This window comes from Oncorhynchus tshawytscha, linkage group LG22 (genome assembly GCF_018296145.1).
Source record: "Oncorhynchus tshawytscha isolate Ot180627B linkage group LG22, Otsh_v2.0, whole genome shotgun sequence".
Taxonomy (NCBI): Eukaryota; Metazoa; Chordata; class Actinopteri; order Salmoniformes; family Salmonidae; genus Oncorhynchus; species Oncorhynchus tshawytscha.
In genome coordinates, this window is record NC_056450.1 from 19,742,475 (window position 1) to 19,886,653 (window position 144,179).

General features: G+C 42.2%; 1 protein-coding gene across 1 annotated transcript; it reads right to left on the minus strand.

The window, feature by feature from the left end:
* Positions 1–40,625: 40,625 nt before the first annotated feature.
* ajap1 (adherens junctions associated protein 1) lies at positions 40,626–119,246 on the minus strand. Its single transcript, XM_024384504.2, has 6 exons — positions 118,360–119,246; positions 77,493–78,247; positions 44,649–44,736; positions 44,280–44,522; positions 42,824–42,955; positions 40,626–41,965 (listed from the first exon to the last, which is right to left on the minus strand). The coding sequence occupies exons 1-5, from the start codon at positions 118,386–118,388 to the stop codon at positions 42,883–42,885; spliced, it is 1,188 nt and encodes a 395-aa protein (XP_024240272.1). The 5' UTR covers positions 118,389–119,246; the 3' UTR covers positions 40,626–41,965; positions 42,824–42,882.
* Between the last annotated feature and the right edge of the window lie 24,933 nt (positions 119,247–144,179).

Sequence of the window (144,179 nt, forward strand, 5' to 3'; positions counted from 1 at the left end):
ATTCTCCGGTCTGATGAATCCAAGATTGAACTCTTTAGCCTGAATGCCAACCATCACGTCTGGAGGAAACCTGGCCTCATCCCTACGGTGAAGCATAGGGTTGGCAGCATCTTGCTGTGGGGATGTTTTTCAGCAGCAGGTACTGGGAGACTAGTCAGGATTGAGGGAAAGACGAACGGAGCAAAGTACATATTCGAGTCCATACTAACAAAGAAAATGGAAAGACTAATAGTACAGATATATAGCAATAAATACTGATGCTCAGAATAAGTTAGAGGAAAAACAAAAATAAATGTAGGAACTTATTCAAGAAAGATCAAGTGTAATATATTACAAAAATAAAGCGAACTGGAAGGAATATGGGGATAAACTTATTTTTTAATCTTCCACTTAGAAATGGTCCCAAAAATAATTTACTGAAACTTGTTACTCATGATTAACCAAACAATATTTTGAAAGAGCAAGTAAATTACTTTAAGGATATGTTTTCGTTTTAGTCTCCTCCATCTCCACTAACCAAAGCTAATTGTATGGAGAAAAAAAAGTATATTAATAATGTAAAATTAACAGCTGTACAGAAAGACTCATGTGAAGGCCAAATTACAGAGGATGACCATCATGACGCAATTAAAGCCTTTAAATCTGGGAAAACTCCAGGGCTGGATGGCATACCAGTGGAAGTATACCAAACCTTTTTTGATATACTCAGAGGACTGTTATTAGAAGTTTTAACCACTTAACCACTATTAACCACTATTATTAGTTTTAACCACTTCTATATACATGGTAGATTATCGGACACTCAACAAAAAGGACTGATTTCATTATTACTGAAACAGGATCCAAGTGGTAAATATAAAGATCCAGTCCAATTAAGAAAAAATGGAGGCCTGTTCTTGCAAAATGCCTAGCGCATAGAATTAAAAGTTATTGTCGGATATTATTCATCCTAATCAGACAGGTTTTTTACATGGATGATACATTGGAGGTAATATAAGACAAGTACTGGAAACAATAGAAAACTATGAAAAATCTGGGAAAACAGTCCTGGTATTCATAGCTGACTTTGAAAAGGCCTTTGATAAATTACGACTGGATGTCTGGAATACATTTTGGAGAATGGGTCACTGTTTGGTATAGTAACCCTAGGTGTAAAATAGTAAATAATGACAACTTCTCAAAAAGTTTTAAACTGTCAAGGGGAGCAAAATAAGGTTGTCCACTATCAGCATATCTATTTATTATTGTCATCGAAATGTTAGGGGTTGAAATCGCTGATGATTCATGTTTTCTTTTAAACCACCATTTGGACCCCTCCACAGCCATAGAGGATCTAGATACTTTTTCTAACCTCTCTGGATTATAACCAAATTATGATAACGTATTGGATCACAAAAAATACAACTTTTACAGTATAGTGTAGTTTACCAATAAAATGGTCTGATGGGGATGTGGACATACTCGGTATACATATCCTGAAAGTAAGAAATTATCTCACTCCAATAAATTTTTTATAGAAGATCTTGCTACGATGGAAAGAAAAATACCCGCTTAAAAAGTTGTCCCGCTTAAAAAGATGAGAGGCCCGTAATTTTCATCATAGGTACACTTCAATTATGACAGACAAAATGAGAAAAAAAATCAAGAAAATCACATTGTAGGATTTTTAATGAATTTATTTGCAAATTATGGTGGATAATTTCATCAAAAATCCTACAATGTGATTTTCTGGATTTTTTTTCTCATTTTGTCTGTCATTAGTTGAAGTGTACCTATGATGAAAATTGCAGGCCTCTCATCTTTTTAAGTGGGAGAACTTGCACAATTGGTGGCTGACAAATTACTTTTTTGCCCCACTGTATATCATAAATCGAACTGGTGGAGTTGTGTCACACGTGCAGCTAACAACAATACATGGAAATGTCTGCTCTACTCAAAATTACAACCAACTAATTGCAGCTTTACTGCAAAAATGGGAGAAGCAAGTGGAAGGGGGAAAAAGTAAGGAACTTCTCTGTTAGCCCTGCATTAAAGACCAAATTTGGTTACAGAAAATTGTGATAATTAACAATATATACCAGTTTCATTAAAGGACCAACACATTTACAGATGTGCCATATAGGTTGCAAAATAGTCAGGAAGAGATTTTCGATGTACCGATTCCATGGAACATTGCTTATGAACTGATACGCAAAACGACACCGGATTCAAAACTTGTTCAATTTAAAATATTATAAAAAATAATTGCAACCAATGGAATGTTAAATATGAGGGGGAAATAACCTTCCCAGCGCTGCAGATTTTGCTTGCGAAGAGACAGAGTCATTAGATCATTTATTTTGTTGCTGTTTTTTTAAATGTGTTAACCCTCGCTGCAACAGCGCCTCTTCAACCTCAGTAGGCTGAAGAAATTTGACTGGTCACCCAAAACCCTGACAAACTTTTACAGATGCACAATCGAGAGCATGGTACGGAAACTGCACCGCCCACAACTGCAAGGATCTCCAGACGGTGGTGTGGTCTGCACAACGCATCGCCGGAGGCAAACTACCTGCCCTCCATGACACCTACAGCACCCGATATCACAGGAAGGCCCAAAAGATCATCAAGGACATCAACCACCCGAGCCACTGCCTGTTCACACCTCTACCATCCAGAAGGCGAGGTCAGTACAGGTGCATCAAAGCTGGGACCGAGAGACTGAAAAACAGCTTCCATCTCAAGGCCATCAGACTGCTAAACAGCAAGCACTAACTCAGAGAGGCTGCTGCCTACATTGAGACCCAATCACTGGCCACTTTAATAAATGGATCACTAGTCACTTTATACAATGCACTCTAAATAATGGCACTTTAATAATGTTTACATATCTTACATTACTCATATCACATGTGTATATACTGTATTTTATACCATCTATTGCACTTTGCCTATGCAGCTCGGCCATCGCTCATCCATATACTTACATGTACATATTCTCATTCAGTCCTTTAGATTTGTGTGTATAAGGTCATTGTTGGGGAATCTTTAGATTCCTTACTGATATTACTGCACTGTCAGCACTAGAAGCACAAGCATTTCAATACACTCACATTAACATCTGCTAACCATGTGTATGTGACAATTACAATTTGATTTGATGTACCTTGTTTTTGGTCACAGGTCCAGGAATGGCTGACGAATTGTAACATTTACCTGGAGTAGCTGCAGATAGCAATATTGGCTGATTTGAAAAATCATAGTCAATCGATCAATAATATAATAATACTCTTTGCAAAAATGTTTATCTACAGGATGGCAACAACAACTGCCCAAGTTACACCAGGAATGCACAATCCCTCCATCAGTGCTCAGATTGTCCACAATAGGCTGAGAGAGGCTGGACTGAGGGCTTGTAGGCCTGTTGTAAGGCAGGTCCTCACAAGATATCACTTGCAACAACGTTGCCTATGGGCACAAACCCACCGTCGCTGGACCAGACATGATTGGCACTTCACTGACGAGTCGCGGTTTTGTCTCAGCAGGGGTGATGGTTGGATTCGCGTTTATCGTTGAAGGAATGAGCATTACACAGAGGCCTGTACTCTGGAGCGGAATCGATTTGGAGGTTGAGGGTCCGTAATGGTCTGGGACGGTGTGTCACAGCATCATCATTGTCATGACTGTCCTGATCAGATCAGGTTACAGGAGACCACAACCCTACAGATTATCTCTCAACCTCAACAGAGGAGGAGAGATCTAGGGGTCTGAAGATGTGGGGGTTTTATGACCCCTCACGCCCCTGGTAAATCTTAGGCCACACAACATTCCTGTGTCCCCTCAATATGGAGAACCAACCTCAGAACATTAAACATGAAATAAAGGGATTTTGGAACAATGGTTTCCGTCAGCCACAATGGTGGTCATGACAATAGATGGAATATGAAAACGTACATCATTTTTGTTTTGTTATTAAAAATTAATAGATGACGTTATTACAAAAACATTGTAACGTGAAGAGTTTTCCTAATATATGTTTGATGTTTATACATTGTACGTTGTGTGGAAAATGGCCAAATCATAGAGAATGTTTTGGTAATTTGTCATTGCAGGCAATCTCAACGCTGTGCGTTACAGGGAAGACATCCTCCTCCCTCATGTGGTACCCTTCCTGCAGAATTATCCTTACATGACCCTCCAGCATGACAATGCCACCAGCCAAACGGCTCGCTCTGACATTCCTGCAAGACAGGAATGTCAGTGTTCTGCCATGGCCAGCGAAGAGCCTGAATCTCAATCCAATTGAGTACGTCTGGGACCTGTTGGATCAGAGGGTGAGGGCTAGGGCCATTCCCCCCCCAGAAATTTCCAGGAACTTACAGGTGCCTTGATGGAAGAGTGGAGTAATATCTCACAGCAAGAACTGGCAAATCTGGTGCAGTCCATGAGGAGGAGATGCACTGCAGTACTTAATGCAGCTGGTGGCCACACCAGATACTGACTGTTACTTTTGATTTTGACTCCTCCTTTGTTCAGGGACACATTATTCAATTTCTGTTAGTCACATGTCTGTGGAACTTGTTCAGTTTATGTCTCAGTTGTTGAATCTTGTTACGTCCATACAAATATTTACACATGTTAAGTTTGCTGAAAATGAACGCTGATGACTGTTTTTTTGCTCAGTTTATGTGAATATATATATATATATATATATATATATATATATATATATATACAGTGGGGGAAAAAAGTATTTAAAAACCAAACCAAAAGTCCATATTAGTCAGCCACCAATTGTGCAAGTTCTCCCACTTAAAAAGATGAGAGAGGCCTGTAATTTTCATCATAGGTACACTTCAACTATGACAGACAAAATGAGAAAAAAATCCAGAAAATCACATTGTAGGATTTTTAATGAATTTATTTGCAAATGATGGTGGAAAATAAAAAATGATTTATTTAGAATTCAAGGCATACTTAACTAGCATGGCTTCCACAGCATTCTGCAGTGATACGCCATCCCATCTGGTTTGCGCTTAGTGAGACTATCATTTATTTTTCAACAGGACAATGACCCAACGCACCTCCAGGCTGTGTAAGTCTATTTGACCAAGAAGGAGAGTGATGGAGTGCTGCATCAGATGACCTGGCCTCCACAATCACCCGACCTTAACCCAATTGGGATGAGTTCAACAAAGTACTGAGTAAAGGGTCTGAATACTTAAGTAAATGTGATATTTCAGTTTTTTATATTTAATACATTTGCAAAAATGTATTAAACACCTATTCTTGCTTTGTAATTATGTGGTACTGTGCGTAGATTGATGAGGGAAATGTTTTTTTTAATCCATTTTAGAAGAAAGCTGTATCGTAACAAAATGTTGGAAAAGTCAAGGGGTCTGAATACTTTCCGAATGTACTGTAGATCTATAAAGGCCCTAAAATGTCCACTTTCATTATGATTTAAAAAAAGTATTATTGTTTGTGATACAAATGTAAAAACAATATGTCAAACATCTTTCCTCCCAATGGAATCGCCCTCTTGAGAAGATTCCGCCTACATCTGATAGTATTTATTGCTCATTTGATGGTTGTCAGATCCAAGACTCTCCATTATATGATGCCACTTTTTTAAAATGTCCTACGTGTTCAGATATGCATGAATTCTTACACTATATTACATTTGCTAATCTTGTATAAAAAATATAGCTGAAGTGTCTTGATACATTATCAAATCAAATTGCATTGGTCACGTACGTGGCAGGTGTTATGGCAGGTGCATCGAAATGCTTATGTTCCTAGTTCCTATCAATCAATGCAGTAAATGTCAACAAGCATAAAATATATAGTACAGCATTAGATATATAAATAGCATAGAAACATTATTAACATTATTAATGTGACCAGTGTTCATGGCTATGTACAAAAGGCAGCAGCAGTCCCTAAGGTGCAGGGTAGAGCACCCGTGGTAGCCGACTAGTGACAGTGACTGAGCGGCAGAGTAGGGTACTGGGCAGAGGGCAGGGTACTGGGCGGAGGTTGTCTAGTGGTGGCTGTTTAGCAGTCTGATGGCCTGGGGATAGAAGCTGTTAATCAATCTCTCGGTCCCATCTTTGATGCACCTGTACGATCTCCACCTTCTAGATTTTAGTGGGGTGAACAGGCCGTGGCTCAGGTGGCTGAGGTCCTTGATGATCTTCTTGGCTTCCCTGTGCCACCTGGTGCTGTAGATGTCCTGGAGGGCAGGCAGTGTGCCCCCGATGGTGCGTTGGGCTGACCACATCACCGTCTGGAGAGCCTTGCGGTTGCAGACAGTGCAATTGACATACCAGTCGGTGGTACAGGGACTACAGGAGGGGGCTGAGCATGCACACCTGTGGGGCCCCCGTGTTGAGGATCAGCGTAGGGGGGGTGTTGTTGCTTACCTTCACTACCTGGGGTCGACCAGTCAGGAAGTCTAGGACCAACAGTTGAAGTCAGAAGTTTACATACACTTAGGTTGGAATCATTAAAACTCGTTTTTCAACCACTCCACAAATGTCATGTTAATTAACAAAATACAGTTCTGGCAAGTCAAGAAGGACATCTACTTTGTGCATGGCACAAGTAATTTTTCCAACAATTGTTTACAGACAGATTATTTCAATTATAATTCACCATAGCACAATTCCATTGAGTCAGAAGTTTACATACACTAAGTTGACTGTGCCTTTAAACAGCTTGGAAAATTCCAGAAAATGATGTCATGGCTTTAGAAGCTTCTGATAGGCTAATTGACATCATTTGAGTCAATTGGAGGTGTACCTGTGGATGTATTTCAAGACCTACCTTCAAACTCAGAGCCTCCTTGCTTGAAATCATGGGAAAAAATCCTAAGAAATCAGCCAAGACCTCGGAAAATAAATTGTAGACCTGCACAAGTCTGGTTCATCCTTGGGAGCAATTTCCAAACACCTGAAGGTACCACGTTCATCCGTACAAACAATAGTACACAAGTATAAACACCATGGGACCACACAGCCGTCATACAGCTCAGGAAGGAGACGTATTCTGTCTCCTAGAGAAGAACGTATTTTGGTGCAAAAAGTGCAAATCAATCCCAGAACAACAGCAAAGGACCTTGTGAAGATACTGGAGGAAACAGGTACAAAAGTATCTATATCCACAGTAAACGAGTCCTATATCGACAAAACCTGAAAGGCTGCTCAGCAAGGAAGAAGCCACTGCTCCAAAACCGCCATAAAAAAGTCAGACTATGGTTTGCAACTGCACATGGGGACAAAGATCATACTTTTTGGAGAAATGTCCTCTGATCTGATGAAACAAAAACAGAACTGTTTGGTCATAATGACCATTGTTATGTTTGGAGGAAAAAGAGGGAGGCTTGCTAGCTGAAGAACAACATCCCAACCATGAAGCACGGGGGGCAGTATCATGTTATGGGGGTGATTTGCTGCAGGAGGGACTGGTGCACCTCACAGAATAGATGGCATCATGAGGAAAGACAATTATGTGGATATATTGAAGCAACATCTTAAGACATCACCAAGTTAAAGCTTGGTTGCAAATTAGTCTTGCAAATGGACAATGACCCCAAGCATACTTCCAAATTTGTGGCAAAATGGCGTAAGGACAACAACATCAAGGTATTGGAGTGGCCATCACAAAGCCCTGACCTCAATCCTATAGAAAATGTGTGGGCGGAACTGAAAAAGCACGTGCAAGCAAGGAGGCTTACAAACCTGACTCAGTTACACCAGCTCTGTCAGGAGGAATTGGCCGAAATTCACCCAACTTATTGTAGTATTGAGTGTATGTAAACTTCTGACCCACTGGGAATGTGATGAAATAAATAAAAGCTGAAAGAAATTATTCTCTCCACTATTATTCTGACATTTCACATTCTTAAAATAAAGTGGTGATCCTAACTGACCCAAGACAGGGATTTCTTTCTCTGATTAAATGTCAGGAATTGTGGAAAAACTGAGTTTAAATGTATCTGGCTAAGGTGTATGTAAACTTCTGACTTCAACTGTAGTTATGTAGGGAGGGTTTCAGACCCAGGGCCCTGAGATTAGTGATGACCTTGGAGGCCACTATTGTGTTGAAGGCTGAGATATGTTACGTTCTTATTTAACCTTTATTTAACTAGGCAAGTCAGTTAAGAACATTCTAATTTACAATGAAGGCCTATTTATATGCCACTATAATTACACATAGATAACGTACGGTTAATATTATCAGAAATGTTAAACCACCATAAGGTTATGTACCTGGTAGATGACAGTGTTCCATGTTCTCATGTCAGCCTTAACATTTACCCGTCCTTAGTATTCATCTTCATCCACTTCAGATGTGATCCACTTTTGGACCGTGAGACTTGGTGAGAGCGAAAACAACTTTGATTCGTCTGGGCGGCTGTTTCTATTGAGCGATTCATGGGTGGCGCAATCATCTTTTAATGGCCATGCTTGGCGGGAGCTTGTAGTGGCCTTTTGCTTATAGTCCTTGCCCAGTGATTCGGCTCTGGATTACGCTGGTCTCAAGGTACATCCACTGGCTATTGACTGCAGCCACAGACACTATCTAATCAATATGTGAGAGAGTGCACTATAGAAGTCGTAAGGCCATTGCAATTTCATTGATCCCTCTTGCATTCTACAAAAGGTTAGAGAAATAATGAAGTTGCCTTTGACTGCAACAAGGCTATGGTTTACAGGCAATTTTTCAGCCAGCGGGAACAATCTTCTGAGAGTGGTCTTACAGCTTGTAGTGCCATTATCATCACATAGTTGTTCACATTTTAGAAAATCCTCATGTTTTGTAAAGGGAGGTTGTCTCTGAGAACTGGGCCTGTGGCTTGTTATAAAGATATTTAAATAAAGAAAACACCCAGTTGGTTACAAAAGTATTTCAGGTTAGTTTTGTCATTAAAACATCAATGGTTCAATCGTTTCTAATATGTGGGCAAGAAAACTGTTTATGACACACCAAATGCCAGTGATCAACAGTAGGCCTATATGCCAGTTTGAGACACCATAAGCTTCTAACTAGCTAAATAAATCTGTGCATATTGGCTAGGCTAAATAACTATTTCTGAACACAAAACCCTTCCTGAAAAAAATGCAATATTTGTTTTATTGACCAACATGGTAAGATAGCTGATGAACTAGTATCAGGGTGCAGTACCAGACAAACAATGTTGTGATGCCGAATGAAAATGCTGTTCCTCAACAGCATACCATTGTGTAGAGTACTATGAAATAATGGTTCAATACAGTACTCTATATAAGCGAAGCCACCTGTGAATGATGCAAAAACCCTAGCTTGTCAGTGGGCATCAGTAAACACAAACCACTTTATAGAAAAAGCCAGATGCTGCATGTAAAGTAATGTACATGTTCTGGGCTACCATATTTATATTTGCATTTAGGAACAACCCTTATTAATGTAGGCTGGCATGTAGAATAGGCAATCAAGGGGAAATTATATAACATATCGTACAATTCTGTCTGCCTGTAAAAACATCAAGGTTTGATCATTTGAATCAGCTGTGTAGTGTTAGGGCAAAACCCAAAATTTAGCCTACTGAGGAAGTCAACACAGGAAGTGGGAAGAAACCTGGCTCAATGACATAGCAGGGCCTCCAGAATGGGCTGCCATTGAAACATGCCCAGCCAAAGTGATGGACGCCACACTAATTTGTATCCGAGCTGATGGGGAGGATAAGGTTTGTCTGGGCCGAGCAGACCTCAGGTGCAAGACAAAGAGCAACTGTTACTGGGCCAGATACACCTTTGCTGGCTGCGCACGGACAGCCCTCTCCAGCTGAGCCAGGGTCTGTTGTCTGTGCTATATATGACACGGCCGTGGTTAATTAATAGGCTTCTATTAATAACAATGAGAGCTGTTAGAGATCTCTTTCCTCACAGCTCCCTGCTGTAGTAGAACAGCCCGGCAGCCATTTGCACTGCATTATTGATTAAGCCAATGACTCTCAAAGAACTGCAGATAGAAACAAGACTATATCTCTGTATTACCATTACATTTTTTTGTCATTTCTCTTGATTGTAACACACACTTGCATCCATTTTTTATAACCTGGTTGCATCATGGTATGAAAACCAGTTGTATTTACTTTCCCTGTCCATCTGAGTTGCTAACAGCCTCAAGGGGTTGGATGAAGCTGTGCTGTGATTTAGCCAACACAACGAATCTCCCTTGTCTGACTCCCCCAGTTTAAGCCAATGGTGTGAGTGCTAAGTTGAGGAGTTTGGGTGGTTGGCTTATGGACACAGTCCATTACTTCCTAATACAGTGGAGAGGGAATTTTGGGAAATCTAGAGAGGACTTTAGACTCCCAAAAGCCCCTCCTTGATCGGTCCAGCAGAACTCTTCAAGCTTGGTAAACAAAAATATACTTCCTCGGCCTAAATAATAAATGGCCAGATTGGTATTCTCCCCGGGGAGCCCATTCCTAGTAGTTGCTGTAATTTCCGTGCCCTCCCTCCCTCCTTTACAAGGAAAAAGCTCTCAACGAGCGGTAAATGTCAGCAATTCCGTTCAGATGACTGACTTCACTTTACCTTTGTTGACCCATTAAAGGTACATTTCAGCTAAACTCTGCCACTGTATCTAGTCAGAACTATTAACCACATTACAGGGCCAATTACTGTATGTGTGAAACACATCTCACTGACCTAGAAGTGATACAAATGTTTTAGGGGGAAATTTCATTTTAAGGAACCCAAGGGAAGCTGAAGCGATCTGGGAGTGTTTTCTGGTCCACAAAGTGGTTGATGAGCACCAGGATTTTCTAACTTCATTTTGGCAAATTGATGTTCTGGTGATTGATGAACCAACATTCCTGAAAATATTGTGACCATTGACTGAAGTATAACATGCTAAATCAGCTCACACAATACTATGTGGTAACAGCTGAGTCAAAATGACTGGTTGACTCTTGATAAGCGGGCGGACCACTATCTTAAAAATAAATGGGCAAATAACAGTCATTATGTCGCTCAGCTTCTGGTCTTGATCCATTTTGGAACCTTTAGTCGTCTTTTGAAAAGTTGGACACCACATTCTGGGCCTTATTTACTATAGCAGGAGGCTCCAAGAGTCTTCAATCATTCCTCTTACCCTTCCTACTCTAAAACGGTTGAAGGATTTGGGTTAGCAGGCTGTGACTTCAATGAGATTAGAGCAGCTAGGAGAACTAAGAGACTAACTGGGAACTCTCCCTGACAACTAGTCAGATGGGATGGGAGTTCTGGAGTGCCAGGTAATTGGTTTGTTGCAAACATAGTTGACTCGGGTATGTCTTGGGAGCACAAGCCCGGGAAAAACACTCGCCAGTGTCGATTACAGCCCAAAACTAATGTGGACAAACTCAAACATCCCAAGGTCCCAGCGGGAGAATCCCCCAGAGCCAAGGAGCTATGCTTCAAGACATTGTTTCCGGTTTTTTCTGCTTCATAATTGTTTGTTTTTAGCAACGAGGAAGGTATTTCCGTGCATCAATTGACACCGAGACAAGTGACACTGAGAAGTTACGGCCTCTCAATATTACTGTTATTATACATGTTCTTTATTCTGAAGAGTAAATTGAGGGATAAGTAAGTTGTTTACAGTAGTCAACAAGCAATTTTTTCCATTATTGTAAATCGACAGAAGGGTATCACAGTTGGAGACTTACACGTGCGTATATAGGATGGGAAGTGTTTGTCAGATGCTACAGTATGTAGTAGTTCTCAAACCAAATCATGCAATCAACAAATAAATATACAAGTGGAAATCAGTTATGAGCTAGGCATAATCGAAATGTGACATTAAGTAGTAATCATAATACATTTAAACAATCTCATATATAATTTTTTTGTAAACAACTACAAAGCCAATTTTCTCTGCTCCAGGTAGGGAAAAAAGTGTTACTTGATTGCGTTATGTTTAAATGTGCTCAGATCTTGATTTATAGGGCTGCATGTGACACTGGGTGGTGGGTGGCTTCATCATAATCACCAATCTCATTGTGAAAGACATTTTTTCTGTACTCATTAGCGATGCCTGATGAAGTTCGCAATCAATATGCAGATGAGGAGCACATCAATTTGTTTTGACTCTGTCATGATTTTCACTACCCTGCCGTCCTCTGGATTGCTGGAGCGAAGATGTCAACATCCTAGATTCCTATCTTCATTTTTGATTCTCGGCGCTGTGCGTGATGATGTACGTTTAATGTTTTGATTGGAATTTTCAGTTCTAAGAAACCGTAGCTATAGTGATATTTTACAAACACTTCATCAAAGATCTACAACTCTATAGACACTATTCTTTCCAATTCTCTCTTAAAACATGGTGCTGCAAAATTCATAAATATTTAGTGATCTTTTGATGAAAATCTTTGAAAGCTTATCAGGAAGTGTTTGTGCCATTACCAATCAGTGCATAATTTGCCAACACTTTGACGATCTGCCTTTGACAAGGGCCAACCACTTCTTTAGCCCAGTGATTCGGCCGCAAACAACTCCATGATTTCTCCATGATCTCAGGCACACAATCTTCTCTCTCCTCTCTTGTGTGGCTGTGTAGCTTGATCCCTGACAGGGAGGGCTGCCGCTCTGTGTGAGGGGGTAAGTTATTAACGCAAAACCACCAGATCAGCAAACACTGCCAGAGAGACTGATGAGACTCTCCACCAGACTCAGATATTCTCATCACTCTTAAACCAGAGGAATTTACCTCCCTGTCATCGAAGCAAGAGGAGGGCCCTCCTGCAGCATGAATACATAGAATCTCTGTCAGAGTGGAACATGGCTGCATTTCAAAACACTTCAAGTCAAAAAAACACCAAAAGAGCTTTGTTTATTTAATGAAGAATACTTTAAGTTTCAGAGATAACGATTTCACTTAACAAATTCCATCACCTAAACTAAGCAGGTGTGGGGTGGGGTTGGGGGGTGGGGGGTTCTGCATAGGAAACTGCATTACTCATCACCTCTTATAATGCTGCTTCTTCTCCCTTTGGAGGAGTCTAAACATGTCCACTGATGCACAGCACTCTCTAAGTGGTAAGCAGAAAGTTTGCATAAAGGCTGAGTCATGTAAAACATCTTGTCATGTGTGAGTTGCGAAGTATCCGTTAGCACATCAGAGGGGCTCATTCTCAGATGCATTTTTTTTTACCAGCGTTGAGTGGGAATATCAAAGGAATTGCGAGTGCTCCTCGAAATTCCCAGAGATGAAAAACCATACAATGCTATTCCCGAGACATATTGAAAAAAACCTTGCACATGTCACTGCAATGGCTGAGGGGAAAACAAACAATTAAGTCAAAGTATTTGATTCACTCCCTGGCTTGTAAAACAACATTTTGTGGAGATTTTTTCAAGCCGAAGTCAACTCGGATGATTGGCACCTTGTCCTTGATAGTCGCTAACAACCAGAGGAAAGGGTCAACCTTTCTTCTCTGACTGTTGTGTTTGTTCCACACATGCATCCTCATTCTTCCTTCCTTTTCACACCTTCCGCTCTGAGTACACTGTCAAAGACTCTCTGACATCAGTGCTTTGCAAGACCTCTTTTGAACAACTTCATAGATCTCTGCCATTGCATTCCGAAATGTCAGTCACATATTTCAGAGCATGGTCTCCTTAATTGAAACAACAAATGGAAACCAGCATCAGCCAGCCATCTAGCAATCAGGATGGATTCATTAACACAGCCTAATGACGTTCACTGTCCTGTTGCCAAACTGGCTCTTATTCAAATGGATGCTCTGCATATGAATAATTAATTGTGGAAGACAGGGAACAAAGGCAGAGCGCTGTGGAGAAAGTTTGGTGTATGTTGATCAGCAGTCTCAGAGGCTGCTCCATTCTTTACACCCTTGTTTGACTCTTCCCTTGTGGACAGTGAAGGGGCTGTATTTCCTGGCTGTCTGAAAAGAGCAGTCTCTGGCATCAGTGCGGGACATGTAAATTACAGAGACGGCTTCACAACCCTTACAAGTTTCACAAGAAACAACTGTTCCTCACAGGGATTGGGTTGTGTTGTATCTCTGCAAAGCGTTTCAGAAGTTCTGAAGGACTTTATTGAAGACATTGCAAATGCATTTTCAACAATTTTTTTGACACACTATTTGAGACTAACAGCTCTCAGTGTCAAAGCGTTTTCAACAATTTTTTTGACACACTATTTGAGACTAACAGCTCTCGGTGTCAAAGCGTTTTCAACAATTTTTTTGACACACTATTTGAGACTAACAGCTCTCGGTGTCAAAGCGTTTTCAACAATTTTTTTGACACACTATTTGAGACTAACAGCTCTCGGTGTCAAAGCGTTTTCAACAATTTTTTTGACACACTATTTGAGACTAACAGCTCTCGGTGTCAAAGCGTTTTCAAGCCTTCAAACCTTGATACTTTGTAAACATGTTGCTTCTTCATTGTTTCCATTAAGTTCCCTGCCTTGTTGACATTCAAGGTAATGTGTACTGATTGATTGATCTAAAATGCTATGAGCACAAATGAGGACAAAAAATCCTCAGTAAAGGATAAACATCCTTATTAGATTCTTAGATTGCAGCCTTATTTCTTAGAATGTATTGATGTCAGATCTGTCTGGGACAACTGTCTCTATTTTACTACTACATGTAATACTTATAATTTGTACCTGCGCAAATTGGATCTCACAGCATAAACCATTGAATCCGGAAGGATATGATTGCACTAAAAAGGTTTCTGATTATTTGCATTTGAAGACATGCCCATAGATTTTTGTACGTGATGCTGCTGGTGTCTCTCCTAATTGTGGAATGCTTGAACCATCTTGATTCAGAGCTCCAAGCATCCTGACATGTCAACACTCATGATATTTCCCAACCTTGAATATTCCCTTTTGATAATCTTTGGCAGAAATGTTTGAACTCAGATTGATGTTTTACATTATTCAGAGGATTCCATTTCCTTGGCTTCAGAGACAAGATTGAGTGTCATGTTACGTCCTCTCAGTAAGCCACTGGTCATAGTTGCAGATGCAAAAACAAATCAATAGATACATATTTACACAGTGATTCACCATCTGAAACCATGGCCACACACTCTTAGTAAAAAACATTCTAACAGGGTTCTTCGGCTGTCCCCATAGGAGAACCCTTTATGCTTCCAGATAGAACTTTTCGCTTCCAGGTAGAACCATTTTGGGTTCCATGTAGAACCCTTTCCACAGAGGGTTCTACATGTAACCCAAAAGAGTTCTACCTGGAACCAAAAAAGGGTTCTCCTATGGGAACAGTCGAAAAAGCCTTTTGGAAACCTTTTTTCTAAGAGTGTAGTGATATGATGAGTAGAATACAAGGAGCGACTTGAGTGCTAGCATATAGCATATAGTGTTAGCATGTAGCTAACTTGCTATAGTGTAGGTATATAGGTGGTGCTAACTGGTGCTAACTGAATATTAGCATATAGCTGACGCAAACCGAGTGTTAGCATATAGTTTATTTGCTATATAAATGATGAGTTTAACACAGGGACAAGTATTAGTATAAGGGGCTGGGGAGTGACCGGGGAGTGACCAGCAGATTGGGGAGTGACCAGCAGATTAACATAGTCTTTTTTATCTTTAAATGTTCCTCACTTTTTAATTGCTGCGTGGCTCCCCCGCACGGTGACTGTACTATTAGTGCTGGGTAAATGGCACAGTTGTGTAGATTTTTATGTCACATCTAATGGAGGACAATATATGTAACATGTATTCAATGTTTGTAAGCAGCTAATAAACCCTTTATCCCCACCAGTTTGGCAATTACTTGATTACTCATACAATACATGCCCAATATTAGGATCTTAATAAACTAGGGACCAGGTTGCCCTTGATAACTGGTATTTTGCTGCCTGCTCAAAAGTGTAACCATTTTAATGAGTTATTTCACTTTACAGAACTGTCACAGCATCTGCCTTTATGCATGACTATACTGAATATAGCCCAATTTTACTGACGCAGATGTTGGTCATGTATCGAATTATGACCATGAACACACATCTACATAGAGACATGCAGATGTGCTGTAATGCACTGTTCAGCCTTGTGTAAACACATTGAAGGGTGACAGTAAAAAATCTATATGTTGTGTGTAAGGGCATGAAACATCAAGGTCTCTAGCGCTGACCTACTCACTCAGTCATTCAAATCCTCCCTAAAAATCACAGGTGAACAGTCGACAACCTTTATCTCTCCATCTCGAGGCCCACTTTACAACGGCATCAACAGGGAGCAAGTAATGAATACACGTCACCCATTCCTCACACTCTCCTCTGTCAGCCTGTCCATTACATTTTCCTTCAGTGATCGCCCCATAGACTGGTGGTGGGAGACTTTAATAAGGCAATGGTGTCTTTGGCAGGGTGAATACATTTGGGAAATCCATAGAGGCACCTGTGATTGAGTGAGAGTGCCAGCACTAAAACCCCCTCATCCAGATGGGAGTGATGGGTAATGCATCTGGTAAAGGACAACTGTCCCTTTGTTGTTGCCTTTTTTATAATAAAGGATCAGTGTGGAGAAGGTTGGATGCACGTGTCCACTATGGGGTTAACGTCAATAGATTATCTTGCCCCATTAGTGCTTTCTTATGTTGTTTTTTGGACTCAAAGGACAAAAGTTAGCGGACATCTAAAGTTTGCTGGAATTCCTGGAAGTCTATCATCATCTCCGTGGTGCATAAGTGCATGTGGCAATTAATAATTAACAAATTGCCCTTTCGAGGGCTTTTTCATTCAAAATAGCATCGACAATGACGAGGACTTGGAAGCATTTCCTGAAACCGGTCAAAGAAGGACCTTCATGAATACATAAGGACGAAGGGGAGGGCTGACATTCAAACTACTCTAGGTGAACGACCAAATAAAGGACTACCATAATGCCTTACAGGATTAACCTACTCCAAGTATGTACTCTTAGTGATAAAGTCTGATTAGGGAGAGAGACTGTTTTTGTAATGTTACCTGTAATGTTCCCCTGATGTTTGAGTGTCCAGTTTTCCCTTCTGAATTCTGCTCATCCAAAATCATGGGCATTAATATGTAGTTGGTCTCCCTTTGGACCTCACTTTGTACACGGGGGCATTGTCATGCTGAAACAGGAAAGGGCCTTCTCCAAACTGTTGCCACAAAGTTGGAAGCACAGAATAGTTTAGCATGTTATTGTATTATGTAGTGTTAAGATTTCCTGTCACTGGAACTAAGGGGCTTAGCCCAAACCATGAAAAACAGCCCCAGAAAATTATTAGTCCTCCACCGAACTTTATAGTTTGCACTATATATTGCGGCAGGTAACATTCTCCCGCCAAACCCAGAATCATCTGTCGGACAGCCAGATGGTGAAGCGTGATTAATCACTCCAGAGAACGTGAATCCACGTTCTCAGAGTCAAATGGTGGCGAGCTTTACACCCCTCCAGCCAACGCTTGGCATTGCGATCTTGTGTGTGGATGCTCGGCCATGAAGCTCCTGAAAAGCAGTTCTTGTGCTGACCGTTGCTTCCAGGGACAGATTGGAACTCGGTAGTGAGTGTTGCAACCGAGGACAGATTTTTACGGCTACACGCTTCAGCACCTGGCAGTCCGGTTCTTTGACTTTGTGTGGTTTATCACTTTGTGGCTAAGCTGTTGTCAAATCCCAGGTTAAAACATGTTGAATAATATTTCCTGTATAAATGAACATCCACAATGTAATTGTGTGTTGAATATTTAAGTTGAAAACATTGTATGTTAAAAGCACTGTGTGTGAGTGTCCCTAACCTTGACAACAGACAAATAACTGTAAATAGATCAGTGGTAGAACAATTAGACCCTGATGGGCTTGTCTGTACAGAAATACATATTTTTGGGTGGTGAACTTTTCTTTGGGACCATCAAGCGACATCCTAGAAACATCTTTAGGGATGTCCCGGAACATGCTGGACAAAAACCTAGACAAAAACTAGACTAGACAAAACCTCCAGGGGACCATAACAGAAAGCCCTATGTTTTAATTGGACACAGAAAAGCTTTTGCAACGTTCCCATGAAACGTGTCTAGAACATTAAAATAGTTTATTCTGACAACATGGCAACTATGTTCTGTGTATGTTTGATGTGATGTTGATGGAATATTCTCCTAACCCTCAGAAAACTAGACACTGGAATATTCTCCTAACCCTCAGAAAACTAGACACTGGAATATTCTCCTAACCCTCAGAAAACTAGACACTGGAATATTCTTGCAATGTTCCAATGAAACATGTTTAGAACATTAATCTAAAATATTCTCAGAACATGGTAACCACGTTCTAGGTAAGTTCTGTTTGACATTAAGGGAATGGGCTCTTGGAAACAGTCCTTGCACATCACTGGAACATTCCTATGAAAAAGTGATGTAATGACCTAATGAGACTCTTATGAGAACATTTTCCAAAGTTGTGGAACATTTATTGTTAGCTGGGCTACTATATCAAACGCTGCTGTCACTGTCGTCATCATCATAGGCTGTGACCACCATCTGGTTGCAGAAAAGACACACCATACAGACTTCCAGGTGATTATTCTAGTCCTATAGGTTTCTATCGATTCTAATGATTAATAATTCACTTGGATTAGAGTAAACTAGTAATTGTCAGATGCATTATTGAATCCTCTGAGCCAGTACCAAAACATGACGAGTCGTACACATAAGGACTATTGTACTGCAGAGACCTCCTAACATACAGTACAGTAGTTATGTTTCCAGCCAGACGGTTGGTTCTCCGTGCAGTCAGCCCTGGTATAGTAGCTAGTAGTGACAATGCACTGACCATTTTTTCTCCCTGTTCATTTCACTGGGTTATATTCCCCATAAATCCTAACTAAGAAGGGTGTCTTGCTTCCCTGTTTATTCCCCCACTCTGTCATCATGCTCGGGGTGCTGCAGTTACTTATCTAGCCTGTCCGGACATCTGAATCTGGGGCCTGATTGGAATGTACCATCATAAACCCCTGAGTGGGTCCCGCAGTCCGCCTCGCTAGGGGAGCCAAATGCCAGGGCTCTAGATCATAACAACCATGATAGTGGTTTCCTATGACAGTGGGAACAGGGAGCTATTGAAGGGCCCTATAAAGGGCTCCATTCAGGCCCCTGGCAGTCCCTATGTGCCCCTAAATGCACCTGCGGCTGCTGCGGGGACCCGGAGACCAGAGAGAAGAGCGAGAGAGAGAGAGAGAGAGGAGAAAAATACAAAAAGAGAAAGAAAATGGCAAAAGGAGAGATAGATGGGGTTTAGCATGTGCAAAGCATCGCCGGAGGGAGGGACAGTCAGTCAGTCCGCTGGGGTTAGGAGAAGGAGACTGCCGCCAGAGCTGCTGGGATATGGATGATAATTCAACCGGAGTGAATCATTTCCACTGTGGAATTCCCATTACAAATCTGTTGAAGCAGGCCGATGACCCGGGAGTGAGAGATCAGCGTCAAGCAGGAGAGCCTGATTACAAATGTCTCCATTAGCTTCCTCAGTAATGTCCACCCTCAGGATTAGTGGATGGCCTGTCGGCCTGTGTTTAACTCTAATAACCCTTCATTTAGGCAGTGTGGCTCCAATTCTAGGGCATCTACAATGGTCTGCACCTCTGCCATTGTCATGAAGGGGAGAGAAGAGGGCAAGGGTTAGACATGGTTATGGTGGGAAGAAAACGCTACTGGTGAATGAGGGAGGAGGTCAAGAATTTGCTTTAGTTCTTCCAAAAATGTCTAAACGTTTACTCCAGAGTGGTTACGCAATGGCTTAGTTCACACAGTTTGTACCACTTATGTACAGTGCATTTGACACATCATTTGTGATACAACAGATCATTTTCATGAGTTTGTCTGCTCAAAGCTGTTTACCCAACCGTTGTGGAGACACCACACAACCGATATGGTTACGCAACATGTTGATGTTTCAGGTCGCTTCTCCTGACAAAATGGGCGCATCCTTTTCTATAGTCACTTGAAAATAAATGTCAGTACCATAATGTTCCCTGTTATTTTTTTAAATCACTTGACATTAATATAAAAATTGAATTAGTAAAATTGAATTCATGAAAGGAAACTCTGTGTGTAATCACACAAATGCATTATAATATTCTAGGCAACTATGTTACCTTCATGTACAGCATGACCTCCAAAATCTCTGTATAGCAGTCAGACTGATGATTAATAGGGACACCCATAGGTGCAGAATAATCACAGAGTGGCCACCGGGGTTCTGGGGTGTCGGCCCCAGCGTGCCCCTTTTGCTCTCTCTCTCTCTCTCTCGCTGTGCATGCAGCTCCTCTAAAAGCACTGCTATTCTAGGAGCAAGGTAACAATCAACATGGCCAAGATCATTAGCCTCAGTTTTCCCTGCGGGCCAGACACAGAAAATAACTTTCCCTTATTCCTGGCATCTGCAGATACCGGGGTAAATGAAGACATACAGCCCCCAGGTCCAGCGGCTGGCTCAAGGTAACCTCTGCTGTCTGTGCACATTTACTAATGCCGGCTGCAAGGGGCCCAGATAAATAATATGCCACTGAGGTAATGCCCCTGATATAAATAAATAAATAGGCCCATTTCATTTCCAAGAGTGAATTTATGGAGGCGAAATTTACCTTCAGATTTTTTACAACTGATTTTCTTGTTTTTTTCTTGCATGATGACACTTCTCGCCTCACTCCTCTGTTTGGGTTGCACGAGTGATAGACCACCAGGGACTAAGCAGCGCACAGGAAAGAGACATGCTACACTTGAGAAATATGCATGAATACCTGTATTGAAATTGAGCGTACTGTATTGAAGGGAGATGATCGAGTTGAGTTCTCTTCATTATTCAGTATAGAAGGGAATTTTTTTTTAGTGCTATGACAATAATTGTTTCCCAAAATATACTAAATCACTAGAGTCTCCCTCTGATGAAATAACATTGGGCTTGTAAGTGACACACAGTCAGGTCCAAAATTACTGGCACCCTTGATAAAGATTAGCAAAAAATATACAAATACTGAGCTATATTGTATGCAAAAAAAAAGGAAATGATATTATATTTTACTAATACAATGACTCAGAGAAAGAGATTTTGTTTAATAATAAAACAGAAAAAAATAGAGGTAAAAATTGTTTTCAATACTCCAGCACCCTCCCCTTACATGGATAATGACATTGAGCCTTTTTCTAAAATGTTTTATGAAATTGGAGAACACATTGGGAGGGATCTAAATCATTCCTCCATACAGAATGTTTCCAGATCCTTGATATGCTTCGTCTGCACCTATGGATATCCCTCTTTTATTCAAACCATAAGCCTTACTGCTATTAGCCTATACAAACACATTGAATAACAGATTCACCTCATGGAGCAACAGATTGTCCCCCCAAAAATCTAAAGGAAGTTGTTATTTTTTTTCTGAAGTGTCTGTCCTATATCTGAGAGATTATATATATTTTATATTTAACCCTTTATTTTTAGCGCTAAATGGTTTCTATATATACTTCCATTCATTTTTTCAACTGGTACCGGGGGACCTTCATACCAGTCTTGTGAGGCCTGTGGGCATCGTAGAGTAAAATAACCGACATGTACGTGTTTCCACAGAGGTGTCATATTAGTGTGTAGCCCAAACGGTTCGGACACTACAGACAGAAGCTGGCAGATCAGCTGTGCCGGCTTCAGACAAGTCCCAAGACACTTGTGGGGGTCGTAGAGCAAAACGGAGAACACCATCGTGTTGTTGAGAGTATCATCTATCCATAGATGGGTCATAATAGTTTGGACTCTACAGATGATTTTGTGAGAAGACCGATTTTCTGGGATGTCTCATGGTCTGACAAACACTTCTCTAGATATGTCACCTTTCACTGCAGATGAGTAAGTGTGACATAGGTGGATGCGGTTGATTGCATATCCAATGCAAAAAAAACATATTGTAGCTCCCTTCAGTAAACACGAGCACAACTCTAGCTTAAACTGACAGATTTTTATGGGGATTTTTTTACTATGCTAATTAGACTTCCACAGGGGCTCAGACATCCACCTTAGTAGCTTTCATTGGGGTTCAAGTAATAACTTTGGACCTGACAGTATGAGACGGTTTGCCAAGCATTGATCCACAGTTAAAACAGACTCTCTGTAATCAATGAGACACGCTATACTGGCCGCAGAAGTAGCATGTCAGTGAAACGAGTGTCATTTTAAGCTTCAAGACATTTCAAGTGTTTCTACACGTCTCTAAAGTAGTCTCAACTGATAAAGTGGCTTGTACTTCTGATTTCTGCCTCTGTTAGTTGCTTCTGGTGTAGCAGGCTAAAAACAATGCTAACATCAATGCTAACGGAAGGTAAATGCGACACGTGCAGCTCACTTTTCAGAGTGGGAATCCAACAAAATGAGCAAGTCTTATCTGTCTACACAAAGTAATGGTGAAATATTATGATATCTCAAAGAACCATACTTACACTTGATAAATACTTCATTAACTACTTTAAGAGGAACCATGAGGTTCTGAACCATGTTGGTCTTGTCCAGACCAACATGGCCTCCCGAGGTTTACCAATCAAGTTGCTTACTGAGACCTGCAGAGAAATGTTCAACAAATGCAATTAGTTATGCCATTATTCCAATTTCGACATCAGAATGTCAAGAGACTACAGTAACACGGCATGATGAAAGAGTTATTATATGCTTATGCTATGACCAATTAGATCTAGCCTCTTTGGAGAGGCAGCGGGCTGATACATTTTTTTAAAGTGCATACTGGAGATGTGCACATTATTACCACTAAGATAGCTGAAGTGACAGCCAACATGGAGCACAGGGCTGAGAGAGGGATTGCATGCATGTCTCTCTCTCTCGCTCTCTCGCTCTCTCTTTCCCTCTCTCTGTCTTCTTCTGCTCTATCCTCTCTCTCTCTCTCTCTCTCTCTCTCTCTCTCTCTCTCTCTCTCTCTATCTCTCTCTATCTCTGTCTCTGTCTGACAGCAGCATAGCTCCTTTGGGAGGTAATTAGGAAAACCTCAACAGAGACACACACAGCAGCTGCTGAAAAAAGGCTCTCAACATTTTTCTCTCTCCCTCCATATTACAAGAATGGAGGGGAGGGAAGGGAGGTGCAGGGGGGTACAGGGGAACTTTGAGGTCCTCTTTGGGGAATGGTGTAAAAAAATGCAGCTTTTGTACTCCAAACTTTTAGGTGGGAAGGTTCTGATGCAACTTTTGACTAACTTGTTCTTGCACTGTTTGTGCGAGAAGTAGGTAGCGATTGATGTTTTTGAAGTAATGTGATGGAAGGCTAGGGAGATAAATAGCAAAGGAATTAACAGGAACAGTATTCCTGTTGAGGAGATGCCGGCGATTGATGGCCAGGTTCTGTAGGGCGCTAAGGATGGATAGATGGCCATGCTGTTGGAGATAGTGAGGATGAATGAATGGTTAGTCTATGGTACAGAGAGGATGGATGGATGCTCATATGATGTGCCACAGTAACGAGGTGCAGAGGATGGATGATGCCAATAGAAGTCAGTGGCTCCTCTTTCCCCACCCTTGTGGTGGGGAAAGGGGAGCCAAATGGGCAGGGGAAATGGGCAGGGGAAACATGTATAGATACCATACCATCTACAGTACTAGTGTGTAGCGTATTACTAAATGTAATGCAACCTGCTCCTACAGAACCAGACACACAGCAAATTAATAGGTACCCTTTCCTCAGAGTTAGATACCGTACAACACAGTACAATCCCCAAATCTTTGTTCTAGTATATGCATCCCCATAACAGAAAATCACTACTAAATCAGCAACTCAGAAATGCATTCATAATCAAATTGTACAATAGCTGCGCTTTGTTGATGACAACTGAGAAGCTAAATAACTAAAACTGCATTACTCCAATAAGCCTACCATTGGTATTATATACCGAATCCATAAAAACACAAATATTGCAGTGGAGATAGGAGGCAAAAACAAAGGTTGGAACATGTCAAGGAAAGAGGAAGCAAGAAAAAGGGGAATCTGAGGAGTTTTTTAGTGATTTATGGAAAGATGTCTGCATGCATTGTTTGCATCGGAGGACCACTCACGGGGACATACTGTACGAGCAGCAAAGTGATGTATTGCCTTTCCTGGTTATTAGATGGGAACTGTGATACACCAATTCTTGCTTTGTAGTACCTACAGATTAAACATGATATAGTCTTAAAGGAGGTCTGGGTAAGGCCAAAATGTCACAAGTGTACTTTCAGTTACAAATGTAAAATATATGTCAACAATCCTTCCTCCAAAGGACCCTTCCTTCTATGGATTACATTTTGTGAAAATGTTTTGTGTTCTAGTTTCATGAGGAATCACCCATTAGTGAGATGAAAGCAGCCTTTAGCCACTGTGTGTATTGGGACCCACAGCTCTACTGTTGCTTTAATTTAACAGGTTAGCTTTTTAGAGAGGTGTTAATAATCCACAGCTTTTCATTTTCCACTTAAGTCAGTGGAAACCAAAGGCGGACAGCGGAAAATGGAGGACGTGAGTCTTGTAGATAATGTTGACACAACAGAGCACAGTGGAGCCAAAACATTCATCTCATCACCAAACAATAAAGGCTCCCACGAGCATGTTCAAAGTAGTGATATGGCTCCGTCGGGGAATACAGTCAGGCACAGGTGAGTTTACTAGGTCTCAAGTATTTACTCATAAGGCTCTGGGGAGAGGAGAGGAACCAGGAAGAATAAACAGCTTCACAAGTGTTTTTGTTAGCTCAATAGAGACCTATAGTACATGTACGTACAGATGGCTAATGCTTTCGCCTTGAAAATGGAGCTAAAATATACTTTTTTTATCACAATCATATAAAATAACCCAATTCAATGCATCCATTAGGACTTGTGAGACTACATGAGATTTATAGCTCTGCCTGAAGTGGTTGGGAGTCCATTATGTGTAGTCAGATATCCATTTAATTTAAAGGCTCAACTCAACAGACACAAACCAATGTAAGGTTTGTAAATAACTAATATTAATTTACAAGACTCGATAAATTGCAAAAACAAACCCTTCTGACACACAAAACTCTTAATAGCTCCATAGTCGTACAACTGACAGAGAGTTTTGCTTTCTCTACAGAGGTTACTGAAATGGTCACAGGAATAGATGGAATTATTAGGATGAGGATTATAAATTCAGAGCGCGGGTCTCTATCCCCTGCAGGGGCTTCAGTATGTTGATCATATAAATGGAAAAGTCCCCTGAAAACAGGAAAAAGGTCAACCTGGCGGGGCACTGTCTGCAAAATATGAAAATCTTCAATCTGTGATTACAATCACAACGCACAATGTCTTCTTCACATCTCCCACTGCCTGTGTCCAATTATCACCTGTAGATGTAGGAAGGCCTTTGTGAGGAAAGGTTTGTAAATGCCTTCATTACAACGCATGATGCACTGTCAAAAAAATAAATAATCTATGCCTTTTGCAATGCTTATGGAAGACATCATTGTGTTTGTTGTCGCTGCGTGTGGTTGAATATGTTATAAGATTTGTGATGATAGGAAATGACACTTTATTCTACTGGCATAATGTGTTATTGTTGTTCTGTTGTTGTTGTGTGTTTTAAATCTCAATGGCCTGTGACATGTCCGCATGAATACATCAACAAACTTGCTTATGGTTTTATTGTACTGATTTACTGAAATCAGTCTATTGGGCAATCCGCATCACTCTTGTTAATATCTCTGTGTGTTTTCTGCAGTGAATATGCCCACAAACACTTAAACAGCACTTTAACACAATAATGTCCACGATACAACTACAGAAGACAAAAAAAAAATGAACTCCCTTCCATTGCATCCACCAAAGTGATCTACAAACGTAGGTTCCCTTCATTGTTTTAACCTCACTTGACTCTTTTGTTCACGAAGAGCAAAGGTCACAATGAGCAAAACTGTCAGGAAAGACTTTAGCTAATAGCAACCCGAATCTGCTCTCCCGGGGTAGATAGAGGCTATGACTTAAATATTAAACTCTTAGCTAGCTTTGCTCTTACTTAGCCCTCTGGTGTGATAGCGGGCAAGTAAAGTAGTTTATACTGCTGGGTGACCCGAGCCGCCCTGGAAGTTCTGAGAGCATGTCCGCTATAGTCAAACGTTCAAAAACAGAATAGCCAATAACAGTAGTGCTACGCTTTGTGTGTTTTTCGAGATGGAACTGATGCACTTCCACTGCTATGTCCAGTGTAACCTATTGAGCAGTTTCGACCAATCAAAATTAACCTAAAATCTCAACCTGTTGAATGAGGCCAAGCCCATCATAAAGCATTCACTGTTGTTTGACTGTGCAGTTATTTATTCAGAAACAGAACACTTAGTTGAGCCAATGAGGAGAACTAATGTAGGTCCTACAGAGTGTAGAGGTGAGAAGATCAGGACTGGGATGATCTGGACTGGTGTCCTGGGCAATGTTGTCTTTAGGATCGCTCCTAGACCAGTGTTATTAGACTCCAAACACGGTAATTCAGGCTTTGAGAAGCAGTGTGGTGAGATGAGGTAATCACAGACCTCTGTGGGTGGAGGGGATCCATGATGATGAGGAGGAGAACCAGGAAATGCCCTGGAGATGGACCGAAATAGAGAAATACATTAGCCCCCCCCTTCTCAGCTGCTCTCCAGTCAGTCTGGGCCTGCTCTCTTTCTCTCTACCCCCACTCTCTCTTTTCTCTCTCTGTCATTCTTTCTCTTTTTCTTACTTTCTTTCTTTCTTTCTCTCTCTATCTATACTTTATTTCTCTCTCTTTCTCTTTCTCTCTACTCTCTAACTCCCCTTGCTCTCACTCTCTTTAATTGTGAAATAAGGATAGCCTACGGGGCTTCCTTCCTGCTTTACTGCAGCTCACCGATAACTATTTTAATATAAACTCAGGACCCTGTCTTTCAAAGATCATTCGTAAAAATCCAAATAACTTCACAGATCTGCTTGTTCAATGAGCCATAAACAATTAATGAACATTCAGTTTAGGACCTGTGGAACAGTCGTTAAGACACTAACAGCTTACAGATGGTAGGCAGTTAAGGTCACAGTTATGAAAACTTAGGACACTAAAAAGGCCTTGCTACTGACTCTGAAAAACACCAAAAGAAAGATGCACAGGGTCCCTGCTCATCTGCGTGAACGTGCCTTCGGCATGCTGCATGGAGGCATGAGGACTGCAGATGTGGCCAGGGCAATAAATTGCAATGTCCGTACTGTGAGACACCTAAGACAGCGCTGCAGGGAGACAGGACGGACAGCTGATTGTCCTCGCAGTGGCATACCAGGTGTAACAACACCTGCACAGGATCGGTACATCCGAACATCACACCTGCGGGACAGGTACAGGATGGCAACAACAACTGTCCGAGTTACACCAGGAATGCACAATCCCTCCATCAGTGCTCAGACTGTCTGCAATAGGCTGAGAGAGGCTGGACTGAGGGCTTGTAGGCCTGTTGTAAGGCAGGTCCTCACCAGACATCACCGGCAACAACATCGCTTATGGGCACAAACCCACCGTCGCTGGACCAGACAGGACTGGCAAAAAAGTGTTCTTCACTGACGAGTCGTGGTTTTGTCTCATCAGGGGTGACGGTCGGATTCGCGTTTGTAGTCGAAGGAATGAGCATTACACCGAGCCGGCATCTCAATCCCATTGAGCTTGTCTGGGACCTGTTGGGTCGGAGAGTGAGGGCTAGGGCCGTTCCCCCCAGAAATGTCTGGGAACTTGCAGATGCCTTGGAGGAAGAGTGGGGTAACATCTCACAGCAAGAACTTTCAAATCTGGTGCAGTCCATGAGGACGAGATGCACTGCAGTACTTAATGCAGCCGGTGGCCACACCAGATACTGACTGTTACTTTTGATTTTGACCCAGATACTGACTGTTACTTTTGATTTTGACCCAGATACTGACTGTTACTTTTGATTTTGACCCAGATACTGACTGTTACTTTTGATTTTGACAGTCAGTGTACTGTACATATCAATAATCACTAACATCATGTTTGATTAGGAGAAATGATGCCTTGGTCCCTAGTGCAGATAGGGTGTGATAAAACTATAGTGATAAAACTATTTTAACACTGGACCAGTTAGGAGTTTTACTACTGCATCCGTTCTGCATCTATGAATGTTCTCCTGTATACTGCAAAATAAGCTTGGAAGCCCTATTTGAAGGAGATGGAATCAGTTAACAAAGGGGGAAAAATGCAGAGAATCCTACACGTCCAAATGGACTAGCAGATTTACTGTATATCTTACCATGCTATGCTGAAGTATAGCAAATTATTCATAAATGTTTGACCAATATTGTGAGAGCACATTCATAATAACATGTTATACCTGGAGTCTATGTTCAGTGTTGGAGCGTATGTGGGCATCTGATCTAAGTTTGGGGATTTCAAGCTCTTGAGAAGCAGCATTTGCAACCAAAGCATTTGCCACTGAAAAGGTCATTCAGAGAGAGAGAGAGGCGCGTACACCTACACAACACGGTAGTAGCAGTTATTTCACAGTGTTGTCCATGGCACTTAGTAAAGTCCTGTACTTGCATGATATTAATGCTGCTCTTTTGTTTGTACAAAAAGAGAAGACAGTTCATGCCAACATTATACAGTTTAGGACCAAGAGGTTTCAAAAACCCATAATGACTTCTCTTAGTATTATTATGTATATATATATAGTACAGGACAAAATGCATATTTGTATTTTTCAAAAGGTAGTACAATGTATCCTTTAACTTTGACACAGTACACAGATGTGCTCAGTGGTTCCAATGCAGAACATGGGGATATGGGAAACTTAATCTTCAGCCTGAGGAATCCCCATTTGCGCCTGCTATTAACTAGCTTTTTGGGTGCCACTGACTGGTAGGACACTTCAAGAGGGCAGTCATGTGTGCTAGCAAGGCAGAGTTCCTGGGTTCAAGCCTGGGTGTGAGCCAAATCAGTAGGAAGTGGTACTCGCTAAGCAGCAGCGTGACATTCTTAACACCAGAAGCTATGGTTGGTGATGTGTAACCTGCCCGGCTTGGCCCTATAGTATGAATCAAGCTTGAAATTGGCAAATTATTTGCTTAACCTGAAATTATTGCTTAAACTGAAAAGGCCATGGCGGTGCACCTCATCATCGTTCTCCTCGGACCCCACGGCATCTCACAGCTCTCCCCGGTGACAGACGTCCATTAGTCAATCGCTCCAAAATGTTTTGTCACTTGCAGATTGGACTGTAAATAATTGAAGACAGCAATCTGTCGAAATACATCAGTGTTGACTCAAATGGCTTGATAGAAGCAATAAACTATATTCTCTTGTGACAGTCCTTTGTGGATTAGCTAGCTAGTTTAGGGTTGTTTGATCCATATAGCCTAGATTAGAAACCAAGTGGCTCTGCACTCAATCATATGCAAACGTAGGGCTAAGAAATATATTCATTGGAGTGAAGACTCAGGTTTCTATTCAATCACAACTTTCCCCTGATTTACATTGAGTTTCACTTTGTTTGACACTTTAAATATTATTTTGCAGATTTTGATGATTCCAATTGTGTGTACTCTTGATGAGACATGACAAATGTTGTTATTGACTTATTCTAGAAACCCAGGAGTCATTTGTATCCAGAGCAGCATACAGTAATGAGTGCATACATGTTCACACTTCATAAATCTCCATACTGGGTTCCCGTAGGAATCAAACCCACAACCCTGGAATTGCAAGCACCATGCTCTACCAACTGAGCCACATGGGACTGAGCCACAACAATAGACATAACTTTGTTTATACAGGTCAATGACCACATATTCTTTGATATTCACGGATTGAGGCTAGGCCTAAACCAGTCTCAGTCATCCCTGCACCTTTCCCATGCAGGGTATGAGCTTTGAGCAACAGGGGATTCTCACCATGCACAACGGAACCCTGGCCATCATAGCCAACAGTCAAAAGTGGACAGAGTACACACCGAGACAAGCTGCAAACTAATCAACTCTGACTGGAGTGTCTGGGCTGGCAGTGGAACCTCCTTTGACGGGCACAGGTTGCAGCGGGTACTTTATCTTGCCGCACTAAAGCATCTCGCTGGCAGCTGTTGGCATGTGCTATCCACCTCATTGATCCAAGTGTCTGTGTGGGGCTGCATAATTCTGTTTAATGTATGAGGAGCGAGGGGCTCAGAGATTGTCAGAGGGAGTAGAAACTGATCTGCCCTGCCTCATACTAATGCCGTGTGGCAGCCCTCCCTGAGGGGACCGGGGGGAGAGGAAACCAGGGCAGGCAGCGGGAGGACTCACTCTGCCCATGCACATTCATCAAAGAGGGGCTGGAGAGAGGGATTACGCCCTGGTGGTGGAAGACCATGTCTCCAGGTGATACCCAATTTACAAAGGCCTTTTTAAATATGAAAGTAAAGTCAGACCTTTGTGTGTGTCAGGTGAACAGTTGAAGTGGTTGACTGTTTGGTCAATCCAGAATCCAGAATAATATTAAAAGTATGAATGAAATGGAAATGTTGTTTGCACAAGCAGCAACACACTTAATTTTCTTAAAACAAATAAAGCCAAGCTAGTATTAACTGTACCATTAACCGCTGACTGCTTTAGCAGTTTTTTTGTTTAAAGGCAGAGAAAAAGCAAATTATATTTGTGTCTATCACATTCTCTTAGAGGGATACTTCGGGATTTTGGCAATGATGCCCTTTATCTACTTCCCTAGAGTCAGATGAACTCGTGGAAATCATTTTTATTTTATTGTATTTAAAAAATGTTGTGTCCAGTATGAAGGAAGTTAGAGGTACAGTAGGTTCATGACCCAATGCTAACTAGCATTAGCACAATGACTGGAAGTCTATGGGTATCTACTAGCATGCTACCAGATACCCATAGACTTCCAGACATTGCGCTAACGCAAGTTAGCATTTGCGTTAGCGGTAGTTAGCAACTTCCTTCAAACTGCACGCAGAAACATGGTATCCACTAATTCATCTGACTCTGGGGATGTACTGAAGATAAAGAGCCTCATTGCCAAAATCCTGATGTATCCCTTTAACCCATAAACTACTGTTTATTGATTATTAAGGCATTCTGTACTCAGGGAATACTTTAATAAAATGTGAAAGTACTGTAAAAAACTGATAATACAGGTAAAACCCTAAAGTAAAAACAACAGTCTAATATTAATGATTTATTGTTGTCCGGGCACTACATTTAAGCAATAAGGCCAGAGGGGGTGTGATATTTGTATTTTTTAAATTTGATTTCACCACGGAAGGAGTGTTGTATGGCATTGAAGCTCGTTTGGATGTTAGATAGCACAGTGTCCAAGGACGGGCCGGAAGTATATAGAATGGTGTCGTCTAGAGGTGGATCAGGGAATCGCCCGCAGCAAGAGCAACATCATTGATATATACAGAGAAAAGAGTCGGCCCGAGAATTGAACCCTGTGGCACCCCCATAGAGACTGCCAGAGGACCGGACAGCATGCCCTCCGATTTGACACACTGAACTCTGTCTGCAAAGTAGTTGGTGAACCAGGCAAGGCAGTCATCAGAAAAACCGAGGCTACTGAGTCTGCCGATAAGAATATGGTGATTGACAGAGTCGAAAGCCTTGGCAAGGTCAATGAAGACGGCTGCACAGTGCTGTCTTTTATCGATGGCGGTTATGATATCGTGGAGTGGCTGAGGTGCACCCGTGACCGGCTCGGAAACCAGATTGCACAGCGGAGAAGGTACGGTGGGATTCGAGATGGTCAGTGACCTGTTTGTTGACTTGGCTTTCGAAGACCTTAGATAGGCAGGGCAGGATGGATATAGGTCTGTAACAGTTTGGGTCCAGGGTGTCTCCCCCTTTGAAGAGGGGGATGACTGCGGCAGCTTTCCAATCCTTGGGGATCTCAGACGATATGAAAGAGAGGTTGAACAGGCTGGTAATAGGGGTTGCGACAATGGCGGCGGATAGTTTCAGAAATAGAGGGTCCAGATTGTCAAGCCCAGCTGATTTGTACGGGTCCAGGTTTTGCAGCTCTTTCAGAACTTCTGCTATCTGGATTTGGGTAAAGGAGAACCTGGAGAGGCTTGGGCGAGTAGCTGCGGGGTGGGCGGAGCTGTTGGCCGAGGTTGGAGTAGCCAGGCGGAAGGCATGGCCAGCCGTTGAGAAATGCTTGTTGAAATTTTCGATAGCCTCAGTGCAGTGGGCAGCTGGGAGGAGGTGCTCTTGTTCTCCATGGACTTCACAGTGTCCCAGAACTTTTTGGAGTTGGAGCTACAGGATGCAAAGTTCTGCCTGAAGAAGCTGGCCTTAGCTTTCCTGACTGACTGCATGTATTGGTTCCTGACTTCCCTGAACAGTTGCATATGGCGGGGACTATTTGATCCTATTGCAGTCTGCCACAGGATGTTTTTGTGCTGGTCGAGGGCAGTCAGGTCTGGAGTGAACCGAGGGCTATATCTGTTCTTAGTTCTGCATTTTTTGAACGGAGCATGCTTATCTAAAATGGTGAGGAAGTTACTTTTAAAGAATGACCAGGCATCCTCAACTGACGGGATGAGGTCAATGTCCTTCCAGGATACCCGGGCCAGGTCGATTAGAAAGGCCTGCTCACAGAAGTGTTTTAGGGAGCGTTTGACAGTGATGAGGGGTGGTCGTTTGACTGCGGCTCCGTAGCGAATACAGGCAATGAGGCAGTGATCGCTGAGATCCTGGTTGAAGACAGCGGAGGTGTATTTGGAGGGCCAGTTGGTCAGGATGACGTCTATGAGGGTGCCCTTGTTTACAGATTTCGGGTTGTACCTGGTGGGTTCCTTGATGATTTGTGTGAGATTGAGGGCATCTAGCTTAGATTGTAGGACTGCCGGGGTGTTAAGCATATCCCAGTTTAGGTCACCTAACAGAACAAACTGAAGCTAGATGGGGGGCGATCAATTCACAAATGGTGTCCAGGGCACAGCTGGGAGCTGAGGGGGGTCGGTAGCAGGCGGCAACAGTGAGAGACTTATTTCTGGAGAGAGTCATTTTCAAAATTAGTAGTTCGAACTGTTTGGGTATGGACCTGGAAAGTATGACATTACTTTGCAGGCTATCTCTGCAGTAGACTGCAACTCCTCCCCCTTTGGCAGTTCTATCTTGACGGAAAATGTTATAGTTGGGTATGGAAATCTCAGAATTTTTGGTGGCCTTCCTGAGCCAGGATTCAGACACGGCAAGGACATCAGGGTTAGCAGAGTGTGCTAAAGCAGTGAGTAAAACAAACTTAGGGAGGAGGCTTCTGATGTTGACATGCATGAAACCAAGGCTTTTTCGATCACATAAGTCAACAAATGAGGGTGCCTGGGGACATGCAGGGCCTGGGTTTACCTCCACATCACCCGCGGAACAGAGGAGGAGTAGTATGAGGGTGCGGCTAAAGGCTATCAAAACTGGTCGCCAATAGCCCTTAGCCGTGGTATATTGGCCATATATCACAAACCCCAGAGGTGCCTTATTGCTATTATAAGCTATTTGCCAACGTAATTAGAGCAGTAAAAATACATGTGGTATACGGTCTGATATACCACGGCTTTCAGCCAATCAGCATTCAGGTCTCGAACCACCCAGTTTATAATATCCAATAAGTCATTTTACATTAGGGATGTTGAATATATTTAATATGTAGAGTTATAGAAATAATCTGATGAGTTATACTGTATGTACGTGTGATTGAATTAGACAGACAGACAGATGCAGGCAAGCAGGCAAGCAGGCAGGCAGGCAGGCAGGCAGGCAGGCAGGCAGGCAGGCAGGGGCAGGCAGGCAGGCAGGCAGGAAGAGCAAACTTCAGGGTAAGTTGGCAGACTGACAACCCCCCTGGGTACTTTACATAGACGGGTTTGGTTTGAGAGAGATCTGGGAGGAAATTAGCTTATGAGGCTTATGAGGCAATGAGGCTCTTTATCTACAGTACTTCTCCACAGTGGATACTACTCCCCAGCTAGCACAGTGGATCTGGGCCGATTCCGACTGAGAGTTGGGGCACTCGGCTGATAGTCAGACTCGTCATGTGCAACGTCATGTGCAATAAAACTGGCCTTTAGACTAGATATTCCATTAAAAAAATCAGCCGTTTCCAGCTACAATAGTCACTTACAACATTAACAATGTCTACACTGTATTTCTGATTACTTTGATGATATTTTAATGGACAAAAACTTTGTTTTTGAACGGTAGTGTAATTAACATTTAATTATTTATTTTTCCATATTTTCTCATTGTTTCTGTGATAAAAAATAAAAAATAAAAATTCTTTAAGAATTCTGCATAGTATTTTAGTGTTTTCATACTTGTGCAAAGCAATTGATGAGCATTAAAAACGTTGTGGATGAAGCCTCCTGAGTGACACAGTGGTCTAAGACACTGCGTCACAGTGCAAACTGCGTTGCTACAGATGCTGGTTTGAGACCCGTGCCGGCCGCCACCGGGAGACCCACGAGGCGACGCACAATTGGCCTGAGTTAGGGGAAGGTGTGGCCGGCCGGGGCTGGCTTTATCCCGTCGTGCTGTGGCGGGCCAGGCGCATGCATGCTGACACGGTCACCAGGTGTATAGTGTTTCCTCTGACACAAGATGTTTTGTTTTGTGGATGGCTATAATTTGTATAAAATTGTAATATTTAAAATGACTAAATCGGGTAATTTTGTATACATTTATTTAAATTTGCATCGGGCAGCTTCTTGGGGGATTCTGGTAAAATGCCGGCAAAGTTGGCTGAATTCCGGTAGACCTGACGGAAATGGCCCGATGTACTTGGGCCGATTCTGGGCAGTTTTGATTCCGGGCCGAGTCCGACAACCGATTCCTGGCCGATTCAATCAGTTCTGGCCCCCCGGAAGAGGGACGCTTCTGGGAGGATTCCTCATTGTTAGCTGGGTCATATTCAAATTGTTTATTTGTTCATTTGTGTTGTTTCCCTAAATCCACATCTATAATTATTAGACAAACTCCCCAGCATGACTTTAGGCAGACAGTCTGTTGTGTTTGAAATTTTATTAATAGCAACATCAGAGTACTAAATGTACAGAGGACGAATCCAATGAGAATCGCATTTACAGTGCTTGCAAATACAGAGCTTAGAAGTACAAGAGTAACCAAATCAAGATCACCTGGAAATTCAAACGTTACCAATACCTACAAAAAGAAGAGAGATGTGATCCATAAGACACAAAATAAAAGGATACAACATTTAGCTGACACAGAAACTTACTGTTTATAGTACAGTCCTTCTGTGTGCGTATGTGTGTACTATATTCATAGATCTTATACAAAATTAACATAGGTACTCATTGATATATTAAACACAAATATAAAAGTTTAAGAGTCACAAAGTACAAATTTTCTGTTGTTATGGCAACAAGACTTCAGTCAGTTCTGTGTAGTAGTAGTAGTATGGATTCTTGTGATTGTTTCTCTGAACAAATTGTTGTTGTGTGGCGCCGTGTGAAAAAAACACCAGAAAGAAAAATATGTCGTCTCGGTCAGGTGTATGTGTGTCTATCATTTAGCTTTGTGAATGATTTCAATACCTGAAGAAACCTCTTCCCAATATCTCCCAGACATATATCGGCTTGGCTTCGTCTTCTCTGAGAGAGTGACAAGGCAATGCTGAGGCAATGCCTCACTGTCAGGGCTGACTCTGTTCCATTCTGATGACCTGTCCAGTGATAACCATGTATCGATTGAGTCGTGCTATCTCAAATATCAACGTTAAACCAGTCCAGATCAATATACACTCAATTTTCAAGGCGTCATACTGAATGTCAGTCCGAGGCCCTTTTTTGTGCGGTGGCATATAGCTATGCTCATAGGCAGATGCGTTTCATGTAACCAGACTCCGCTTGACCCAAAATGGCCGTATAGGAAACGGTGACGTCATTAAATGATAGTTCAAGTCATTGACACTATTGATAAGCACTGGTGATCATGTCAGTACAATAGCTCTTATGAATAGAAAAATAAAACCATGATCTGGGAGGAGAATCGGAGCCCTCCGCTTTAGATACAGTTTAAGCGCACAATACGTGAAGTCATAATAACATAACATGAGGGAAGCAGTGTGTGAACGAATGACCCTATGTAATGCAAAAATATGCACCCAAAAACAACCCAGACACCGTATTTATTCCCTTTCTCTAAGTATATCAGAACAACTAGGAGTATCCGTAACACCCCTGTGCCGAAACTAGCCTGTGGCCAGAAGAATTCTAATGATATCAATCAGTCACAATGTTCATTATCATAACATGTCCTCCCGCATCAGTATAGTGCCATATTGAAATACTTTAAGTCTGAACCCCCTGGCCTGTGATTAGACTGAGAAACAAGACAGATTGATTATTTTAGTTCTGGAGTGTTCATCATATCTCATAGATAGAAAAGGCCTCTTGGGCCATTGAGACGTCAGGCATATTCAATACGATATTGACATGAAGCGAAATACTGCCCAATATGTGTGTGACATCTGTTTTCCTCTTGCTGATGGCACTGACTGACTGCATCCTTTTGTTAATTGACAGTTTGTTTGTCATAGGTGACACATTGGGGACATTCTGTACCGTTAGTGTCAGGGATCACTGAAGAGACAGCTAGAGCAGATATGTCTCTTATGTAGACATTTGTTTGTTCACAAAAGGTGTTCAGTCTTTGGTGTCAACTTCATATTTCTCTGATCTTACTCCCCCTCCCATTCAGAGTATACACAAGTCATCTTCACAGTCAAGTGGGCTAACTGTGAAATCAACAATGACATAAAATAGTCATGTTAACGTATGTCCAAGTTGCCTAAAATGATAACTTAGTGTTACACATTGTGAAAAATAAATAGGTTTTGCATGAGCTAGGTATGTTCTTTCGTGTTTCCTGATTTTGACCTGCCACAAGAATTGATAACCTCAAACAACTTTCTTGAAACACCGATACAAGGTATCAGGTCAAATGTGGAGGAAGGATGAGTGTACTGTGAACACGGTAGTGAACTACAGCACAGGTCTGGTTCAGTGCATCATATTCTTCATAACAGATTGAGCAGAGAATCATGGTTATTGTAGTTGGCATTGATATTTCACACTGAGGGAAGAACTGAAATCCTGTGAGTGGCTTAAGATACATTTTCTTTGCCATTCCAGTGCTAGTTTAGGTACTCAAGTGATGACCCTAAAGCCAGGTAGGTACACACTACATTTTGAAGTCCTATGGGCGTATTACCATTCATATTTCAAGACACTTGAGAGAGTTATGATATTAATGTTGCAAGGTGCAAGGCTTTCACATGTAACAATTTCACAGTATATCAGGAATTTAAGAAATGTGCATTCAGGACAATGTAATATCACGTTTTGATAATTGATTGAGAGCATATACGAACATCTGAGGCTTGTAGACAGCACTCGAGGAACCTTTCACATGAAAGGAATTGTGCCACTGATATTCCTATGATGTCTCAAACTTCCTTTAGAATATTGAGGCAAAAATATCCAAAGATGTTCATGAGAGGGGAGAATTTTGTGGAAAACAATTAGCGGTATTTCAGTCATCATCATATGAAAGATAGACATAATTACATACCCGATACATTTCAGTACAAGCATAAAACAATGTACTTGTTCTCTGCATATGCATCAGCAGGTGTCCTTTTTTTCAATCTTGCCAGTGTTACCATTGCATCAATGAGTGGTTTACCATGAAAGGGGAGTGAAATATTTACACTAAAAACCCATTGAACCCTTAATCTTTGTTTTCTTTACTACTCTATTTCTTTCTGATAATGTATCTATAACTTCAACTCATGCTTAATCATATTGGGGTCGTAGGTCTAATAGTTTCCCCTGCATTTAAAGAGAAAAAATAACACGTCTGATTTTCTCTCATTCCAATTATTATTGGGTTAACATGGCTTCCCTTTTCAGCATGACTAATCATATTTCCAGAAGCAAATAGAATTCCTATGAAAATGGTGTGTCAGCGTTTGATAATTGCACATTGTTTACCAACCAAACCCAAGGCAGCAGCATTCTGATCTCAGCCTAGTATACAATCAAAATAACTTCTCACGTCTGTGTAGATTCTCATGGACGGTAGCTCTGTAACCTTTCACAACCCAAATCCTTTAACAGTATTTAAAATATTGCAGCTTCTATTTAAGTATTGTATTAGTTAGCTAAATATATAATACAAGTACTGCTTGAAAGTGCAGGTAGGAAGCTTGGCACAATGTTAGTTTGTGTTGTGAAAGAAATACTGTAGTTACACATGTAAACAAAGACACTATCCCCGACCTAGCTGAACCTTTCCCAAAAAGGGACAGGTCTTTAAAAATAGAACACACCTGTACACAAATAGAAGCAAATATATATAAAATACATTTACACATGTATAATATACAGTAATTTAGTAACCCTCTAACTATCAGGATAACACTCTTCATTCCAAAAATATATGTTATGTTGACGTAACTCAACCTCAACGTACATGTTGGGCCAAATTGGCATTGTCATTCATGGTGTTTTGGTGTGTGAGGGGAGAGAATAGTGTACTTGGAGTCAATATTGCACCGCAGCCTCTGATCCAAGGTCAGTTCTTTACCCCTCCAGGTGCATAAACATATGATTTAGTGATTTAGGCTAACTCATCTCGGACCTATACTAAAGGTCTACTTCTGCCTTGAGCTCAGGGAACAGAATAGCAGAAGCCTAAATCTTGTTTGTCTCCTTGAGTAAGTGCAGATCTCAACCCAGGACAGAATCCAGTCCATCTTTACATCTGTACATATTGCGTTCCACACAAAATAATTGCAATCGAATGTTGTTGTTTTTTGTGCTTTCTACCAACCCACTAGTGTAATGAAAGATTTTTTGCATTGTCCAAGTGTCCTGACTTACCAAATATGGAATTGAATTAACTTATCAATTAATTAATGTATTACATGTGGCCCAGACTTATTGTTTTTGATTGGCTGCTCCCAATCCCCCTGGTTCTGCATCTCATTGATGATGCTGGAGGTTTTGACAAGGCAAACACACTGATATTCCACAAGCACACATCCATGAGCAACCCCCATGCACCAGGAAAGTACATTCCTGTACAGCACTTAGCATGAAAGAGCTGAGATTGTATTCCTTCATACAGTAGAGGTGAGGTTTAGGGAGGAACATTATTATACATGGTTGTGACTGCATTCACAGTGCAAGATATACAGCTAATTTGGACCTAATTTGAAGGGATACCTTTTTTTAAAAATTGCTGGAGGGGGATGTGCAGATATCAATTTCTTGATTGCATGCATTTCTGACATTATAGAAAAGACTACTTCCAATTGTAAATACGTCACACAACTTTATAAATCTCCTGTGTGAGGAGATGTTAATATGATCATTCCAATTATAATTTCAATTAGCATGTGCTTGATAAATACAACACAAAAAGTATTACAATTCCCCAAAAATACACACAATAGTGGCCTTAGAAGCACTGTTTGAAAAATCTGAACCTTAGTTATTTTAATATATAATCCCTGAATAATTAGGTACAGCACATTCACTTTTTCTACATTTTGTTACTTTACAGCTTTATTCTAAAATTAAAAAAAATCTCAAATCTAAACACAATACCATATTATGACAAGAGAGTTTTTTAAAATACATTTTTGCAAATGTATTAAGTATTCAGACCCTTTGCTAAAATACTCTAAATTGAGCTCAGGTGCATCCTGTTAACATTGATCATCCTTGAGATGTTTCTACAACTTGAGCACCAGAGTTCCTCTGTGGAGATGGGAGAACCTTATAGAAGGACAACCATCTCTGCAGCACTCCACAGTCAGGCCTTTATGGTAGAGTGGCCAGACGGATGCCACTCCTCAGTAAAAGGCACATGACAGCCCGCTTGGAGTTTGCCAAAAGGCACCTAAAGGACTCTCAGACCTTGAGAAACAAGATTCTCTGGTCTGATGAAACCAAGACTGAACTCTTTGGCCTGAATCCCAAGCATCACTTCTGGAGTAGATCTGGCACAATTCCTACGGTGAAGCATGGTGGTGGCAGCATCATGCTGTGGGGATGTTTTTCAGAGGCAGGGACTGGGAGACTAGCCAGGATCGAGGGAAAGATGAATGGAGCAAAGTACAGAGAGATCAATGTTAAAAACCTGCTCCAGAGCGCTCAGAACCTCAGACTGGGGTGAAGGTTCACCTTCCAACAGGACAACAACCCTAAGCACACAGCCAAGACAGCACTGGAGTGGCTTTGGGACAAGTCTCTGAATGTCCTTGAGTGGCCTAGCCAGAGCCCGGACTTGAACCCGATCAAACATCTCTGGAGAGACCTGGATATAGGTGTGCAGCAACACTCCCCATCCAACCTGACAGAGCTTGAGAGGATCTGCAGAGAAGAATCTGAGAAACTCCCCAATACAGGTGTGCCAAGCTTGTAGCGTCATACCCAAGAAGACTTGAGACTGTAATCGCTGCCAAAGGTGCTTCAACAAAGTACTGAGTAAAGGGTCTGTATACTTATGGAAATGTCATATTTCAGTTTATTTTAATACATTTGCAAAAATGTCCAAAAACCTGTTTTTGCTTTGTCATAATGGGGTCTTGTGTGTAGATTGAGGAGGGGGGAAAAAATCAATTTTAGAATAAGGCTGTAACATAACAAAATGTGGAAAAAGTTAAGGGGTCTGAATACTTTCCCGAATGCACTGTAGTTGAGAGGAGATATTCAATATTTCTCACTAACCGTAACTGTAGAGTTAGAATAATTATATTCTTACAAGTTAATTCTAAATTGACACCCTTGTGCAGTACTGCTCATATCCTACCACCACTCATAGTAACTTATCATGTCTTATCACTTGTGAATAATGCTTGGGATGGAAGAGGAAATGAAGACATATATTAGACATGACCTGAGTCAGTACATTTGTAAACATACTGCTAATCCTCTCTATTTGCCTTAGCTATCTGGATAACCATTCAGATTGAACTGACCACAACAGGATACAGGGTATGCACTGGTCGACAGCCATCGAGACAGAAGTTTTGAAGAAATGTAGTAAGCACAATCAAAAACCACTGAGAAATGGGTCATACCGAATGGGGAATTAATCTGGGCTTGGATTCAATACTTTTTGAAATCGTCCCCTTTGCTTTAATATCTGATTGGACAGCGGCACGTCATTAACAGTCCAAACATTGTGTGGCATGGGAACTGCACTGCTTGGGTTGTGACTGACCTCTTTTTATGTATAAAAATAGACAGACTATTCTGGTTTTAAAATGGGACCTTAAACAATGCCTTAAATGTAAGTGTTGGATAAAGCATTTACCATTATTATTTTTTGTTTCTTGGCCTCAATTAATAGTGCTTCATATAATAAACATTTTTGGGACTTTGCAACACAATTCTTAAAACTACATCAGAAAAGATATTCAAATACTTATAACATTTTTTTTCTTCACTTTTCTTTAAAAAAAAGATGGAGTTGGTTTGATACAGAGTTAATATAGCAATATTTTAGTTGTCCATAAATTGTTGTCGAAAGTTCCTTCTGTACAGATTGTGGCACATAGTGGCATTATTGGCACATTGTTCAGTAATACAGCTCAGTTTCTTCCACTGTGAGCAGCGTCTCAGAGTCTCCTAGCTCTCCAAGGCAGCTAGTCTTCTTCAAGGTGTCGCTGACGTCAATGGTCTTCTCCTGCACGTCCATTAATATAGCTACACATTAACTCTAACTACATATCTAAACTACCACAGGTCTCTGGATAATAATATGAAGTGGCAGCGGTATGGCTGCTCGGTTTGTCATCATTTTTAGAAAAATAAATATCTTCATCAGTGTCCAGAGAGAGAGAGAGAGTTCCCACTATCTTACAAAATTGGCCATTGTTTGAGTCACTTCTTTCTCATGGTTGGAAAAGTTTACCAAAGTGTCCTGTGGAGAAAAATCACAACATACTTCATTAAAATTGTCAAAATATCTGTAGAAAATCAATAGGTTTGAAGCAGTAGTTGGAGCAAAATAAGCATTTATGTTTTAAACTCATCATAGAGCACATCAAATAACCTACAACATGTGCCATAACTCCCAGTTGTAAGTACCATGTCACAATGCACCCACACTGCAATACATAGTATATGCTCATCGAACTACCATGGCTCTCCATGTCTTTTAAGACTGCCGTACTGGAAGGAAGAACTGGGGTGTTTGGGTTCTTTCTCTAAGACCAATGTTTGCATAGATACAATGGTTTTGGGCCTCTTCCTTGTTCTATGGTACCTGCAGGCTTTCTATTCCTTTCTGAATCTGGGTCAATAATAGACGTGTGGCCCCCTTGTATTTCAGCCACACTCTGGGCCGGAGCATGTGTTTAACTTTCACGCTTTGAATTTCAAATAGAGGTAGTCCAGCCTATCGTGATGCATAACAAAATGCAGGAAAGTCAAGTGAAAGTGCCCCTTTCCCATAACAAAACATTCAAACAATATTGCACTGACCACATGAATGAGGGCTGCAACTTCATAAATGCTTAATATGTTTCATAAAGGCAAATAAAGACACACTAGGTTGTCGAAGGGAATGAATCAAACATAATCAAGCCTAAACTTCTAATAAACATTTTGAATTATAATAGCTAATGAATGACCTTTGGTGATCTTGCCATTTAAATTGCATTTAGCAAGGCAGTTTATGAAAAATCATCTACGAAATAACAACCATATGCCAAGTTCCCTTCTATTCCCAAACTGGGACAAAATCACCCAGGGACAAAGGGGGAAAAGTGGTACTCACCAGAGCATAAATACAGGAAGTCTATTCCACCCACGTGACGTTAAAAAGACTTCAACTGGTCAGCAGGAGATCTCAAACCACTTCTCTGACACAAAGGCCACAGGAATCAGCTGCCTTTCAGTGGGAGAAGGTCTGTAGGACAAAGGATTGAGACAAAAAGACAGTGAGAACGTGATAGTTACTCATCAACTAAGTCCAGGACACACTCTTATAGAGGTACTTTGGAAAGGAAACCATACCAGTTACATTTGACCCTCTCACCAGGCTCGATTTTGACTCTCACGATATTACCTTACTTAGAATATCTCAACAGCATGGGATATTAGGTGAGAAGGACATAAGAATCCCTATTGTAAAATATCTAGGGTGATGACAACTAGGGTATTAACTTCAGATAGAATGATTATAGATTTTTGTTATTATATAAGGACATGCTTACCCATGCATTACATGAAACCGAAACAGTAAATGACTCCACCAATGCAACAGACATACGTTTCAAGATCTGTATTATCACATTTTCAATGTACCACATAAAAATAAATTTAAAATAATAAACCCCAATGAGTCGTGCATAACCCATGTCCAAATTACTTGCAAGCTTGCTTAAACCCGTTGGCACGCGTTGGAGCTCAACAAAAATGAAGACATACATAAAGTCCCGAAGCACCCCACCGTTGTGGTTACTCACTACTCCTAGATATTTCCTCAGTGAAGTATGGCAGTTCCGAGCAGGTGTCCTCACAATATCCCCAGCAAGCACAGCTATCAATGCAGACAGTGCTCCTTAGCAGCAACAGATATCCCATGGAAACATGAACTCGTTAATCTTCCACAAGTAATTCTCTCCAGGTCTCGCACGTTGCTAGGCTAACCACGAGGCTGTCAAATACCTCCACGATGAGACGGTAGCTTCAGTCTCTAAGTTTTTCTTAACAAAATAATAATACTCTTATAAAATAAACATTTCCCTTCCAAACTCAGTAAGTATGGGGTTTGTTCTATTTTATCGTCTTCTTTCTAGTTTTTCTTCACCAGCACTGATAATGTCTCTCCATCTTTCTTTCTGTCCAACCCCTCTCTTTCTTTCCCAGGCCTCCTGTTAACCAGGTCAACTCTCCCATTGGCTACCTTAGTGGTCAAAACTTAAACCTTAAAGTAAACCAACCTATTCACTTGTACATTAAATACATATTTATTCAAAAGAAATGCATTAACAGCATTGCAATTCAATCCCCTTTTAAATGTAATTCCAATTGTTTATAACACTATACTTGGTTTTAACAAGGGTATTACATACAAGAGGGATTTACACCATTTCCCAAAGATAGGGCCAGGACTTTTTCCCAAATATGTGATTTTACCAGGAAAAACTCATAACTAACTCAACAGTGAGAGGGAAGCACTTAAACTGACCCAGAAACCTAGAGCCAAGAGCAATTTAAAGCCGACATACCTATTTCCATTGTAGGTGGTCTTGTATATAGGGGTCTGCTGGATCATCTCGTCAGTGTAGACGGGCACGGCGGTGCGCACACACTCGTGCGAGCACTGCAGGCTGTCGTTGTAGGCGGTGAAGATGTCCACCTTGCTGGGCACGCGGGCAGGGGTGAAGTCGGTCAGGTTCTGACAGCTCTCCTCCTGTTGGTGGATCTTCCGCTGATGGCTACTGTGACGGCCATTCCCCGACTGTGCACAGCTACAAAAACACGTACCAAAAACAAAAAACAAACATAAAATCATACCTTGTACCACTTCATTGGCATTTCAAAAGTGGTGTATTGTGTGTCGGGAAGTAGTTGCAAAGTAAAGGAATCTTTCCTACCAGTTTTTAAGGACAAGTGTAGTTATCAAGGCTGCGATGACCATAATGAGAGACACAGTGATTGTAATAATCTGGTGAACTGCCAGACCTGCAAAGAGACAAAGACACAAAACACACAGAAACGCTTAGTTCCGAAGGGAACTGTTTTAAAGGCAGGTGGTGATTTGCCATGTTATAGAAAACTATATAGTGATATTTTAAAGATGTTTTTGAATGAGGATATGTGCTCCACATTGCACCTAGGGTGACCACATGTCCCGGATTGTGTGGGACAGTTACGCATTTTGTCCCACGTCCTGCAACCAAACCATCATGTCCCCCATTTTATCAACAAATTCAAACACCACTCATTTAGAAAAAAAAGGTTGATTTGTCCTCTATTTCAGTCAAAATTTCCAACCTGTCTCTTGAAGTCATGTTGCGCTTATGAAAAGATACACACTTAGTATACCAAACATTAAGAACACCTGTTCTTTCCATGATTTAGACTGATCAGGTGAATCCAGATGAAAGCTATTATCCCTTATTGATGTCACTTGTTAAATCCACTTCAATCAGTGGAGATGAAGGGTAGGCGACAGGTTAAAGAAGTATTTTCAAGTCTTGAAATAATTGAGACATGGATTGTGTTTGTGTGCCATTCAGAGAGTGAATGGTCAAGCCAAAAGGATTTGAACGGGGTATGGTAGTAGGTGCCAGGTACAACGGTTTGTGTCACGAACTGCAACGCTGCTGCGTTTTTCAAGCATAACCATTTTCCGTGTATCAAGAATGGTCCACCACTCAAAGGACATCCAGCCATCTTGACAACTGTGTGAAGCATTGGAGTCAACATGGGCCAGCATCCCTGTGGAACACTTTGGAAACCTTGTAGAGTTCATACCTCGATGAATTGAGGATGTGCTGAGGGCAAAAGGGGGGTGGGGGTTTCAACTCAATATTAGGAAGGTGTTCCTAATGTTTGGTATACTCAGTGTCAGGGGTGCAACTTTGGTTGGGTGGGGGGGCATATTATTATTATTATTTTTATTTATTTTCAGCCGGATAAACACTCCAAACATCCTACCCGGCCGCTCGGAGGTGTCAGCAGGGCCCTAAAGCACACCGTTGCCTCGTTTTGTATCACATTCCAATTATTAAACTGGGGGGATTTCAGAATGTGGACATGTCCCCCACGTACCCAGTGAAAGTTGTGTACCTTCTCAGTGTATGGATGTGGTTGCCTAAACCTACTGATAATGTTAAACACTCGTTGTTGAGATCTAATATTCTGCACAGTGCTAAGATGAGACGTAGGCCAATGTCATAGGCCTATCTTCAACTAATCGTATTTATAAAATCCTTTCGAGCTAAATTCCACCTAAACTTGGAAAGTACAGTTAGGCTTACCACAAAAAGTAAGTAAATAGCCATATTAGACTGACTGATGTGAGGTAATTTAGTCAAACTTGTGAGGCTCTCCATGCTCATTAGTTGCTCATTCAACATATTTTCTGCAACTTTTTCATAAAACAGCCACGTGGTCTCTCATTTCTGCATCCCCAACTTTTCCGTGAGGTAAAAAAGTAGGATAAGTGCGCTTCATTTGCTCATTCAGTGCAACAGACTGCAGGGGTGTAGTGCTGCCAGAGCATCGGTGACTCCACCACTTCTCCAAATGGTGCTTGTTTAGTAAAGTTAGATCAATGCTGAATCAATGTCTCGGAAGTTCACACAATGATTAATTAGTATTCTACATAATATAACCAAATATAATAGCAATAGTATAACATTACTAGCTAGGTTTCCATCCAATTTGCGACAGATTTTCATGCGAATATTCTAAAATCTGCATAAAACAATATGCAAATATTTCCACCAGAGATGTGCTTCCATCACACTGAAATGTTGCAGTTAGTGATGACATAGTTCACATAATAATAACTTTTGCCATTAAATTAAATTCCCATGTACCAAATAAAAAATACAAGTTAAGTGATTTCCAGAGCATTTTCAACTCTACTGATGGTTTTCTCACAAAAACTGTTGCATTATACAGCAAACGTGCCCACTCTGGTCTTGGCACACCTTCTCTAGCCAACAGCTGGCAGATACAGTGCAGGTAGGCTACCTACATTATGAGATTATTATGGAGAAGAGCGATATTATTTGTATTTGTCAAGCATCGTTATCCATGTCACCAGAATAAGACTCTCATTATTTATTGGTAAGGAGTATCAAATCAAATGAAATCACATCAAATTTTATTAGTCAAATGCACCGAACACAACAGGTGTAGATCTTACTGAAATTCTTACTTACGAGTCCCTAACTTACGAGCCCCTAACCAACAGCGCAGTTTTAAAAAATACGGATAAGAATAAGAAATAAAAGTAACAAGTAATTAAAGAGCAGCAGTAAAATAACAATAGCGAGACTATATACAGGAGGGTACCGGTACAGAGTCAATGTGCAGGGGCACCGGTTAGTCGAGGTAAAATGTACATATTGCACATTCACCACCCTGTGAAGTTCATCATAACTTATTTCATCTGTAGACACATTTGTATTCTTTTTATTTAACTAGGCAAGTCAGTTAAGAACAAATTCTTATTTACAATGACGGCCTAGGAACAGTGGGTTAACTGCCTTGTTCAGGGACAGAACAACAGCTTGTCAGCTCGGGGATTCAATTTAGCAACCTTTCGGTTACTGGCCCAACGCTCTAACCCCTAGGCTACCTGCCGCCCCTAGGCTACCTGCCGCCCCTAGGCTACCTGCCGCCCCTAGGCTACCTGCCGCCCCTAGGCTACCTAGGCTACCTGCCGCCCCTAGGCTACCTGCCGCCCCTAGGCTACCTGCCGCCCCTAGGCTACCTGCCGCCCCGATAAAAAAGTGCATGATTTCCCGAATCATAGTGGGAGGACCACACAACATATTATTGCATGACTCCAAGTTTACTTCAATATGATGGTTATTATTTCAATATTTGCGCATAAAGGCGTTTCAAACATAATTTCTCGCATAATTAATTTTACCGATACAAAAATATCCAACTATGTCGTAGGAACAAATTGTCTGTCTGCATTTATAAAATTGCAGTGGCATTTAATGTTTCCATTAGTCCGGTCGTGACTTTTTTCATGAGTCAGGTAATTAATCTACATGGAATAATTGGATGGAAACGTGGTTACTGTTACACACACACAAAAAACACATTTCGTATGAGATTTTAGGATGGTTAGCTGAATAGTCAGAACAAATTATCCTGTGGCCAAAACTCAACAGGGCGTGCAACTAGGCAGAATGTGCTTTGGTGCTGCCAAATGTGTTTTTAATGTAGGCTACACTGTCCCGCAAATGTCCCTCAAAATCATCCTGTTGTCCTGCATTTGCGTATTTTATATGTGGTCACCCTAATTGCACCAAGGGCAATCAACTCAAAGTCAGAGGAAGATATCTGTGGAGAGTTTTACTTTAGGTATTGATAAAGATATGATTATTCTCTTTATTAAATAACAGAACATTAAAATATTCAAATGAAGCCACGCACCCACATGTTCGATTAGAGTTATTTTATAACTTTTACAACTTCTCTTGAACCGGTGGGAACCTTTAAACTTCCTTTGAGTTTCTTAACACTTTCCTGATTCCCTATTAGTGAATTCAAAGCCCTAATGCTTGTCAATGTTTGTCAGTTTACCTCAAAAATACCTCTAATTCAGTTGAAATACAAATATACATGTTTTTATCTTTGCCCAAGCTTTTTTTGATGGACCCATACAGTTTTTAAGTTCATATTTCGAGTTAGCTATGTTTCAACAGCCTCTGGCATGGCTTGCATTAGCCTGATTGGACCAAAATGAATTAAACCAATGGGGAATGTTACATTTTGTTTTCCTCACCACACATCTAAATTCTAATGTTTTGAGTATTGAAGTATGTATACTTTGAATTTTGAATCAATTCAATTCGTGTGTAACAACCAATTATTATATACACTAGATGACTGATAAGTGGCGCTGTGTTGAAGCAACCGTGCCTCCATCTTGGCACTGCCCCAACATTGGCAGCAGCATACCACCCTGCATCCTACTACTGGCTTGTCTCTGAAGCCAAGCAGGGTTGGCCCTGGTCGGTCCCTGAATAGGAAGCCAGAAGCTACTGGAAGTGGTGTAGAGGGCCAGTAGGGGGCTCTCTGGTCTAAGGAGATATTATCCTGCGTAGGGTGCCGTCATTCCACATTTTGTAATGTTACAGACATAATTCAAAATGGATTGAACGTCAGTTACAACACCAAAAATCAAATAAACACAGAAACTGATTGGATTTACAAAAAGTCATTAAAAGGAAGGTAATTTAATATTTTTTTCACCCAACTTTATATCCAATAACATGGTGAAATGTTTTGTTGATTTCATGTTCAATTCACATTAGTTGACAACTCAACCAAATGCAAATCAAAACTAGATGTTTAACTGACATCTGTGCCCAGTGGGAAGACTGTAATGAGAACAAAAAATAAACATTTGCACATTTCTACAGGGCAAATTACATTGTCCACAGTGTTTCCCCCTTTCTGAGTTTTGGTTCACAACCCTCCATCCCTAAATCTCCCTCCACCAATCGCAGCCTTGCTGTTGCACAACGCCAATTCACAATAATTCACCAGTAGTGGGCCACATGCAGCAGAACGCAAAGCCCTTCATGATGAAAATGTCCTCATGGGCCCATACATCCAGACCCTCTCATCAGCCAATTGTCTGCTGATCCAGGCCAATTTGTCTTAAGAATATCTCAAAAGGAGCTGCCACTCCTCACGGACGTGCCAACGCTCCTGGTGTCTGCTAGCTGGCTCGTGCTACTCTAGCTCCCTCATTGTGCTGCATATGCACTTGGATAGCAAACTTCTGTGGGCAGGGCACAAAGCAGCCAGGTCAACCTTGGACGACTGATATCTCTGGCTGGCTCAGGAAAGCCTCCTTTCCTTCGCTGCAATCACAGTCCCTCTGCAGCAAAGGCACTTTCACTTATCTGGCATTTGCATTTCTCGCTCTCAATCTGCTCGCTCCTCTCCCTCCCGTCCTGTCTGACATCAAGGCTGAAGTTGAAAGTGTGGAGTAATAAATTAACAGCTGTCCAAGTTCATGGATAATATAGCTTGCCCTTGAACTTGATCAATAGTCTACGTCTCCATAGAGAATTGTTTCGTTTTACATTTGTGTCAGCGTGAAAGGCTTTTCTGGCAGAGATTTCCAGCTTAATACTATACCAAATCAATATCAGGCTGAACACTGGCCCTACAAACCCAGTCTTAGGTCTCATTTTGACCTAATTTCAGGGCAGTGCATTAAGCAGAAAAGATCAAGTCAGATAATGACTCCACTGACACAACCGAGAGTCAGTCCAGACTATTCTCTATTCCCATCCAGACCTGCCAGCTGAAGGGAGAAATATTTGGCCCTGCTAGCTCAAACTCATTGTGCTCTGGCAGCGAGGCTTAAAAATCACCTTTGGCAGTCACCTTGCTTTAGAGGTGCTGGGTTAGGTTTTATTTGGACGAATCAGTGCCAGACAAGAGAGGGGGAGAAAAGAGAGAGAGGAATAGAGAGAGCTACACCAATGCTCCCAGAGAGAACAAAATGAGGTTTTCACCTTTGTGGTCTTGACAGTTTGATGAACATGCCATTGACAAGCACTGTGTTTTAATAAAATCGCCCCCGCTACCTGCCTTTATTAAAAGAATAGCTGGTGCAGCCCACGTTTGTTGCTGATATCATATTCTATCAAACACATTCAGCTTAACATAAATATATACCTATGTCTATACACATCCAGTTCATTAAATAGTAGTGGATACAAGCCAAGGCCAGCATCCCAGAGTCGCCTCTTCACTGTTGACATTGAGACTGGTGTTTTGCGGGTACTATTTAATGAAGCTGCCAGTTGAGTAATTGTGAGCCGTCTGTTTCTCAAACTAGACACTCTAATGTACTTGTCCTCTTGCTCAGTTGTGCACCGGGGCCTCCCACTCCTCTTTCTATTCTGGTTAGAGTCAGTTTGCGCTGTTCTGGGAAGGGAGTAGTACACAGCGTTGTATGAGATCTCCAGTTTCTTGGCAATTTCTCACATGGAATAGCCTTCATTTCTCAGAAGAAGAATAGACTGAAGAGTTTCAGAAGAAAGTTGATTGTTTCTGGCCATTTTGAGCCTGTAATCAAACCCACAAACGCTGATGCTCCAGATACTCAACTAGTCTAAAGAAAGCCAGTTTTATTGCTTCTTTAATCTGAACAAAAGTTTTCAGATGTACTAACATAATTGGAAAATGGTTTTCCAATGATCAATTAGCCTTTTAAAATGATAAACTTGGATTAGCTAACAAAATGTGCCATTGGAACACAGGAGTGATGGATGCTGATAATGGGCCTCTGTACGCCTATGTAGATATTCCATAAAAAATCATCTAAAATAGTTTCCAGCTAGAATAGTCATTTACAACATTAACAATGTCTACACTGTGTTTCTGATAAATTGTATGTTATTTTAATAGACAAAAAATAAGTTTTTCTTTCAAAAACAAGGACCTTTCTAGATGACCCCAAACTTTTGAACGGCAGTGTATATCTGTGGCAAAATACCACAGCCAGTTGATAAAAAGCTAGCAACACTATAGTTCTTAACTCAGCCTGGTCTCTTGACGTAGCATAGACTAGACGTAGCATAGTAAATGTAAATCTGAATATGATATGTTATGTTTGGTATGGTTACATAAGACAGAAGGTTACTTAAGGCAAAAAAATAAAAGTAAGGTGTTTGGGTTGGGTTGGGTTGGGTTGGGTTGGGTTGGGTTGGTTGGGTTGGGTTGGGTTGGTTGGGTAGGGTTGGTTGGGGTGGGTTGGTTGGTTGGTTGGGCATATGACATGAATTTTCTAGCAACCCAAAGGTTTGGTGTTCAAATCTCATCATGGACAACTTTAGCAACTACTTATTACTTTTGAGCTACTTTGCAACTACTTAGAATTGTAGGAAACACTTACCCTAACCTTAACCTTTTAACCTTTTAACCTAACTCCTAACCCTGACCTTAATCCTAACCTAGCTAACGTTAGTGTTAGCCACCTAGCCAATGTTAGCCACAACAAATTGCAATTAGTAACATATTATACCATTTGTTATTCATAACATATCATACTATATGAAAACAAATATATATATATATATATACTATACGAAACATAACATATACTGATTGAAGTGGGCTGGATTTACATTTACTATGTTACATCTACCCCTGAGTCCAGGCTGCTTAACTGGCCAAAATAAGAACCATACTCTAGCCAACCTCGATAACGAAACGGGACACTGATATTGAGCTGAAAACTCTTACCTGTTAAGTCAATGGTACCAGAAGCAAACAGTGTATTTAGTAAAGAAGCCATCCACTCTGTGCTCTCCATAGAGATAGAGAGAACTCATCTTTGTCTCTGTGCCATTATAGCGTCTGTGACAGCATACAGTAGGCAGTCCCATTCAGGCAATTTCCATTTTGAAGTAGTCAATTTTCTTCTTCACGATTGGCTGATCCCTCCTGATGACCCAGTTGAACATGACTCACCCAGTTGACTACATTAAAATAGTGGAAGCACTCATTGACGCTGCTCATGTTACAATGGCTTTTTGGCCACTAAAGGTCTCTATCATTCTCTATGATACTCCTCAATAACTGAACATTGGCTTTGCTTCACATTACAGCGGTTTACCCTCTCTCACATCTGTGTTCCCGATAGCAGAGCCTGTCAATTTTACAGCCTGGCTATTTGAATTGCTTGTGGGCAGCGATTTGATACTCTTATAATACCATTTGTACACAGACCGCCTTCGAGCGGTTTGTCCTCCCAAAATTGCCTCAATAACGAATGCATAGTTAAGGCATAGTTAAGTACTAATGCCACCGTACGGCTGCATCCGCTAGCAGCTTAAAAGCTCATGAAAAATGTAAATGGAGCCGTTGTGGAGATCGAGCCAGCCAACGCACTCCCTCCCACCCACCCACTGCAAATGTCCGGAATCTGCCTCTCATTTATAATGAATTAAACTTCCTGGAGAGTATGAGGGGTGACATGTAGTAGAACCCACCTATCCCCTCTGTTCTCCTCCGTGGCCCCTCTCCAATCCATCCTCCCATGCGTGGTACTTGAGGGAAGGGAGGGATGGGTCGGGGGAAACCTTCTATCTAAGCCTGCTGATGGCTCGCAATGGCCAATTAACACTGATGTCAAATTGTCAATCTGGCCTGATTTCCACTGAGTCACCGAGCAATCTAAAACACTTACAGAAGAAGAGAGGATGCTTTTGAAGAGAGAAAGTGGAGAGAGAGAGAGCAACAGAGAGAGAGAGAAGAGAGAGAAAGATCAGAGCCAATTATTCCAAACTCCTTTTCTCCCAATGTCAAAGGCAACACTGCATAATTCAATCACTCCGGATAGCAAACTTTGACAGGAGAGGAGAGGTGGTCGGATTCGTGCTCATGTTCCGCTCATTTTATTACTGACCAGGAAATGCAGTTGTCCTTCATGCTTGTACTTTATTTGGGGAAATTTGCTATAAAAGACTGGCCTTCTCATCTTCTAGTTAACTACACTGAGGCTGTCACCACCGATAAATCCACGATCATTGAGAATTCCAAAAACCATTTTTCTATGGCTGGCCATGCTTTCCACCTGGCTACCCCTTCCCCGGTCAACAGCCCTGCACCCCCCACAGCAACTTGCCCTCCCCCATTTCTCCTTCACCCAAATCCAGATAGCTGATGTTCTGAAAGAGTTGCAAAATCTGGACCCCTACAAATCAGCTGGGCTAGACAATCTTGACCCTCTCTTTCTAAAATTATCCGCCGCAATTGTTGCAACCCCTATTACTAGGCTGTTCAACTTCTCTTCCGTATAGTCTGAGATCCCCAAAGATCGGAAATCTGCCGTGGTAATCCCCCTCTTCAAAGGGGGAGACACTCTAGACCCAAACTGTTACAGACCTATATCTATCCTACCCTGCCTTTCTAAGGTCTTCGAAAGCCAAGTTAACAAACAGATCACCGACCATTTCGAATCCCGCCGTACCTTCTCCGCTATGCAATCCGGTTTCCGAGCTGGTCATGGGTGCACCTCAGCCACGCTCAAGGTCCAAAACGATATCATAACCTCCATCAATAAGAGACAATACTGTGCAGCTGTCTTCATTGACCTGGCCAAGGCTTTCGACTCTGTCAATCACCACATTCTTATCGGCAGACTCAACAGCCTTGGTTTCTCAAATGACTGCCTCGCCTGGTTCACCAACTACTTCTCAGACAGAGTTCAGTGAGTCAAATCGGAGGGCCTGTTGTCCGGACTTCTGGCAGTCTCTATGGGGGTGCCACAGGGTTCAATTCTTGGGCCGACTCTTTTCTCAGTATACATCAATGATGTCACTCTTGCTGCTGGTGATTCTCTGATCCACCTCAACGCAAACGACACCATTCTGTATACTTCCGGCCCTTATTTGGACACTGTGTTAACTAACCTGGAGAAGAGCTTCAATGCCATACTCTCCTTCTGTGGCCTCCAACTGCTCTTAAATGCAAGTCAAACTAAATGCATGTTCTTCGACCGATCGCTGCCCGCACCTGCCCACCCGTCAAGCATCTCTACTCCGGATGGTTCTGACTTAGAATATGTGGACAACTACAAATCCCTAGGTGTCTGGTTAGACTGTAAACTCTCCTTCCAGACTCAAATTAAGCATCTCCAATCCAAAATTAAATCTAGAATCGGCAACAAAGCATCCTTCACTCATGCTGCCAAACATACCCTCGTAAAACTGACTATCCTACCGATCCTTGACTTCGGCGATGTCATTTACAAAATAGCCTCCAACACTCTACTCAGCAAATTTGATGCAGTCTATCACAGTGCCATCCGTTTTGTCACCAAAGCCCCATATACTACCCACCACTGCGACCTGTATGCTCTAGTTGGCAAGCCCTCACTTCATATTCGTTGCCAAACCCACTGGCTCCATGTCATCTATAAGTCTTTGCTAGGTAAAGCCCCGCCTTATCTCAGCTCACTTGTCACCATAACAGCACCCACCCGTAGCACACGCTCAAGCAGGTATATATCACTGGTCACCCCCAAAGCCAATTCCTCCGTTGGCCACCTTTCCTTCCAGTTCTCTGCTGCCAATGACTGGAACTAATTGCAAAAATCACTGAAGCTGGAGACTCATATCTCCCTCACTAACTTTAAGCATCAGCTGTCAGAGCAGCTCACATATCATTGCACCTGTACATAGCCCATCTGTAAATAGCCCATCCAACTACCTCATCCACATATTGTTTTTTTGTTTGTTTTGCTCCTTTGCACCCCAGTATCTCGACTTGCACATTCATCTTCTGCACACCTATCACTCCAGTGTTAATTGCTAAATTGTAATTACTTTGCCACTACGGCCAATTTATTGCCTTACCTCCCTAATCTTACCTCATTTGTACACACTGTATATAGATTTTTTCTATTGTGTTATTGACTGCACGTTTGTTTATTCCATGTGTAACTCTGTGTTGTTGTTTGTGTCGCACTGCTTTGCTTTATCTTGGCCATGTCGCAGTTGTAAATGAGAACTTGTTCTCAACTGGCCTACCTGGTTAAATAAAGGTGAAATAAATCAAATAAATTAACAGAAAGTGGATTGCCACCAATAAGTGGAACTTTAGAAGAGAGAGTTCTATGGGTTGGATGTATTCAAACGAAATGCCTCGCATATCTTCCCCACTCAATTATCTGGCTTGATATTGATGTTTCTTCACACTGAAATTTGAATTTGTGGGGGAAAAAACTAATGACGGACACAGTGAATACTTGCTGTTAGAAATTACCAAAATAAATAAAAAATATTTATTGTCAACAGTGGGTAAAGGAACAATTTGCTAGCTTTTTAAATGGTTGCTTGCCAGTAGTGCACCTTTTCATCTCAGAGAAAATGTCAGACATGAAAGAGCTGAGCATTAGAAACATAAAGTAAAGCAGCATCTGTTCATTCTGGCTACTCTTCATCTCCTCTTGGCTGAGTTTCTGTAAATCAGGAGGATTGACTGTGCATGGCTGTCACCAGGCATCAGCACTTAAGTCCATATTTAACACTCGGGAAGAAGATTCATTTTTACCCAGTTTATTGAGAGTCAATATAGAGTAATGGCGAGATAATTAGATTGCCATGGTAACCAGTGGGGAAAGTGTTTCTCTCTTTTCTCTCTCATTTTCTCTCTCTCTTTTCTCTCGCTCTTTCTATCTGTGCCTGAAGGGCCTCTCTCTCTACAGAAGCATACGCCTCTACAAGTCCCACCGAGGTCACAATGTAGCATTAGTGGCTTGGCATTTGCCACATTTGCACACCTCTTTAAATATAGATACAAAACTGAAGCACTCGAGCACTTAACATACATTTTTATATGTGTTCACTTTGCTTTGGCTGGATTCTACCCTTACTTATTTGCTGTTTGTTTAACCTCGTCTCTTCAGAATGTGATAACAAAACCCAAATTAGCAGCAGGTTCTATACATTTCTGTTGGGTCCATCACATTTTTGGCAGGATTTCACATTTACTTATTGACTCCATTGCCTCGTTTAACCTATGCAATAACAAGACCTGAGCGATCAGCCAGCAAGATGGACGGTAGTTTTAATCATCTCATATCCATAATGAAGCTGACAGCTCCATCTGTGCGGCTTTGAGAGAGCAGAGCGGAGTTAGCACAATATCATCGGGAACAATCAGCCAGCATCTGGAGGCTCCACAGCTGTACATCTGCTTCACATGGTGGGCCACAGGACCACTAAAGCATAATGATCTACAGCACACCCTGTCCTCCATCATCCTAACTGTACTCTATGGTATTGTCTTCCATGTCATGCTATGTGTGTGCTGTCTTAACTCTCTGAGTCACAATGAAGTATGACCACAGTGTGGATGTGAATTTACATAGCGGCACACTTATCTGAAATCTTCAATCTTTATGGAAGATGACATATTGATTTGTGATGCATGTGCAGTGCATTCAAAATAATTTGTGTAAGGATGGGCTTATGCCTCTTCCTCCACATATTTTTCCCCATTCTTTTGAATGCACTGATAGCTGATATCAACTGTTTCCACTTGCACTGCTAAATGCTCCAAATTATGCTAGCAACATAACCAGCTAACAAACTTAAAAATTGTCTGGATTGAACGTAAACACAATATTAAGTTGAAAATAAATTAAAACGTATGTAAAATAAAATATAGAAATTCCCCTTTAAGTGAGAAAACTGCAGTTCTAACAATAACAAAGCATAATCCCGCCACTGTTTTGGAAAAAAACGGAGTGATGGGCCTGGACAAATGTAACCACTCTCAAATTCATTGATAGAGCTCTGGATATAAGGACTGACCATCCATGAAATCAAAATGCTAGTTTTAAGCATGTTTTGAGGCTATACGGTGATTGTTAAAGTTTACATTGTTTACAAACATTGGCATAAAACAAGCTTATATTTTGTGATGGGGGACGACAGTTGAAGTAAGCTCATGAGGCATTTTTAATTTATATTTTTCAATAAGCAATGGGTACACACTTAGTTTATTAGGTACACCCATCTAGTACCGGATCAAACCTCGCTTTGCCCCCAGAATAGCCTGAATTCTTTGTGCATGGAAACGTTGCTTAATTGGTATCAAGAGACCTAACATGTGTCAGGGAAAAATTCCCCACACCCTTACAACACCCCCACCAGCCTGTACTGTTGACACCAGGCAGGATGGGCTCATGGACTCATGCTGCTTACACCAAATCCTGACTCTGTCATCAGCATGACACAAAAGGAACCGGGATTCATCATCCCAGGCAATGTTTTTCCACTCCTCAATTGTCCAGTGTTGGTGATTGCGTGCCCACTGGAGTTGCTTTCATCTTGTTTTAGCTGATAGGAGTGGAAACCAGTATGGTCGTCTGTTGCAATAGCCAATCCGTAACAAGGACTGACGAGTTGTGCATTCCGAGATGCCATTTTGCACACTACTGTTGTACTAAGCCATGTTTGTGGCCTGCCTGCTAACTTGCACAATTCTTGTCATTCTCCATCAACCTCTCATCAACAAGTTGTTTTTGCCCACAGGATTGCCGCTGACTGGATGTTTTTTGTTTGTCACACTATTCTCGGTCCTGGACTTCCTGATGGGCCGACCCCAGGGGGTAAAGGTAGGCAACACCTCCACTACGATGATCCTCAACACGGGGGTCCCACAAGGCTGCGTGCACAGCCCCTTCCTGTACTCCCTGTTTACCCATGGCTGCGTGGCCACGTACGTCTCTAACTCAATCATCAAATTTGCAGATGTCACAACAGTGGTAGGCCTGATTACCAAAAATGATGAGACAGCCTACAGGGAGGAGATGAGGGCCCTAGGGGAGTGGTGTCAGGAAAATAACCTCTCCCTCAACAAAATAAAGGAGCTAATCATGGACTTCAGGAGACAGCAGAGGGAGCATGACCACATCCACATCGTCGGGGCTGCAATGGAGAGGTTGAAAAGCTTCAAATTCCTGCCAGGCAGTGTGCCTACAGTGATGTGTTGACCTGACCGCACCACACTCTGGATAGCCTTGCGGTTGCGGACAGTGCAGTTGCCGTACCAGGTGGTGATACGGCCAAACAGGATGCTTCATTGGTGCATCTGTAGAAGTTTGAGGGGGTTTTAGGGTCCAAGTCGAATTTCTTCAGCCTCCTGAGGTTGAAGACATTGTCAGTGATGTGCACACGGACCTTGAAGCTTTTCCCACATTCTACTGAGGTCCTGTCGATGTGGATGGGGGCATGCTCTCTCTGCTGTCTCCTGTAGTCCACGATCAACTCCTTCATTTTGTTGACGTTGAGGGAGAGGTTATTATACTGGCACCTATTTGAATCATGATGGTATTCATTATTCTATGACATATAAAATCAAATATATATATATATATATATATATATATATAAATATACTACATGAACAAAACTACATGCTCGTCGAACATCCCATTCCAAAATCATGGGCATTATTATGGAGTTGGTCCCCCCTTTGCTGCTATATCAGCCTCCACTCTTCTGATGTTGGAACATTGCTGCAGCCACAAGAGCATTAGTGAGGTAGGACACTGATGTTGGGCGATTAAGCCTGGCTCGCAGTTGGAGTTACAATTCATCCCAAAGGTGTTCAGTGGAGTTGAGGTCAGGGCTCTGTGCAGGCCAGTTAAGTTCTTCCACACTGATCTCAACAGACCATTTCTGTATGGACCTCGCTTTGTGCATGTGGGCAATGTCATGCTGAAACATGAAAGGGCCTTCCCCAAACTGTTGCCACAAAGTTGGAAGCACACACTCATCTAGAATGTCATTGGGGCGGCAGGGTAGCCTAGTGGTTAGAGCGTTGGACTAGTAACCGAAAGGTTGCAAGTTCGAATCCCTGAGCTGACAAGGTACAAATCTGTCGTTCTGCCCCTGAACAGGCAGTTAATCCACTGTTCCTAGGTTGTCATTGAAAATAAGAATTTGTTCTTAACTGACTTGCCTAGTAAAACAAAGGTAAAACAAAGGTAAAATAAAAATTGTATGCTGTAGAGTTATGATTTCCCTTCACTGGAACTAAGGAGCCTGAACCATAAAAAACAGCCTCAGACCATTATTCCTCCTCGACCAAACTCTACAGTTGGCATTATACATTGGGAGCAAGTAGCGTTCTCCTGGCATCTGCCAAACCCAGACTCATCCGTCAGACTGCCAGATGGTGAAGTGTGATTTATCACTCCAGAGAATGCGTTTCCACTGCTCCAGAGTCCAATGGAGGTGAGCTTGACACCAATCCAGCCAATGTTTGGCATTGTGCATAGTGATCTTAGGCTTGTGTGCGGCTGCTCGGCCATGGAAACCCATTTCATGAAGCTCCTGATAAAATCGCATTAAATTAAATTGGTCACATGCGCAGAGTACAACAGGTGTAGACCTGAAATACTTACTCACTTATCTACAAAATAGATAAGTGGAAAATAAAATAATTTATAAATATTTAAACAGCAGCAGTAAAATAACAATAGCGAGGCTATATACAAGGGGTACCGAAAAAGAGTCAATGTGCGGGGGCACCGGTTCGTTGAGGTAATATGTACATGTAGGTAGAGTTAAGGTGACTATGCATAGATAATAAACAGAGAGTAGCAGCAGTGTAAAAGAGGGGTCTGGGTAGCCCTTTGATTAGCTGTTCAGGAGTCTTATGGCTTGGGCGTAGAAGCTGTTAAGAAGCCTTTTGGACCTATTGTAGACTTGGCACCCCGGTACCGCTTGCCGTGTGGTAGCAGAGAGAACAGTTTATGACTAGGGTGGCTGGAGTCTTTGACCATTTTCAGGGTGGCCTTCCTCTGACACCGCCTGATTTAGAGGTCTTGGATGTACTGATGTACTGGGCCGTACGCACTACCCTCTGTAGTGCCTTACGGTCGAATGCCAAGCAGTTGCCATACCAGGCAGTGATGCAACCAGTCAGGATGTTCTTGATGGTGCAGCTGTAGAACCATCTGAGGATCTAAGGACCCATGCCAAATCTTTTCAGTCTCCTGAGGAGAAATAGGCTTTGTCGTGCCCTCTTCACAACTGTCTTAGTGTGTTTGGACCATGATAGTTTGTTGGTGATGTGGACACCAAGGAACTTGAAGCTCTCAACCTGCTCCACTGCAGCCACGTCGATGAGAATAGGGGTGTGCTCGGTCCTCCGTTTCCTGTTGTCCACAATCATCTCCTTTGTCTTCATCACGTTGAGAGAGAGGATGAACAGTTCTTGTGCTGATGTTGCTTCCATAGGCAGTTTGGAACTCGGTAGTGAGTGTTGCATCCGAGGACAGGCGATTTTTATGCACTACGCACTGCAGCACTCAGCGGTCCCATTCTGTGAGCTTGTGTGGCCTACCAGCGCTGAGCCGTTGTTGCTTCTAGACGTTTCACCTTCACAATAACAGCACTTACAGTTGACCGGGCAAGCTCTAGCAGGGCAGAAATTTGCTGAACTGACTTGTTGGAAAGGTGGCATCCTATGACAGTGCCACATTGAAAGTCACTGAGCTCTTCAGTAAGGCCATTCTACTTCCAATGTTTGTCTATGGAGATTGCATGGCTGTGTGCTCAATTTTATACAGGTGTAGCTGAAATAGCTGAATCCACTCATTTTAAGGGGTGACCACATACATTTGTATATATATAATGTATTTTTCATCATATCACGGTACCACAACCATGCTGTAAGAACATTTTAACAATGCTCTACCTGCAAATCACATTGGCATATAAACTAATCGGCCTATCTACAGAGGTTCAAATATGGCAGAAGCCTATTCTGAAACCGCAAACTGTTGAATAAAACAAGACAGTTTGCTCTGAATCACAGCTCCTATCAGTTCACGGGAAAGCTTCGCTAAAATATTAATTGGTCGATGGTTAGGGAGGATGTACTTCGAATAGTTGAATCATTTTGAGGGGCACAGTCAATACCCTAGATAAGTCCAAAGGAGTAATCTTTCATCGCTGAATGATATTTCACTTTTTTTACACACATATTCACCACACTCTTACTTAGTGGCTTCAAGAACTATTCACACCCCTTGACTTTTTCCACGTGTTGTTGTGTTACAAAGTGGGATTAAAACTGATTTAATTGTAATTGTTGTGCCTTAATGCTATTATAAACTGGTTACCAATGTAATTAGAAGAGTAAAAATCTGTTTTGTCATATCTGTGGTATACCACAGCTCTCAGCTAATCAGCATTCAGGGCTCAAACCACCCAATTTATAATCGAAAATAAAAGACTAATATACAGTATGTTGATCAGATAAGTATTCAACCCCCTGAGTTAGAATCACCTTTGGCAGTGATTACAGCTGTGAGTCTTTCTGGGTAAGTCTCTAAGAGCTTTGCACACCTCGATTGTACAACATGTGCCCATTATTCTTTTAAATTATTCAAGCTCTGTCAAGTTGGTTGTTGACCATTGCTAGACAACCATTTTCATGTCTTGCCATAGATTTTCAAGCCGTCATCTTGATAAGCAACTCCAGTGTGTATTTGGCATTGTGTTTTAGGTAAAAGTCCTGCTGAAAAGTGAATATGTCAGTGTCTTTTGAAAGCAGACTGAACCAAGTTCTCCTCTAGGGTTTTACCAGTGCCTAGCTCTATTCCGTTTATTATTATTATTATTATTATTTCTAAACTCCCTTGTCGTTGTCGATGACAAGCATACCCGTAACATGATGCAGCCACCACCATGCGTGCAAATATTAATTGGTACTAAGTGATATGTCATGTTGGATTTGCCCCAAACATTGCTTTGTATTCAGGACAAAAAGTACATTTCTTTGCCACATTTTTTGCATGTAAAAGCACCACTGGAGATACAACTCACCACTTGAACTGGGCCTCTGTTGCCTCCCTGTTGTGCAGTCTGTCTCTGCAACTTCTCTGCTGTCCCTCTGTCTGTCTCTCAATCTGTCTCTCTGTCTGTCCAGTCATTCGTCTGTCACTCTGTCTGTCTGTGATTCTCCTTTTGCTCCTCTGTTGTCGCTTTGTCTGTCTGTCCGTCTTTCTTTCTGTCTGTCTGTCATTCTGTCTATCACTCCTAAATGTTAATTGCTATAACATATAGAGCCAACATATAGAGGAACTTGCAATACATCGGTGTCTCTCTGTTTTCTTCCTACTTCTACTGCACTCACCTCTGAGCTCAAATCAAATCAAAGTGCAGCATAGGCAAGATGCACTATGGTGTAGAATACAGTGTATACATATGAGATGAGTAATGTAGGATATGTAAACATTATTAAAGTGCCGTTATTTAAAGTGACTAGTGATACCTTAATTAAGTCAATTTATTTAAGTGTCCAGAGATTTGAGTCTGTATGTTGGCAGCAGCCTCTCTATGTTAGTGATGGCTGTTTAACAGTCTGATGGCCTTGAAATATAGAAGCTGTTTTTCAGTCTCTCGGTCCAAGATTTGATGCACCTATACTGACCTCGCCTTTAGATGACAAGCCAAATTTCTTCAGCCTCTTGAGGTTGAAGAGGCACTGTTGTGCCTTCTTCACGACGCTATCTGTGTGGGTGGACCATTTTAGTTTGTTCGTGATGTGTACGCCGAGGAACTTAAAACTTTCCACCTTCTCCACTACTGTCCAGTCGGTGTGGATGGGGGGGGGTGCTCCCTCTGCTGTTTCCTGAAGTCCACGATCATCTCCTTTGTTTTGTTGACGTTGAGTGTGAGGTTATTTTCCTGATACCACACTCCGAGAGCCCTCACCTCCTCCCTGTAGGCCGTCTCGTCGTTGTTGGTAATCAGGCTGTAGTGTCGTCTCCAAACTTGATGATTGAGTTGGAGGCGTGCATGGCCACGCAGTCATGGGTGAACAAGGAGTACAGGAGAGGGCTTAGAATGCACCCTTGTGGGGCCCTAGTGTTGAGGATCAGCGGGGTGGAGATGTTGTTTCCTACGTTCACCACCTTGGGGCTGCCCGTCAGAAAGTTCCAGACCCAGTTGCACAGGGCGGGGTCGAGACCCAGGGTCTCGAGCTTAATGACGAGTTTGGAGGGTAATACGGTGTTAATTGCTGAGCGTAGTCAATGAACAGCATTCTTACATAGGTATTCCTCTTGTCCAGATTGGATAGGGCAGTGTGCAGTGTGATGGCGATTGCATCGTCAGTGGACCTATTGGGGCGGTAAGCAAATTGGAGTGGGTCTAGGTTATCAGGTAGGGTGAAGGTGATATCCTTAACTAGTCTCTCAAAGCACTTCATGATGACAGAGTGCAATGGGGCGATAGTCATTTAGTTACCTTAGCTTTCTTGGTAACAGGAACAATAGTGGCCATCTTGAAGCATGTGGGGACAACAGACTGGGATAGGGATTGGTTGAATATGTCCGTAAACACACCAGCCAGCTGGTCTGCGCCTGCTCTGAGGACACGGCTAGGGATGCTGACTGGGCCGGCAGCCTTGCGAGGGTTAACACATTTAAATGTTTTACTCACGTTGACCACAGAGAAGGAGAGCCCACAGGCTTTGGCAGAGGGCCGTGTCAGTGGCACTGTATTGTCCTCAAAGCGAGCAAAGAAGTTGTTTAATTTATCTGGGAGCAAGACGCCGATGTCCGCGACGGGGCGGGTTTTCTTTTTGTAATCTGTGATTGACTGTAGACCCTGCCACGTGTTTGAGCCGTTGAATTGCGACTCTACTTTGTTTCTATACTGATGCTTTGCTTGTTTGATTGCCTTGCGCAGGGAATAGCTGCACTGTTTGTATTCGGTCATGTTTCCGGTTGCCTTGCAATGATTAATAGTGGTAGTTCGCACTTTCAGTTTTGTGCAAATGCTGCCATCAATCCACGGTTTCTGGTTAGGGAAGGATTTAATAGTCACAGAGGGTAGTCAACGATGCACTTGCTAATAAACTTGTTCACCGAGTCAGAGTATACATCAATGTTGTTGTCTGAGGCTATCCAGAACATATCCCAGTCCACGTGATCGAATCAATCTTGAAGCGTGGAATCCGATTAGTCAGACCAGCGTTTTATTGACCTGAGCACGGGCATTTCCTGTTTTAGTTTCTGTCTATAGACTGGGAGCAACAAAATGGAGTCATGGTCAGACTTGCCGAAGGCAGGTCGGGGGAGGGCTTTGTATGTATCGCGGAAGTTTGAGTAGCAATTATCCAGAATACTACAAGCTTGTGTCACGCATTCGATATGCTGATGGAATTTAGGAAGTATTGTTCTTAGGTTAGCTTTGTTAAAATCCCCAGCTATAATAAATGCAGCCTCAGGATGTATGGTTTCCAGTTAAATAGAGTCCAGTGAAGTTCTTTCAGGGCTGACGAGGGATCTGCTCGGGGGGCATATACACAGTTGTGACTATAATCGAAGAGAATTCTCTTGGAAGAAAATGCAGTCGACATTTGATTGTAAGGAATTCTAGGTCAGGTGAACAAAAGGACTTGAGTTCCTGTATGTTGTTGTGATTACACCATGAGTTGTTAATCATAAGGCATACACCCCCGCCCTTCTTACCAGGGAGCTGTTTGTTTCTGTCAGGGCAATGCGTGAAGAAACCGGGTGGCTATACCGACTCTGACAACATATCCCGAGTGAGCCATGTTTCCATGAAACAGAGAACGTTACAATCTCTGACGTCTCTCTGGAAGGCAACCCGTGCCCTAATTTCGTCAACCTTGTTATTTATAGATTGGACATTGCAAGTAATATGCTCGGAAGCGGTGGATGGTGTGCTCGCCTTCTGAGTCTGACCAGTAGGCCGCACCGTCAGCCTCTCCTGCGTCGAACACATTGTTTTGGGTCGGCCTCTGGGATAAGATTGCATGTCCAGGATGGACAAAGGATCCGCATCGGGAAAGATGTATTCCTGGTCGTAATGTTGGTAAGTTGACATCGCTTTTATTTCCAATAGTTCTTCCTGGCTGTATGTAATAACACTTGAGATTTTCTGGGCTAACAATGTAAGAAATAATACATAAAAAACAAATAACTGCATAAGGAACTGAAGCGAGGCGACCATCCTGTTGGCGCTATCTCTGTCGGCACTGTCTCTGCTAAGCTTAGCATCCTTTCCCACATCACTGGTACCAGAAGACCAGGGGACAACACTGCATTCTAGTTGTGAATGAATAAACACATGTATTAGATGAAGAAGAAAGATTACTGAATAAATGCCTAATAGATCATTGGCTCATAATACCTTGATGAGGAATTGAAAAATTGTATGGTCAAGAGGAATGAGGCGAAAGGAATGGCAAATAAGTCTAGCTGCACATGTGATTGGCAAACATACTGTTAATTAAGAAATCGCATGACTAATAAAAGTAGGAAATTGTACTATGAAACAAAGATGGATGATATAAAGAATGATAGTAAAAAGCTTTTAAGCACCTAAAATGAAATGTTGGCAAAATGGCGAACTCGGCTCCATCATTCATTGAATCAGATGGCTCATTCATCACAAAACCCACTGATATTGCCAACTTCTTTAATGATTTTTTAATTGGCAAGATTAGCAAATTTAGGCATGGCAACAAAATATTCTGAACTCTCACAGCCATGCATAACTGCACCAAATTATGAAAGACACGTATTGTAATTTTGAATTCCATAAAGTGAGTGTGGAAGAGGTGAAACAATTATTGTTGCTTATCAACAATGACAAGGCACCTGGGTCTGACAGCTTGAATGGAAAATTACTCAGGATTATAGCAGACCATATTGGCACTACTATTTGCCATCTATTCAATCTAAGCCGACAGGAAAGTGTGTGCCCTCAGGCCTGGAGGGAAGCAAAAGTCATTCCGCTACGCAAGAATAGCAAAGTACCCTTTTCTGGCTCAAACAGCCGACTAATCAGCCTGTTACCAAGCTTTAGTAAACTCTGGGAAAAATTGTGTTTGACCAGATACAATACTATTTCACAGTTAACAAATGAACAACAAACACACTTATAGGGAAGGGCATTCAACATGTACTGTACAGCACTTACACAAATGACTGATGATTGCCTGAGAGAATGTTCGAATAAACAGATTGTGGGAGCTGTTTTGACATCAGTGCAGCTTTTGATATTATCGATGATAATCTGCTGCTAGAAAAACATATGTGTTAAGGCTTTAAATCCCCTGCTATATTGTGGATTGAGAGTTACCTGTCTAACAGCACACAGAGGGTGTTCTTTAATGGAAGCCTCTCCAACATAATCCAGGAAGAGTCAGACATTCCCCAAGGCAGCTGTCTAGGCCCCTTACTTTTTTCAATCTTTACTAATGACCTGCCACTGGTTCTAAGTAAAGCCTGTGTGTCTATCTGTGTATGTGGATGACTCAACACTGTACACGTCAGCTACCACAGCAAGTGAAATCACTGCAACACTTACCAAAGAGCTGCAGTCATTTTCAGAATGGGTGGCACAGTGTAGTCCTAAATATTTAAAAAACTAAAACCATTGTATTTGGGACAAATTATTCACTAAACCCTAAATCTCAACTCAATCCTGTAATGAATAATGTGGAAATTGAGCAAGTTGAGGAGACTAAACTGCTTGGAGTAACGTTGGATTGTAAACTCTCGTAGTCAAAACATATTGATGCAACAGTAGCTAAGATGGGGAGAGGTCTGTGCATAATAAAGCGCTACTCTACTTTGTCATGACGTTAGCCTGGGGGTATGTTTATGACAGTCATAAATACCTCTCCCCCCTTTTTCCTCTAGCTACCCTACTGATATGACATTTGAAAATCCTTTGGTTAACATAGAGATTCTGGGAACATCAGAACGTGGGGGGAAATGAACCATATTCTGGTAATCCGACCACTTGAACATATGCGTTTGTACTTTATGAATATGATGTCAGTTCGGTTGTCATCTGAGACATTCTCATCAATGATAGGATGACATAAACTCTGCAGTGGAAAGTCTGCACATTGTAGTTAAATTCATGGAATTGTTGTTTTTAAATGTTTGAATACAAAATTATTTGAAGAGATTAAATGTAATTTTAGAATGAAGATTTGGTTTTCAAAGGTTAGGGCTCTTCTCAATCAGTATATGAAGAATGGGTTATTAAACTGTGAAAACACACCCTTCTCCCTCCACTATATAAAGCCTTGACGAAAATGTAACCTCCTGTTCCGAGGATGTGAGGATGACGGTCTGATGTCAGAATGGTTCAGATAATAACTACAGAATGAAGCCAACCTCAGCGTGAGCTTTGGTTGCGAATGGTATGAACTTTGAACTCTTATTCACTACAGAAGTGATACATCCTAGCCGTTGAGTTAGCAACAGCAGCTGCAAACGTGGGCTAGGAAAGAACAGACAGAGTATCACGTCTACCACTAAACGACGTTACTACAACGTATCTAATTTACCAGCAGAGACATTCTTCAAAGGACTCTGTTGGGCAACACGGCCTTCCATCTACCACCAACCTACCGAAGCGCAGCTCAGAGTAAATATTTATTGCATAAGAATGCATAAGATACTGTATTTACGATAGAGACATCGCTTCTCCCTTTGTTCCTCAGTCTTCCCTCTTCCCGCTCTTTCACTCAAACCAATCCCCCTTTTCTTTGTGTAACCAACTGTCATATCTGTTCCTTCCGCTTGGGACGTTTTCCTTTATGATGTAATTTGTAATCAAGGTATGATTCATTCTGTGTATATGTAACTCTGTGTGATTAGTTAGGTATTTAGTAAATAAATAATTGAACCCAATTTTGTATTGCTGATTAAACTTGTTAGCCAGTGTTCGTGAAGATAACCAAGAATTTACAACTTTCAGATGAGACTGAAATAAGGTGACGATTAATATTGACTGCTATTGATGTAAAATATTACTCGGTCTTTAAGAGTTTATTCGGAAGATAACTGCTCTATAAATATTATTTTGTGGTGCCCGGACTTTCTAATTAATTACATTTACATGATTAGCTCAATCAGGTAATAGTAACTACAGAGAAAGGATTTTATAGAATAGCATGTCATATCACTTAATCCGGCATAGCCAAAGACACGACAACTTTCTTAACATCGCTATCAACAAGGCAGGTCCTACAGGCCCTAGTTTTTTGACATCTGGACTACTGTCCAGTTGTGTGTTCAGGTGTCACAATGAGTGACTTAAATGTACACAGAGAGCTAACATAAATAATATGGATGTCAATCTCTCCTGGCTCAAAGTGGAGATGAGATTGACTTCATCACTACTTGTATATGTTGAATGCACTGAGCTGTCTGTTTAAACTACTAGCACACAGCTCCGACACCCATGCATATCCCACAAGACATGTCATCAGAGGTCTCTTCACAGACCCCAAGTCTAGATCAGACTTGGGAGGCGCACAGACCTACATAGAGCCATGACACAATGGAACTCTATTCCACATCAAGTAACTCATGCTAGAAGTAACATCAGGTTAAACAAACAGATAACAAAGACAACTTATGGAACAGCGAGGACTGTGAAAAGACAAACACACACGCATACACACACACATAACAACCTATGCACTATACACACACATACACATGGATATTGTGTTGTAGATATATGATAGTAGAGTAGTGGCCTGATGGCACAAAATGTGTTTTGAAATGTAATGTAATGTGTTTACTTGTACTGTACTGGTCCAAATTTTGGGCAGACCTATTCATTCCAGGGTTTTTCTTAATTTTTTACTATTTTCTACATTGTAGAATAATAGTGAAGACATCAAAACTATGAAATAACACATGTGGAATCATGTAGTAAACAAAAAAGTGTTGAACAAATTCTTCAAGATTCTTCAAAGTAGCTACCCGTTGCCTTGATGACAGCTTGGCACACGCTTGGCATGCTCTCAACCAGCTTCATAAGGTAGTCACCTGGAATGCATTTCAATTAAAAGGTGTGCCTTGTTAAAAGTCAATTTGTGGAATTTCTTTCCTTCTTAATGCGTTTGAGACAATCGGTTGTGACAAGGTAGGGGTGGTATACAGAAGATAGCCAGCCGTATTTGGTAAAAGACCAAGTCCATATTATGGCAAGAAGAGAAATGACTGTCCATCATTACTTTAAGACAGTCAATCCAGAAAATCCAGAAGGACAGTCAATCCAGAAAATTTCCAGAACTTTGGAAGTTTCTTCAAGTGCAGTCGCAAAAAAACATCAAGCACTATGATGAAACTGGCTCTCATGAGGACCGCGACAGGAAAGAAAGACCCAGAGTTACCTCTGCTGCAGAGGATAAGTTCATTAGAGAAATTGCTGCCCAATGCTTCACAGAGTTCAAGTAACAGACACATCTCAACATCAACTGTTAAGAGGAGACTTCGTGCATCAGGCATTCATGGTCGAATTGCTGCAAAGAAACCACAACTAAAGGACACCATAAGAAGAAGAGACTTGCTTGGGTCAAGAAACATGAGCAATGGACATTAGACCGGTGGAAATCTGTCCTTTGGTCTGATGAGTCCAAATTTTAGATTATTGGTTCCAACCGCCGTGTCTTTGTGACACGCATAGTAGGTGAACGGATGATCTCCGCATGTGTGGTTCCCACTGTGAAGCATGGAAGAGGAGGTGTGATAGTGTAGGGGTGCTTTGCAGGTGACACTGTCTGTGATGTATTTACAACTCAAGGCACACTTAACCAGCATGGATACCACAGCATTCTGTAGCGATACGCCATCCCATCTGGTTTGCGCTTAGTGAGACTATCATTTGTTTTTTAACAGGATAATAACCCCAAAAACCTCCAGGCTCTATAAGGGCTATTTGACCAGAAGGAGAGTGATGGCGTGCTGCATCAGATGACCTGGCCTCCACAATCACATGACCTAAACCCAATTGAGATGCTTTGGGATGAGTTGTACAGCAGAGTGAAGGAAAAGTAGCAACTGCTCAGTATATGTGGGAACTCCTTCAAGACTTTGAGAAAATCATTCCAGGTGAAACTGGTTGAGAGAATGCCAAGAATGTGCAAAGCTGTCATCGAGGGTGGCTACTTTGAAGAATCTCAAATATAAAATATATTTTGATTTGTTTAACACTTTTTTGGTTACTACATGATTCCATATGTGTTATTTCATAGTTATGATGTCTTCACTATTATTTTACAATGTAGAAATCAATGAATGAGTAGGTGTGTCCAAACGTTTGATATATATATATATATATATATATATATATACAGTTGTTTACATACACCTAGGTTGGAGTCATTAAAACTTGTTTTTCAACCACTCCACAAATGTCCTGTTAACAAACTATAGTTTTGGCAAGTCGGTTGGGATATCTACTTTGTGATATCCCAATGACACAAGTAATTTTTCCAACAATTGTTTACAGACATTTTATTTCACTTATATCTCACTGTTTCACAATTCCAGTGGGTCAGACGTTTAAATACACAAAGTTGACTGTGACTTTAAACAGCTTGAAAAATTCCAGAAAATTATGTCATGGCTTTAGAAGATTCTGCTGGGCTAATTTACATAATTTGAGTCAATTGGAGCTGTACCTTTGGATGTATTTCAAAGCCTACCTTCAAACTCAGTGCCTCTTTGCTTGACATCATGATCAAAAGAAATCAGCCAAGACCTCCACATGTCTGGTTCATCTTTGGAGCAATTTCCAAACGCCTGTAGGTACCACGTTCATCTGTACAAACAATAGCACGCAAGTATAAACACCATGGGACCACGCAGCCACCATACCGTCAGGAAGGAGATGCATTCTGTCTCCTACAGATTGGACTTTGGTGCGAGAAGTGCGAATCAATCCCAGAAAAACAGCAAAGGACCTTGTGAAAATGCTGTAGGAAACAGGTACAAACGTATCTATATCTACAGTAAAACGAGTCCTATATCAACATAACCTGAAAGACCGATCAACAAAGAAGAAGCCACTGCTCCAAAACCACCATAAAAAAGCCAGACTACAGTTTGCAATTGCACATGGGGACAAAAATCATACATTTTGGAGAAATGTCCTCTGGTCTGGTGAGAGAAAAATAGAACTGTTTGGTCATAATGACCATTGTTATGTTTGGAGGAAAAAGGGGGGGGCTTGCAAGCCGAAGAACACCATCCCAACCGTGAAGCACGGGGGTGGCAGCATCATGTTGTGGGGGTGAATTGCTGCAAGAGGGTCTGGTGCACTTCACAAAATAGATGGAATCATGAGGCAGGGAAATTATGTGGATATATTGAAGCAACATCTCAAGACATCAGTCAGGAAGTTAAAGCTTGGTTGCAAATGGGTCTTCCAAATGGACAATGACCCCTAGCATACTTCCAAAGTTGTGGCACAATGGCTTAAGGACAACAAAATCTATGTATTGGAGTGGCCATCACAAAGCCCTGACCTCAAACCTATAGAAAGTTTGTGGGCAGGACTGAAAAAGCGTTTGTAAGCAAGGAGGCCTTCAAACTTGACTCAGTTAAAACAGTTCAGTGAGGAGGAATGGGCCAAAATTCACCCAACTTATTGTGGAAATGTCGTGGAAGGCTACCCGCAACGTTTGACCCAAGTTAAACAATTTAAAGGCAATGCTACCAAATACTAATTGAGTGTATGTAAACTTCTGACCCACTGGGAATGTGATGAAAGAAATACAAGCTAAAATAAATCATTCTCTCTGCTATTATTCTGACATTTCCCATTCTTAAAATAAAATGGTGATCCTAACTGACCTAAGACAGGGAATTTTTACTAGGATTGACATTTAAACTGAGTTTAAATGCATTTGGCTAAGGTGTATGTAAACTTCTGACTTCAACTGTATATATAGGGGGTACAGGTACAGGGAATTATTACTAGGATTAAATGTCAGGAATTGTGAGTAAATGTATTTAGCTAAGGTGTATGTAAACTTCTGACTTCAACTGTATATAAATACACACACTACCGTTCAAAAGTTTGGGGTCACTTAGAAATGTCCTTGTTTTTGAAAGAAAAGCTATTTTTTGTCCATTAAAATAACATCAAATTAATCAGAAATATAGTGTAGACATTGTTAATTTTGTAAATGACTATTGTAGCTGGAAACGGCTGATTTGTTATGGAATATCTACATAGGCGTACAGAGGCCCATTATCAGCAACAGTCACTCCTGTGTTCAAATGTCACGTTGTGTTAGCTAATCCAAGTTTATCATTTAAAAGGCTATTTGATCATTAGAAAACCCTTTTGCAATTATGTTGGCACAGCTGAAAACTGTTGGTCTGATTAAAGAAGCAATAAAACTGGCCTTCTTTAGCCTAGTTGAGTATCTGGAGCATCAGCATTTGTGTGTTCGATTACAGGCTCAAATTGGCCAGACACAAGGACCTTTCTTCTGAAACTCGTCACTCTATTCTTGTTCTGAGAAATGAAGGCTATTCCATGCAAGAAATTGTCAAGAAACTGAAGATCTCGTACAACGCTGGGTACTGCTCCCTTCAGAGAACAATGCAAACTGACTCTAACTAGAATAGAAAGAGGAGTGGGATGCCCCGGTGCACAACTGAGCAAGAGGACAAGTACATTAGAGTGTCTAGTTTGAGAAACAGACACCTCCCAAGTCCTCAACTGGCAGCTTCATTAAATAGTACCTGCAAAACACCAGTCTCAATGTAAACAGTGAAGAGGCGACTCTGGGATGCTGGCCTTCTAGGCAGAGTTCCAATGTCCAGTGTCTGTGTTCTTTAGCCCATCTTAGTCTTTTATTTTTATTGGCCAGTCTGAGATATGGCTTTTTCTTTGAAACTCTGCCTAGAAGGCCAGCATCCAGGATGTAGCAACTACAGATTGCCCCTTTAAATCTATCAAAGCGTGCAAGTTTGGGCATGTGTCCATTAGGACTATGGATTTTTATGCAGCTGTTGCAAGAGCCCTTTTTCACTGGCTGTCCACTGGTTTCAAAAACGAATGATAGGCAGCTTAGACTTCTTGAATTCAACCATTATTGGATTCAAATACACATTTAGATTTGTGAACAGCCATTCACAACAACCACAGTCCATATGGCGCAAATAGCTAAATGAGAGAGGAGCAGTGTGATTCACATCAATGCTATGTAGATACCAATAATAAGTGAGATCTGTAACGCCGTAAACTTCACCACTGCTGTCATCCTTACCTCCAAGCGTTTATTCAAGGTGGATAATCTTTGGATGCCGACATCAGTCGCACCATTGAATGACATAGCTTGGACTGTAGCCTACAAAACTCTATTCCTGCCCTTTTCCCTCGATCCATCAAACACATTTGTTGTGTCATCATAGTGATCTCTGACTTGTGGTCAGACTTTCTCAGGTGGAACAAATTTAAACTTGCGCCTTTTTCAATGCTGATTTGAATGTTTTTGAGAAAACAGAGAAGTGTCAAAGATTTTTTTTTGCAAACATCCTTTCTGAATTTGAAAGTAATTGTCGAAGTAATCATCTAGTTTTTCTAAAGTATCTGTAATCTGATTACAATATTTTTGCTGGTGATGTAACGGATTACAGTTACCATTTTTTTTGTAATCCCTCTTTATAGATGACCATTGGTTTATATAATACCTTATAACAGCCTAACTACATTCCTTAATGTTTTGGCTGTAGCCAATGGCTACATTAAGGAACTGGCAGTCTCACTCTCTCCCTCGCTCTCTGTTTTCTTCTATTGAATTCAATATACAAGCTTCTGTGTTTGTCAAAGAATGATGCTGGGACTAGTTTATGTGGATGCGGATAGAGTTCCAGCGTTGTGATTTGTTTGACGGTGCCACACGCATATGCGTATCTTTCTGCCAAGAAGTGACAGGGTTTTTTTGCGATTGAAATAAGCAGGACTTTCCAGCCTTTAGTGCAGTGTCTATGAAATGTAATCTGCCACCAGATTCACCTGTTACTACAATTTATAAACTCACCCGCTGGGCTGAAGAGGTTGAGATTCAGAAGTAAATGAAACAATTACAATACACTAACAGTCCCGGATTGACATTTATTGTAATACTTGATGATGTTTAGTAAAAAGCACAGTATAAATGTCTAGTAGATGGCTATTGGCTTACCTACCGTATGTTATAAAAGATAATCTAATGACTTGTTAGGCTATATTGCATGTAGGCTACTGTCTACAGCGCATTGGGAAGTATTCAGGCCCCTTTCCACATTTTGTTACGTTACAGCCTTATTCTAAAATTGAATAAATTGTTTTTTTCCCCTCATCAATCTACACCCAATACCCCATAATGACAAAGCAAAAATAGTTTTTTATACATTTTTGCAAATGTATTGCAAATAACATTTACACAAGTATTCAGACCCTTTATTCAGTACTTTGTTGAAGCAATTCTGGCAGCGATTACAATCTTGAGTCTTCTTGGATATGACGCAACAACCCTGGCACACCTGTATTTGGAGAGTTTCTCCCATTCTTCTCTGCAGATCCTCTTAAACTCTATCAGGCTGGATTGGGAGCGTCACTGCACAGCTATTTTCAGGTCTCTCCAGAGATGTTCAATCAGGTTCAAGTCCGGGCTCTGGCTGGGCTACTCAAGGACATTCAGAGAGTTGTCCTGAAGCCACTCCTGCGTTGTCTTGGCTGTGTGCATAGGGTCGTTGTCCTGTTGGAAAGTGAACCTTTGCCCCAGTCTGAGCTCCTAAGTGCTCTGGAGTAGGCTTTCATCAAGGATCTCTCTGTACCTTGATCTGTTCATCTTTCACTCGATCCTGACTAGTCTCCCAGTCCCTGCCACTTAAAAACATCCCTACAGTATGATGCTGCCACCACCATGCTTCACCATAGGGATGGTGCCAGGTTTCCTCCAGACGTGACACTTGGCATTCAGGCCAAAGTGTTCAATCTTGGTTTCATCAGACCAGAGAATCTTGTTTCTCATGATATGAGAGTCCTTAAGGTGCCTTTTGGCAAACTCCAAGTGGGCTGTCGTTTGCTTTTTACTGAGGAGTGGCTTCCGTCTGGCCACTTTACCATAAAGGTCTGATTGGTGGAGTGCAGCAGAGATGGTTGTCCTTCTGGAAGGTTCTCCCATCTCTACAGAGGAACTCTGGAGCTCTGTTAGAGTGGCCAATTGCTCGGGCAGCTAGCTCTAGAAAGAGCCTTGGTGGTTCTAAACTTCTTCCATTAAAGAATGATGGAGGACACTGTGTTCTTGGGCACCCTCAATGCTGCAGACATTTTTTATACCCTTCACAAGATCTGTGCCTCGACACAATCCTGTCTCGGAGCTCTACAGACAATTCCTTCAACCTCATGGCTTGGTTTTTGCTCTGACATGCAGTGTCAACTGTGGGACTTTATATAGACAGGTGGGTGCCTTTCCAAATCATGTACAATCAATTTATAAAAACATCTCAAGGATGATCAATGGAAACAGGATGCACCTGAGCTCAATTTCGAGTCTCATAGCAAAGGGTCTGAACACTTACGTAAATAAGATATTTCTGTTTTTATTTTTAATAAATTAGCACAAATTCTACAGACCTGTCTTTGATGTGTCATTATGGGTATCGTGTGTAGATTGATGAGGAATTTTTTTTTAGAAGAAGGCTGTAACATAACAAAATGTGTTAAGAGTCAAGGGGTCTAAATACTTTCCGAATGCAATGGATATATATCACTGTATATACAGTGATGCACATATATTTATTTCTTTTTGTTAATTTCAACCATAAAATATGGTATTTGTAGTGACTGGGTGTATTGGTACACCATCCAAAGGGTAATTAATAACTGCACCATGCTGCACCATGCCCCCCCAATGAATCGATAGGTGGCTTTCCTTACGAACCTCCCTGGTTTTTGTGGTTAAATCTGTGTTTAAAATGCACTGCTCAATTGAGTAACCTTACAGATAAGTGTATATGTTGGGTACAGAGATGTGTGGGGTATAGAAATCATGTTAAACACTATTATTGCACACAGAGTGAGTAATTTTTACTCCTGAATTTATTTAGACGTGCCATAACAAAATCATTGAATACTTATTGATTCAAGAAATGTCAGCTTTTCATGTTGTATTAATTTGTAAACATTTCTAAAAATCATAGTTCCACCTTGACATTATGGGATATTGTGTGTAGATCAGTGACACAAAATCTAAATGTAATCCATTTAAAATTCAGGCTGTAACACAACAAAATGTGAAACATTAAAGAGGTGTGAATACTTTCTGAAGGCACTGTATCTGTCCCAGACAACAGCACTTCATGCCATAATGTTGCTTCTCGCAGTTAGAAATAGGGTTGTTCCACAAAACGATATTGATATTTTAAGTAAAACTTGTGCACTAGTTATTTTGTTACATTGACAAAGTAATTTCTGAATATTATAATTTTTATTCATGTGATTAGTGATTTAATTTACGTCTGTCCCTCATTTTAAGGTCAACCCTGTTACGGGAACTGAACTCTCATTTTATTATGGTGAAACTATTCCTTTTTAAAATATTATTTTCTTTCAAAATAAACATTAAACATCTTATAGTGAAATGAAAGTGTAAAAGCAGGTGAGGTTGTTCAACACAGAGGTTCCAAAATGGTTCTGTAGCTGTCCTCATAGGATAACTCTTTTTGTTTCCAGGTAGAACTCTTTTTGGTTTCAGGTAGAACCCTTCTCATAGAGGGTTGTACATGTACATTGAACTCAAAAGGGTTTCACCTGGAACCAAAAGGGTTCTACTTTGAACCAAAAAATTGTTCTTCAAATGGTTGTCTTTTGGGGACTAATGAAAAACCTTTTTAGAGATTAGATATCAATTTTTCTCAAAGAGTGTACTCTTATTGGCCATTTTCTGGTGTTTTGTGGTGGACATTTGAGCATAACAAGTCACAAAGCTTGCATTCAATTGCCACCGCCTGTTGCACACAACAAGCTTCCATTCCCCCAGTCACAAGGAGATTTATGGCTGATTTAAGATGAAATCGTCAACCCTGTTACTTTATTTTTCACTGAATAGGCACTTTCTTTAGTCATTATTTTATTTAAACCTCTTGAAACAGAATGCTAGAATTTTTTTTTTTTTTACCAAGTTACACATCTCAAAAGGCACCGAATTGGTAGATCGACCTAATAACGTCCTACTCTCCTACTGTCTTTCTGACTATTCTAGCCTTGACAAGCCAAATCCAACTTCACTCCTTCAAGTAGGACTATTATTCACTTAACAGTGGAATGCTTAACAGGATAGGAATACAAATGAAAGAGTTTTAAAATAGCATGATCATAAACAGAGGAGAGAAGTTTTACCTGATGTGTCTCCATATGGCTTTGGTGGTTTGACAGTCTCCCCTAGACTGACGCTGGCCTTGGTGGTGCTCAGCCTTCTGGGGTGAGGGGTGGTCACCACTGCGAAAGTCCTCTGGGGGCTCTTGGTGGTGGTGGTGGTGGTGGTGGTGACCATGGCAGTGGTCAAGGCCTTGGTGGACAGCGTGGAGTTGGCCGCCGTTTTACCCTCACCATTCTCAAAGTTGTCCTCTGTCCCCGTGGGTCCCCAGTCGATATATCCGGCCACCGTCGTGGTCCTGCCGTCCTGAGATTTGTCATCGCTGTCCCATTTCAGCTGCCTCCTCGCCCTCAGTAACAACCTCACCACATCTGTTTTGTGCCCCATGGGAAGATCTAGCACCGCTGCTAAATCCCCCACCTCGGTGGATGTGTATTTCAACCAGCACTCCTTACATGGCTGTCCTTTATGTGCCAGTCTCCTGTGCTTTTGACCCCTGAACTTTGGCCCTGGCCCTCCCATATTGTCTGGCGGTGGGACGGGGTTGAGGAGCCGGCGCGCCAGCGGCCTCACTGTCCTCCAATGGAGCATGTTGGGAGTATCCCAGAGGGGCGCCGAGCGGGGCCGGGGACGAGGCACAGGTTTGGGGATGAGCTTGATTCCTAGGCCCTGACTGAGGGGGCTACACAGGGAAAAATCCAGGGTGAGGTGGGTCATGGCCAGGAGGATCCACACCCGAAGCCCTACACAGCTCCCCGGTCGTAAAGCCGACATCTGACTGGGGAAAAAAGGACAGAGGAAATTTTAGATTTCGCATTGGTTCACATTAAAAACCAAAAGGGATAGTAGTAGTTTTGTAGATGAAGGGTTGGTTTCCCAGACATGGATTCAGCCTAGTCCTGGACTAAAAAGCACTTTCAATGGATTGAACATGTTTTTTAGTTCAGGACTAGACCTAATCTACATTTGAAAACCATCCCAAAGTGCTTTTTAACTGTGAGATTGACACCACTGAAGTTATGTTGATGGAAATCTAATTACCTAGACGATGAAACTGTTCTAAAATGTATGTCGATGTAACATTGTGTAGGTCTGCATCTGTATTCCGCACTGACCTGCTTCTCAGGCAACTTTCTGCTCTCTGACTAAGTCAACTCTGGCAAATTGAACTCCGATAATAATTTGTTTAGCGGAGCACCTGACATTACAAAGGTCAAACACAAAATAAATGGTGTAATTCATTTTCAAAGATTACGGCTTTAACCTCTATTGCTATGTCCTGTCAAACGCAGCAAGGATTTATCCTTGATTTTAGAGGTTTACTTTTTCAATCCCGTCATGATTAACTGTCGAAGGACAAGGTCAGCCCTATTTTAGCTGATCATAATATTCAGCATAATCATGTAGTATAGAATGTCATCTTGATTCCCAAAGGGCAATTTGATTATGCTGAGAGAGCACTGAAAGATGTCATATAATATAAAGTCAGAGTTAGACATGGCTTGATGTGAATATGATATTGAATATGAAAACGTAAAGCATACACAGCGAGGCGACTTTGTGCTTATAAAATATCAACAACAGACTTCAAATCTCTTTCTTATATGGGTATGTCTCAAGGGAGGGCATGGTGGCCGTATTGGCAGATTTTAACATTTGGTTTTTGTTGTTATTGATATCTGTAAACAGGACACCGCCCCACTACTACCTTTTTACATTAAAATGAATACATTTTGTATCACTTTAGTCATCATCGTCATTAAAACTGCATTCATACTAGTATTGTCTCAACAAAAAGAGTCATTTAAAACCTTTACATTTTAACAACTGTGAAATTGTACCCTGTTCACAAACCTTCGCTTATTTCACAATCCTGACTAGAACATAAAGAATAATTGATCTGCTGAGTGCAACCTTCTATGACCACCATGTGATAAAGCAAAACTTGATTCCAGAGGGAACAACCTCATCATGAGGTATCTCTAATCGTTATTGTCCTTGGTCAATTTATGTCAGCACCAAGGCGTTGCAGAACAAAGCGGGTATTGTAGTGAATAGGTACACATGTCGTAAGGGGACATTACATTTTCAAGACAATCAACAACTTACAACAACTCATTTCGTATCATGACTTCAAAAAATGTTTCAGTACTTTAGGGTTAATTGCTTTAACCTTTCCATCTTTCCATGGACCACCTTTTTAAGGAGCAAATGTACAGTTGAATTGCACAACTAAACCAGGACTACTGTAAACAAAGTCACGTTAAAAGAGGCAACCACCCACCCACTGAATCATGAGACTGTAAACATAGTGAAAGTAGAATGAGACTCTGCACACTAACCAGCAGTTGTTTTCCATGCCAGTTTTTAGAATCACAGTCATCATCAAACATCAAAAAAGCAAAAATGCACAGTGGAGGAAAAATAACTGTGATTCATTGTGTGAGGTCCTTTTGAAGTTCTGAGAGAATACATCAAGTTTCTCATCGGAAGTCCCATATGGCGGCGCACAATTGGCCCAGCATCATCCGGGTTAGGGGAGAGTTTGGCCGTGATTGTAAATAAGAATTTGTTCTTAAATGACTTGCCTAGTTAGATAAAGGTTAAATAAAAAATAAATGGGAATGTCTGGTGACTTGGATTGGTCCTGCTCTCAAGCCAAATTGTGTTAACCTCCTAAAAAATACACTTGAAGTGGGCTCTGGAATGAGTATAATCTCCAATAAGGGAAGCAGTTGTTTCCCGTCCTGAGTAATATTGATGGGGGGGATGGGAATGTTTAATGACCACCTTGGTTCAGCATGTACCCCACTGCTCTACTGGGTTCCAACACAGTCACAGGGAAGAGTGTTCTGTTACAGCCCTATCTGAGTGTGAGTTATCATGAGCATTAAAGGGAAAGGGTTGTTGTACAGATGTAGGATCTTAATTTGCAGGAATGCAGGACATTTAGAACATGTTGTGTATTTGACGTTTAAAAATGATTCTGAAGTTTGTAATTTCCACTTTGACATTTTTGACAGATTTTCCTTTATGAAAAATGTATCAAGCCCCTACAAAAATGTCCATGAATTATACACATAATAATTCACATTTTGTGTTGCTGCAGGATTCTTTTCCTGCTGCAGCAAACTGGCTCAGATTAAGATCCTACATCTGTAGGTCTAATGGTTGCCATATCTAGCCACATTCCCTGTTACAGTTGGTCATATTGATCACCTACTGTGCCGTAATCAGGAATGTGCTGCTCTGTGAAAACAGTAAGGTCATTGTAATTGGGGATTGTAAACAGGATGACATATGAAGCTTGATAGATACCTCTGCATCATTAGCATTAGCATCTGATTCGCCGCCATCAAGGAAAGGGAGCATGGCTATTGGCAGAAAGAACTCTGTGGGCTTAAATTACGATTTCCCAGGATTTGAATTTGTTTTATATTACAGTAATCTAAATATATATTCTATAGGTGATGATGTTGGTGATAGCGAAAGCCATCAAAGGAGAGGATAGCCCTCTAGCTTATAAGTATCATGATCAGCTGACATTGACATTCAGCTTGACACTTGTGACCAGATTTCTCTATGGGAGTACAAACTCACAGCATGGGAAAGTTATTCTGCTTTTAAAGTTGATACATTTGTTATCCCACTTAGGAAACAAGTAGGATAAAGGGCCCTTTGAAAGATTTGTATGAGATTTTCACACTTTCAAGAGACACTTTCTTGTCTTTGATTATGCCCATTCAGAAGGTAGCAGGTTGCCTAGAGAGTAGAGGTCGACCAATTAATCAGAATGGCCAATTAATTAGGGCCGATTTCAAGTTTTCATAACAATCGGAAATCGATAATTTTGGACGCCGATTTTGCAGATTTTTTTTTTTTACACCTTTATTATATCTTTATTTAACTAGGCAAGTCAGTTAACAACACATTCTTATTTTTAATGACGGCCTAGGAACGGTGGGTTAACTGCCTCATTCAGGGGCAGAATGACACCTTGTCAGCTCGGGGGACCCAATCTTGCAACCTTACAGTTAACTTGTCCAACGCTATAACGACCTGCCTCTCTCTCGTTGCACTCCACAAGGAGACTGCCTGTTACGCGAATGCAGTAAGCCAAGGTAAGTTGCTAGCTAGCATTAAACTTATCTTACAAAAAACAATCACAATCACTAGTTAACTACACATGGTCGATGATATTACTAGATATTATCCAGCGTGTCATGCGTTGCATATAATCTGACTGAGCATACAAGCATACAAGTATCTAAGTATCTGACTGAGCAGTGGTAGGCAGAAGCAGGCGCGTAAACATTCATTCAAACAGCACTTTCGTGCGTTTTGGCAGCAGCTCTTCGTTGTGCCTCAAGCATTGCGCTGTTTATGACTTCAAGCCTATCAACTCCCAAGATGAGGCTGGTGTAACCGATGTGAAATGGCCGGCTAGTTAGCGCGCGCTAATAGCGTTTAAAAAATCACTCGCTCTGAGCCTTGGAGTGGTTGTTTCCCTTGCTCTGCATGGGTAACGCTGCTGCTTCGAGGGTGGCTGTTGTCGTTGTGTTCCTGGTTCGAGGCCAGGGAGGAGCGAGGAGAGGGACGGAAGCTATACTGTTACACTGGCAATACTAAAGTGCCTATAAGAACATCCAATAGTCAAAGTTTAATGAAATACAAATGGTATAGAGGGAACTAGTCCTATAATTCCTATAATAACTACAATCTAAAACTTATTACCTGGGAATATTGAAGACTCATGTTAAAAGGAACCACCAGCTTTCATATGTTCTCCTGTTCTGAGCAATGAACTTAACTTAATGTTAGCTTTCTTACATAGCACATATTGCACTTTTACTTTCTTCTCCAGCACTTTGTTTTTGCATTATTTAAACCAAATTGAACATGTTTCATTATTTTTTTGAGGCTAAATTGATTTTATTGATGTATTATATTAAGTTAAAATAAGTGTTCATTCAGTATTGTTGTAATTGTCATTATTACAAATAAATAAAAATAAATAAAAATAGTCAGATTAATCGGTATCGGCTTTTTGGCCGTCCAATAATCGGTAACGGCATTGAAAAATCATAATCGGTCGACCTCTACTAGAGAGGGCTTAAGAGGGTTGGGCCAGTAACCAGAAGTCGCTGGTCCGAATCCTGAGCCGCCAAGGTAGAAAAATCTGCCGTTCTGCTTTTGAGCAAGGCAGTTAACCCCCAACAACTGCTGACGTGGATGTCGACTAAGGCAGCCCCCCACCTCTCTGATTCAGAGGGGTTGGGTTAAATGCAGAAGACACATTTCGGTTGAATGCATTCAGTTCCAACTGACTAGGTACCCCCCTCCTCATCCCCCTTCCTTAAATCTAGATGTGCCGAAAGTGTCATTTTAAAGCAAAATGAATTTACATTTTTAATTACTCTGCCATTTTTAAAATCATATCCCCGTCCTTGACTTTTCCTAAATAAGTATACAGTATATAACACACTGTTGTTGTTAGAATCTTAATATTATAAACATAAATTGTGTTATAAGCTGTTATAAGAGGACATAGAATGCCAGTCATCGAAACTACACCTAAACTATATTGAAACTAATTTCAGACACATAATAATAGAGTTATCTTAAAGACAAGATTAAATTGACAATAGTCTAATGGGTGACAACATTATAAATTGTTACATTTTATAAGAAAATTCTGATTAACAGCGCAGCTTGGAATTGACACAGAGGCAGGGAAACAGTTTCCAAAAATTTAGCACGTCACTACTTTAGAGGAGGCATTTGAAAGTAAACATACACTTTCGATAAAAAGGCGTTTTTTGGGGGCAGAAATACCTTCTGGAGCATGTGAACTTCCATGTGCCTTAATAATAAATGTGAATGCTATCTGTAAACATGAAAAAAATGTTAAATTACGAGCCTAGATGGTTTAGCCAAGGAAAAAGACAGGAAAAAAGTTTTGAAATCAGTGGAATGCCCAGTGGAAGCTGAGTATGATAGCTAAGGAGATGCCGAAAATTCTGCTGTTTGATTGCAAATATGTGGATGGAGTCGAAAAGACAACCCACAGAAGGCTGTTGTATAAATCAAATCAAATCAAAAAGTATTTGTCACATCCGCCAAATACAACAGGCGTAGTAAAAGGGCTTACAAGCCCTTAACCAACAATGAGATTTTAAGAAAGATACATGTTAAAGTATTTACCAAAATTAAATGAAGTAAAAAAAATACATAAAAAATCTAAATAAATGAAAGAGCAACAATAAAATAACAGTAGCGAGGCTACAGTTGAAGTCGGAAGTTTACATACACTTAGGTTGGAGTCATTGAAACTCGTTTTTCAACCACTCCACAAATTTCTAGTTAACAAACTATAGTTTTGGCAAGTTGGTTAGAACATTTCCTTTGTGCATGACACAAGATATTTTTCAGACAGATTATTTCACTTATAATTCACTGTATCACAATTCCAGTGGGTCAGAAGTTTACATACACTAAGTTGACTGTGCCTTTAAACAGCTTGGAAAATTCCAGAAAATTATGTCATGGCTTTAGAAGTTTCTGATTGACATCATTTGAGTCCATTGGAGGCCTGCCTTCAAATCCAGTGCCTCTTTGCTTGACATCATGGAAAAATCTAAAGAAATCAGCCAAGACCTCAGAAAAACAATTGTAGACCTCCACAAGTCTGGTTCATCCTTGGGAGCAATTTCCAAACACCTGAAGGTACCACGTTCATCTGTACAAACAATAGCACTCAAATATAAACACCATGGGACCACACAGCCATCATACCGCTCAGGAAGGAGACGCATTCTGTCTCCTAGAGATGACTGTACTTTGGTGTGAAACGTGCAAATAAATCCCAGAAAAACCGCAAAGGACCTTGTGAAGACACTGGAGGAAACAGATGCAAAAGTATCTACATCCACAGTAAAACGAGTCCTACATATATCGACAACCTGAAAGAACGCTCAGCAAGGAAGAAGCCACTGCTCCAAAACCACCATAAAAAAATCAGTTTGCAAATGCACATGGGGACAAAGATCGCACTTTTTGGAGAAATGTCCTCTGGTCTGATGAAACAGATAGAACTGTTTGACCATAATGACCATCGTTGTGTTTAGAGGAAAAGGGAGGATGCTTGCAAGTCGAAGAACACCATCACAACCGTGAAGCACGAGGGTGGCAGCATCATGTTCTGGGGGTGTTTTGCTACAGGAGGGACTGGTGCACTTCACAAAATAGATGGAATCATGAGCCAGGAAAATTATGTGGATATATTGAAGCAACATCTCAAGACATCAGTCAGGAAGTTAAAGCTTGGTCGCAAATGGGTCTTCCAAATGGACAATGACCCCAAGCATACTTCCAATGCTGTGGCAAAATGGCTTAAGGACAAGGTATTGGAGTGGCCATCACAAAGCCCTTACCTTAATCCCATAGAAAATTTGTGGGCAGAACTGAAAAAGCAAGGAGGCCTTCAAACCTGACTTGGTTACACCAGCTCTGTCAGGAGGAATGGAACAAAATTCACCCAACTTATTGTGGGAAGCTTGTGGAAGGCTACCCAAAACGTTTTACCTAAATTAAACAGTTTGAAGGTAATGCTACCAAATACTAATTGAGTGTGTGTAAACTTTAGACCCACTGGGAATGTGATGAAAGAAATAAAAGCTGAAATAAATCATTCTCTCTACTATTATTCTGACATTTCACATTCTTAAAATAAAGTGGTGATCCTAATTGACCTAAGACAGGGAATTTTTACTAGGATTAACATTTAAACTGAGTTTAAATGCATTTGGCTAAGGTGTATGTAAACTTCCGACTTCAACTGTATATATAGGGGGTACAGGTACAGAGTCAATGTGCGGGGGCACAGGTTAGTCAAGGTAATTAAGGTAATATGTACATGTAGTTAGAGGTAAAGTGACTATGCATAGATAATAAACAGATAGTAGCAGCAGCGTAAAAACGGGGGTGGGGGGGTCTTACGGCTTAGGGGAAGAAGCTGTTAAGAAGCCTTTTGGACCTAGACTTGGCGCTCTGGTACCACTTTCTGTGCAGTAGCAGAGAGAAAGGTCTATGACTAGGGTGGCTGAAGTCTTTGGTCATTTTTAGGGCTTTCCTTTGACACTGCCTGGTATAGAGGTCCTGGGTGACAGTAAGCTTGGCCCCAGAGATGTACTGTACCGTACGCAATAACCTCTGTAGTGCCTGGCGGTTGGAAGCAGAGCAGTTGCCAAACCAGGCGGTGATGCAACCAGTCAGGATGCTCTCGATGGTGCAGCTGTAGAACTTTTTGAGGATCTGAGGACCCACGTCAAATCTTTTCAGTCTCCTGAGGGGGAATATGCATTGTCGTCTCTCTTCACCACTGTCTTGGTGTGTTTGGACCATGATAGTTTGTTGGTGATGTGTACACCAAGGAACTTGAAGCTCTCATCCTGCTCCACTACAGCGCCGTCGATGAGAATGGGGGTGTGCTCAGTCCCCCTTTTTCTGTAGTCCACAATCATCTCCTTTGTCTTGATCACGTTGAGGTAGAGGTTGTATATCCTAGCCCCACACAGCCAGGTCTCTGGCCTCCTCCCTATAGTTTGTCTCATTGTTGTCGTTGATCAGATCTACTACTCTTGTGTCGTTGGCAAACTTAATGATGGTGTTGGAGTCGTGCTTGGCCATGCAGTCATGGGTGAATAGGGAGTACAGGAGGGGACTAAGCACGCACCCCTGAGGGGCCACTGTGGTGAGTATCGGCGCGGCAGATGTGCTGTTACCTACCCTTACCACCTGGGGGCGGCCTATCAGGAAGTCCAGGATCCAATTGCAGAGGGAGTCCTTAGCTTAGTGATGAGCTTTGAGGGTACTATGATGTTGAACGCTGAGCTGTAGTCAATGAATAGCATTATCATGTCAGTGTTCCTTTTGTCCAGGTGGAAAAGGGCAGTGTGGAGATTGCATCATCTGTGGATCTGTTGGGGAGTTATGCAAATTGGAGTCTGTCTCCAGATTAAATCTTCAAGCTAAGGGCAACCATGACAGAGAGGGAGAAGTCTTCATCCATGTATACGGGTAAGAGTCTAGCTAGCTACATTATCAGATATTATACGTTTCAAATTTTGTCAGAAAGTTGTTTTCATTGCAAGCGTACTGTTAGCTAGCTAGCTAATGTTAATGTTAGCTGGCTGGCTCACTAGCTAAAGTTATGTGCATGATCTATGTAGTAAGATTATTCATTTCTTAGAAAGCCATTTGCATTGCTAGTTATAGCCTAATGTTAGATAGCTGGCTAACATTGAACCTAGTTGGTTAGCTTTAGCTACCTGCAGAGTCATGCATGGTGGCTAGCTATGACAATCAGTTTGTATTGCTAGTAGTATCAATTGGGATTTTTGCCGCATTCAAAACAACTGGAAACTGGGAACTCGGAAAGGTCTGACTTTCGACTTCAGTGCGTTCAAGACAACTGGGAACTCAGAAAAAAATTACTACAACTGGGAAAAATCATTTTCAACTGTCATCCAACTCTGAATTCTCTCTTGGAAACTCGGGCTTCCTTCTAGAGCGCTGCATTTCCTACCTGAAGCTCACTGATGTTAGAATTTGACCTCATATTTTTGCAAGTTCCCAGTTGTCTTGAAAGCACCATTACGTTCATTGTTTATCCAGCTAGCTAGCTAGCTACATGTCTAAACAATGATGATTACATGACCAAGTTAAATCAAATCAAATCAAATCAAATTTTATTTGTCACATACACATGGTTAGCAGATGTTAATGCGAGTGTAGCGAAATGCTTGTGCTTCTAGTTCCGACAATGCAGTAATAACCAACAAGTAATCTAACTAACAATTCCAAAACTACTGTCTTATACACAGTGTAAGGGGATAAAGAATATGTACATAAGGATATATGAATGAGTGATGGTACAGAGCAGCATAGGCAAGATACAGTAGATGATATCGAGTACAGTATATACATATGAGATGAGTATGTAAACAAAGTGGCATAGTTAAAGTGGCTAGTGATACATGTATTACATAAGGATGCAGTCGATGATATAGAGTACAGTATATACGTATGCATATGAGATGAATAATGTAGGGTAAGTAACATTATATAGGGTAGCATTGTTTAAAGTGGCTAGTGATATATTTACATCATTTCCCATCAATTCCCATTATTAAAGTGGCTGGAGTTGAGTCAGTGTCAGTGTCAGTGTGTTGGCAGCAGCCACTCAATGTTAGTGGTGGCTGTTTAACAGTCTGATGGCCTTGAGATAGAAGCTGTTTTTCAGTCTCTCGGTCCCAGCTTTGATGCACCTGTACTGACCTCGCCTTCTGGATGATAGCGGGGTGAACAGGCAGTGGCTCGGGTGGTTGTTGTCCTTGATGATTTTTATGGCCTTCCTGTAACATCGGGTGGTGTAGGTGTCCTGGAGGGCAGGTAGTTTGCCCCCGGTGATGCGTTGTGCAGACCTCACTACCCTCTGGAGAGCCTTACGGTTGAGGGCGGAGCAGTTGCCGTACCAGGCGGTGATACAGCCCGCCAGGATGCTCTCGATTGTGCATCTGTAGAAGTTTGTGAGTGCTTTTGGTGACAAGCCGAATTTCTTCAGCCTCCTGAGGTTGAAGAGGCGCTGCTGCGCCTTCTTCACGATGCTGTCTGTGTGAGTGGACCAATTCAGTTTGTCTGTGATGTGTATGCCGAGGAACTTAAAACTTGCTACCCTCTCCACTACTGTTCCATCGATGTGGATAGGGGGGTGTTCCCTCTGCTGTTTCCTGAAGTCCACAATCATCTCCTTAGTTTTGTTGACGTTGAGTGTGAGATTAGCCAGGTTTATCTATTGAACTTCAATTTTGATATTGCTACTATCCAAATAACCATTTCACTGTACCGTTTACACCTTCTGTATCCTGTACATGTTACAAATAAACTTGTATTTTATTTGATATAGACTAATGTGAAGAACAACATGCCCTGCACCAAAGTCAGATTAGGATGTAGTCCAAGGACTACATAAAGTGCATTTTTGCTACTACTTTCACCACTTTTAGTCTTGAAACATTTGGTTGTTTACGACACTACCTTACTCTGTTTAGCACATGGCCCCACATGTGAATCCTTAAAGAGATGGGTGGGGCTAAGGCTTAAGACGGTGTGAACAATGCTGATTGGGTGTAGACAAAGAAAAGTTCTCCAGTAGGTGAACCAAAAATATTCAAGAGACATTTTTTTAAAGAATTACTTTCCCATTGTTCCTCAACTGCAGTGGATGAATAACCATTTTCTAGCTCCGAGTCTCTACTTTTATCCAACGTAAAAAACACAATTTCAAATTTTGCTACGTTGTGCCAAATTGAGCCGGTTAGTCATTTAAACTCAAAATATTTTATCCTGTTCTTTTGAAATGCATTTTCTTAGACCTGCGTATAAATAATTAATAATGAATGATCTTTGCGATGGTGTTCATAGACAGAGCTATGGATGCAAGGACTAACCATCCATGATATCAACATAATAGTTTTAAACTATTTTGATGATATATAGTGTTTGCTTACATTTACTTTGTTTACAAACATTGGAGTAAAACAAGCTTATATTTTGTGTTCGGGTGGGGTACAAAAGTTTAACTAAGCTCATGAGGCATTTATAAGTTATATTCTTCAAGAATCAGTGGTTGCAGCAACTCCTGATTGCCCCTTTATGTGTTAAGCCTTAGCCCCACCCATCTCTTTAAGAATTCACATGTAAATGCATGGCCAACTGTCAGCATGGTCAACCCCTATTATCTCAGCCAATTACATCATGGCTATATAAAGTGCTTTCGGAAAGTATTCAGACCCTTTTCACTTTTTCGACATTTTATTACGTTACAGCCCTATTCTAAAATAGATTACATTTTTATTTTTCCCTCATCAATCGACAGACAATACCCCATAATGACAAAGCAAAAACTGTTTTAGACATTTTTGCAAATGAATTACAATAAAAACTGAAATATCACTTTTACATAAGTATTCAGACCTACTCAGTACTTTGTTGAAGCACCTTTGGCAGCGATTACAGCCTCAAGTCTTCTTGGGTATGACACTACAAGCTTGGCACACCTGTATTTCGGGAGTTTCTCCCATTTTTCTCTGCAGATCCTCTCAAACTCTGTCAGGTTGGATGGGGAGCGTCGCTGCACAGCTATTTTCAAGTCCGGGCTCTGGCTGGGCCACTCAAGGACATTCAGAGACATGTCAAGAAGCCACTTCGGTGTTGTCTTGGCTGTGTGCTTGGGGTTTTTGTCCTGTTGGAAGGTGAACCCTCACCCCAGTCTGAGCTCCTGAGAATTCTGGAGTAGGCTTTCATCAAGGATCTCTCTGTACTTTGTTCTGTTCATCTTTCCCTCGATCCTGACTAGTCTCCCAGTCCCTGCCTCTGAAAAACATTCCCACAGCATGACGCTGCCACCACCATGCTTCACCGTAGGGATGGTATTGGCCAAGTGATGAGCGGTGCATGGTTTCCTCCAGGCGGGATGCTTGGCATTCAGGCCAAAGCATTTAATCTTGGTTTCATCAGACCAGAGAATTTTGTTTCTCCTTTAGGTGCCTTTTGGCAAACTTCATGTGGGCTGTCATGTGCCTTTTACTGAGGAGTGGCTTCCGTCTGGCCACTTTATCATAAAGGCTTGATTGGTGGAGTACTGCAGAGATGGTTGTCCTTCTGGAAGGTTCTCCCATCTCCACAGAGTAACTGTGGAGCTCTGTCAGAGTGACCATTGGGTTCTTGGTCACCTCCCTGACCAAGGCCTTTCTGCCCCCTTTGCTCAGTTTGGCCGGGCGGCCAGCTCTATGATGAGTCTTGGTGGTTTCAAACGTTTTCCATTTAAGAATGATGGTGGCGACTGTGTTCTTGGGAACCTTCAATGCTACAGACATTTTTTTGGTACACTTCCCCAGATCTGTGCCTCGACACAATCCTGTCTCAGAGGAGACAGGATTAGCAAAAATGTGTAGATTGATCAGGGAAAACAATTATTTAATCCATTTTAGCTGTAACATAACAAAATGTGGAAAAAGTGAAGGGGTCTGAATACTTTCCTAATGCACTGTATACTGTGGATATATTGCCTCCTAATATTGTACAATCTGTGTGTTGCTTCATTGGCCTGGGCCAGTGTTTGTTTGAATTCAAGTCCAGATTGATCTCAGTGTCAGAGTTGCCACTGATTTTGGTCAATTGTGTGGTATTAAAAAAAATTCAGCTAATGTTTTCTGTCATGTAAATGATGAACTGCATGAAATTAGTTTTTAAAAGGCCAATTTTTTTCCTCAGACCCTGCTAAAAACGCTTCTGCTCAACTGTAGCGCATGCCACATGGCAAACGTTATTATGGCTTTATTATAAAGGAACTTTTCTTCAACAGTAAAGATAGCACATATCGAATTGCATCTTGATGCACAGATTTGTTTACAGAAAATGATGGCGTGCCGGGAAGGGGGCCTATTTTTTTTTTTTTTTTTTTTTTTAAACAAAGCTCCGGGGCCTTTGATTTCTGAATCTGGAACTGGATCCCATACAAGTTTCTAATTAAGGCGCATGAAAGTTCACATGTTCAAGAAGGCATTTCTGCAACCCCCCAAAACATATTGAAAGGACCTACTGTGAAGTTGGAACTAGCATCAAACGCCCCCGATCCTGTAACCAGTCATTTAACCCAACCACCACAACTCCCACCCCCTACCACCGCTCTTGCAATAACCATAATACACTCAGATGGTACTGTGGGATCATGGTAGTGGGAGTCATTGTGGATGGTACAGCCTCAATGATCTTCATACCCAGTAAAACAGCAGGAAGAACAATTACTCAGAGAGGGAGCCCACATATCCACATTCATATGCACTTCTTAGTGCCGAAGACTGGCAAAGGGCAAGTTGATTGTAAACAATATGCATTATTCAGGCTCTCTTTTGACATCCGGCAGATAGCATGCACACACACAGGCTCACACACAAGTGAAGGTAAACACACACACACAATTTTTATCCACAACAAAGATTAATTTAGTTTTCTTTCAAGCCGAAAACATTGTCTAATTTAATGTTAATTACTGGTTAGTACTTCAAATGTGTTTTTGTATGAGGCAGGGACAATATTATTTGTGTGGGTGTAAGAGAATAAAAACACAGCGGAGATGAATGGCTCAAAGCAGCGGGTGGCCGCAGTGTGTTAGTGATTACCTGCAAGGTGGTGATGAACAGTGGTGATTCAACATGTAGAATTGTCTGGAAATTAACAGAAATTGGTGGCAGATATTCTGATCAGAGGTGAAAGGAAGGCAACCCACTCGGCCGATGTACGTTGCTCTGGTGTGCTCTCCTCTCTAAAGCACTGAGGTTATCATTGAATTCTAGCCTTTTGAATTCAACAGTTTTGATTGCCAATAACATTGGCCATTTGTTTTTTTTGCATTTTGGATAAAACAACACTTGAATCTGCTGAAGGAATGTTCTCAGTTAATATTCCACATACAGAGCCAGCCTTAGCCTGTCAGTATAGAGTAAATCCACTGTAACGTTATTTTGCAGCTCTATATAAATTCCATTGTCAAGGGGGTTAGGATTAGGCCTAGACAGGCATTCTAAATTAAGCACATGAGCCTCATGCTAGATGAACGTCAATCTGCAACACATTCATAGGTTTTCATTTTAGTAAAAAATATAATTGGCATATGACTCAAAACATGGATTATACTGTTAGGGTAAGTTATAAATAAGTTATAAATAATACTCTGTGACTATGTTTAAAACATGCCTGTGGACAAAAAAAGCGCTTTCTCTTGAACCGACTCTTGAATATCAGGCCGTGTTAACAAACTGGCACCTTGGAGATTTGACAAACAAGATTAAAGTATATACTCAACTGAAAATGTATAATAAATTATGTAGGACATGTTATGAGCAAGAATGACCCCCTTATAATGTCTTCTATCATCTAATAAAAGATCCATTTTGAGTCCGTTGAAATGTTAATACATAAAGAAACAACATTTTATACACCTGATTATAAGACATTATAAAGGCTCGGGCAGCGTTATACCTGCAGGCTTTATGTAAAGTGTTACCAAACTTTAAATTCCAGCGTACAAGAAACTGTGACCCATAGAAAATAAATGCATATTCTACTTAATTACCTGCACTTGAAACTTGAGTGTTCCATCAGTCAACACAAAACTATCCAAAAGCTAAATGAGCATAGAGTATCATAACCTTCTTTGATGTCAGTTCGCAAAAATATATAATCCTTATTCGAATGTTTGGAGGATAAAAAAAGGATTCATTCAATGTGTTTATGGAATTACAGCTCAGAGCACACTGTGCAAAGAGGATGTGGCCTATATTATGATATTATCAACTCATTGACATTGTGAAGTAGTGAACTGGGCTGCATGTTTGCAGCGATTTAAGCCTGAGCTCTCTGTGATCTATGCATTCTGAGAGAGCGCAAAGAGGGTTCAATGGTCCTCATGCTCAATGGCAGGATGACTAAGACACTTGTGACAGAGAACCAGTGACATTTGACTCCCCCTTCTGCACTGTTTGTAGTTCAGACTGTCTCAGTCTTGGCCTTCAGGGCTTTACTCAGGAGCCACTGACGAACGCACAATGGACTACTTTAGTTTAGAGTAATCAAACGTGGCTGGCTAAAAGAGCTGGTTAACGTTTCCTGAAAGGTTGAGAGGAACGCAACTGGAAGACAGGGAGAGACATACATCACTGGTGTAATCAGAGAGTAATTGAATGGATGGTTAGGTAGCAATTCCCTGTTTGGGAATGGATGTATGAGAGCTTGTGCCTGGTGTTCAGATCTCAGGTGTGTAATGAGGTCAGGCTGGACAACGTTCTGTGGTTATGAAAAAACAAAGGGCAGAGACAAGGCACACAGGGACACGCAGTTTCGTGAAATTCCATCACAGCTGAGATGTATTAGTTTCAAGGTAAATAATGCCACGTAACTGGTTGTGCACATCACTCCAGCAACTAAGGGAAAAACCAATTTAAGCCATGCAAGATACAGACAACACAAAGGATCAAGGGCAGTTGCTTGCAATATGCACGTTACTATACACAAGGTCTGAACATAGTGCTCTCCTGTCAGTTCGCTCTCCTGTCAGTTTGCAAGTGATTGAATGTGGTCTAGAAAATAATTATGCATACTAAAGGTTTGTTCTTTAGAGGCATTGTATCTCCAGCATACTCTAAGTCGCCGACCCAGTGATGTAGAAAAATATGCAGTCAGCAGTCACCTACTCAGTGACGTAGAAAAATATTCCATTGGCAGTCACCTACCCAGTGTCGTAGAAACACACAATATGCACAATATGCATAAAAACTAAATATACAATTTTTCTTTTTTTCCCATCTTTATTTAACCAGGTGGGACAGTGGAGAACAGGTTTCTCATTTACAACTGCGACCTGGCCAAGATAAAGCCAAGCAGTGCGACAAAAACAACAACACAGAGTTACACATGGGATGAACAAACATAAAGCCAATAACACAATAGAAAATCTACATACAGAGTGTACAAATGAAGTAAGGAGGTAAGGCAATAAATAGGCCATAGTGGCGAAGTAATTACAATTTAGCAATTAACACTGGAGTTATAGATGTGTAGATGAGGATCTGCAAGTATAAATACTGGTGTGCAAAAGAGCAGAACAAAAAATAAAATAAATATGGGGATGAGGTAGGTAGTTGGTTGGATGGGCTATTTACAGATGGGCTGTGTACAGTTGCAGCGATCGGTAAGCTGCTCTGACAGCCGATGCTTGAAGTTAGTAAGGGAGATATAAGTCTCCAATTTCAGTGATTTTTGCAATTCGTTCCAGTCATTGGCAGCAGAGAACTGGAAGGAAAGGCATTTAGTTTTACTAGCGTTTAAGAGCAGTTGGAGGCCACGGACGGAGAGTTGTATGGCATTTAAGCTTGTTTGGAGGTTTGTTAACACAGTGTCCAAAGAAGGGCCAGATATATACAGAATGGTGTCGTCTGCATAGAGGTGGATCAAAGAATCACCCGCAGCAAGAGCGACATTATTGATGTTTACAGAGAAAGGAGTCGGCCCGACAATTGAACCCTGTGGAACCCCCATAGAGACTGCCAGAGGTCCGGACAACAGGCCCTCCGATTTGACACGCTGAACTCTGTCTGAGAAGTAGTTAATGAACCAGGCGAAGCAGTCATTAGAGAAACCAAGGGTCTAGGGTGTCTCCCCCTTTGAAGATGGGGGAGACAATCTTTAGGAATCTCAGACGATACAAAAGAGAGGTTGAACAGACTAGTAATAGTGGTTGTGACAATAGCGGTGGATAATTTTAGGAAGAGAGGGCCTAGATTGTCTGGCAAAGCTGATTTGAAGGGATTCAGATTCTGCAGCTCTTTCAGGACATCAGCTGTCTGGATTTGGGCGAAGGAGGGGGGGGGCTTGGGCCAGTTGCTGCAGGGGGTGCAGAGCTATTGGCCGGGGTTGGGGTAGAAAGCGTGGCCAGCCATAGAGAAATGCTTATTGAAATGATCGATTATCGTGGATTTATCGGTGGTGACAGTGTTTCCTGGCCTCAATGCAGTGTGCAGCTGAGAGGAGGCGCTCTTATTCTCCATGGACTTTAAAGTGTCCCAAAACTTTTTGGAGTTAGTGCTGCAGGATGCACATTTCTGTTTGAAAAAGCTAGCCTTTGCTTTCCTAACTGACTGTGTATATTGGTTCCTGACTTCTCTGAAAAGTTGCATATCGCGGGGACTATTCGAAGCTAGTGCAGTGCGCCACAGGATGTTTTTGTGCTGGTCAAGGGCAGTCAAGTCTAGAGTGAACCAAGGGCTATATCTGTTCTTAGTTCAACATTTTTTGAAAGGGGAATGCTTATTTAAGATGGTGAGGAAGGCACTTTTGACGGGATAAGGTCAATATCCTTCCAGGATACCTGGGCCAGGTCGATTAGAAAGGCCTGCTCACAGAAGAGTTTTAGGGAGCGTTTGACAGTGATAAGGGATGGTCATTTGACCGCGGACCCATAACGGACGCAGGCAATGAGGCAGTGATCGCTGAGATACTGGTTGAAAACAGCAGAGGTGTATTTAGAGGGCAAGTTGGTCAGGATGATATAAATGAGGGTGCCCATGTTTACGTATTTGGGGTTGTACCTGGTAGGTTCCTTGATAATTTGTGTGAGATTGAGGGCATCTACCTTAGATTGTTGGACGGACGGGGGGTTAAGCATATCCCAGTTTAGGTCACTTAACATTGCAAACTCTGAAGATAAATTGGGGGCAATCAATTCACATATGGTATCTAGGGCACAGCTGGGAGCTGAGGGGGGTCTATAACAAGCGGAAACAGTGAGAGACTTATTTCTGGAGAGATGGATTTTTAAAAGTAGAAGCTTGAACTGTTTGGGCATAGACGTGGATAGTAGGACAGAACTCTGCAGGCTATCTCTACAGTAGATTACAACTACTTTTAGCATTTCTATCTAGGCGGAAAATGTTGTGTTTGTTTTCCGGTTACAGAAGTCAACAAATGAGAGTGCCTTGGGACACACAGGGCCTGGGTTAACGTCTACACCACCAGAGGAACAGAGGAGTAGGATAAGGATACGGCCAAAGGCTGTCAGAACTGGTCGTCTAGTGCGTTCGGAACAGAGAGTAAAGGGAGTAGACTTCTGGGCGTGGTAGGATAGATTCAGGGCATAATGCACAGACAAGGGCATGATAGGGTGCGAGTACAGTGGATTACAGTGGAGGAAAACCTAGGAATTGAGTGACGATGAGAGTGGCTGCATCTCTGGAAACGGCAGTTAAGCTAGGTGCAGTCTCCGCATGTGTGGGGGGTTGGGCAAGTCATGTAGAGCAGGACTAGGGGCACCGCAGTAAAACAAAACAATGAGAGCTACCCTAAACAACAGTATACAAGGCATATTGACATTAGAGGGAGGCATAAAGCAATCACAGGTGTTGATTGGGAGGCCTAAGACAACAAAGGGTAAACAGCTAAGACAACAACAACGGGTAAATGGCATTGAATGGGCAGAGAGGGTCAGTTAGCTACACACAGGGCCTGAGTTTGAGGCTGAGGCTGACAGATAAACAAAATGAAGTACCGTGTTAATGAACAGTCCAGTAGGCATCAGCTGTGTAGCCAATTGATGATAGGGTCCAAAAAGCAGAAATGGATGAAACAGGAAGCCGATCGGCAGTTGTCACAACACTAGACGAGCGGGAGACACGGCGCTCAGAGAGTTAGCGGGCCGGGGCTGGTAGCTGGGTCCAAAACCGATATCAACAACGCAGAGGCCGGTTGAGAGAACATCGGCCGAAATACGTCAGCAGACCAGTCGTGATGGATCGGCGGGGCTTCGTGTCGACAAAGGAGTCCAGGCCAATTGGCAAGAGAGGTATTGTAGTTGGTGTACTTTGCTAGCCGGGGGAATGGGCCTAGCTCGAGGCTAACTGGTGCTTGCTTCTGGACAAGGGCGTTAGCCACGATAGTCACTCGGTAGCAGATAGCTAGCTGCGATGATCCGGTGTAATGGTCCAGAGCTTTCGGTAGGAATCCGGTGATGTAGTGGGGGAAAAAAGCAGTCCGATATGCTCAGGGCTGATATCGCGCTGTGCAGACTGGCAGATATTATCTGGGCTATCCGGGCTAAAGCGGATGGTGTCTGTGCTAAGGGTAAAGACTGCTAGCAGTGGCTAACAATGACTAAATCGCTAGTAGCTAATTAGCTGGGTATCTTCGGAAGGCTAGCTTCTGATGGAGGTTCCAGTTATAAGGTCTAAAAAAATGTGCAGATCCGTACCACGTTGGGCGAGGCGGGTTGCAGGAAGCTATATTTAATTTGAAAATGGAAAAAGAGAAAGAAAAAAAACGGAAAAAGCTGAACATTTACACGGGACAAAAACAAACACATCTTGCTGCTACTCCATCTTGGGTGTGAATGCTGTACTATACAAAGTGCTAAAGAAAAACATTGCCTATCAAGCTATTCCACTATCATTTTTGTCTTCTGGCTGGGCAAGCGGAGGTCTGCCATGCTCACAGTATAGTAATGCTGTGTGTAATATAGGTTGTAATTAGAACTCTTCCTGGGAGTCAGGTAGCAGCAGAAACAAGGCCTTTGGCAGATCCAGGTTCTTCACCAGAGGGAGGTGAGAAAGGCAGGCCTTTAAATAATCTAGTTCACCCCCCCCCCTCCCACTCCACCAGCCCCTCCACTCAGCTCCCCACCACTCAGCTCCCCACTGCTCCACATCGCCATCAATAGACATTATATCAGCATTGCCCTCGACAACCCTTGCACTGAGTACACATAATTTCCCTTCCCAACACAGCCATTGAATGGTGCTTTGGTGAAAGCACCTTCCCTCTGTTTGGCTGAAAGAGCTACAGTAGGTGCGATGGCAGGTAGGCGGGTACCCACTGAATCAGTGTTTCGTATTTTCTACGTGATTTTATAGCCCTAGAGGCATTGTCTCGTGGTTTAAGCTGTTGACATTTTCAGAGCCTATAGAGTAACTGAGGCTTTTTGTTAGGAGGTGTCTAGCAATTGATGGTGTAATTATGCCAGCAATTGTTGTATCATGCTCTCTCCCACACAAAGTTTAAAAAATGGCCTTGAGGTCAAATCAATGGGCAACGATATGCAAGCTTCAGAGAGCATGTGTTTCATTTCTACAGTAGGTGGTACAGTTTGGATGGTCCATAAACGCAAACATCTGAGGGTTAAATTTGAATTTTTAGGGGATGAAACTCAAAATCATTTTTTCGTGTCATTTTCAACAGAAATCCATTCCGTTTCCCACCCTAAGATGGTGGTGGTGCCCTGTTGCAGTCCCTAATCTCACCTCTGCTTCCAACATCATGTCATAGGAGCAGGGGCATTGGTGCAACTTGTTGTCAATAATATTTCAATAACCTTGAGATTGTTATACAAGACCAAAGGACATTACAGCTGCCAAAATGGAAAAATTGTCTCAAGTCTTCATCAATCATGTCAGCTGCAACACTGTAAAAATAGTTTAATATCGTCCATAGTGCACCACTAGGTGGAATGGTTTAAATTGAGTTTCTAATTCACCCTTCCTTAAGCTCCACCCCCTTGGTTACTGTTGCTACCTATTTATTCAACCTGGACTCAGGGTTAGATGTAATATAGTAAATATAAATCCACGACACTCCATTCAGCATGACATGTTAGGTTTTGTATTGTATGCATTAGTGTGTGGATTTCCATCATCCATGTATGATATGTTATGAATTACAATTTGTACAATATGTTACGAATGGCAATTTTTGCAATATGTTACGAATTTCAATACGTATAATATGTTACGAATTCTGATTTGTTGTGGCTAATGTTAGCTAGGAGGTTTTGCTTCTAACGCTAAGGTTATCTAGGTGACAAACGTTAGCTAGGCTAGGGGTTAGGGTTTAAGGTTAGGGTTAGAGGAAGGGTTAGCTAACATGCTAAGTAGTTGCAAAGTTGCTAATTAGCTAAAATGCTATAGTTGTCCGTGATGATTCGAAAACGCAACCTTTGGATCGCTAGATGGTTGGGTGTATATAATGTTCACTTTATGCACCCACCCATCCACACTGACCACTCTGCTTTTGCTTTTGTCTTAAGTAACTTTCTATCCTATGTAACCATACAAAATGTAACATATCATACTCAATTCAGTGTCCCAGATTTGTGTTTACTATAGTACGTCTAGTGTATGAGGCGAGGTAGATTCAGGTTTTGCTATTGCCTTCATTGGATTCCGCACATTTAAAATGGGAGCCTGTCCAAGGCATCAGACTCAAGCTAGGTTGCTATCCACAAGAGTGCAGCGGCCATTTAATCATCTAGGTGTAAGACCCTTGACAGGAAAACCTCTACAGTTACATTTTTTTTTGTCTCAGCAGCTACTCCAAAAGTGCTCTGCAAAGTCAGTACAACATTTAACTGGTGACATGTATTTTGGAGACCTTACACTTAAGGACCACACACACCAAACTGAATGTTGATCTGCTGTTCATCTGCGATTTGACAGTGTGCTGGCAAATTGTTCACCATTTTCATATATGCCTGCATTCATAAAGCCATTATAACACCTACATAAGATATTATAACATCATACACAGTGATAAACTGTAAGTATCTCTTTGTGTCACGCCTGCTCCCACTGCCCATTGTACGCACACCTGTCACACCTAATGCACTACAGAGTGTAGTGTGTATGGCCCAGTATATGGGGCCAAGCTTCCTGACATCCAGGACCTACAATATATACAAGGCGGTGTCAGAGGAAGGCAAGCAGTACAGGAATGCCAAGTCTAGGACCAAAAGGCTTCTACCCCCAAGCCATAAGACTGCTGAACATAAGACCCAGACTTTTTACGTTACCCCCCTTTGTTTTTACACTGCTGCTACTCACTGTTTATTATCTATGCATAGTGACTTTACAAATTACCTTGACTAACCTGTACCCCTGCACATAGACTCAGTACTGTTACCCCCTCTATATAGCCTCATTATTGTTATGTAATTTAATTGTGTTACTTGTTTATTTAAAAAAAAATCACTTTCGTTTATTTAGTAAATATTTTCTTACCTCTATTTCTTGAATTGCATTGTTGGTTAAGGACTTGTAAATAAGCATTTCAAGGTCTACACATGTTGTATTCGGCGCATGTGACAAATGATTTGATTTGATTCGAGCGGCCAGACGGAAGTCAATTCTCAGTTAAGGGCACATGACAGCCCAATTGTACCTGAAGATTCTCAGACCATAAGAAACAAGATTCTCTGGTCTGATGTAGCCAAGATTGAACTCTTTGGCCTGAATGCCAAGCGTCACGTCTGGAGGAAACCTGGCACCCTCTCTACGGTGAAGCATGGTGGTGCATGTTTTTCAGTGGCAGAGACTGGAAGACTAGTCAGGATCGAGGCAAAGATGAACGGAGCAAAGTACAGAGAGATCCTTGATGGAAACCTGCTCCAGAGCGCTCAGGACTTCAGACTGGGGCGATGGTTCACCTTCCAACAGGACAACGAACCTAAGCACACAGCCAAGACAACGAAGGAGTGGCTTCAGGACAAGTCTCTGGATGTCCTTGAGTGGCCCAGCTAGACCCCTAGCTTGAACCTGATCGAACATCTCTGGAGACCTTGAAAATAGCTATGCAGCAAAGCTCCCCATCCACCCTGACAGAGTTGGAGAGGATCTGCAAAGAAGAATGGGAGAAACTCCACAAATACAGGTGTGCCACGCTTGTAGCGGCATACCCAAGAAGACTCAAGGCTGTAATCGCTGCCAAAGGTGCATCAACAAAGTACTGAGTAAAGTATCTGAATACGTATGTAAATATGATATTTCCGTTTTTAGATTTTTTTTTTAATAAGGTTTTTGCTAGCAAAAAAAAACTTTAAACTGTTTTTGCTTTGTCATTATGGGGTATTGTGTGTAGATTGATCAATGTGGAAAAAGATCAAGGGGTCTGAATACTTTCCGAAGGCACTGTATATATATTTCCTGAGTTTTCTTATACCTCCTAGATTTAGGACAGACACTTCAGAACCTTGTTTTTTATTACAGAGGTTTTCCTTTTTTCCATTTTTTCCGTTTATGAGTGTGTTATTCAATTACTTTCTATGGGCTACAGTAGTACAGTTCAAAATCAATATTTGATCAAATAATTTTGTAATATTTTTGGGTATACCTCAAGGGGTCCTAAAATTCCAAATCAAATAGCTAAATTATCCATAGTATTCATCTTAAAACAATTCCATAAGTCATCTTAGCGTCGCCCCTCCCCACAAGGTTTTAGACTCTAAAGAATTAACAGGTGACGTCAATAAGGGATCATAGCTTTCACCTGGTCATTCTGTCATGGAAAGAGCAGGTGTTCCTAATGTTTTGTACACTCCATGTATATTACAAAGCGTGTTGTAATTACATATTTCACAACTCTGGAAGAGTATAGTGATTTACGTAACAGGATCAATTTCCAGTTGACTGGGAGAGAACGGCCTCTGTCATTTTATGCCTGTGTGTATTCTGACATAAGACCAAGTTAGCCAAGTTGTCTGAAAAGGCTGCTTTTTATTCCTTATTAAAAGGCTGCTTTTTATTCCTGAAAAGGCTGCTTTTTATTCCTTCCATCACCTTTAGGGTATGCGGGGGTAAGGAACGACATTCTGAAAACCACAGTCGTGGCACTAAGAACCAGGTTCATCTCTCCATGAAGAGCATTGAAAGGGCATTGAAAGGCATCTGACACTCAAGCAAAATATCAGCAGTAGCTAATACAATGGGAATCCATTCATTCTACCTCTCCTCTCCTGAAACTGGCAGCCTCGAGCACCTGCCCACATGAGGGTTATGATACTTAAAATAGAAGAGTGGGGGAAATGGGAGGGAGGGACGGGAGGAACGGGGGGTAGCATTTGCTTTACCTTGAGAGGAACTCCTGAACAGTTGCAGAGTGGTGTAGCGGGGGGAAACTGTGTGATCACATACAGCCCATGGAACAAGGAAGGATCCCTTTCATCTGACTCACGGGGGCAGTGCAGGCAGAAACAGCAATTGGGAGCCCACTGGCAGCAGGACAGATTTGACTGCTTCATCAAATTACAACAATGGCCCCACGAGTGTAGTTAAGAGGAGAGCAGAAGAGAGCCGAGGCCCTGGGTTCTATGAATAGCTTCAAGCATGCAAGGAGAGGGACCGGGGCTCTGCTATTGTTTTTGGTGCAGCAGCAGATTGTGGTATTACAAGCTGACATCATGTTGATGCATTCCCCAAACAACCATGTGTCAATGCACCATCGACAGTGAGTCTGGATGGAAAATAGCACAGTAGTCTTGTTCCAATGAATGATGTTATAGCTACATCTTAAAAGGATTCGTCGACAGAAACGAATGAACATTATTAGGAATAGGACAATGTAGTTGACCTTGATTGGAATTGGAAAACATGTTTTTCATATTGGCAGATTAGACTGAGCATTTCATATTACTATCATGGTTAACATCAGAAGTGTGTGCGCACCAACATGGGTTTGGAAATTACAGTAAACCCCCCAAAGTCTAAATTGGCACACAAAACACACACATGCACCATAGGATGGCAATTACCTCATAGTTAATTACATCTGAAGCGTAAATTAACCAAAATATCCACAGTGGGTGGTTGTATCGCCGCGATTCATAAGCAGCCTTTTTTTTTACATTACCCTAAGTAGATAAGGAAGAGAGCGGGTCATGAGGTTTCTTTCTCTCCTATTTTGAGGGGTACGGCAAAACAAGGGCAGGAAAACAGTCCTTCACTGCCTTCCCACTTCGATTAATACGAGCATTGCCGCTTTAAGGGAGTCTGACCCAGAATAATCACTGTTTTTAAGACGAGGTCAGTGGAGATGCACTTTAAAGCCCGAATAGCCTTAAGCAACCGTGCTCCAAACGACTGAAATAAACGACTGACCACTATGAAAAAAATATATAGAAAAACAAGGAAATTACAGAGAGATTACAAAAAGTCCAATTTCTGTTCCCCTATGACGTCTTTGCACATTGCACCGACATCAACCCCCACTGCAATGTAGTGAAGTGAATGAGTCTCCATGGCTGATTTCTCTATCGCTATCTCTATCAGATCCTTGAAACAGCCAAGTGATTAATAACTTTCTCAAAAAAGCCTGTGGTTTCATACTTTTTTGAGTTTCTTTGAAGGGCTGGTGCTCAAGATGTAGGTTTAGGAATGGGGTGGGGTGGCAGATGATGTGATCCTTCCTTGCCAAGAACTCACATCAACAAATGAGATACAATCTCCACCATCTCCACTTTAGAACACAGGTATCATTAGGAAAACGAGAGCTATATTACAGCGCTTAAGACTGGGGCTTGGAGATGGTTAGGATGGAATTATTAGAGCACTTATGAAGATCTACTGCACCATTCTCCTCTTAATTACTTTCTTATTCTCAATCACCCTGGTCAGGGATGGTTAACATGACATTCAAGGGAAATGCTGATTCTGCAGATGATCAATGAATCACTGGTAAATTGTTATTCTACAGATAGTTAGAGTGAGACTAACAGTTAGCTCACTGGAGAGAATGATGGGGAGAACGTTAATTGGCAATGGCATCTTCTTCCCCTGAATTAAGCTTGATGGAATGACGCTATAGTACACTGTAATGCAAGTGTCTCTCAAGAACTCAATTGATGTTAATCTCCAATGTTACTTAGAAAGGAACGCGTACAATTGAGTTAATCTTCCGTGATGTTGATAAAACACCAGCTATCATTTTCCGGAGATATATAGACATTTACAATAGCCGGACTTCACAGAAAATGGTGTAATTGAAAAGAAAAATATGGCAGCCCTTCTTTCAGTCCAAGAAACTCAATGAATTACTAACGATAAGGCAAATTGAATATGTCAGGGTGTATACAAAATACTGACAGGGATTCGGAGGGACCCTGATGAATGCTGCCGCATTGGGAATTCATGAATGATGAGGAAACATGGCTGCTTCTTTTATTACATTAACCACTCCCCCAGTTTATCTAGCTACAGCACTAGAGTCCTCCAGACAAAATCTCTTCCTTCATTGAATGTGCCATATTCTGACACGAGTAGAAGAGAAAAAAACGTGTTATTCTTTCATACAGTCATCACAAAAAAAGGTTAGGCCTATTTTATCACACTGTCAGATATTGCACAGTCACAGACAATAAGTAAATGCGGTGCCAGTAGTCTCGGGATACAGAATTAGGAAATACAAGATATAAAGTGCCTCATTCCATATTATCCACAGTGGGTGGTTGCATTCTATCCAATACTACCATTGGCACTGAATCTATTATCAAAGCCTGGAAAACATTAGTGTTCTTTTGAGACATCAATGCATTACTTATCTCCTACATATAATCCCCTGAGTAAATGTCACATTGCGGCAGTGCTTCAAATTAGGGCCATTAGCAAATTTGTCTATAGTTATTTTAATCCTTTATTGCCTATGTTGTTTCCCTTTTTTCCAATAACTGTGTTAGCGTCTGGACCAGAGATAGAACGGGCTCAGCCTTGGCCCCCGTTAGGAGTAGCAGTGTTGTGGAGGGGGGATTCAGGGGGAAGGTGGGCGATTGGGGGTGTTCTGGAGAAGAGAAAAGCATCATCCTCTGGCAGGCTTTAGATAAGTGGCTAAATGGTTGCGATAATCAGCCCATCATAAGATAATTGTTGAAAATGTTTGGAAGTGTGCATAGAATTTTTAGAATTTTATAATTGATAATATTCCCTAAGCTTCTGTTTAAAACATTTAAGAGTTTATATGCAAAACTTAAACCATGGAGACTAGATTGAGCATACTGGTGATATTGTTCATTTAAGTCTAATATTTAAGTCTTGTCTGTTTTTGTTCTCCCTTATGTTATTTTTAGTACTACATTGTTTTTGTGTGTTTTATTTTACCCCTTTTTCTCCCAATTTTGTGGTATCCAATTGTTTAGTAGCTACTATCTTGTCTCATCGCTACAACTCCCGTACGGGCTCGGGAGAGACGAAGGTTGAAAGTCATGCGTCCTCCGATACACAACCCAACCAAGCTTCTTAACACAGCGCCATCCAACCCAGAAGCCAGCCGCACCAATGTGTCAGAGGAAACACCGTGCACCTGGCAACCTTGGTTAGCGCACACTGCACCCGGCCCGCCACAGGAGTCGCTGGTGCGCGATGAGACAAGGATTTCCCTACCGGCCAAACCCTCCCTAACCCGGACGATGCTAGGCCAATTGTGCGTCGCCCCACGGACCTCCCGGTCGCGGCCGGTTACGACAGAGCCTGAGCGCGAACCCAGAGTCTCTGGTGGCACAGCTGGTGCTGCAGTACAGCGCCCTTAACCACTGCGCCACCCGGGAGGCCAGTACTACATTGTTAAAGGAATTTCACTATACTTGTGCATGTGACATTAAAGAAATTGTCTGAGGATGGTCCTCTACCATCTGACATGAAAAGAAAAGGGGACAGTTTGATAAAAAGCTTTAAATAAAGGTTAACTAAAACACAGGGCCCTAGTTCATGACACTTGGAAAATGTATCACTTTTCTCACTTGTTCATCAACAGAAAAGTAACAGCAAAATACTGTTTTTTGGTAGGCCTAGTGGCTTGTGCTTGCTCAAGAAATCCCATTTTGTGAATATTGTTAGCGGTCTGTGTGGTTTCGATAAGTCTGTTTAAAATGGCAAGTCTTAGGAAAGGCTGAGAGCCCATTGAGCCTCCATTTGGAGCCTGTTGGGAGGCCTGTGTGCTCAACCTCTTAGAGTAAGCGTTAGAGCAAACACCACCCAGCATGTTCTCACATACACACACACTACAGTATACACACTCCTCCCATCGCAAGACATTTTGAAACCATGAATCAAACAGTGTTATTTGAGAAATAAGTATAAGCTGGAACTTTAATTGGAGTGTGCAGTTTCCAGCTTCTGGTCAGTGTGGAAACATTGGGTGGGATACATTTTTGTAGTCTAAAAAGCTCTTTTCCTGCAATTCTACATATTTTGTCATGGCATGTACATTTGATATTTGAGTTAGCGTGACTAACAAAATCAATGGGGGACCCCTGAACGTCAGAACACTTGGAGGTTGGAGGTCAGGACCCCTGGAGGTCAGTGCCCCTCGGCACGTGCCCTAAGTGCCCTGGTCGGTAATTTTGCCATGATTACTACAACTTTACTGTAAATAGCTGACTAGACTAACTAGACTAAGGGCACTTTCACATATCCTCTTATGATCTGGATCCTGGTGAGCTTGGCACCCTGATCCACGCAATAAAGCATGTGTGAAACGCAAACGAACCCTGGCTGAAACTAATCCTGGACCTGCGTGAGTAGTGGGTCCAAGATCTAGGACCATAGTACCAGGTATTGTGACGCAGCAACGCGAGTCGTGTGGAACTTTTTTTGTCCATTGTAAACAAGATAGCTCGCTAACGTCATGTAAAATGTGTGTCTTGCTAATCATACCCTGAAACTGTTATTTTCAGATCTTGCAAAATGTATTTTGTAGAATTCTCACAAACACTACCGTGAACCAAACCAGGATGCCGAATGTCATGTGAAAATGCCCTAATTTAACAATCAACTTTTTTTTAAACCCGGAGATTTCAAAAACGATACTTTTTTTTGCCAAGTGTATGCAAAATCCTTTATATATATTTCCACACTATGACGTTGCAATAATACTGTGAAATGGTGAAAAGAGCTGTTTGAAAAGACTGCCTGAAATTTCTGCCTGTTTTGGTGGGATGGAGTCTTGGCCGTCCATGGTGACATCACCATGCGGTAAATTAGTTAATAGACCAATAAGAAAGAGAGTTCCAAACCTCTCTGACAATATCAGCTAATTTTCTTGCTAAGAATACATTTTTGTTTATTTTTCCCATTTTAATTGAAAACATTTAATTAATATACATAATTGTCACCCATAAAGGATTCGATATTGAGATAAAACAGCTGAATTGGACTTTTAACTGACATGGGTTAATTGAGTGACCGTCTGTGAAAACTGTTGATGCATAAACCAAGAGGGTGGTGCGGTCTGCCCAACGCATCATCAGGGGCACACTGCCTGCTCTCCAGGAACCTAAAGTGTGTGCAAATAAAGTAAGATTAGGGAGGCAAGGGAATAAATAGGCCATAGTGGTGAAATAATTACAATTTAGCAATTAAACACTGGAGTGATAGATGAGCAGAAGATGAATGTGCAAGTAGAGATACTGGTGTGCAAAGCAGAAAAAAACAATATGGGGTTGAGGTGGTTGGGTCGGCTATTTACAGATGGGCTACAGACAGGTCAATGATCTGTAAGCTGCTCTGAAAGCTGATGCTTAAAGTTAGTGAGAGAGATATGAGTCTCCAGCTTCAGTAATTTTTGATATTTGTTCCAGTCATTGGCAGCAGAAAACTGGAAGGAAAGGCGGCCAAAGCAGGAGCTGGCTTTGGGGGTGACCAGTGAAATATACCTGCTGGAGCGCATGCTACGGTGGGGCTGCTATGGTGACCAGTGAGCTGAGATAAGGTCGGGGCTTTACCTAGCAAAGACTTATAGATGACCTGGAGCCAGGGGGTTTGGCGATGAATATGAAGTGAGGGCCAACGAGAGCATACAGGTCGCAGTGGTGGGTAGTATATGGGTCTTTGGTGTCAAACCGGATGACACTGTGACAGACTGCATACACTTTGCCGAGTAGAGTGTTGGAGGCTATTTTGTAAATGACATCGCCGAAGTCAAGGATCGGTAGGATAGTCAGTTTTACAAGGGTATGTTTGGCAGCATGAGTGAAGGAGGCTTTGTTGCGAAATAGGAAGCGGATTCTAGATTTAATTTTGGATTGGAGATGCTTGATGTGAGTCTGGAAGGAGAGTTTACAGTCTAACCAGACACCTAGGTATTTGTAGACGAAACAGTCCCGTAACGTGAACACTAAACACTGGAACACTGGAACAGGAACAATCACCCACAAAATACCCAAAGAATATAGCTGTCTAAATATGGTTCCCAATCAGAGACAACGATAGACAGCTGCCTCTAATTGAGAACCAATCTAGGCAACCATAGACTTACAAAACACCTAGAATAGAAACACCCCCATAAAACCTACAAAACCCCTAGACAAGACAAAAACACATACATCACCCATGTCACACCCTGACCTAACCAAAATAACAAAGAAAACAAAGAATACTAAGGTCAGGGTGTGACAGTACCCCCCCCCCCACCCTCCCCCCCCAAAGGTGCGGACTCCTGGCTGCACACCTAACACTATATGGGAGGGTCTGGATGGGCATAAATCCGAGGTGGCGGTTCTGGCTCGGGCCGTGGACCCCGCTCCACTTCACCCTTACTTAAAGTCTCTGGAGCGGCCTGTCGTAGGAGGTTCCGGTCTGCGGACTATCGCCGGCTGCTCTGGACTGGGTACTGTTGCCGGACGCTCTGGACTGGGCACTGTTGCCGGACGCTCTGGACTGGGTACTGTTGCCGGACGCTCTGGACTGGGTACTGTTGCCGGACGCTCTGGACTGGGTACTGTTGCCGGACGTTCTGGACTGGCGAGGCGCACTGTAGGCCTGGTGCGTGGTGCCAGTACTGGTGGGACTGGGCCGAGGACACGCACCTCAGAGCGAGTGTGAGGAGCAGGAACAGGGAGTACTGGACCCTGGAGGCGCACTGGTGGCCTGGTGTGTGGTGCCGGCACTGGTGGTACTGGGCCGAGGACACGCACCTCAGGGCGAGTGCGGGGAGGAGGAACAGGGCGTACTGGACTGCCGAGGCGCACTATAGGCCTGGTGCGTGGTGCCGGCACTGGTGGTTCCGGGCTGGGGACACGCACCTCAGGGCGAGTGTGAGGAGCAGGAACAGGAAGTACTGGACCCCGGAGGCGCACTGGTGGCCTGGTGCGTGGTGCCGGCACTGGTGGTACCGGGCTGGAGACACGCACCTCAGGGCAAGTGCGGGGAGGAGGAACAGGATGTACTGGGCTGTGGAGGCGTACTGGAGGTCTGGTGTGTGGTGTTGGCACTGGTGGTACTGGATAGACCGGACCGTGAAGATGCACTGGAGGTCTCGAGCTAATGGCCTGCACAACCTGTCCTGGCTGGATGGTGACTCTAGCCCGGCACGTGCGGGGCGCAGGCACAGGACGAACTGGGCTGTGCAGACATACGGGAGACACAGTGCGCAACACCGGCGCAGGATATCCTGGCCCGAGGAGACCCACTGGCTGTCTGAAGAGTAGGGCTGGCACCATCTGCCCTGGCTGGATCCTTACCCTAGCCCGGCAGATGCGGGGAGCTGGGATGTAGCGCACCGGGCTAAGCACGCGTACTGGACACACCGTGCATTCTACCGCATAACACGGTGCCTGACCAGTACGACGCTCTCTCTCTCCACAGTAAGCACGGGGAGTTGGCTCAGGTCTCCTGCCTGACTTAGCCACACTCCCCGTGTGCCCCCCCAAAAAAACATTTTTGGGGCTGCCTCTCGGGCTTCCAGCCGTGCTGCCGTGCTGCCTCTTCATACCGCCGCCTCTCCGCTTTGGCTGCCTCCAGCTCTGCCTTGGGGCGGCGATATTCCCCCGGCTGCGTCCAGGGTCCTTCTCCATCGAGTATCTCCTCCCAAGTCCAATAGTCCTGATTGCGCTGCTCCTCCTGCTGCTGCCCGTTACCACGCTGGTTGGTCTTTTGGTGGTGGGTGATTCTGTAACGATTGTCTTCGGGTGAAAGAGAGGAAGACCAAGATGCAACTAAGGTCAGGGTGTGACATGAACGCTGAGCTGTAGTCAATGACTAGAATTCCCACGTCGGTACAGTTGAAGTCAGAAGTTTACATACACCTTAGCTAAATACATTTAAACTCAGTTTTTTACAATTCCTGACATTTAATCCTAGTAAAAATTCCCTGTCTTAGGTCAGTTAGGATCACCACTTTATTTTAAGATTGTGAAATGTCAGAATAATAGTAGAGAGAATGATTTATTTCAGCTTTTATTTCTTCCATCACATTCCCAGTGGATCACTAATTGAGTGTTTACATACAATCAATTAGTATTTGCTAGCATTGCCTTAAAATTGTTTAACTTGGGTCAAATGTTTCAGGTAGCCTTCCACAAGCTTCCCACAATAAGTTGGGTGAATTTTGGCCCATTCCACCTGAGCTGGTGTAACTGAGTCAGGTTTGTAGGCCTCCTTGCTCGCATATGCTTTTTCAGTTCTGCCCAAACATGTTCTATGGGATTGAGGTCATGGCTTTGTGATGGCCACTCCAATACCTTGACTTTTTTGTCCTTAAGCCATTTTGCCACAACTTTGGAAGTATACTTGGGGTCATTGTCCATTTGGAAGACCCATTTGCAACCACGGTTGGGATGGTGTTCTTCGGCTTGCAAGTCACCCTTCTTTTTCCTCCAAACATAACAATGGTCATTATGGCCAAACAGTTCCATTTTTGTTTCATCAGACCAGAGGACATTTCTCCAAAAAGTACGATCTTTGTCCCCATGTGCAGTTGCAAACCGTAGTCTGGCTTTTTTACGCCGTTTTTGGAGCAGTGGCTTCTTCTTTGTTGAATGGATTTTCAGGTTATGTTGATATAGGACTCGTTTTATTGTGGATATAGATACTTTTGTACCTGTTTCCTCCAGCATCTTCACAGGGTCCTTTGCTGTTGTTCTGGGATTGATTTGCACTTTTTGCACCAAAGTATGTTCATCTCCAGGAGACAGAATGCATCTCCTTCCTGAGCTGTATGACGGCTGAGTGGTCCCATGGTGTTTATACTTACGTGCCATTGTTTGTACAGATGAACGTGGTACGTTCAGGCGTTTGGAAATTGCTCCAACGGATGAACCAGACATGTGGAGGTCTACACTTTTTCCTGAGGTCTTGGCTGATTTCTTATGATTTTCCCATGATGTCAAGCAAAGAGGCACTGGGTTTGAAGGTAGGCCTTGATATACATCCACAGGTTTACCTCCAATGGACTCAAATGATGTCAATTAGCCTATCAGAAACTTCTAAAGCCATGACATCATTTTCTGGAATTTTCCAAGCTGTTTAAAGGCACAGTAAACTCAGTGTACGTAAACGTCTGACCCACTGGAATTGTGATACAGTGAATTATAAGTTAAATAATCTGTCTGTAAACAATATTTGGGAAAATTACTTGTGTCATGCACAAAGTAGATGTCCTAACCGACTTGCCAAAACTATAGTTTGTTGACAAGAAATGTGTGAAGTGGTTGAAAAATGAGTTTTAATGACTCTAACCTAAGTGTAGGTAAACTTCCAACAACTGTAGCTACGAACCTGGGAACTAGCCCAGCGTCATGGTTTCTCAGTAGAAATCCACTATTTCATAGTAAATTGCTCTAGTGAAGGTTCTGCTGATTTATGGATTGCCTCAGTGCAGGCCTCTAGGTGGTAAATATTTTACAAAATATATCAAATGTTTCAATACAATGCTTGAGGTTCTCACATGAAAAGCTGTAAAAAGTTAACCCTGCCATAGACACAGACATACACACACACACACACACACACACACACACACACACACACACACACATACACACACCATGCCTGTAAGGCAGAGCAGGCAGCAGCTGCTACCACGGGCGGATGAAGTAATGTTGCTTCTCCGCTAGCTGTGGGAACCTACGCCTGGAAAGACAAAAAATGTGGAGGATCCAAGATGCAACAGCCAAGGGCACTTTGACGTTCCATTAATTAATCCCTCAGCACAACGTCCTCCACTACTGTGTACATGACCCACATGCTGAAAAAGATAAGCGGGGGGATGAGTCTGCATGGCGAAAGGAGAGGGATGGGGGAGGACCACCCCAAGCTTCCTGATTGGACTTATGGGACAATGTTAGAATCAACTCAGTTCTCATACTCAAGGTTTCCGCCTCCTATCCAGCCATCTCAATTACTGTACCGTCTGACTGGATGGAACAGGGAAAAGGGAAACCATTCCCAGAATATCCCTGTTGTTCATTTATGAAGTGTTTTCGGAAAAGCAGGCCGCTGAGAGACGACCTGCATGCCTGCATGCAGCAGGCCAGTTAGTGGAGGTGCCCTGACGGATAAATCTGATCCATTGTAGAGGCAGTATTGATCCGACAAAAGCTCACTACATGAATCAAGTATGAGCTCCGCTGTTTCCTCTCCCAGGCTCGGTTCAGTGCGATGGATGTGCTTCAGTGAAATAATAGCGCATATCCTCCTTCACATGCTCACACACTGGCAACTGTGGCAAGGCTTGGTTACAGCAGTGGTCATTAAAACCACTCACAAATTCACTATAAACCTCTTCTCTGCAGTTAGCATATTGTGGTTGGAATAGAGTATGTTTCAGTTGCATGGAATGGAGCTAGGCCTATATTTCGGATAAGATTGAGAATATTTGTAGTTGACATGCATGGTGTTTAGTTCAATAAATTGATGGTCTGAAATATTCTTTTTGATTCTAACTCTTCTAAGTAAACCTTTGTCATGCACATAACATGTGTAATTTCTTCAGATGTTAGGCATATTTTACCATGACACAACAATGTAACATCATAACCTGACTAATGTCTCAAAGTCTTGTTCTGTTGTGGTGGTATTTCAATTCCCTTAAAGAAAGGCGAGGCAACTTCCTGCCTACAGAAACCAACAACAACAAAATTCAAATCTGCCAAGACTGCCACTATTGGCTCTTCCCAACATGGGCATGCCTCAAGGTAGGGCCAAATTAGTGTCAGTCTTGAATCCTGGTGTTGTTGTTTCTGTAGGCAGGAAGTAACCCCGTTGTGAATGCTGATGTCATTATGCTGAGTCTAACTTTAACACCATTCAGGGAATCACAATTCTGACTTAGGTGCCTCACATTAACAGCCAGTGCTGTGCTACAGTAAGAGGTCTGATCAACTCCACTATATGTTGTGGCAATTCTTAAGCTATACAACGCACTAATGAGATTCCGAAGATCAGGCTGTGCGGCTTGGGCAAACTGAGATGTATACTGTTACGTCAGGTGTCAATAGCATGGTCCAAGTTGGCGGTTTGTGTTTTGTTGTCACTGCTGTGTGTCACAGGGACCAGCTCTCCTCCCCCTCCTGGGTTTAGCAGACTGCTGAGTGCAGGGTGTTTGTAAGCACGCACACGCACACACGCACGCACGCACGCAAGCACACACGCAAACACACACACTTCTCCAGAGATGGGAAGCTCAGAGATGCAACACAGCCTCACACGACTTGTCTGAAGGTCCCTGGTACCAGTTGAAAAATATATGGAAGTGTATATAGAGACTGTCAGTGCCAAAAATAAGCGGTTAAATACAAGTAAAACAATATTTAAAAAATAAAGACAAATGTTTCCTGATCTTTCATATCTCTCTCAGATATAGGACAGACACTTCAGAAAAAACTTCTTTTTCATTTTTTGGGGGGACTAACTGTTGTTTCATGTAGTAAATCTATTATTCATGTGTTTGTATGGACTAATAGCAATAAGGCCCAAAAGATTTTGTCTTTTTTACCCCCTTTCTATCCTTCAAGGGGTCTTAAAATGTCAAATCAAATAGCAAAATGATCCTCAGTATGACCTTCTTAAAACGATTCACTATAGCTTAGTAGAACCCCCCCCCCAAATGTTTAATGTGTAGGATCCATCTATAATTTTCAGTTTCACTTTTTATTAGTCGTATGTACGAGATACATCATCATAAAATGCTTACTTTCAGGTTCCTTCTCGAGAATTCAACAACAATTAGAAATAAATCAAGTTGATTTTAGTTATCAAATGGTTATACATTCATTAACGAAGACACACACAAAAAATACCACCCCTAAACCCCTCCCGAAGGATCCGGGCAGCCCTGCCAAGTCTTCCCCTCCAGCAACAGTAGCAGAGGCTGTCTGGTCTATCTAACTACTGCCAGGGCTCACCGTCGGGGACATCACATGTGTGACATCCATGAAAGGAGCTCAAGATAAGGCCCATTGATGCCAAGGAGGAGGAGAGCGGGAGGAATCCCTATTGGTTAAGATGAGCCATGCATGCTGACTGTATTATTCTATACCATCACAATGAGAGGGAGAATGAAGATTATCTTTAAATATAACAAACCATTTGGGGCCACTTTTAAAAATATGAATATCTTGGGGCACTCCCACACACTATGCATATAGGTCCCAGGAGAAACCCCGGGGGGGAGGGATTCAAGGGAACAATGTCTACTTTGAGTTTATCTCATTTGAAACTGTTCACGATGAGTCAATCATCTATATTCCCAAAAATAAAGCATTTTTATTCATATTTAGTAGCAACTGGCTTTGGTATAAAATGTACAATATAGGTGATGTGCTGTCCTACCACATTCTCACTAGTCTGTGAAGAGGACAGATTAGATTAGAATAATGAGCAATATATTCGTGCTTGGTTAGTCAATACTGTGTTGATTGTTTTGTCGTTTCTAGACAGCCATGTTTCCAGCCCAATGGAGGAACTTGTGCAGCAGGAGGTGTAGGAATTTGGTGTTACATTTGAAGAGCTTTTTTTCTAAAACCCTATAAATCCATTTTCAGAAATGTTGGTCAATTAGCTTTTAATGTTTAAGGAATTTATGAAAGAGATTGGTGTGTTTTTCACTATCTAATCATGGCATGGGGTTGTTCAATGACATCCATGTATTTGTTTGAAATCTATCACTTGATGGTTTCATTTCAGAGAGAAAAATAATCATGTTTTCTTGCAAAACGCTATATAACCACTCCACTCTCAGATAATGTAGTACTGCTATGTTTTAGCAAATGTAGCAAATAACATTTTTTTATAAAGATTTGTGATACCAAAAATGAATCAAAACAATAATATGAGATCTGTATGGAAAACATTTACATTTTAGTAATTTAGCAGATGCTCTTATCCAGAGTGACTTGCAGTTTGTGCATTCATCTTAAGATAGCCAGGTGAAACAACCACATATCACAGTCAAATATACAGTATATGCGAGCATTCCATTCCAGCTAAAGAATGGATGAATAGCGTTTTGCAACAACAACAACAAAAACATTTTAATCAACACCTAAAATCTATGAATCAAAATTCTGAGAACGCTAATATTTTACACACAGATGAAAGCCCCCATAAGCCACGTGTCAAACTCAATGCACAGAGGGCCAAGTCTCTGCGGGTTCTCACTCCTCCCTTGTACTTGATTGATGAATTAAGGTCACTAATGAGTAAGGAACTCCTCTCACCTGTTTGTTTAGGTCTTAATTGACAGGAAAAATCAAAGTCCTACAGACACTCAGCCTTCCGTGGAATGAGTTTGACACCCCTGCCATAAGCTATCATTTCTGGTGAAAAAACACAAATGTGAAATATTGGTGTATATAGTGATTTGGAAATTAGCTCTTCATTTGTAATCATCAAAGTATTATTCAATTAAACCCTGTGCTTGTATGTTAATTTAAGCCAATTAAACTGTAATTTCATTGATAAAAAAAATTATATATACAAAAATAAGCTTCCAGTTGATGAGGTTGTTTGAACAAGGTCCAAAATGTCTCATTTCCATTCTACAAACAACAGATGTTAGCAGACACATTACTGTAGCTACTACACTATTTATGTTGCCTGTAGTATTTGACTATTACAGCAACACAAGGTGGTATTTAATCTTCATAGGTTAACATCAACAGCTTCTTATGCACTTTACTAGCCTAAACACACACACACACGCACACACATGGTAACACGCATAATGATATAATCACATGTTAGAATTAGGGAGACCAAATTGTTGTGGCTTTCCTCTAGGATCATGTTTCGTAAAATAACCAGAGTGATAACACTGAACAGTAATAACACAATAATAGAATCTCAATATGGAATGCTGCGTCTGAAAATTCTCAGAATTGTTTGAATAATATTTCAGCCTGATAAAACCAACTCCTATATAAAGGTCATTAATGGCATTTTAAAGCAGGCCAGGAAAATGTGGTGGGTGTGTGTTGTGGGACTCGATCTCCAGCTCTCTAGCTGTGATGTCACTGACCTGACCAATCATTTTATAGGCATTCTGCCTTTTCATTTCTAAATCTTCCAAAGCAATGATTGCTCTGTCCACAATTATTATCGTTTGACTGTGAAGTCAACCCTCAACATTATCCATAATGTCTAACTAACGTTGTTTCAGTGGGAAATAAATAAATGTCTAGTGATTAAAAACACAATTCAGCATGAAATCCTATTCCAATTAACAGAGTCCCTCCCATTCTGCATTCAGTGAATCACCTGAAAAGCTTGTTCACTCCCATACTATTACTTTCTTAATTAAAGATTCCTTCTGAATTAAAAACTAATAAAACGCCTCTCTTCTACCTCTCACAGGGGGAACCTGTCTCAACCAACCAACCAACCAGCCTCATCCTATCTGAACACCACAGAAGTCAGTATGCATCACTGGTTGTGTGGCTCTAATGGTGTGATGTTGAGTTCATGTAGAGTTGATGTTAAGTTGATGTTGAGTTAATGTTGAGCGTGTAAGAAGGGGTAGCTAGTTCATTAGTGGGCATTTAACTATTTGTGCGTTCTGAGTAACAAGGTGTGCCACGATAGATGTCACTTGGCTTTTGATACTTTCCCATGTAACTGCTGTCATAAACATTAGCACACTTGGCAAGAGGGATGTGCTTACATTAGCTCTGCTCTAATGTGGGCAGCCACAGGAACAAACTTCAAAGAACCTAGTGGTGCCGGATGATGCTATCTCATAGACATATTAGCCACCTAATTCATGAAATAAATATGACTAGGCATGTAGACATTTTAATATGTATCAAAAACACAACATTGCCATATACAAGTAATGTCACCCATTTCAAGGGTTATTATAAACTGGGTGGTTCGAGCGGTGAATGCTGATTGGCTGAAAGCTGCAGTATATCAGACTGTATACCACGGGTGGAAAGCAGGTAGCCTAGCACTTAAAAGCATTGGGCCAATAACCAAAATGGTCACAGGTTTGAATCCTGAGCCAACTAGGTGAAAAATCTGTTGTTGTGCTCTTGACCAAGGCACTTTAACGCTAATTGCTCCGGTAAGTTGTTCTGGATAAGAGTGTCTGCTAAATAACTCAAATGTGTTTGACAAAACATTTATTTTTACTGTTCTATTTTCGTTGGTAACCAGTTTATAATATCAATATGGCACCTCGGGGGTTTGTGGTATATGGCCAATATGTATTTATTTATTTGACCTTTATTTAACTAGGCAAGTCAGTTAAGAACAAATTCTTATTTACAATGATGGCCTAGGAACAGTGGGTTAACTGCCTTGTTCAGGGGCAGAACAACAGATTTGTACCTTGTCAGCTCTGGGATTCGATCTAGCAACCTACCATGGCTAAGGGCTGTATCCAGGCACCTCGCGTTGCGTCGTGCATAAGAACAGCCATTCGTCGTGTTATATTGGACATATATCACACCCCCTCAGGCCTTATTGCTTAATTATAAACTGGGTATATCAGAACATATACCACGGATATGACAAAACATGTATTTTTACTGCTCTAATTTAGTTGGTAACCAGTTTATAATATCAATAAGGCACCTTGGGGTTTGTGGTATATGGCCAATATACCACGGCTAAGGGCTGTGTCCAGGCACTCCGAGATGCGTCATGCATAAGAACAGCCCTTGGCCATGGTATATTGGCCATATACCATTCCCCCTTGTGCCGTATTGCTTAATTATAGCATAGTCTCTTTGGAACAAGGTTGGCAGTTCTGGTACAACTTATGGCTTGTAATTCATACATATTGAACTTGTGTTAGGCAATGACAAAATATAGCGTGTGTGTGTCTCGACCTATTTGCCAGCTAGGGCTTGCAGTCGTGTCGTGCATAATCATGTACGTTTGGCGACCCCCAGCGTGCGGTAAGTGAAAGTTTTGCTCAGTTTCTTCACATAACTGGAAACCCGATTCTTCGTACGACTGATGCCCACATTCAAAATATTGAATGCACAATCAAAAAAAACATTGTGACAGTAAAGACACCACAGAAATATATAAATAATATGTATGTATTGTGTGAGCCCTACAATTGATAAAGCAAACGCTCATAACTCTTGCCATGGCGTAGTTTATCGAGAGCATTTGTCGATAGGGGCGTATATGAAATATGAAACAATAATATACTATAAATTGAAAAACACCAACAGACATGTTCCAGTTACCATAAAACGTATATAATGCAAATGATATCAGGTAGAGACTAAATTATTCTTACCTGCGTGCAATACACCGTTTTATCCACATTTTCTCGACAACAATTTCGAGTCAGTTCTTCAGGTATTCTCCCATTTAGATGGCTTCCACAAAAGTCGATAGTGGCTAATACACTCAAGTGACGAACCTTACTCCAAATGTCATTAATGCAAACATTCTAAGGCTATATCCTTCAACATTGCGCATATACAATTACTCCATATATGATGTCAAGCCTGATATTACACCACCAAAAGAGAGAATATGCACATATCTTGGACGTTGCTTGCTTATTCTAACTTGGCAATTATCTCCCCATTAATTTGATAAGGTTGATAAGGACGCACCGAGTCCGTGGACAGGTGGTCCACTGTGCTTTTACCAAAAGGTGTCCTCTGACCACTTGTGTCGGTCAAACTTTGTCTTTATATAAATCATCGAATTTACTCCACTAGACAGTCAAAAAGCTATGAAAAAGAACACCAGAGAGGCAAGGTGATTCGTTGGCATCCTCAGTGGATTCGGCGATGAAAATGACCACGCACTTTTCTACATTATTGAGAAGCAGAGCATAGCAAAACATCAGGAAATATACCGAGCTTGGACGGTTATAACAGTCAATCCCGAAAATATGCGCCGAAGAATTTCGAAATGCTGATAGGTCACCGTTGGCCAAAATTCCACATTTCGCACATCTCTGAATAAATGAATGTAAGTAATAGGTTAAAATGTTTTAAAAAAGAAACACGAGACTAGGTGAGAGAACGGGTTATTTTGGAAGAGAGTCTGTGAGCGCGTCAGCGCGAGATGTTGCGTGTGGTAAGCGGTATAGGGAAAAATAAGCACTTGTCATTTGAAGAGAGAGAGTGCAATATTATCACACCGTGCTATATCTCCGTGCCTTTCCGTTCCTCTCGCAGACTGAATAACAACCTGCCAGTCCTACTTCGGCTGACACCCATCTGACGTCATTTTAAAGTAAAATATGTGATATTGGAGACCACACTGCAAACTCAAACCGTCACTCTGGTCTTGCCCTTGGCCATCTGCACACCTGTATTACAAGATGTTGGAGGTAGGCAACCTCCCATCACATTAGACTCAACATACTGATATGACCACAGCGAGATAAGTGAAAACATTACATATGACAAGCTCAGCTCTTGCGTGATACAGAGAGAGCACGTGGTGGTCTTCTTTTGCACCTCAGGGTCAATGTGTCAAACAGGTGCAGTCAGCTGTTGAAATCACCTGTTATAGCCTATATGATTTACACAGCAAACATTGCATTACCAATTTGTTGTGTTTGAAGGTGAGCTATTAGGAATGTGAGAGTGCATGAGAGGTTGATTTCGCTCTATCGCTCTCTCAGTGGACTAACATTGACAGATAAAGAAACCTCTACACTCAAAACATTTATTTTGGTTGCCCTTAAGTTTTGCTCTATCATATTTCATTAACATTACCACAATCCATTCATGTTTTATGGCGGAATGTAATTGTCTCTTGTAGAACTGATTTAACTTGGTGGAACTTGATGTGCACCAGATTAATTAATGTAGAATGAACTGACCAAATTTTGTTTGGACAAAGAGTTTCTATTGTTGTGGGACAGAGGTCATTAGACCAATACCCAGCATACTTTGCAACTGTGCATTTGGACATTTACATTTACATTTTGGTCATTACATTTTGGAAGGTTAGGCAGTGAAATTAAGGTAGATAAACAACCACAAGTAAAGATGTAAAAGTTTATGTAACTGTTACTGAGAATGTGTTGTTGTTAAATTGGTCTGTTGGTTAGCTGGCAAACGCAACTGTCTCTCCAGCAGATGGAGGTTGTCATTTCTCTCTCTCTCTCTTGCTCTCTCTCTCTCTCTCTCTCTCTCTCTCTCTCTGTCTCTCTGTCTCTCTGTCTCTCTGTCTCTCTGTCTCTCTGTCTCTCTGTCTCTCTGTCTGTCTCTCTGTCTCTCTGTCTCTGTCTTTCACCACTCTATAAAGGCTGGTTTAAAAGCAACCCAACTTGCATTATATCACTAACCCAGCGCTGGATTACTATAGCACAGTACACACATTTAGTTATTTTGACCAATCACCGCTGGGTTATGTGACTATCTCAATGGGGCTTATTTTGGATTGTTCTACTTTCTTTCTTGGTTATTGTTGTTAAAACATCTTTTGACCCAGCAGTGTGTTATTTCTTAGTTGTTTGAGCTCTGAGTCCTAACGCTGAACTCTAATCCTATGAGTAACTGGGCTATTACGCCATCACATTTCCCCCCTCTTATCTCCCCCTCTCTTTCTATTTTATTCTTTCTTTTTTATTCATTTATTTTTGTGAAGTGTATTGAGATTTAATTGATGTTGATTTTGATTTCCTCCCCTCTCTCTTTCTTTCTCACTCTCACACATATTACACACTGTGTGCTTGCATCCTTGTGCGTGTGTGTGTGTGTGTGTGTGTGTGTGTGTGTGTGTGTGTGTGTGTGTGTGTGTGTGTGTGTGTGTGTGTGTGTGTGTGTGTGTGTGTGTGTCTGAGTGTATGTGTGTGAGAAAGAGAGAGTGTGTGACAGGGAGACAGAGAGAGAAAGACAGCGTTGATGAGGAGAGTGCTGTTGTTTTACCTCAGAGATAGTCACTGGTTGCTGTGCATCAGTCAGACTGTGGGTGTTATGGTTCACATGGAGGAATCATAAGCCCAAATGCTCCTGGTGAAACAGCTGTTGTATAAGTCATTAACGCCCCGCAATGAGGACTAGAATTAAAGGGAGAGGGATTTGGGCTGTGCAGCGTGTCTGCATTGCTCTTCAGTGCCTCACATTGGCATTTCTGTGTTTCTTTTGTGTAAAGTAAAAGTACTCGCAGTATTAAACAAAAACAAAAAATAAGAAATGTTTTATTGTCACATACACAAGATAGGTGCAGTGAAATGTGTTGTTTTACAGGGTCAGCAATCGTAGTACGGTACCCCTGGAGCAAATTAGAGTTAAGTGCCTTGCTCTAGGCCACCTAGAGCTTTCCCAAACAGTAGGCTGCCTTAGACTAGTGTGGATTAGAGTGGATTCCCCTGTACTGCATGCTGCGATTGAAAACAAAAACTCTGAGTAAATTCCTTTACTCACAAAGAAAATTCCTTTCTAGCTCTATGAGCTTCTCAATTTCTACAAAACAAAGTGCTAATACACATGAAGAAATCTAGGAGGAGTTATTCAGAGAAACTTTATTCACAGTGTCACAATGATGGCATTTTTGGCGTTTCTACTAATTATATGTTTTTTTATTTTCCTTTATATGGGAAGTCGTCCTGAATAATGTCCACTTATTGATTGGTGTTTTATGCCAAGGCTTGCTCATATGAAGGGAGGACAGAGAGAGCAGCAACTCTACCCTGCTATGATGAATGGTTTGTATTGAACTTGTTTATACTATACTATGGGGAAATCCTTGCGAAATCCACTCTGCACAAAAGCAAACAATGACATCAGGGATCTTGTATCGGAATATTGTTGTGAATGTTGGATGCAATGCATCTCCATTCACTCAAAATTTGGCAAGTTTGTGCACATATCAACAGACAATGTTAAGCTAAGATTGTGGGTTCATTATATGAAAGGTGTGCTGTAGTATTACCCTTTTCATGTCAGGTTAGTGCTGTCTTGAGGTAGTCATAACTGCATGTTACTTCAAATAATTGATATAATTGTGTGTACACGCACACACGCACACGCACACACACACACACACACACACACACACACACACACACACACGCACACACACACACACACACGAGATAGCAAACTTGTCAGAACACACTGGACCTGCTAAATGTTAAATGTCATATATTGTCAATTCAGAGACAAACACACTTTCTTCAATAGTGTTTATTGATAGACTTGCATTCCCCTAAAAATGTATAATACAGAATGGCAGTATCATCACATGTATCAAGTATTATCCTCACAAAAACATTGTTCAGCAGCTGGACTTCTGATGATTCAATAGAAAATGTAAATGCATTAGTAGGCTAAGCTTCATGAATCATGGTATCAGTGGGAATCAATGCCTAGTGTGGGAAGACAACTCCTACTCTTTCCAAAAACACAACCGGAATTGGGATCACTTCTCAGGAGCAAGCACCAACTCAGAAAAAATATCACAGAAGAAGCCCTGAAAACAGAAAGGTGATGCTATAACATCCATTGTGTGTGTTGTTAAAACGAAGACGTCTTGTTTAAGTGGCATTTTACTGTTATTATAGCTAGTAGGTGCTAACACCTATCTACGTTGCTAAAATCATTTACCATTTGCACAAAGTCAGCAGAACTACAGTGTGTTTGAGATATGAGGGAACCAACCATTTTTGAAAACTTTACTTCAAAAGATGTGTTCCCTTACAATACTAGAGCACCATTCTGTACATTTTGAGACTTATAACATAGCATGCAGGCCCTCGGTCAAAGCAAATACATGTTTGTTCTAGCTATTGTCTGAGATTGTTATGCAAATACACACACATAAGAGTACGTACTAACACATTTCTAAATGTTTTCTGCACTCTGCGCTTAATATGTTTTAAAAGACAAGGCCAAGCGTAAACGTTCTGTTATTAAAACATTTTAAAGAATGTCTGCTAATAGTGCCTTGGGCCCCCTCAAGGTCATACCACTTATGTATATTGGAATGTCTCACCATAGACTCTAAGGGAGGTCTTGTAGTCTAATGATCAGAGATCCACCAGTTTATGACGTCATCCTGTGAGTGCCTACCTGGGAGGAGAGTGAGCGTGGGAGCACGGAAAAAGGCATTGCTATGGAAACAAGGAAACAAGGATAACGGTCAAGGAAAAAGGCATACATAGGCCACAGCTTAAAGAGAAACTGTGCCGAGGAAGAAATCGTACCAAATAGGTTTGTCGATGGGAACTGAACAAAGTACATGAATGGCATGAACTATTTTACTTGGTCGTACATGGAGACAGATACAGCAGAACAACAAGCTGGCATCCATGCCTGATGAAGCCCTAAGGGTAGAAACATTGTAACAATAACATCACCCTGAAGCATGAAGAGTAGTGTACGGCATTTTCCTTTTTATTGTTCATGAGTTCACCTACAACTCCAGCAACTGCAAAATAAAAAAAATAAGGAAATAATTTATGGGTTTCACATGACTGGGTTGGACGTACAACCAAATTCTCCAAATGTCATTGGGGCAGCTTATAGTAGAGAAATGAACATTCCTGCCAATTGCATGCTCCCTCAAAACATTATATATCTGTGACATTGTGTTGTGTTGTGTGCACATTTTAGAGTCTCCAGCACAAGGTGCACCTGTGTGATGATCATGCTGTTTAATCAGCTTCTTGATATGCCACACCTGTCAGGTTGAAAAATACTCCCTAACAGGGATGTAAACATTGAGAAAAATAAGCTTTTTGTTCATATTAATAATTTCTGCAATTTTTTATTTAAATTCATGAAACATGGGACCAACACTTTACATGTTGTGTTTACATTTTTGCTTTACATCAAATTGTATTATATACACTATAAACTCTGGAACCTATATGATCCTGTGTTCAGAGTCAACTAGTCTCTTTCACCATGATTCCCTTTGGTCTTCTCAACATCAACAGTGATTTGAAAAGATGGCAGCGTACAGTAGGAGCACCGTTTTGCGAGTTCCAACCCAACTTGCTATTTTGTGATTCTTTTGGCGTTTATTTTTCACTACTTAGAACCACTATAATTTCTTAGAAACTACAATAACTTTTCAACATCAGATTGGCAGTTACTTACCTCAATTCCGGCTTTAATGTTGACTCATCTATCTGCCTTTGGCTTTTTCTATAATTCTGACCAGGGTATCCAAGAGGAAATGTCGGCATTACAGAGGCAAGACCGGGGGAGTCCTGGTGAGATTAAGGCGAACGGAAAACCAGCCACCTTTTCCCTCCATTCCAGTCACCAGTCACTTGATAACAAGATGGATGACCTCCGATTACGGATTTGCTACCAATGGTACTGTTGTAACTGCAATATTCTCTGCTTTTCTGAAACATGGCTTTCAGACAAGATACCCCCCATGGCTATCTCATTCGATGGATTCTCCATTCACCGAACAGACAAGCCAGTGGGTCGGGCAAATCGAGAGGGGGAGGGGTTTGCCTCTCAATTTTCCTGACTCTAATGGCCTGTCCGTTTGGTGAACAACAAATGGTCTGCTGACTCAAGCTCAGTGGAAGTCTCTATCCATTGTTTACCCGTCTTGGAATACCGGTCAAATGTCGACCTTTCTACCTCCCGAGGGAGTTTTCAGTTGTTCTCATGACTGTTGTATACATTCCACCTCAGGACAAGAAAAATAATAAGCTGCACTAAACTAACTGTACCAGGCTATAAATAAGCAGGAAAATGTGCCGTTTCTGCTTTTCTTGTTGCTGGCGATTTTAATTAATTTAGACATGTGATGACCAACTTCCATCAATACGATAGGGGCAAAAAAGTCCTAGAGACCAGTTAGTCTACCCAGAAGCAAGCATACAAGGCACTCCCTCATCCCCCATTCGGCAAATCAGATCATGCCTCCATACTCCTGCTTTCTGTTTACAAGCAGAAGCTCAAATAGTAAGTACCTTTGACTTCCATTGAGAAATGGTAATCTGAATCAGAGATTATGCTACAGAACTGCTTCGCTAACGCTGATTGGAATATGTTCTGAGACTCCACGGATAACATCAACTAGCTAATCACCTCAGTCACTTGCTTCATTAGGAAATGTATCGGCGATGTTGTCCCCACAGTGAAGGTTTGCTTCCTCCCCAATCAAAAGTCCTGGATTAACACCGAGCTAAAGGACATGGCTGCTGCACACAGTGCTATTGCAAACAACCCTGAAGACAGGAACAAGTACAAGAAGTCCTGCTACTATCTCTGCAGAGTCATCAAATGAGCATAAGGACAATATAAGAATAAGGTGGAGTCATAGTACACAGGCTCCCACGCCTGCCGCATTTGGCAGGGGCTACAGTCCATTACAGATTACGAAGGAAGACTCAGCCGTGATCTGCCCAACAATGCCTCTCTACCAGACTAACTCAATGCATTTTATGCACGCTTAGACAATAACAACACCGTGCCGTGCGTGATGGGCTCCCACTAACCCAGAGGACTGGGTGATCTCGCTCTCTGAGGCCAACGTGAGTAAGGCCAGATGGTCTTCCAGGGCGTGTTCTCAAAGCTTGTGCAGAACAGCTGGCAGGCATATTCACTGTCATTTCCAACCTCTCGTGTAACCAGTCTGTAATCCTCACGTCTCAAGAAGACCACCATCATTCCTGTCACCATCATTCCTGTTCCCAAGTGTCCAAATTACTTAAGACTTAAAATGGTCCCCACACGCGCTCCTCAGGAGCTTGAAAAGGTTTGACATGGGCCCTCAAATCCTCAAAAGGTTATAGAGTTGCGCCAATGAGAGCATCTTGACAGGCTGCACCACTGCTTGGTATGGCAACAGCACCGCCCTCGATAGTATAGCTCTACAGAGGGTGATGCAGACAGCCCAGTACATCACTGGGGCTGAGCTCCCTGTCATCCAGGACATCGATATCAGGCGGTGTGAAAGGAAGGTCTGGAAAATTGTTAAAGACTCCAGCCACACAAGTCGTTGACTGTTCTCTCTGCTTCCGCACAGCAAGCGGTACAGGTGCATCAAGTCTGACACCAACAGGCTCCTGAAAAAGTGTTGGTTCAATGTTTCATGAGCTGAGATAAGATCCCAGAAATTGTCAACACATATAAAAAGCTTATTTCTCACATTTTTGGCACAAATCTTTGGCACAAGCATTCTCCTTTGCCAAGATAATCTATCCACCTGACAGGTGTGGCCTATCAAGAAGCTTATTAAACAGCATGATCCTTACACAGGTGCACTTTGTGCTGGGGACAATAAAAGGCCACTCTAAAATGTGCAGTTTTGTCAAACAACACAATACCACAGATGTTCAAGGTTTGAGGGAGCTGACTGCAGGAAGGTCCACCCTAGGTGTTGCCACAGAATTGAATGTTCATTTGTCCACCTTAAGCCACCTCCAACATTGTTTTAGATAATTTAGCAGTACGTCCAACCGGCCTCAGAACCGCAAACCATGTGTAACCTCGCCAGCCCTGGACCTCCACATCCGGCTTCTTCACCTGTGGGATCATCTGAGACCAGCCTCTAGGACAGCTGATGAAACTCTGGGTTTGCACACCAAAATAATTTCTGCACAAACTGTCAGAAACTGTCACAGGGAAGCTCATCTGCGTGCTCATCGCCCTCACAAGGGTTTTGACCGGAATGCAGTTCGGCATCGTAACCAACTTCAGTTGGCTAATGCTCACCTTAAATGGCCACTGGCACGCTTGAGAAGTGTGCTCTTCACAGATGAATCCCGGTTTTAACTGTACCTGGCAGATGACAGACAGCGTGTATGGTGTCCTGTGGGCAAGTGGTTTGCTGATGTTGTGAACAGAGTGCCCCATAGTGGCAGTGGGGTTATGGTATAAGCAGGCATGCGCTATGGACAACAAACACAATTGCATTTTGTCGATGGCAATTGAATGCCAGAGATACCGTGATAAGTTCCTGAGGCCCATTGTCATGCAATTCATCCGCAGCCATCACCTCATGTTTCAGCATGATCATGCACTGCCCCATGTCACAGGGATCTGTACACAATTCCTGGACGCTGAAAATGTCCTAGTTCTTCCATTGCCTGCATACTCAGCAGGCATGTCACCAATTCAACATGTTTAGGATGCTCTGGATTGACATGTACTACAGTGTGTTCCAGTTCCTGCTAATATCCAACAACTTTGCACAGCCATTGAAGAGGAGTGGGACAACATTTCACAGGCCACAATCAACCAACAGTCTGTTCAACTGCGAAGGAGATGTGTCGAGCTTCACACCAGATACTCTACAGGTTTTCAGATCCACGCCCTTACCATTTTTCAAGGTATCTGTGACCAAAAGATGCAAATCTGTATGCCAAGTCATGTGAAATCCATAGAATAGGGCCTAATGAATATATTTCAGTTAACTTATTCCCTTATGTGAACTGTAACTCAGTAAAATCTTTGTCACATAGATGTAACATGCACACACATTTATACTGACTCTACAAACACGCACACACACTCACATACAATCATCATATACTGTACACTGCTGCTACTCTGTTCATCATATATCCTGATGTCTAGTCACCTTACCCCTATACGTATATACTTCTATTGGAACTGACCCTGTATATAGCTTACTTACTTTCTTTCTTATTTTTCTTTCTTGTGTTTTTGTTCTAACTTATATTATTTGTAGTACTATATTGATATTGACTTCTGCATTGTTGGGTTTAGAAAGGCATTTGCAAGAAAGTATCCCAATATTACACTGTATATATCACAGAAGACTGAAATATATCAAAAATGTTTGACATTGAAACACCAGATTTTCTGCTGGTTATGAAAAATATTAATAACATTTCACCCATGAGGCCACTTGTCATTTGACTGCAGGAAAAGGCTACAACTTGAAACTGAATTGAAATTGAAACTGATCTCACCCCAAAACTCATCCACAGGGTGAGTGGTTGTCAATCAAGCCAGAAGCTCCTCCCCTTGCGTTACAATGTAACTTAGCTCCTCCCCGACATACATCAACTGGGCTAGTGCTAGTAGGCCTAGCTGATGTATGTTTATTTCCATCCTGTTCTAGCAGAACGATGCCTGTCTGCCTGCCTGTCAGTTGGGAAATGTGCTTCTCTCATTGGTAAATTGGAGCAATGAAATGGCAGAATAACCATAATTCCACAACTCCAAGCCGAGGAACAAAATATAGCTGGAGTGCAGTGGGACCATCAAGCTAGCGTGGCCAATATCGCACATGGTTGGCTATGGGATTAAGTACCATGAGATATCTACAGAGAACGAGTGGACAGGACAACGTCCAGCCAAAGATAACTGCAGAAGTTAGCAGCACATATAATAATTTGTTCTAGGTTACTGTGGTGAAAGTGGTAGTCACTATAAGAAAATATATGATTATATTTATAAAAAGATATTTAAATAGGTTGTCTGCTGTATGTAAGACGTTCATCAAATGAAGACTTGAATAGGGATAGTTCACCCCAATTACAAAATGACACATTGGTTTCCTTACCCTGTAAGCAGTTAATGTACAAGGTATGACAGCATCCATGCTTTGGTTTTATTTCTCTGACACTGTTTCCAAACGTTTTAGCATTTGTGGCACAAATCCCAGTAAATTCATGGTACTGATATTAGCATTTTTCACACAAATCATCCAAAAGTATCAAATTCAAATTGATTTTAAAGCTCAACAAAGTCACTTATAGATTATTTGAACATGATGTATGAAAATGCTAATATCGGTACCATGACTTCAATGGCATTTGATTACTCTTTCGCGCCCTCTTTAGCCAAATATGCAGCCCCCTCCATTCCACCCCCCCCCCTACCCCCTACCCACATGTGCTAAAACGTTAGCATTTGGAGACAGTGCCAGTGAAATTAACCCAAGCATGGATTGCTGTCATACTTTGTCCATAGACTGCTTACAGGGTAAGAAAACCAATATGTCATATTGTAATTTGGGTGAACTATCCATTTAACATGGAGTTAAAGTAATAACCATATCAATTGAAGAGATTGTGGCTAAAATGTTGTACTTCTATTGTTTCATTTGGGAAATGTTGTAATGATGCTGCTGTGAGTGACGAGAGCTGTAGCCCCTGTTGTACATTGGATTAAACTCTAATCTTGTTTTAGCCTGTGAAGAATCTGATTGAGTTTATGACCCTCATTTGACAGTGGCATCCCCTTATTGGGGGTAGGGGAGGGGCGGAATGGAGGGGGCTGCATATTTGGCTAAAGAGGGCCCGAAAGAGTAATCAAATGCAGAGTAACACCAACCTCAAATGCACTTACAATCCTCATCATGTCAATATTACAAATGTACCAAAGAGATGGAAAGTATGCATTATGGTAGCTGTGGTGGAAATTATTCAGTACATTTGTAAAATATTTTTAATAGCAGATAAAAGTTTTTTTAAACTATTAATACCTCATAATACACCCTCAGCATAAGCAGCCTTATTGGACATGCCATCCTTCAACTATAACAGATGAATGGGAAGTATGGGCCGAGATACAAAGCAAAGATGATTACGAGCATTCCTTCAAGGGCCTAGTTCTTTTTAAATGTCAACCTTGTGAAGATTGTGAAGAGAAAAGAAAAGTTAATAGCTAGTGTTTATTGCTCGGTGCCCGAGTGATTTAAGCCATCCCAGTGACATAGCCCATGGGGTAATACCCTACATTTGCACTAATTCAGTTTCACTGACAAACATCAAGCACTGGGAGCTCCCCTCCCACCAATTGACTAGTAATGGCCAGCAGAAAGAGAACATAGCTGGCTGAGAGAACAGCCATGGTCCAAATGGTTATTAATCAGAAATTACACTGGAATGTCGACGCTAGAATGTCGCACATGTGGGTCCAAAAGAGTGGTCAACTTTATGTGTGTACATCTCAAAATGGAGCACGACATCCCGATGCAGTGCTGCAACCGTAGGCGTATTTTCTTGTAAAAATGACTTTTTTCATAGCTGCAGGGTCTAACTATCTGTAGGCGTCGAGGCATGCACTCTAATCTCTATCAATTGAGACCGCACACTGTTTTGTGGTGGTCGTTCAACAATGCAGGACATCATGAAGACTTTGTTATCCCTGGTTCTTTAGAGATATTTGATAAATATGGAAGTTTGTTTGTCATGTGCAGTTTGCGCATCTCGGTGTGAATGAAATTAAATGAAATCAAACTGTATTTGTCACAAGCACTAAATACAACAGGTGTAGGCCTTATGATGAAATTATTACTTACAAGCCAACAATGCAGTTATAAGAAAAACAAGTCTTAAATGATTTACTAAAATAAACTTAAGTTAAAAAATATATATATAATTATATATAAATAAAAAATTATTAAAGAGCAACAATAAAATAACAGTAGCGAGGCTATATACAAGGGGTACCGGTAAAGTGTCAATGTGCGGGGGGCACAGATTAGTCGAGGTAATTGAGGTAATATGTACATGTAGGGGGAGGTAAAGTGATGATGCATAGATAATAAACAAATATTAGCAGCAGCATAAAAATCAATGCAAATTGTCTGTGTAGCCATTTGATTATCTGTTCAGGAGTCTTATGACTTGTGGGTATAAGCTGTTAAGAATCACTTTTGACCTAGACTTGGTGCTCCGGTACCGCTTGCCGTGCGGTATCAGTGAGAACACTCTATTACCTGGGTGGCTGGAGTCTTTGGCAATTTTTAGGGCCTTCCTCTGACACCACCTGGTATAGAGGTCCTGGATGGCAGGAAGCTTGGCCCCAGTGATGTACTGGGACGTACGTACTACCCTCTGTAGTGCCTTGTGGTCGGAGGCCGAGCAGTTGCCAGACCAGGCAGTGATGCAACCAGTCAGAATGCTCTCGATGGTGCAACTGTATAACTTTTTGAGGATCTGAGGACCCATGCCAAATCTTTTCAGTCTCCAGAGGGGGAATAGGCATTGTCGTGCCCGCTTCACGACTGCCTTGGTGTGTTTGAACCATGATAGTTTGTTGGTGTTGTGGACACCAAGGAACTTGAAGCTCTCAACCTGCTCCACTACAGCCCCGTCAATGAGAATGGGGGCCGTGCTCGGCCCTCCTTTTCCTGTAGTCCACAATCATTTCCTTTGTCTTGATCACGTTGAGGGAGAGGTTGTTATCCTGGTACCACACTGCCAGGTCTCTGACCTCCTCCCTATAGGTTGTCTCATCGTTGGTCGGTGATCAGGCCGATAACCACTGTTGTGTTATCGTCAAACTTAATGATGATGTTGGAGTCATGCTTGGCCATGCAGGCATGGGTGAACAGGGAGTACAGGAGGGGACTGAGCACACACCCCTGAGGGGCCCCTGTGTTGAGGATCAGCGTGGCAGATGTGTTGTTACCTACTCTTGTCACATGGGGGAGCCCATCAGGAAGTCCAGGATCCAATTGCAGAGGGAGGTGTTTAGTCCCAGGGTCTTTGGCTTAGTGATGAGCTTTGAGGGCACTATGGTGTTGAACACTGAGCTGTAGTCAATGAATAGCATTCTCACATAGGTGTTCCTTTTGTCCAGGTGAGAAAGGGCAGTGTGAAGTGCAATAGAGATTGTGTCATCTGTGGATCTGTATGGGCAGAATGCAAATTGGAGTGGGTCTACGATTTCTAGGATAATGTGAGCCATGATTAGCCTTTCAAAGCACTTCATGGCTATAGACATCAGTGCTACAAGTCGGTTAGCAATTTAGGTGGGTTACCGTGGTGTTCTTGGGCACAGGGACCATGGTGGTCTGCTTGAAACATTATCGGTCAGGGACTGGTTGAAAATGTCAGGGAAGACACTTGCCAGTTGGTCAGCGCAAGCTCTCAGTAAATCAAATCAAATCACATGTATTTATATAGCCCTTCGTACATCAGCTGATATCTCAAAGTGCTGTACAGAAACCCAGCCTAAAACCCCAAACAGCTGTCACACCCTGAACATAGTTTGCTTTTTTGTTTGGTCAGGGTGTGATCTGAGTGGGCATTCTATGTTGTGTGTCTAGTTTGTCTGTTTCTGTGTTTGGCCTGATATGGTTCTCAATCAGAGGCAGGTGTTAGTCATTGTCTCTGATTGGGAACCATATTTAGGTAGCCTGTTTGGTGTTGGGTTTTGTGGGTGATTGTTTCCTGTCTTTGTGTTTGTTGCACCAGATAGGGCTGTTTTGGTTTTTCCACGTTTATTGTTTTGTATTATGTTCATGTTTAGTTTTCTTATTAAAAAACATGAACTTCAACCACGTTGCATTTTGGTCCGCCTCTCCTTCCCAGGAAGAATCTTGTGACAACAGCAAGCAATGCAGGTGTAGAAGCACAGGTGTAGAACACTTCCTGGTAATCCATCTGGCCCTGTGGCCTTGTGAATGTTGACCTGTTTAAAGGTCTTACTCACATTGGATATGGAGAGCGTGATCACACAGTCGTCCGAAACAGTTGGTGCTCTCATGCATGCTTCAGTGTTTGCCTCGAAGCGAGCATAGAAGTCATTTAGCTTGTCTGGTAGGCTCGTGTCAATGAGCAGCTCTTTGTAGTCCGTAATAGTTTGCAAGCCCTGCCACATCCGACAAGCGTCGGAGCCGGTGTTGTACGATTCAATCTTAGTCCTGTATTGATGCTTTGCCTGTTTGATGGTTCGTTGGAGTGCATCGAGGGATTTCTTATAAGCATCCGGGTTGGAGTCCAATCCTTGAAAGTGTCAGCTCTACCCTATAGCTCAGTGCAGATGTTGCCTGTATCCATGGCTTCTGGTTGGGATATGTACGTACTGTGGGATGACGTCATTGATGCACTTACTGATGAAGCCAGTGACTGATGAGGTGTACTCCTCAATGCCATCGGAAGAATCTCGGAACATATTCCGGTTTGTGCTTACAAAACAGTCCTGTAGCTTAGCATCTTTATCATCTGCCCACTTCCGTATTGAGCAAGTCACTGGTTCTTCCTGCTTTAGTTTTTGCTTGTAAGCAGGAATCAGGTGGATAGAGTTATGGTCAGATTTGCAAAAATTCAGGGCGAGGGAGAGTTTGTACTCATCTCTGTGTTGGGAGTAAAGGTGGTCTAGAGTGTTTTTCCCCCTCTGGTTGCGCATGTAACATACTGGTAGAAATTAGGTAAAACAGATTTATGTTTCCCTGCATTAAAGTCCCCGGCGACTAGGAGCGCCGCCTCTGGATGAGTATTTTCTTGTTTGCTTATGGCGTTATAAAGCTGGTTGTGTGTGGTCTTAATGCCAGCATCGGTTTGTGGTGGAAAATAGACAGTGTCGTGTCTTTACTATCATTAAATGAAGACTTTTAGTTTTTATCAAAGATTCTCTGTAATTAGTATTACGTGATCAAATTGATTAATCATGTAACTGTAGTTAACTAGGAAGTTGGGGCACCAAGGAAAATATTCAGATTACAAGGTTATAATTTCCTAATATAACCTTTCAGATATTTTCATATCTGATCCATAGTCTTCTGATTAATGAATTATTTACTTTACCTCACATTAGTCTCATTCCAAACGCTGTAAATTGTTGGTTATCTGCACGAACCCAGTCTTCACTATGATCCATACATCAATTGTCTTAAATCATTTATTTATTACTAACTAAGTAATTCACAGAAATGCATAAACAAACAGTAAATATGGTTACAAGAAATGATAGGAGAATGTGCCCTAGTGGGCTAAACCGGCATGGAGGCTTGTTAGACAAAAGGGGAAGTTGGGGTCGACTAAAGTCACTACAGAGTGATAATTATAACAATTGAAATGTTAATCCTTTGCACATGAACGCTCACTCATTCGGGAACAATTGCAATCAATATATATATTTACGCTCAGTGTGTCGTCTTGATCGCTGGTGAAAAGTCTGTTTCTTTTGTAGAATTGTCCGTCTCTCTCCCTCTCTCTCTCGGTTGTGGTTAGAGTGGATTGTTCAGAGTGACATTCCTTCATTCGTTATGGATGGATGTTTTGGCCGTTGTCGTTCTTCGCGTTCAATGATACCGAATTCCTAGCTGCAGACTAGTAATTAATATCAAAAACTTGTTCTTATTCTGTCGGTATCGATAGTCTACGAGTTTAACCACGTGGTATGGTTAAAAGATTCAGCAATGGTCTACAACCTTTGTACTCCCGTGATTGAGAGAAACATGGTCTGGTGATAATTTCTTAAAGTTGGGTTTTATTCAGAATTGCAGAAAAGGGCTGTCGCAGGATGCCTGACCCTAACTGGGCTCAGGGGCGGTCCTCTGATTTAGTTCAAATCAAAAGGGAATTGGATTTTCCATCATTAAACAGTCCTTAATCATATTACACAATTTTACAAACAGTATCATACTCACTCATTCATCTTATACAACAATTGTAAATCTCATGTAAATCTCATATCTGAGGCTATAATATAAACAGCATTATGGTAATGTGGCCACACTGTCTCCTATGAGCTTCCCCAAGTTGTAACAAACGGACCAGTTCGTAGCTGGATTCAAAACAAAATTCCTTTGTTCTCTATAAAAATTTACACTTATACTGTGTGGCCATGTGGCAGGGTCTTCTCCTCAGGAATTTACGACCCCTCTCTGACCACAGTAGCCTAGTTGAAGGAGGCAGGGGGAGGCAGGGAGAGGGAGAGGGGGATGGGGATGGGGATTTCTATACCCAAGGAGGGCAACGTCATGACAACAGCTATGAAAAATATAGATGAAAACTTTTGGTAAATAGTGTGGTCTACAGCTTATCATGAGATACTCTCCCTCAGGTGAGCAAAACCTTGAGACTTCCCTAATATTAGATTTCGGACACAAGCTGTTATTTACAAATAGACACAGAACTCCATCCCTTTTCTTACCGGAGGCAGTTATTCTATCTTGCCGATGCATGGAAAATGACCCACTCGCCATTGGATCCTTACAAGGCACCTCGACATACGTCCCCAATATCTCCGTCTTCATATGAATGACGGGGATTTGGGCCTTGTCCTGTGTCGGAAGTAAATCCTTTGTGTCCGACTCGTTAAAGAAAAAAATCTTCATCCAGTACGAGGTGAGTAATTGCTGTTCTGATTTCCAGAAGCTCTTTTCATTCATAAGAGACGGTGGCGGAAACATTATGTACAGAATAAGTTAGAAATAATGCAAAAAAACACACACAATAGCACAATTGGTTAGGAGCCCGTAAAATGGCAGCCATCTCCTCCGGCGCCATTAGTGAATGAGGCCCATTGCCTGTAGATATTACAGTATTGTGAAAAGGATTCCAGTGTTTCACACAGTAGCGAATATTTGCATAAATACACTGAAATACTTATCTCCTTGTGATTTTGCTGACAATAGACCACAAACATTTCGAATACTCTTTATCAGACCATTTCGCGAATACCTTAGCAAGCAGGCGGAAATCTGATCAGCCCAAAAACTTGCAGACAAATTCGAGCTAGTAAATAGGCTCCCTTGTTTCCCTTGTTTCCCCTAATACAGCACATTCTCAGGCAGTGTAGTAATTTATAGAGACATTGTTCTAATCACCTTCTAATCGCACCGAAGTCAGTTCCCCTGCTCTCCTGTTCTCCCTTGCCCCGGCATTTAATTTATTCTTGATGCATCGATTTAGGAAAAGAATGCAGGCCAGCCTTAATGACGCTCTCTCTATATTATTCATATGATTATTGAGAGCCCTGTAAAGTTCTCTGAGACCTGCTATTCCCCTCTCTGTGATAAATTCACCAAGGGCTTCAGAGACAGGTGATTTGAATGATTTATCCCCCTCCTTATACATTGGTTTAGTTTCCTTGTTAAAGTAAAATGCTGCAGTGTGCTCCGGCACTTTGCTGATTGCGGATCCACTTCTGCAGAATACCTTGCGGAAGATTGTCCTTTTTATTTTACCATTTGCTAATTACAAACCAAGTACACTTCATGACCAAAAGTTTATGCTCGTCGAACATCTCATTCCAAAATCATGGGCAATAATATGGAGTTGGTTCCACCTTTGCTGCTATAACAGCCTCCACTCCTCTGGAAAGGGTTTCCACTAGATGTTGGAACATTGCAGCGGGGATTGGCTTCCATTCAGCCACAAGTGCATTATTGAGGTCGGGCACTGATGTTGGGCGATTGGGCTTGCAGTCAACATTCCAATTCATCTCAAAGGTATTCGATGGGGTTGAGGTCAGGGCTCTGTGCAGGCCAGTCAAGTTCTTCCACACCGATCTTGACAAACCTTTTCTGTATGGACTTCGCTTTGTGCCCGGGGGCATTGTCATGCTGAATCAGGAAAGGGCCTTCCCCAAACTATTGGAAGCACATAATCTTCTAGAATGTCATTGTATGCTGTAGAATTAAGATTTCCCTTCACTGGAACTGAGGGGCCTAGACCGAACCATAAAAGACAGCCTCAGACCATTATTCCTCCTCCTCCAAATTTTACAGTTGGCGCTATGTATTGGGGCAGGTAGCGTTCTCTTGGCATCCATCAAACCCAGATTTGTCTGTTGGACTGCCAGATGGTGAAGCGTGATTCATCACTCCAGAGAATGCATTTACATTGCTCCAGAGTCCAATGGCGGCGAGCTTTACACCACTCCAGCCAACGCTTTGCATGGCTCATGGTGATCTTAGGCTGTGTCTGGCTACACGGTCATGGAAACCCATTTCATGAAGCTCCCGACGAACAGTTATTGTGATGAGGAAGCAATAACTGTAGGAACTCAGTTTTGCAAACGATGACAGACAACTTTTACGTGCTACGCTCTTCAGCACTCAGCAGTCTCGTTCTGTGAGCTTGTGTGGCCTACCAGTTTGCGGCTGAGCCGTTGTTTCTCCCAGATGTTTCCACTTCACATTTACAGCACTTACAGTTGTCCGGGGCAGCTCTAGCAGGGCAGAAATGTGACCAAATGACTTGTTGGAAAGGTGGCATCCTATGTCACGTTGAAAGTCACTGAGCTCCTCAGTAAGGCCATGCTACTACCAATGTTTGTCCAAGGTGATTGCATGGCTGTGTGCTCGATTTTATACACCTGTCAGCAACAGGTGTGGCTGAAGTAACCAAATCCACTAATTTGAAGGGGTGTCCATATGCTTTACTATATATTGTGCTTCTTCTCAAACTTGATAGGTACTGTGACTTGGCTGCGGTGCTTTTGCGTGATGGTAAAATGTTCTATTGTGATTAAAAATCGTGGTGGTTTAAAAATACTTTGACATGAGCATTTTACAAGTTTCAATCTCATTTTTATCTCGAGTATCAAGACAACCGTGGCTTACAGGCAGAGTTAGCTATGTTTTTCTTCTTGTATCCCATCGCCACACATCTAAATGACCTAGTGGGGTTGTTTGTATTTGTTTCACGTAGAGTACACTTGTTGGAAGGGCAGTGAACATGAGATAATGATACCCAGACAGGGTTTGGTAAGTGGTCAGACAGCTGCTACACTAAGCAGATGGACTGATGTACCCTTTACTGAGCTGAATGTCATTCGCTGGCATTTCCTTCATGTCTGAGGGAAAGACAGCTGAGAAATGGTCTGGAGAAAGACGATCTGTCGAAAGCCAAGAGAAAAGCAGGTCAGGTTGTGATCAGGTTCTCAACAAGCGATTGCTGTAGATTCCTATAGGTTACATCAGACATTAGTGGTATTTGCGTCTCTCTTGTTCTGAACAAGGTCAATATTTTTTACTTTGTCAGAGAAGAAACAGTTCTCATTTCACATCTGGGCCAAATAGTTGGATTTACATATCTTTATGTTTGCTTATGGTCTTTGAATGTTATTAAATATTTCTGTGAATAGATGGATTGGTGTACAGTAGTACATTTTCCCCATATGTAATATAGATATAGTAAACATGGTGGGGAAGTAATTCCCTGTGATACTACCTGTCATGTCTCATAAAAGATTGCAAGCTGTCTCCAAGGGAGTTATATGTCTAGTAACGAAGTTAAGCAATAAGGCCAGAGGGGGTGTGGTATATGGCCAATAGGCACGATGCAACACAGAGAGCCTGGATACAGACGTTAGCAGGGTAGCCTAGTGGTTAGAGCGTTGGACTAGTAACCAGAAGGTTGCAAGTTCAAATCCCTGAGCTGACAAGGTACAAATCTGTTGTTCTACCCCTGAACAGGCAGTTAACCCACTGTTCCTAGGCTGTCATTGAAAATAAGAATTTGTTCTTAACTGACTTGCCTAGTTAAATAAAGGTAAAATATTGGCCATATACCATACAATCCCGAGGTTCCTTATTGCTATTCTAAACTGGTTACCAACATAATGAGAACAGTAAAAATACATGTTTTGTCATACTCTGGGTATACGTTCTGATATCCCATGGCTGTCAGCCAAACAGCTTTCAGGGCTCGAACCATCTATAATTTCTGTTATATCCTCCAGCCTTTTATTCTTAACCAGCCCAGGCTTATTGCCCCCACTTTAACCTTCCAGGTTCTTGTCCTTAAAGTAATTATTCTGGTGAGCTAATGTTACATTCTGGGCGGGGGGGGGATTCCAAGTCATAATTTGCTGTACCAAAATCTGGTATTGACGTGTTGGGATCATTCCCACATTGTCTCTCCATATTAAAAACCGGGGACCAGCATCGTATCTAAAGACAACAATGTTGTTTTTATGAGGAAGTCTACATTTTTTTGTAGCAATGAGTTCCGACAAAGTAGAGATGGGAATAGGAGCAATGATAAGGTTTAAGTGTTTTTCCCCTCCTTTAATTTGGAGACTGCCATCGGCGGTAGTAATAACTGTAGATTAGCACTAGGGGGATTTCTCATGGGAAAGGGACTACATGGAGAAAGCCTTCCAGGCCTGATACCTTTTGGCAAATGTTTTTCTTTCCAAAGGCCAGATTTCTCTTCTTCTTTGTCCTTCGCAGACCCCATATTTTCCCCTTTTACTGCTCTTCTGTGGGACAATTTGTGTGTCGGCTGTAGTTTTATTTGTTGGTGCTCGGTGGAGGGTAAGTGAGAACATCAAATGAAAGCCATTCATCACCTCACAGGCTGTAAGAGATAATTGTGAAGGGAGAGAGGAAGAGGTAAGGGAGAAGAGCCCAGGGAGGGAAAACAAAATAAATCAGGAAGTGTAGTTTGGGGACTCTTACAAGTGCCATATAACAACCATGCCTTCAATTTCTTCCCATCTCTTTTCAGCATGAGTATGAGAGAGGTGTGATGAAGTGCTGGGAAAAGTTCAATATCTGCAAAAATAGATCACTTTTCAGGGCGTGTTGCTTCGTTGATGGCCCAATATGTTTGATTATGACATGGATGTAAACTCAGAGAGGTACAGTGCCTTCATAAAGTATTCACACCCCTTTTTCCACATTTTGTTGTGTTACAGCCTGAATTTAAAATGTATTAAATTGAGATTTTTTTGGCTTACTTGCCTACACACAATACCCCATAATGTCAGTGGTATTATGTTTTACAAATTAATAAAAAATGAAAAGGTGAAATGTCTTGAGACAACAATCCCCGCATTTTGTGTTAAACGCTCTACAACAAAGCTTTCTTAGTGCCCAACAAGCTTTCTCTACCCTTAACCTTATTGTGAACACCTCCAAAACAAAGGTCATGTGGTTTGGTAAGAAGAATGCCCCTCTCCCCACAGGTGTGATTACTACCTCTGAGGGGTTAGAGTTTGAGGTAGCCACCTCATACAAGTACTTGGGAGTATGGCTAGATGGTACACTGCCCTTCTCTCAGCACATATCAAAGCTACAGGCTAAAGTAAAATCTAGACTTGGTTTCCTCTATCGTAATCGCTCCTCTTTCACCCCAGCTGCCAAACTAACCCTGATTCAGATGACCATCCCACCCATGCTAGATTATGGAGGCGTAATTTATAGATTGCCAGGTATGGGTGCTCTCGAGCGGCTAGATGTTCTTTACCATTCGGCCATCAGATTTGCCATAAATGCTCCTTATAGAACACATCACTGCACTCTATACTCTTCTGTAAACTGGTCATCTCTGTATACCTGTTGCAAGACCCACAGGTTGTTGCTTATTTTTAAAACCCTCTTAGGCCTCACTTCTCCCTAACTGAGATACCTACTGCAGCCCTCAACCTCCACTTACAACACCCGTTCTACCAGTCACATTCTGTTAAAGGGCCCCAGCACACACATCCTGGGTTGCTCGTCTTTTCAGTTCGCTGCAGCTAGCGACTGGAATGAGCTGCAACAAACACTCAAACACTCAAGTTTTATCTCAATTTCTTAATTCAAAGACTCAATCATGGACACTGATTGACAGTTGTGGCTGCTTCACGTGATGTATTGGAGACTTTTATCTCCCTCACCAACATTAAACATCTGCTATCTGAGCAGCTAACCGATCGCTGCAGCTGTACATAGTCCATCGGTAAATAGCCCACCCAATTTACCTACCTCACCCCCATACTGTTTTTATTTATATTTACTTTTCTGCTCTTTTGCACACCAGTATCTCTACCTGCACATGACCATCTGATCATTTATCACTCCGGTGTTAATCTGCAAAATTGTAATTATTCGCCTACCTCCTCATGCCTTTTGCACACAATGTATATAGACTCTTATATATAGACTCAATGTATATAGGCTCTCTCTTTTTCTTTTTTTCTACTGTGTTATTGACTTGTTTATTGTTTACTCCATGTGTAACTCTGTGTTGTTGTCTGTTCACACTGCTATGCTTTATCTTGGCCAGGTCGCAGTTGTAAATGAGAACTTGTTCTCAACTAGTCTACCTGGTTAAATAAAGGTTTAAAAAAAATGTATATAAAAAATAAGTATTCAACCTAAGTTCAGGAGAAAAAATGTGCTTAACAAGTCACGTAATAAGTTGCATGGACTCACTCTGTGTGCAATAATAGTGTTTAACATGATTTCTGAATGGCTACCTCATCTCCGTACCCCACACATACAATTATCTGCAAGGTCCCTCAGTCAAGCAGTGAATTTCACATTTCACAATTTCACAAATATTCAACCTGTCACGCCCTGGTCAAAGTATTTTGTGTTTATCTTTATGTATTTGGTCAGGCCAGGGTGTGGCATGGGGTTTTTGTAATTGTGGTGTGTTTGTCTTGGGGTTTTGGTGGTGGTATTGGGATTGTAGCTTAGTGGGTTGTCTAGCAAAGTCTATGGCTGTCTGGAGTGGTTCTCAATCAGAGGCAGGTGCTTATCGTTGTCTCTGATTGGGAACCATATTTAGGCAGCCATATTCTTTGAGTTTGTCGTGGGTGATTGTCCTTAGTGTCTTACTTGTACTCTCTGTTAGTTTGCACTAGATAGGCTGTTTTCGGTTTTCATTACGTTTATTGTTTTGTAGTGTTTAGTGTTTAGTCGTGTTTACGTTTTGTTTAATAAATATGGGTCGCAATCGACACGCTGCAGTTTGGTCCGACTCTCCTTCATCACCACTAGAAAACCGTTACAGAATCACCCACCACCAACGGACCAAGCAGCGTGTTAACAGGCAGGAACCACAGCAGAGGCAGCAGCAGCAGGAGCAGCAGCAGCTGCAGTGGGAGAGGCTGCACCACCTGGAGAAATGGACATGGGAGGAAGAACTGGACGGTAAAGGACCCTGGGCTCAGCCTGGAGAATATCGCCGCCCCAAGGAAGAACTGGAGGCGGCGAAAGCTGAGAGGCGCAGATATGAGGAGGCAGCACGGCGTAGCGGATGGAAGCCTGAGAATCAGCCCCAAAATTTCTTGGGGGGCTCAGGGAGAGTGTGGCAGAGTCAGGAGTCAGACCTGAGCCAACTCTCCCTGTTTATCGTGAGGAGCCAAGGAGGAGACCAGAACCAGAGACTGTGAAGGAGTTAATGGGGAAATTGGAGGAGAGAGAAATGAGGGAGTTGCTGTGTTGGTGCTTTTTGCATGGAATTCGCCCGACGGAACGTGTTGGGGATTTGATGGCACCTGGGTTAGCGCTCCATACTCGTCCTGAGGTGCGTGTTAGTCGGCTGGTGAAGTTGGTGCCAGCCTCACGCAACAGGCCTCCTGTGCACATCCCTAGCCTTGCACATCCTGTGCCAACACTGCTCTCAAGATCTCCAGTACGCCTTCACGGTCTAGCCCATCCTGTCCCACCTCCACACTCCAGTCCTCCGGTAGCAGCTCCCCGCACCAGGCTTCCTGTGCGTGTCCTCGATCCAGTACCACCAGTTCCAGCACCATGCACCAGGCCTTCAGTGTGCCTCGCCTGTTCAGCGCAGCCAGCGCTTTTCTCCTCTCCTGCGCTGCTGGAGTCTCCCGCCTGTTTAGCGCAGCCAGAGCCTTTCTCCTCTACAGCGCTGCCGGAGCCTCCCGCCTGTTCAGCGCAGCCAGAGCCTTCCTCCTCTACAGCGCTGCCGGAGCCTCCCGCCTGTTTAGCGCAGCCAGAGCCTTTCTCCTCTCCTACGCTGCCGGAGTCTCCCGCCTGTTCAGCGCAGCCAGAGCTGCCAGCCTGCATGGAGAAGCCAGAGCTGCCAGCCTGCATGGAGCAGCCAGAGCTGTCAGTCCGCATGGAGCAGCCAGAGCTGTCAGTCTGCATGGAGCAGCCAGAGCTGTCAGTCTGCATGGAGCAGCCAGAGCTGTCAGTCTGCATGGAGCAGCCAGAGCTGTCAGTCTGCATGGAGCAGCCAGAGCTGTCAGTCTGCATGGAGCAGCCAGAGATGTCAGTCTGCATGGAGCAGCCGGAGCTGTCAGTCTGCATGGAGCAGCCAGAGCTGCCAGTCTGCAAGGAGCAGCCAGAGCTGTCAGTCTGCAAGGAGCAGCCAGAGCTGTCAGTCTGCATGGAGCAGCCAGAGCTGCCAGTCTGCATGGAGCAGCCAGTCTGCATGGAGCAGCCAGAGCTGTCAGTCTGCATGGAGCAGCCAGAGCTGTCAGTCTGCATGGAGCAGCCAGAGCGGCCAGTCTGCATGGAGCAGCCAGAGCTGCCAGTCTGCATGAAGCAGCCAGAGATGTCAGTCTGCATGGAGCAGCCAGAGATCCCAGTCTGCATGGAGCTGCCAGTCTGCAAGGAGCAGCCAGAGCTGTCAGTCTACATGAAGCAGCCAGTGCTGTCAGTCTGCAAGGAGCCGTCAGTCTGCAAGGAGCTGTCAGTCTGCAAGGAGCTGTCAGTCTGCAAGGAGCTGCCAGTCTGCAAGGAGCTGTCAGTCTGCAAGGAGCTGTCAGTCTGCAAGGAGCCGCCAGTCTGCCCAGCGCCGCCAGTGCCGCCAGTCTGCCCAGCGCCGCCAGTCTGCCCAGCGCCGCCAGTGCCGCCAGTCTGCCCAGCGCAGCCAGTGCTCCCAGTCTGCCCAGCGTCGCCAGTCTGCCCAGCAGTCGCCAGTCTGCCCAGCGCCGCCAGTCTGCCCAGCGCCGCCAGTCTGCCCAGCGCCGCCAGTCTGCCCAGCGTCGCCAGTCTGTCAGGATCAGTTAGATCTGCCAGTCAGCCAGGATTCGCCAGTCTGCCAGGATCCACCAGTCAGCCAGGATCCACCAGTCTTCCAGGATCCGCCAGAAGTGCCAGTCAGCCAGGATCCGCCAGAAGTGCCAGTCGGCCAGGATCTGCCAGTAGTGCCAGTCGGCCAGGATCTGCCAGTCGGCCAGGATCCGCCAGTCAGCCAGACTCTTCCAGATCCGCCAGTCAGCCAGACTCTTCCAGATCCGCCAGTCAGCCAGACTCTTCCAGATCTGCCAGTCAACCAGACTCTTCCAGATCTGCCAGTCAACCAGACTCTTCCAGATCTGCCAGTCAACCAGACTCTTCCAGATCTGCCAGTCAGCCAGGATCTTCCAGATCTGCCAGTCAGCCAGGATCTTCCAGATCTGCCAGTCAGCCAGGATCTGCCAGTCAGCCAGGATCTGCCAGTCAGCCAGGATCTGCTGAAACCACCAGCCAGCCAGGAGCTGGTAGATCTATCTACCTGCCTGAGCTTCCTGTCACTCCTGAGCTTCCTGTCACTCCTGAGCTTCCTGTCACTCCTGAGCTTCCTCTCACTCCTGAGCTTCCTCTCACTCCTGAGCTTCCTCTCACTCCTGAGCTTTCTCTCACTCCTGAGCTTTCTCTCACTCCCGAGCTTCCCCTCAGTCCCGAGCTGCCTCAGTCCCGAGCTGTCCTTCAGTCCCGATCTGCTCCTCAGTCCAGTGGGGTTCTGGGTGAGGACTACTAGGCCATGGTCGGCGGCGAGGTGGACTATCC

Coding starts and splice junctions, on each gene's coding strand:
- ajap1 (XM_024384504.2), bottom strand. CDS start 118,388: ATGTGGATAAAACGGTGTATTGCACGCAG. Junction 78,248..118,359: donor AAACGGTGTATTGCACGCAG/GTAAGAATAATT, acceptor TTTTTTCCCCAG/TCAGATGTCGGCTTTACGAC. Junction 44,737..77,492: donor GCCATATGGAGACACATCAG/GTAAAACTTCTC, acceptor GTCTCTTTGCAG/GTCTGGCAGTTCACCAGATT.